Source organism: Tigriopus californicus, chromosome 8 (genome assembly GCF_007210705.1).
Source record: "Tigriopus californicus strain San Diego chromosome 8, Tcal_SD_v2.1, whole genome shotgun sequence".
Taxonomy (NCBI): Eukaryota; Metazoa; Arthropoda; class Copepoda; order Harpacticoida; family Harpacticidae; genus Tigriopus; species Tigriopus californicus.
In genome coordinates, this window is record NC_081447.1 from 431,990 (window position 1) to 539,298 (window position 107,309).

Genomic DNA, 107,309 nt, shown 5'->3' on the forward strand with positions numbered 1-107,309 from the left:
GCTGGTGTCAGCCACACCACTGTCCAGCGGATCGTCAAGCATGACCTAGGCCTCAAGGTGTACCGGAAGTCCAAGCTCCACCTCATCAGTGATGCTACAAGAATCAAGAGGCTGAAGAGAAGCCGAGTGAGTTTTGCTTCGTAAAATCAAGCTGGATGACTCGCATGAGCGTGAAACGAGAAATAAGATATCGAGAGAGGGAACATGTATTTTGGTTGATCTTTATTCGAGAATCACGTACAAGAGAACCAATACCAGAAAAGTAAACATTCAGCTCCTCGACTCACATGAGAACATCATATCTCTCTAACTCCCCTTTAAGAATGGACGATTAAAAATTAACGAAGAAAGAAGCACATGATGATAACATTAAATAAAAATGATGTTTCAACTAGTCAGGCTTACCAACGATCTGGTGGACATCGATCTCGTCCACTCCGTCTCAGGGGTTCATCGGCTGGCGTCTCGTCATCAGCTTGATCCGAACCGTAATTGCGAAATCCTCGAGGAGCTTGTCGAAGATATCGCATATTCCGTTCCATCAATCGGCCGGAGGGAAAACGCAACATATGTCGTCGTGAGGACTTGTTCTCGACAACGATGGCCAGTTTATACCATTGACGTTTCATTGGATCTTGAACCAAGACTCGCTGACCGACAGGTACCTTCTTCAACACGGGAGGTTTGATCATAGTGGATTTTCCGAAGTTGAACGTCGGCCATATCCGATTGCACCTGAAACTCGTGAAGAAAGGCACGCCAATGACCAGGTAATTTCGAACGTAAAGGATGTCCAAAGAGACGTTGGGCCGGAGATAATCCGTCAGCGCGCGGAGTATTCTGGAGTTCTAAAAGACCAGAGAAGAACTCGTCAGACCCCAATTCTCCCCCACGTTTAGCCAGGAGATGTTTCAGGCTCTTAACATTCGTTTTAGCGTGCCCATTAGACTGAGGGTGATGAGGCGACGAAGGCCTCCGTTCAATACCCCACTGTTGAAAAAAATCCCGAGTCATGGAGGACGCAAATGGCGTCCCATTATCTGATCGGAACACATTGGGCACACCCATTGTGGCGAAGATGGGTCGAAGTTCTCGAATCAGGCCCGAGGCTGTCGGAGACGAGTTAAATCTCTCAATAAAGGGAAAACCAGAAAACCGATCTGAATAAACCAGGTAATCCTTGCCACCAAAAGAGAAAAAATCAGCCGAGACCATTTCAAAAGGTCTCGAGGGGTTATTGCATTGAAGAAGCGGTTCAGCTGGCATAGATGGTCTGAAATACGCACATTCCGGACAGGATTCGACCATATTGGCAATATCCGAATTGAATCCAGGCCAATATACAATTTGCCTAGCCCTTCTTTTTGTTCTCTCAACACCCTGATGACTAGAATGGAGTAATAATAAGACATCTTTTATTGCAGGTGGAGGGATGACGATACATGCCCCTCGGAGAACCAAAGGTCCATCTACAGAAAGCTCGTTAGAGACTTTCTTGAAAAGGGAGACATAATCATCGTTAGTTTTGCCCACCAGATCCTTTTCCACAACGGATTTCAGACGACCATATTTGGGACAATTCTGGGCAATCTTCCCCAAATTTTCCAAGGAAAGATTGGACATCGACGCCTGGGTACTTGCAACTTCTAGATTTGTTTGATCTCCCACGACATCGTCATCTTCATCAGTATTCGAGTCATCGGTATTTGGCACCGGAGCTCGGGACAAGGCGTCGGGGATGAAGTGAGTCTGGCCACAGTTCCAATCAACAGTAAACTTGAATTGAGAAAGACGAGACCTATAACTCAATATTCGAACGTTCTCTATCGAATTCAACATTTGATCATTGAAGATAGACCGCAATGGTTTGTGATCAGTAACTACTGTGAAATGATCAAGGCCCGCCAAGTACATTTTACATTTCTTGATGGCCCAATATATGGCTAACGCCTCCAATTCAATAATGGCATACAGGCTCTCTGCGTCTTTGAGGTAGCGAGAACCACATTGAAGTAAACGCCATGCCCCATCGTGAAGTTGTAAGAGGGCAAAACCTAACCCTTTTAACTTCGAAGCATCCGTTTGAAGAATAGTGTCTGCACCTAGCTTAAACATGCCAAGTACAGGAGGAGATGTGAGTGCAGCTTTAACCGACTCGAAAGCCACGGAATGCTCGGGCAACCACATGAAAACGTTTTTGGTCTTTAAAAGGCCACAAAGAGGATCAGCCGAAACTGATATTTGACTATTAAACTGACTGAGCTGATTCTCTATACCCATGAAAGAACTCAGATCCCGTCGATCAACGGGTTTGGGGAAAAGACGGATCGCATTTAATTTTTCGGGGTCGGCCTCAATGGAGTCTTTAGAAATTCTAAATCCCACAAAGTCAATTCTCTCCGCCCCGCCTATTACGCTTTTACGCCCGTTAACCGTCATGCCACACTGGACACAGCGTTCTAGAATCTCGCAGGTCAGTCGTACAAGGTCCTGGTAACATGATTTACCCCCAGCAATATCATCAATTACTTTCTAGATACCAAGACCTGACATTGCCACATCGCCTCTGTATGAGAAAGAATCACCCGTTGAAATAAAACCCATTGGGGATCGAAGAAAACAATATTTTCCAAAGGGTGTGATAAACGTTGTTAATGCTTGCGATTTCTTTTCCAGAGGCATTTGCCAATAACCTTTGACCAAATCCAGTTTCACAAAATACCTATCCAAAGACCGGAATCCGGAGATGGCTTCCTGAGGCGTTTTGATTTGATGAATGGATCGCACCACTTGAGAATTCAGACGAGTCAAATCCACGCAAAGTCTGAAGGAACCATCAGATTTGGGCACGACCACAAGGGGATGACACCATGGTGTGGGAACATTGCCCACCAACTCCGTTATCCCCTGAGCTACCATGTCCTCCAATAACGCTCTAACAGGTTCTTGTTGAGGGACTGGAATACTTCGGGCGGTGTTGATGGCAAAGAGAACTGCCCCATCTTGAAGCGTAATCACCATTGGGTCTCCCACCACAGGGCCTTTCATGGTGTCATGACAGGTGTCATCAAAAGCCTCTCTGTAAAGAGAGGTCAGTTTAGTCTCTACAGACTTGAAATCATCATCGCAAGGATGAACAAGCAATAAAGAAATCCAATCTTCTCTGTCCTTCAACGGCCAGACAGGGCCGGCCGGATTTGCGACGACAGGGTCCGTGTCAACACGTTCACGAACCACTGATACTTTTGGATTGGGAAAATCAGGGCCAACGATACCAAGTGCCTGGCAAACTTTCAAGCTGATGTAGGCATTGTCAAGATCGCGGCTCACGACAACGGCCACGTCGGACAACTGATGGGGATCAAACAAAAAATCACTGGAGGTTGCAACTAGGGCTACCAGTTTACATTTTCAATGGCATACGGCATTACTAGCTGAATATCGAAAACCCGTTAGTTAATCACAAAAAGTAACCCTGACTTTTCTTCGATCAAACCAGGGTCACCTTTTTGGTCAAGCCTAATATTCTACGGTACGTTAGAAACCGCCAGTGCTTTGACTTTGCTAGCTTTCTTGCAATCCTGCTTTTGACAATTTGTTTGATCCCATCACTACGTTGGACGTCTTGTGAAACTCATCGAGAGAAAGGTCAGTCTGGAAAGTGCCAAATATGTCAATAAAACGCCCATCCACACCGGAAACGTGCATATCATGCAGTTTGTTTTCCAGCAAGATGAGTTGACATAAATTCGAATCCCGGAATTGATTCATCCTCATTATAACGACATCTGCCCCCGTGTCTGCGCAAAACCGGAGTTTTACTGATTTCGTTGAATCTCGAGGAGAAACGCATAACTCAATCTGATTTTTGCGAGTATGTGATAATGAAGATGCCACCATAAGGTGCAACCCACTGACGACTTTTCCATTTTGGGATAAGGCCTTAACAACTTTACTCCTCTCACTGCTTTTGCACATAGGCTGCCAATGCCCAGATCTTCCACACCCATGGCATGAAGACTTAAGAGCCGGGCAATCAGCGCGGATGTGTTTCTTGGAAGACCCACACGGTGGACACAAGTCTGTTAAGTTTGTCTTTCCAAACTTCTGCCCAGATTTACCGTCATTCCTCTTGTATGAAGATTTAGCGGCATTGACATGGTCCACGGCATTCACAGATTTGGTCAGCAAGGGGGCACTGAAGGCCCAGCCCCACTGCGAGCCGTCTCAAGTTCCAAGATGTACCTCCTGGCCTCGTCAAACGTGGCTGGGGTCCGTTCCATAACTTTGGCTTTGTCGAAACCGTGGCGCATTCCCTGGAATAAGAGGGCAATAAGAAGGCAATCTTCACTTAGCTTGGAGGTATTAGCGTAATCAGCCAATTCCGTAATTGTGTTACAAAACGACGCGTAATCTTGACCTTCTCTTTGTGATACGCTCAAAAGATCCCTCATATCCAGGTGAACATTTCGAAGACTACGGAGATGATCTTCAATGATATCCAGTATCTCCAACACAGTTCGTCCCGTGTCCGCATGAATCCCCAGGGAATGCTGAATGATGCGAAGGAATCCTGGGAGTTACGTCCCTAAGGACACACCCCTAATCCAATATACTAGGAGGGTTATATCTTCACGTCCGTTCTATTCAAGAGATTCTTGATTCTTGATTAGGAGTGAGAGAGGCAGAGAGATATATAGAGAGAGCAATAGAGAAAGAGAGAGCACGACAGCTGCATATGCGCATATGCGCATGTGCATGCAATAAAAGTACACACCATCTCCCCTTACAGATGGAAGCATCCTATTTCTCAGAAGGTTGAATAAGTCCTGGGGAAGAAATCGAATCGCTGGATTTGCTGAATTTGTAGGATATTCCCAAAACGTCGTTTCTTGAAAACCTGGACAACTCGTTACTTCACCACGCAAGTGAAATTGGCTAGTAAGGTATCAAATTTATTCTTAGGCAATAATTGACGAGGTGTAAAAAGGTTTGATAAGAAGACTAGTATTTTGATTGGAACTATCCACGTCCAAAGAATTGGAAGCCATAGTTGGTAATTGCAAGAGCAAAAGGGCGAGAGAAAATGGGTATCCTCCATGGTACAAGGTTGGCATCATCCACAATTCAGGGTGGGTATTCTTCACATAACAGTGCGGGCATCATCCACAATACAGGGTGGGCATCATCCACAGTTCACGGTGGGCATCATCCACAATTCACGGTGGGATCCCTGCACAATGCACGGTAGGCATCATCCACAATTCACAGGGCATTCTCCACGATGAAGGGTGGGCATCTTCCACAATACAGGTGGGCATCCTCCACGGTACAAAGTGGGCATTCTCCATGGTACAAAGTGGGCATCATCCACAATACAGGTGGGTATCCTCCATGGTACAAAGTGGGCAACATCCATCAATGGGCATCCTCCTCAATACATGCAGGGCTGAAGAGCCCCAAACTTGGAGGGCTACAGGCCACACGCAGAAGGACAGCAAAAGACCCCGCACAAAAGGGTGGCAAAAGACCACACGTAGAAGGGGCAGGCCAGACCACTCCACAAATGTCGTGTTGGGTTTACCTCAACAAGGGGATATGCTCGTCCACAAAAGGCGGTCCTTGCCTTGAAAACTCAATGTTCTCAAAGGTCCATAAGTGTAGATTCACGATGTATGGACCTAGACAGAGGGCAGCAAGTCGGACATGCCGATTGCGCCATGTTACGTCCCTAAGGACACACCCCTAATCCAATATACTAGGAGGGTTATATCTTCACGTCCGTTCTATTCAAGATCAAGGTTAGGAGTGAGAGAGGCAGAGAGATATAGAGAGAGAGCAATAGAGAAAGAGAGAGCAGGTCAGCTGCATATGCGCATGTGCATGCAATACAAGTACACACCACTGGGCTACAACATTCCCATAAAAATCCAACCTGAATGGCTCGCTCCCGATGCTCAAGGTAAGTTAATTGGGAATAATTATTCCATAACGGTCGCCACCTGACAAATGTCTTATGAGTGGTATCCTCTTCCAACAGTGGAGGTTTCTTAGCATCCAACCGGGGAAGAACGGGGTGTCTACCATCCGGGACGGGAGCTGCAATATTCGGATTAACCATGGTCTGCCGATTAACAGCTTCAACCTTTCGTTGATACCCAGTAATAAGGACTTTGGCTTTAAAAAAAGCCTGAACGTGATCGTCAATAGCCGGTTCTGCATCCTTTATATTGGACGCCAGACCACACATCACCTCATCATCAGCAGCGAGGAACTTTTGGAGACAATTGTCCCAATGACGAAGCAAGTTTTCCAAAAGGGAGGGGTCTTCTCCGTCAACGTATTCGTCCAACGAGACCTTCAACATACTTCTGGCTCAAGACAAGGCAGATTTGAACCCTCAGCGGCTGGCCTTCAGCGTCTGGATGGCTTCCCTGTCGGACATAATTAACATGGGTGAGGTCGCTTCTTCAACACCCTCTCAGGGATGGATGTGAAAAGCCTCTGATAGACCACTGATCACTCCGATTCCAGAAACTTCTGCATAAAGATTGTTCAGAAATGGGCAGCCGACAGTACTTCAAATTAACGTACTTGCCGACTGCGCCATTGCATGATCGTGAAACGAGAAATAAGGTATCAAGAGAGGGAACATGTATTTCGGTTGATCTCTATTTGAGAATCATGTATAAGAGAACCAATACCAGAAAAGCAAACATTCAGCTCCTTGACTCACATGAGAACATCATATCTCTCCAATGACCTTGACCCAGTGTGCTGGACAGACGAAAAGATTTTCATGGTCCAGCCCATCCACAATTCCCAGACCAGCAGGGTGATTGGCAAGAGCTTCCGCGATGTCCCTTTGGCAGAGAGAGCCATTTTTTGCCGCCAAAAGCCTGCCTCTATCATGGTGTGGGCCGGGGTAATGTCAGACAGGAAGAAGTTGCCTTTGTTGTTCATTCCTCTCGGCGTCAAGATCAACCAGCACAAGTACCGTGACATGTTGGAGTCTGATGTGGTCCCCTGGCTCCAGAAGACCTATGGCGGTGCCCCATTTGTCTTCCAACAAGATGGAGCACCTGCCCACACTGCCAGAATGGTCCAGGAGTTTTGTACAGAAGTTTTCCCAACCTTCTGGGACAAAGCTGTGTGGCCCCCTTCAAGCCCTGACCTCAACCCGATGGACTTTGCCATGTGATCCATCCTTGAGGACAGAGCTTGTTCCAAGACTCATAGGAGTGTCGGGGCTCTGAAACTTGCCCTTGAGCGCTCATGGGCTTCCATCCCCTAGAAAATGGTGATCCGAAGCTGAGCCCAAGTCAAAACTCGACTTTGCCGCACAATTGCCAACAAAGGTGGCCACATTGAAAATGTATAAACAAAATTTGTAGGCCTTGGTCGTGTCTATTTCTGGAATAAAAATCAGCCTGATATCTCTAATCATTTATTTTTTACAGCCAAAAAACCAGAGTCCCATACTTAATTGTCATACTGTAGAAATAACGCACCTTGCTGTTTGGGAACTTTTGAGGCCATGCTTAGGCGAGTCACGGCATGATGCCTGCCTCTCTGATGACTTGCTGATAGACCACATTGCTGGTTCGGCCGTCATTTCCTCGGCTGTTCTCGCCCAAGCTCACAGCTACTTCATCCATTCTCCCAACTTCGCTCAATGGCCATGGGAGAAGAAGGTCTTGTTGTGGAGGCAGATCCTGACCTGCTGGTAAGTCTGGCCCTGACTTTGGTTGGCCGTGATGCCGAACGCCAACCAAACAGGGAATTAGACGCGCTCAAATTGAAAGGAATAATCCTCTTTGGGGATGAATTTGTGACGTGGGATGGGGAGAATTTTTCTCCAATAGGCGCCTGCGGCCACTTGCCCCTCAATGGAATGGTGATTGAGGTTGCGTACCACATAGCGTGGTCCATTGCAGTGGCCTTCGAATGGATCGAGGTTGCGGATGAGCATGATCACACAGCCCTTCTTGAGATGGAGCTGGTGACCGGGGAAGGCCAAGCTCCCTCCATTCAAGGTGTTGAGGAGCTCCACACCATAGTCCTTGCCATGGTCCTCCTCTTGCAATCAATCGCGGCTCCAATAGACCCCCTCTTCCCCCGGGAAGGAATTGATGGCAATACAATTCATTTCCCTCACCCGGGCGTTGGTGGGACAAATGACGGCCTTATTGGAGACCAAGTTCTCCAATGTTTGGGCGTCTGGGGGTGGCGTGGCTCCGGCCTGCTGATCCATGTCCAAAATGCCGTCAAAAAAGACATGGTTCACCAGAGCTTGCACCTGGGCCATTTGCTTGCCCTGGTCTTGAGCCAACGCGGGAAGTTGAGGAGCAAAGAGCATGCTTGCGGGAAGTTTGGACAATTTGCTCCAAATCTTGGGGGCCGCCAAGTGTGGATACGTCCCAGTGCCCACTTGATCCAGGAATTGCGTGAATGCCTGTTCGCCTCCACCCGCCAATGCCGCCCGCATATTTGTCACTAGGGTCAAGACATTTACATTTGCCCAAATGTAAGACTTGAGGAGGCAAGCTTGGTGAATCTGTGCCTGGTGACCCTTGGGTACGACGGGGAGGACTGGCGCCAATTGCCAGCAAAGAGCACTGTTATTCTGCCAAACATGCAGTGCTCTTGCTCCGGCTCCACCACCTTCAAGATGTCTTTAAGGCTTTGGTCAAGGCACTCAAACATGTGTCAATGGCCCATCGTCACCTCATCTATGATGATGAGCCGTGCCTCCTTGCACACCTCCTTGACGGGCTTGGGCATGAAGCAATAGGAGTCCTTGGTCAGGCTGATGGGCACCTTGAAGCGGGTGTGGACTGTGCGACCGCCGTGGAGGAGAGTGGTTGCAATGCCTGAGGTGGCCGTGGCCAGGGCTACCATCCCTTGGGCCCGCACGGCATCAAGGATAAGATGAGGGTGTGTGTTGCCCGTGCCTCTGCCTGCATTGAGGCAAAACATTCTCCCATCCTGGGAGTCCATTTCCTTGTCGGCATCCTCACTAGCAACAATAGAGACGTGTAAAGTACCGGATTAGATTTCAGCTGTGTGAGCTATTCAGGCTGCGCCACAATCGCGGCAAGAACTACCATGATTTTAGCACATCCAGTGCTTCCAGATTTTCATTGACAAAATTGTTCACCATCTAGGGAAATTGGTCAAAAATTATTTTAAACCATTTCAGTCCAACATTCATTTGATAAAGACGACATTACATGGCAAGTGACAAAACTTCGCACAAACACAAAAAAGGAGATTTGGTGCAAATGTTTTGTCATCAGTATGAAGTGTGTTGACACTTTCTTCATGGTATAACCAGAGGGAGCACTAGTAAGAAATCCCAAAGCTTTACACTTCTCTCTATCTGGTAAAAGCCTTCGATCCCACTTAAAATAGCCCTTTTGAGAACAAATAGATGTTCTATTGGCTGCCATGGCCATGAAATGGGCCTATTCCAATTCCTTTATGGAGAACGGTTGTTTTTCGCCCTTGCCTCGAGGTGGAGGTTACCAGAGACAAGCCGAACCTATGGAGATCAAATGGAGTGAGGAGCAAGGTCGTTCCGGCAAAGTGCAGCTTACTCAAAGTGCTCCGACATGTATGATCGTTCTTCACCGAAAGGGAAACACGTGCGTACGGATTGGTCACTTAATTACAAGTGACGTTTATTGTTGAGGAAATATCAAAATAAATCAGCCGATATCAAAAGAGGGTAGACGGAATAGTATAACAGTCATTGACGCAATTACGAGTTCACGATCTAGGACTGTATTTGGCGAAAACGTGACGGGACTACTCAACTCAAGACCTCTCATTTGTGTTAAAAATGAGCCAAATAACGACCCAGCCCTAACTTCAAATCGTTTTCGGATATATATTAAGCGAGATGGTTGTAGTGCAGTTGACTAATGTGTGCCCGAGTGTAACTTGAGTTAATGGGTTCGATTCCAGAGCACAGGTTTTAAAGCAAGGAGTGAATCATAGATCAAGAAAAGGACGTACTATACTACATAAGTTGGCTCTTTTCCCGATCTAAGATATACTCCTTGGCTTTAAAAAACTGGGCTCTGGTCTCCCAACTACCTACCTATTCACCTAAACCCTGCTCATCTAGTGGATGTTCACCTTGAATGTCGACCATTGAACCCAGAATGGGCCCCCAATCACCATTCGATGAGACTTGCATCTCGCAATTGTGATTCAGCAGCCTTACGTCACAAAATGCGAGCAAAATGTAAACAAGGTTTGTCATTGGATGAAATTGCGGGTAAGAAAAGTCGAAGGAGCAATCAGAGTAATAACTGTCAAAGTAAAAAGGCGGAAAATTCAAACTGATCGAAAATCGTCATTTTCAAGGTCAAAGTTTCATATGTTTCAGTCGATAATTTTGTCCAAAAATGTTACTACAACACGACATTTTTGTAGCTGTTTCAGAAGCAATCACAATTAGAATCCTTTTGCATCATACTCTGGGCTAGAAGGAAAAAAACCTTCAGACCAGTGCATAATCTCAAGCTAATGTCAGCAAATCCCTTATGTATTGTAAACTTGATGCTGGCCCGAATGCAAAAAAACTCCAAATTGCCCCAATGCTAGATTTCACAAAAGATTGTCTAATCTATCATTGAATGATCGTTTATCAAACAAAAATAAGTGGCTGAGATTAATGCGAAAGAGAATGTTTTACCTAACATGAATTCACTAAAAAATTGGGCAAAAACAAAGTTTGTCACCCTTGGAAAGTGGTGAATTTTCGAAGCTGCCGACCTCCAATAGAGAGGTTCTATCATCAGATCCACCTAACAAAACAAACCCAATCAATAGAGATGACCATGAGAAGATAGTGTTTTTCGTGTGTTGGTTTTGGCTGTCGTTCAGAACAAAGACAAAAGATTTTCGACAAGAGACGCCAATGAGCGCGCTGTCTCCGCCTCTCTGGCGGCCCACTCTGTCCCCAGAGCTTCGGAAGCGGCGTTTGTGGCCTCTGCAGCTACCCTGGCACTCTCTGCGGCTTGCCAGGCCTGCTCAAGTTGATTTGGTTCTTCAGGGTTCCTCAGGAGAAGGCCGATGACGCGAGCAGCCTCTGCCACTGCCGCCACATCACATTGAGCCAACACGCTCATTTTTTCAGACTAGAAACGAACAAAATTGGTCAGTCGTGTTTGGAATCATCTTTTTAATCAATGTCAATCGAGGACAATCAAGGATGCGATTGTTAATTTTCAATTGACCATCTCACTCACCACTTAGTCCAAATTAATTGGCGGTGGTGGTAGTGGTGGCGGCGACGGTGACAAAGGCGGTGATCCCTCCATTTTGATGGCCCCTGAGAAATGGGAAATCGCAAAATTGTAAGACGCTAGATGAAGTTGTTTCACGGTCTGTAAACGTCAGTCACCATCCCAGGTTTGAGAGCAGGGATCGAAGATCAGTGTTGCCAGATAACCACAGGCAAAAAAACCGCCAGATGTCCAATCAAAAAAACGCCAATTCAAGACATCTACCGCCAAATTTGATAAGAAAAAAAGGCAGATATCCTCTTACCATTGTAGGGCTATTTAATGTACAATCAGATGATGTTTTACTTCAGTGGAATTTATTGTTCTTCCACTTAAGGTCCAGTTACACGACACAAATTTTATCACATAAATTCGATAAAGTAGCAATTCACACTTCACACGGTGGAATTCTAGGCACAAGAAGGTATGTACGATGCTTACAACGAAATTCATTTGACCTGAGAAGTTTGTCTACGTATCATCTTTATGCTGACAAAATGTTAAGTCGCTCCACCTTTAAAAGAATATTATTTTTCAATCATTTGGCATTTACACCTTAGCAAATTTCAACCCTACAGGCTTGCGAGATCTGGCTCATCTAAATGCCAGATTTGTTTCGATCCAAAAGCTGAATTTGAAAACTCAAATATTTCCATTCTTAATTCCTCGAGTTTATTAAAACTTTCATTTGAATTGTCCTTCGAATGTTGGTAATTTTGCAAATGGAGTGAGGGTGGCATTATATTTTTGTCATTTTCAACTCCAAAATGGCGTAGCTGTAGATGCATATATAAACTCTTCGTCGAGTGAAATGGTGTCTGTCTCTCATCTTGCCATTGTCATTAAAAATCATATAATTACTGTGACCGTGTTTTCTCTTATTGGAAAGGACCTCTACCAGGATCAGAGATGGTGTTTCAACCATTGCTGTGACATTGGAACGTGCGTGTGCTTCCCAATCTTTGTTTGAGTTGCGCTCAATTTCTCTTCAACCCACTCCATCACATGAACCAATTCGTTGCGTCTGCTCTTATGATCTCTGCCGAATCATTGAAGAATAACCATGGAACTTTATAGACATGAAGAAAGAAGACACTCTGTTGGAGGCGTATTGTAATTCTAAGTAAAAGTCTTGTTTCTGAAACATCATTTGGTATTCCATTGGAATTGGCAATAAATTGTTTGTATTTTTGCGTTCAGTTGAAGAAAACAAAGTTAATTGGTGATTAACACAGATACATATTGGTTATAGCGTTGGCCACTGTAATGGCAAATATTATCTCTAATATTGATAACCTTTGAGACTCTTGGTCATGTCAGATACTAAAATGTGTCAAACTGGATGCATAAATATCATATACCAAAATCGATGCAAGAATAAAAGAATGCAGTGGTCAAAAGTGATAAAAAAAGTTGACTAGAAAGTGATATCACAGCAAAGATGACTAGAGTTGGCTTAGTGCATATGAAAAAAGTGAAGAGGGGTTTCACAGACTGTACATTAACAGTTTGGTAGAGGTAGGTGGTGAAAATCTTTGTTCTTGCAGTACGCGGTAGAGTGGGTGGGTCAGATTGAACAGATCCGCTGTTGATAGTATTGTGCTGGGAGCCGGACAAAGGTGGGTGACCGCCAATACTCCGAAGGGATGTTGGGCCAAGGACAACAAGGTGCCAGCAAGTCCTTGACCTGGAAGGAGAGCTTGTGTCCGGGCATCACATCCAGAAAGGTCGGGTTCCCAATACTGGTGGACATTCAACTGGCCAGCCATCGGGTGAGGGGCTCGGTTTTGCATAGAAAATGCGTCAATGCATTGTCAGCAAATTGGGGTACGCACAGATATCTCTTGAGGAGCTTGGTGAAGGTGGCATTGGCGGATTTGAGGGCGGATTGGGCAAAGTTTGGGAGCCACAGGTGAAGGCCGTAGAGGAAAATTGGGGTAATGTAGATCTGGAAGAGTTGAAGGACTATTGGGAGGGGAAGCTTCTTGGTTGGAAGTTTGTTGCGTATCCAATCCTGGCCCTGGCCTTACTTATTGTGGATTTGAGGTGATTGATGAATTAGAGTTGGGTGGAGAAGGTAAAACCGACTAAAATAGTTAAAATGCTTGAAGATTTCAACTGGACTATTGTTCATATGGAAGAAGGTGGGAGGCAGACGGCCTTTATGGAAAGCAATGGCCTTCTTCTTGATTGTATTGACTTGTGGGTACACATTTTTGAAGCAAATCATGATCAGTTTGCATGTGGTGGGCAAAATTTGTCGCTTATGGTAAAAATTGCTGATATTGCCTTTGGTAATACTTTACAACAGGTAACTCAGGGACGGTGAGCAACTGTGACCATAAACAGATCACAACATCTTGTGGAGTAAATCATCATCATCTACCCCACTTTGAAACTGTACACAGTAAGTGAAACTTGAATTGTCCGTAGTAAGGCATAATCGGTGACATTTTTTTCTTTTGCCAAACTTTGTGTTAATGGTTACCAGGGATGCCATCCATATATCATTACTAGGACAAAGTATGAACGTATTTTTACTTATTCATTGTCAAAATTGTTTAACACGGATCAGTATAAAGTAGTTTTGTAGGTTACAAGGCAAAATAAGTTTCTAATGTTAAGAGATATCGTTTTCTTAACATGACTTCTTTCGATTGGTATTCAACCCATTCATAACTGGTATAATGTTTATTTAGATCTCGCAAGCCTGTAGGGTTGAACTGTGCTAAGGTGTAAATGCCAAATGGTTAAAAAATAATATTTTTTTTAAGCTAGAGCAACTTAACATTTTGTCAGCATAAAGATGATACGTAGACAAACTTCTCAGGTCAAATGAATTTCGTTGTAAGCATTGTACATACCTTCTTATGCCGAGAATTCCACCGTTTTCACAGACCAATCCTCTTGTCGCTTAAACTTCCAAAGTACTTTTCTTTCGTCTCTACTTTTCATCAAAGCTTATTTTTTGATCTTCATGGAGTGTTTCTAAATACTGGCGAAAGCAACAGTCCGAGGAGTGCAAGAACGAGTACAAAATTATTTCGTGCTTGAAAAGAGTAATGATTTGATTCAACAGCAATGCTTTTAATCAACGGCAATATGTTGCATTCGTTGTCGTTTTGCGGATTTGGAGTGTACAGACTAGATGAGCTGAGTGGGCCTTGAATTGGTGGAAACAAAAATCAACTACAAATTACCATCTGAAAAGGTATGATCCTAATACAAAATCAATTCGAATCGAAAAAAGACTAATTATATGATGCAAGATCAAGGCAGACGAGTAAATACATCCCGGTTGATTGAACCCGGTTTGAGGGTGGAAGTCGGACTAGTGCTCGGGCGAGTCCAGACTCGAGTCCGAGTCCTTTCTAAAAGACTCAAGTCCGGATTTGTAAAAAAGATAATATTCTTTGGTGTGATGTGGTGAAGGTGGGAGGGACTTCATCTATTGATTTTGTCATGTATCGCTCATTTCTCCTGTTATGGTGTGAATCAACAGTAAAAATCATCTTGTCTGAGAAAGTCTTCACTGTTGAGGAATGGCTCTTCAGTTACTGGAGCACTTTCTGGTCCCTCTCCAGCCTTTTGGCCTTCAATTTTTTGGTGAGGAGAGGCTTCTTAGACCTGGCAAAAGATTTCATACCGAGATCATTTCGAATGGCGGCTCCAAAGGTGGTATTGTGCATTTTCAACTCCGCACTCATCTTCCTAACGGATTTAGTAGGGTCCTTGGCAATCTTCTTCCTTATTTGAGTTAAACGTTGTTGGGGTCTGATTTTATTGTGTCCCCCTCTCCCAGCTTTGCGGTCATAACTTTGGCCAGACACAAGCCTAGCTTTATGGGCGTACACTGACCTCTCTGTGATCCCAACCATCTCCGCGATCTTTCTTGGGCGGATTTCCTCGTGGAGTAAATCAAACACTCTTGAAGTCATTTTAGGACCAATTTCTATAAAACTAGTAGCAAAATTAAGCCAAAGAACTGCACATTGACCCAACTGGAGTTATCAGCTATTACTTGTGTAAACGAGCGGCATATTTAAGCCTAAGTTTGATGAACTTTTTGGTCGTTCACCGTGTATACGAACTAAAGCATTGCAATGAGAAAACCAAGCTTAAAGAATGATGTTGCAAAAGGGACTCTGAAAGTCACGACAAGTTGCGACAGACATGGGATGGACGTGCTAAGCCCAACCATTACTGATGGGAAAAGGGCAAGTACCAAGTCATCACAGAAACCCAAGTTCAACTTGTTGCCATCCAGGTCCAACTTGGGCAAGCCATGGATTTTTAGAAGACCTGGATGGCGCACGGCAAAAAGAAGGTGGGAAAGAGGGGAAAGAGGCGATCTCTCTGTTTGTTAGAAAGAGCACCCTTGACATCATTTTCTTCATGGAAAATGCAAAAATATCAATAGTTACGAATTATTAGGACAATTACCCAATTTTTAGGTCCTAATTTTCTATCATTAGTTCTTCTTTAAAGCTAAGAATGCAAATTCCAGTAGTGTTAGTAAAACTCTCCTCCCTTGACAAACTCAAGATATAGGTTTCAATGGGCACTTATTGGCAATTGTAAAAGCGAGACATTATACCTAATATAGTATGATTTTTGCAAAACTCTTCCTTAACCTAACCTAACGAGTTTCTAGTTACATAAACTTAAATCAATACTGAACTTTCAAAAATAATTTGACCCTTCCACTTGGATACTACAATCAAATCTAAATGATCCCGTGCAAATCAGTCATACAAAATTGTAAATGAATTGAAAATGAGCTTCTCAGTTTCCACATGAAGTCTTCCTCAATAGAAAACATTTAATGTTGAATTGAATTGCAAACATGATGTTAAACTACGACAGCAAGTTCATGAGGAGCATTATAACTCCTACAATCCAAAAAGTATGTAATAGTTAGGGCGGGGAAGGTATTATGTACTCGTTTTTTACAAGTAATTGAGGTTCAAGAACATTTTTTTCAATTTAAAGGAGCTCTTTCAATGCGATTCCTTCTGATTTTTTTGTTTGGTTTTTCCCGGGCTTTTCTAACCAATACAAGGAATGTAATCCCCAGTGCTATTAAAATGAAAGGTTAAAATTCGCCTACTTATTATCTTTCAATCTTTATATGATATTTGGTCTTCCAACGAATTTGTGTTGGCAGGTCGAGCTAGTCCTTGAATGTAGGGTTGATCTGGAATGCTATCTTAAAATTTGTCCAAGTCTCACTTGAATGATGCAACCGGATCAACAGGGCCTACGTATTCCCTACGAATATTATATAATTACTGGGGAGCGACTTATCTCCCCCTTTAAAAATTGGAACAACATGAGGCAGCTATAGTGAAGATGGAAACTTGCCCTAATCCAAGATGCAACGCATCAAGTACGAGAAAACAGGAGCAAGAACCAGTGAGCATCTCATCAGAAACTGAGATGTCACACCATCAGGGCCAGGAGAGCTCGAGGGTCTCAGTCAGGTCCCTGATGGCCTCTGAAGCATCTTGATCTGGGACTACAAGATCATCTAAACGTTCAACTTGACTAACCTTGTCAATCTCAACAGACTCATCTTCAGAGCAATGATCTGTTGCTCCTGAACTCAGTGGAGTTGAAAACACACGGCGACCATGACATTCCTTACCTACAATCCATTCCGGTAGTATCAAACGTCTTTTTCTTAATCCATTTTCTTGTGCTGCATTGAGCATCGAGTGTTGGATTTCTGGCCAATGCTTTTGAAGTAATCCACCACGAACCTGTTGGAGGTTCATCAGCGGAGGCCATTCTGACTCCATCAAAGATCTCCAAATAGAGTCGTGGATGACTTTGGAGGACAGCAACTATTGTGGAGATAACGAAGTTCTCTTCGTGGGTTTGAGGTCCCATTTGGAATCTGTTCCAATATTGATGCTCCCAACCAACAAAGAGATTCCTACCTGCCGATGATGTTCCTTGTGGAAAAGTGGCTCCAATGCAACAATGAAGTTCCTTGTGGAAACGAGGCTCCTACCCGCCAATGATGTTCCTTGTGGAAAAGTTACTCCAACGCGACATTGATGTTCCTTGTGGAGAAAAGGCTGCTACCCACCGATGAATTTCCTTGTGGAAATGAGGCTTTCCACTCATCTCTTCCCTCTGGTGGTCAACTGTTCGGTTCAAACTATTTGATGGTGTGCACCACAAGATAGTAGGCGAGGATCCCCATCAAATCGCCCTCTTCAGGCTCTTCGATATCCTTTGATGGACTTCGAACACCTGGATTGGACTATTCCTTCCCAAGCAGCCAGGTTGGCTTGTCCAATTGCACGGAACAAAGACTTATCGGGTAACGTATGTTTTTCGTCCGTCCCGACTATGGAGGTGGTAATTCCAATGTCCAAAACGTCTACGCTTTGTGCAGTTTGTAAACAACATTAAGGGCTTGCAGAGAAAATTTTCCTGCACCTAAAGCAATAAAATATGTTCATGTGCTTTTTGCAGAATCAGCGTTGTTTCTTCACCTCTAGAGGACGAACTTGGCGCTGACAACCCACTTTGGCTCCTTTAAATTGATTAGAGATCTTCATCTCTATTTGACATGATAGTTATATCTAACCAATGTCATAATTGTGAATCGCATACTGTATTGATAGAATAATTGACGAATGTGGATATTATTGTCTTCCTATTGTAGATGAATAAATGCCGTTACGAAAGATTCATTGAGGAATTTGTGTTTTTTCGCTTTCCTATCTTGAAGTCCAACTTTTATCTACTTTCCGGCCAGCTCCTGGTTTCTGTCATCTAGTCAAGCCAATTCATTGGCCAATCTATGAACTTCGGCAACGTTTTACACCCAGAAGTTATGTTGAAAGTCACAAGCCAATTTCCATTGGATGTTGGTTCTGACGGACTTCTCACCTTGGTGTTAAAGCCCATCTTCCGTTTATTATCTTTGCAACGATGCCAGTAACGACGAGGGAGTGGACCGTTTCCTTAATATTGATTTGCCATTTATACGGAGATATTAATTTTAAACATCCAATTGGTGTAAAGATTTAGTCGTCGTACCCATCATAAGCACTTTTTTGACTGTTTGGTGGGACATCATTTGAAGCGTGGCCGATTAAAAACATCCTCATTCCTCCTCCAAATTGAAGCCTGATACCGAGATTTGATGTCAAAAGTTTGACCGACGATAACGCGTTGCGGTAACCACCAAATTGCCCCTCTTTCAATGAACCAATTTGGGACCAAGAAAACAAATTGTGAGCTTTGCAATAACAGCAAGATGCTCGGATGTGCAACGGATGCACAAACTATTCTGGAACTAGTAGTTCATCCTTTCTTTCCTCATTTCGTGGCCAAACCCCTGCATAACCTGTCTCTTCATTGTAAGTTATCGTGGAGCCGCGTCTACGACAATGCTTTTGTTTCTTTGAAGCACATGGTGGCTACCAATGCGATGTTGTTCTTGCCTCAGCCGGATCTCCCGTTTTTATGTAATTATGATGGTAGCATCACTGGTCGTGGATTTATGGCATTCACATATTGCCCAATTACATCAAATCCCCTCGTTGCTTTCATCTCCAGAAAGCTCACAAAAAGGAGCTCTCAAAAGCCCTACCTCTCCCTCAAGTATTCAGGTCTATTGTGAGGACTTCGTTGTCTGAACTATTTCCACTAATTTGCCCCTGAGCTGACCATCCACATGAGCTCTATTGATACTTCGCGAATTCGCCTTTCTCACAACAGTACACTGTACGTGGCTCAACTTGCCCTGGAATTGTCATCTCACGACATATGGAGAGTGCATCGTCCAGAGTTACAAGCTAAGAGGTCGACGATCTTTCCTGATCCTTCGATGTCTCAAGCATCCGAAATCACTTTTTTTACCCCGACTTGCATGATCTTTCTGGCAAATATTTTTGACTCAACATTGAGATCGACGATATCAAATCACATCAATCATTCGAGGGCACGAATTCACAACACCGAGGTTCCAGTCGGGAGGTTTCCAACCCTGATGTCTAGTTCGGCGATCGTCCATTCTGGGAGTGTTTCTATGGCACAGTTTAAAGAAGCTCAAGATCAGGATATGGCCTGTCAAAATATTCTGACCAAAATGTCTTCACAGCGCACTCACAAGGCATCTCCTTTTTGCATGGTCAACACATTACTCTATCGTAAAGGTCCTAACAACCGCTTACTTTGGCTCTGTCTGAATCATTTCTTCCCAACCTTCTCTTTCTGCATCACTACTCGTCAATGGGATCTCACGAATCTCGGACCAAAATGTTACAAGACATTTCTACCAAATATTTTCACCCTACATTGAAATCATGTGTGTGGAAATATACAGCACAATGCTATCTATGCAAGCTTGGCTGCAAAGATGGCGGCCCCTTCACCATTTTGGCACCAATGAGCGGGCATCTCGTCCGTTAGAAATCCTCAATTTTGACACCATGGGAGGATTCCCATTGTCTCCACAGGGAAATCGTGTGGTTCATCTGATTTGCTGCAATTTCTCGTTTTTCCTTGTTCTCATCCCTAGCCCTTATAAATGTCAGATGCGCATCCGACAAACGTTGGAGAATTGTGTTTTCCTCAATTGTGTTTGCCTCGCATCCTTCAAAGTGACTCAGAGGCAGCTTTATTGCCCGGGACAGATCTTCATCTCTGTTTGATATCTCTTGGGATCACCCTAAAATAGACTCCTGCTCATTCTCAATGGGGAAATGGCACGGCTGAACTGGCCGTCAAACAAACCAAAAAAGTTTGAAAATACCTAGGTAAAATTATCCTTCTCCTTGGGATTCCCAATTACTGCTATTTAATGTTAGTGATGTGTGTTTCGATCCGGTAGGTCAGCTTTTTAGCTTAAAGGACCTCGGTTAGGGCTCCCATCACAAGCTAAAGAGAGTACAATATCACAATAAAAACTCCTTAAATGGGTGGCAAAACGCGACCCTGCCGTTCTAGGCCTCGGAACCAGGGATGCTTAAAAAATCGTTCCTATTCTTGGGTCTCCATTTCTCTACCCACTCACTTTTGGTTGGAATGGGAGCCCTACCAGAGGTTCTTCAAGCTAAATAGCTGTTTTTCCGGATCGAAACCCATCGCTATTCAATATGGCTCATAGTATCACCTCCACGTCTTTGGGTTGGAGCCCCAGCGAGGTGTTTTATGGACTTGCTCCCCAAATTTCCTTATGATTTGCTTTCGACTGATTATTCCTGACCCAACTTGGACTCCTATTGTACTGCGATGAAAGCTAGCCTTCATCATATCCGCTCTCATGTCCAAACTACGTTAGAAAAACATCGCGAAGGCTCCAGGAATCACGCAAATCGTCGCCGAAGACGCAAACTTCTTTCAGTCGGAGATCTTGTCATGTTGAATGATGCTTTAATCCAAAAGCATTCAGCTCTTCAAGCTGTCCTTGACGGTCCTTACAAAATCACCACTTTAGCTGACCATGGAAATACAACAATTTTGGAGCATATTAGGACTGGATACTATCATTTGTCCTTTACTCTCAATCATCCGCTTTCTCTGCGGTGTCTGCCCTTGTCGGAGCATTCTGGATCGGGCAAGCCCAGCCTGGACGCGTCCCTTATCTACCGCTAGTGCCCCAGGAACCATTGGATTTACTCCACAGTTCAACGACCCTTTTTGGAGTCACAATTCATTGCACTCCATTGTCTTCTCCGATTTATGGGATCCCTTGCCTTCTTGCTATGGTAAGCATCTTTACTGTTCCTCATCCCATTGGCTAGAGGGTCCTCCATCCATTAACCAAGTTTTCTCGCAGTTCACTCAACCCGGTGCGCAATGTCAAAACATCTTTCAACTTACCCAAATGCTATGGAAAGTATCGCTCCTGTTCGTAATCCCATTGTCTAGAGTAAAGCCACTATAATAGAAGAGTAAGCGCATGAGATTTTTGGTCCCAAAACGTCGTTTCCATTGTACTGTGGTTCTTCAGTTCACCCCCAAGGCAGCTTTTTGTGTTATGTATTTACTTCATTATTGTAAAACGTAGCAAAAAAATGAATGGGGTGCATTTTAAAAAAAAATCTATAATCTTTAAGGCCTTTAAAATGACAAATTAGTCGGGCCGGAAGGTTGACAATCCCTGATAACGCAACCCTGCTTCCGGATGCGTTCACAGGGATGCCAAAATGTACGTCTAAAACATTTGTCATGGCAAATGTCAAGGCTTTGCTTCTATTGCTAGGATGCAGTAAAAAATTCATTGTTACACCGAGATAGTTTTGTGTGCGTGTTGCTAAGTGAATGGGATTATCTGCATGACTAGTTTCATCGCCACTTTCTGAGATGAATTGGGTCATGTTTGAGGTTCACTTTGGAAATCCTGAAGGCAAATCAAACGTTTTAAGTTCAACGCACATGAGCCGGAAACGGCGATACAAAAGGGTGACTGTATATAGGTTTGTAAATTGTTTATAATGATGATGGTGAAAGATTTTATATACAGTTGGAGCCTATTTTCATTACATTAGTGTTATCCTTTTTTGGCTTAATTGTCTACATTTATTCATCAAACAAATGTTTCAAGTATTGATTCAAACGTGTAATCAAACTCGACCTGATTTAACCTAATGTTACCTCCCTGGTCTGACGCATAATGCAGGGATGGAGGTCTGAAGGCGCGTTGGAATTTAGTAAATTAATTTAGTATCGGTGCATGTTTTTGAATGCCAACATCCTTGTTATTTGATGTTTTCAACAACACTTTCAATTTTTACTCCACTCTCAATTCCATTAAACTTGACATTTTTAAACGAAGGAAATGAATACGAATGAAATTACACTTACCTCTACCGTAAGTTGAAGCTTGGCAAATAGTACTTTAACAAAATGTATGCATCACTTTTGCCAATCCAGGGCTAAGGTTGCATCAATTGTGAATCTGGACCTTCCGAATCATCTAAATTATTACATTTTACGGTTATAGAGACTATAGAATTACAAAAATCTTGCACCCGATTTATTGCCTTGCTGAGTTCAACAATAATGAAGTAAATTCATAACACAGGAAAAGCCGCCTCGGGGATGAACTGAAGAACGACAGTACAATGGAAACGACGTTTTGGGACCAAAAATCTCATGCGCGTACTCTTCTATTATAGTGGTTCTAGTCTAAAGGATCCTCCATTAACCAAATATTCTTGCATTTCGCTCAACCCGATGCGCAAAGTCAAAACATCTTTCAACTTACCCAAACTGGCCACAGTACAAGGTTGGGGCAGCTTGGTTGGAACGATATTACAAATATTTGTGTTTTTAGCCATTTTTATGAAAGGTCTAAAAAAATTGGTAAAAGATGATGTGGACCCACTCAAGGCAGTTTGTCTGCCAGGGCTTGTCCCTAAGCTTGCACAGCCACCGGTATTTCATTGTGGTGCAGTGAAATTTTCTATGGCGACGTTTAGGCAAGCTTTGGCAGGTTCGTTTGTTTGCTGGCACCAATATCAGTGATGCAAGTTTGGGGCTTCAAACACGTTTTCGAGAAGCTGACCCTTTTTTCACATTGCTATATGAGGAAAGGTCAGCTTTGTTAAAACCAGTTTGAAACGCCAATTTTGCATCACTGACATTGGCAGGCAAGTTTGTTTGCTGGTACCAGCGCTTGCCTAAAGGTCCTAATATGTCATTTTGTTCTACGACCGAGCCCAACATTTTTCAGCTGATTTGACATTGCTCACACTTTTGACCTAAGGGATGGAGGTCGCAAAACGGTGATTTGGGCCTTACCTTGGATCGGTTTTCACCAGGGTGGGCATTTCATTTTTGGACACTTTTGTCCACCCCTGTCCAAAAGTGTCCAAAAGTGTCCAAAAATAAGGGTGGACAAAAGTGGACAAAAGTGTCCAAAAGTGTCCAAAAGTGTCCAAAAATACGAACCTTTAAAACTACAAATATAAAGGATATTCTGTATGAAACCTATCCTCTACTTCAAAAATTGCTCATTGATGGTTCCAAGAGCAAGATAAGTCTTTAAAACCTTTGCCATATACCTCTAACATACCCAAAAAAGGTATTTGAAAGACAGGTTCTTAACTCTTTTTTTCTTACGTTAGATTAGAAAGCAAGCAGGGAACAAAGTCTCCCTCTAGTAGAATGCAGCTGTTGCAAAGGATTCAAAAACTGAAATAGCTAAACATTATATTCTGGTTATCTGGCTTCATTTATTCAACATTATTAACTTTTTGCAAAAATGTTTTACTTAAAATCATCAGTCATTTGGGATATCTTCTTAAAAAGTACTAATATTAAAAATTGAATTTCTTACGAATTGCTAAAATCTAATAATGACATATTTTCCTATACTTATGGTTTTTCTTCCATAAGTAAGTTAATTGAGACATTGTTAGGCATATTTTTAACTTTTAAAGATGCGCTTGATGTCAGGAAATGAGATTCCCAATGTTTCTTAAAGAAACATATATCTTAGTTTTTAGATGTATTATAAAAGTGTAATTCATGCACTCCTTATAAATATGTTATGTATATTACAAATATGAGAAGTATTATTGGATATTTGATATTCAGCTCCTAAGCTTTTTTAAAATTATTTTTTTTAATCTTTGTTAAAATTACCCAGCCACCAAATGCCCTGATTATAGTGTGGCTTTGACTTATTAACATTCAAAATATATTAAAGATATTTGTTTTGACTTTATAAAGCTGTATTGTATCAAGATAACGAATTTCGTTAAGTGTATATCTTGGAAATTAAAAACGTTAGTGAAAAGGCTAGTTGTTACTTCATATTTATGTGTTTGAAGAAAGCTTAGATTTTATTGATTACTGATTCTATTTGCTGGTTCACATCTAGATTTGGTAAAGAAATAACATGATTTAGGGTTTAAAAGTGTTTGCTTGTCAATCCCCTTTTGCACAATTGTACTTAATTTTGGACACATTCTGCCCACTTTTGTTCACTTTTGTCCACTTTTGTCCACTTTTGTCCACTTTTGTCCACTTTTGTCCACTTTTGTCCACTTTTGTCCACTTTTGTCCACTTTTGGACACTTTTGGACACTTTTGGACACTTGGTGTCCAAAAGTCACGCTAATTCTCAAAATTGCCCACCCTGGTTTTCACCCTCCATCCTTTCAAAGAGGCTACTGCTGATCATTTCCAGCCATTATGCTCCAGTTTTCACTTATTGAACTGTTTATTGATTATTATTGACATTGGAATTCAAGTATCATGAAATAGTTGGCTCTTTTTAGCTCAGTTTTGGTTAAAACACGTTAGATTCACTTTCAAGGAGTGTTTGGATGTTTCCGGCAACCACTGACATGAAACATATTTTGGGACTTTACACGAATTCCTCTCACTTGTAATTTTAATCCGCGCAAGTCAAATTTCTTTGTTCATCCATGTTTTATCACCCATTGAGCTTAACCTCAACTTGGACAAGTGGGAATTTGAACCATAGAAAAAAACCAGTGACAAGAATTCTTTTATAAACAACATCCTTGAGCAACAGCGTAAAACTTGTCATGTTCATCCTTGTGATTTTGAATGCGATGGCGAGTGAATCTGTGTGGCTTGGATAGCATGACTAAGAGTTTTTCAATTTCTGGTCCTGAGGTTGAGTTCAATAGTTTCTAAATTTTCCTTTGTACTATTGTGGTACATTTGGCGGCTTCAAAAATGTCCAGTATACCGTGGTCCATGCCTAAGGATAACGATCAGAGAATGTGTTGGCGTTATTGATCCGGTAGCATCTTTCAAGTCAGGCTTAGACAAATTTTTAGATAGCATTCCAGATCAACCCTACATTCAAGGATTAGCTCGGTCTGCCAAGTCGAATTCGTTGGTAGACCAAATATTGTATAAAGATTAAAAGGTAATAAATAGACGAAGTGTAACCTTTCATTTTAATAGCACTGGGGATCACATTCCATGTAGCGGTTGGGAAAGCCCGTGAAAAACAGTACCAAAAAAAATGGCAGGCCTGGCTAGCCTTTGTATGTAAGGTTGATCTAGAATGCTAGCTAAAAATTTGCTCCAGGCAGTTTAGAAAGATGCTTTTGGATCGAGAATGCCTATGTTTTCCCTATGCATATTACAGAGAAACAAGTTAAACGATGATAGAGCCCCAGAAAGAAGAGAGACTTGAACAAGTTTTTGTAAGAAGTCAAGAGGGAGGTGATGAGGCTTAGCATAGCTTCCTAGCATGAGAGAGGTCCCTGGTTTCGCTCTCCTCCCCGACCTTATCCAAAGAATTTTAAGGCGCAAGCCGCACCCACTGACGGAGAACCAGACTCATACGGACTACGAAACTGCCAATCGGAGCAATATACGGATGATATGATGGCAAGCTTTGCTGGCCAGGACAAGGATCACTCCTTCAACCATAGCACCCCAAACTTAAAAGAATATTCCTTATCAACTCTACGTTCAAGGGCTAGCCAGATCCGTTTCTATCAATTCCACTTTCAAGCTATTTAATCCTATGACCATGAACGACTGCGACTAAAATGTTACCAATTTTATTTTAAGATATGTGAAAAGATATCGTACTGACAACAAGTTCGGACGTGCGTGAGAAGAAGGTGGACATATGAATATTTTTCTGACGTGGGAGTTATAAACATCTAATAAATAGTCAATTGAAAAAAGTACGAGATGAGCGCCACATACGACATGGAGATCACTGCCACTGAGAACGAGAATCCCACCACCTTTCGGGGTGACCATTTTTTATAATGCGAATCACTCATGGGGCGCACTTGGGCGTTCTGTAACCAAGGATGCTCGAGCGCTTCCAAACATGAGGGTCGGTCATTGTGCTTGAGACTCATCAGTCGGCGGACAAAGTCTTTGGCCTCGTCGCTCACGTGTTCCCACGTGTGGGAATGAAAATCGAACTTCCCCTTCACAATGGCATCCAGCAGAGCACTCTCTTCCTCCGCTTCACTGATTCCGGAGTCTTGGCCGTTCTGGGGGCAAAATGGCGGATACCCAGCCAATAGGACATACGTGATGACGCCAACGCTCCAAATGTCAGCGGCGGGAGTTACAATGTTCTTGTCAATGACCTCGGGAGCCATATAGCCTGGCGTGCCGCATAGCGGGCTGTTCTCATTGATCTCCCACACCCACTCCGACAGGCCGAAGTCGGCCATCATGATCTTACTGTCCTCGGTATCGTCATAATAGAGAAGGTTCTCCAATTTGAGATCGCGATGAACGATCCCGAGGTCATGCAGGTAGTTAAGGGCGCACAAGAGCTGAACAATCAGGGCTGCTGTCTCGCGCTCCGAGAAGCTCCCGTGCTCGATCAGTCGATCAAAGATCTCACCCCCCTTGGCCAATTCCATGACGAGACAGATTGAGTCTGTCTCTTCGAACACTTCATTCAAATGAATGATATGAGGGTGGTCCAAGATGGTCATGATCCGGATCTCTCGCTCGATCAACCAAGTCATATCTTCCTGGCCTGACAATGAGGTCTTTTCGATGACTTTGATGGCCACCCAATGCTCCTTCTCGGAACGGCTCTCGGCCAGATAAACCACTGAATAGGTACCCTCCCCGAGAATCTCATCGAATCTGTAGTAGTCATTGGCTCTCACCCCCGGATTCAGTCTGGACTCACGTCGCTTGACTTCTCCAGGGACTGAGCAGGACAAACACGAGCACTGACTATCGCTCCGAGAGGGAGCGGCTGAAATCCGGATGAATGAGGCGGCAGAATCGGTGGTGGTGGAATACGACTCATCATCACTTGAGCGGTCCAATTTCGAAAGCAACGATTGTGAGGACACGCGACTCAAAATCATGTCAATGGAGAAACCCGAGAGGAGATAAACCAACACTCGCGTCACAATTAGTTCGTACTGCTCCCACTACTTCTTTTACTACAGCAACTCCAACTGCCACTGCCACTTCTACTGCTTCTCCTCACTTAGTAACTTTTGCACTTGAAAATCTCTGAAGAAGCTTGCAAGATAAGCCTTGTATGTGACTGTTGTTCAACTACGTTCTGCGATGTATGCGTTAGGATCTCGCGGAGATGGCAACTCAGATTCCAGTCCAAGCGGGCAAAAGCTTGGAAGCAAAAAGCATCTCTTCTAGGCTATAGGGTCAAGGGTCGAACGATCTTGGAGGGATCGAGCGATAACTGCGATAACTGGCACACTGAGTGAAACCTTGGTAAGCATCGTGAAATGATGACCAAGCTGTTGATGCAGTATGTGTACCTAAGTACGGTCTCCTTCCACGGAGGAATGAATTCGGTGCTCTTCTTCTATGTACGTACAGTATCATTCGTTTATCGAGAAAGAAGATCGGGGAAAACTCGTTTCTCCAAAGGCTACAAACAACACACACTCTTGTCTACCATACGATTAACACATCGATTGAGGGTTAAATTCTTCAATTATCTTTATGATCACTATGTGTTGGCCTGACAGTTGCTCGAGCGGAAAGTTAATAATTATGTTCATTAAAATTTCAACAGTCCCTGTCACTTCAATGTTCAACAATTGAACGTTGCCCAGTTTTGTAGGAGAGAGAACTATAAAATCGTTTTAACTCAACATCCACCTACAATTCTATTGAGGAATAAAATGGTCCTAAGTGTGCAGTTTTATTGAAGTAGAAAATTGATGATTCTAATCATTGCCCAATCACACTTTCATTTTCAATACCATAAAGGCAAAGGTATCGAAATTGCAGTGACTTGTTCCTTTTTCGAGAAAGGCAGTTTTTTCTTTACATTTCAATATGATATATTCGTAGCGATCCCCCCAAAAGACATTACTCCTTCCTTTTTTCATCTCGACGCAGTCTTCGGTTTTTCGTTCCTCTCTGCGCCCAACTGAATGAAACTTATAGTATGTTTTATGGGGACTTTTAGGCAAGCTCTGGCAGGTTCGTTTGTTTGCTGGTACCAGTGCCAGTGATACAAATTTGGGGCTTCAAACACGTTTACGAGAAGCTGACCCTTCTTTCACATTGCCAAATGAGGAAAGGTCAGTCTCGTCAAAACCAATTTGAAACGCCAACTGAAGTATTGCACTCACCAATTGTGCCCTGGTAACTATTTTTGCCTATTTGTCTGCGTGAGCATTATCTCTCTCTGGCTGGTTGTGGCTTGATGTTAAGAAATAAGATCAACGACATAAACTTGGCCTCCTTTCCTTAATATTGGTAGGACGCTAAAAATACTTAGTGTATTAGTGAGAAAATGACTAACTAGAGGTTTTTTCATACCGTAGAAAAGACTAATTCTCCATAGCAAATGGACAGGGCATTAGTCGTTCCTCGGCTCGGTGGTTATGATTCCTGATTTAGTGCTTGCGCAAATGCCAAGACTTCTAGTTGCCATTTTCTTTGCTAAAGAAACAAAAGGAACAATTTTTGTTCAATAAGCTTCTTTAAAAGTAGCTCATATTAGTATATTAGTGCATTTAAAATACATTTGCAAGTATCGTTGTGCAAAGCAAAGTCAAACATTGTTATCAGAACTCTTATTTATGCACTGACATAAAATTTCTTCAATATCTATTTTGCAGATGCTTAGTTATTACACTTTAAATGTTGCATTTTGCTATAAAAGCGACCGAAAATGGCCTAAACCTACTTTAGTTAATTGCAAAAAACAAATAATGTGCTTTTATGATAGCATGAAAATAAATGATATTCTTTCAATTTCATAAATATTTCCCTAGAACCTAAAATTAATTCGTATTGGCACCTAAAATCTACTCAAGATTTGAAATATCCAATTCTTTTTCTTAAACTTGGAAAGCTAAACTAGTCAATGATGTGGTTGAAATTTTACAAGCATACATTTGCCAGTTTAATTTTCAAATTTCTCACTTTTTGCTCAGATCATTTTCTACGTACCAAAAACTTTTTCATCAAATGTTAATAAAAATGCCTCACTTCAAGATCACAAACAAATGAACTCATGGTTAATGATTATGATATTATAGTTATGAACTGTTCACCTTAAGTAATTTTTAAGTGATACTATAAACTATTTTTTTACTTTTTCTGCATACTTTTGAAAAGTAGAACAATTTCATTTATTTTTAGGGACATTGAAAAAGCATATCAATTTTTTGGCAATTTCTATAAGGTATAACCAGAGCATTTTGCGGCCAAATTTGGTGCAAATTACAACTTTTGAAAGGTAATATGTCATAGTCTGTTCCATGGATGTTTTTTGAAATTTTGATTGAAGGCGTTAGTAAGAATGCTCACCATGTTTTTTGATAACGATTTTAAAAATGCGATCTTCGAACAGGTCTTTAGTGGATTAATATACTTATAAGAGCTACTTTTGATGATGTAGGGTTTTTTCAAAGTTGGTCCTTATGTTGCTTAAACAACGAAAAGCACAACTAGAAGTCTTGGCATTTGAGCATAATCTTTTCAAGTGTAGTGGGAACCACCGTGATTGGGTTACGGTTAAAATCACTTTGCCCAAAAGGAGTAATTGATTACACAACTATTACTTGGCATAAAATGTAATGGCGTTGCTCGTTACAATTACTTTTCATAAAATTGAGATGATCTTTGCTTCAGTTTTTTTTTGCCCCGTCAAGACCAGTCTTCTTTAATCAATGTTTTTTTGTCGCAAACGTAACATAATTTAGTTTACGTTGCAACAACAGTTTTGCTTTTTTGACAAATCAACCTTAGGAAAACCGATTTGTTGACTTCAGATTTTTGTCTTTCGTCGTTTCTTCAAACTTTCCTTGCATGAAAAATGAAAATCTTTGAAAGCATTCAATTTATCATTTTAAGTATTTGACAAATGGAAAGGTCCTCCTGATATTTGAAGATGCTTTGATTCGGATGTTAAAAACATAGTGCACATGTACCTATGTGGATCACAACGGGAAAACAACTGATTGAGGAAGATTGAGTGATTGGTAAAATTTGACTTTGCCGTTCCTTTATACATTTTCCCAGATCACGGCAAGTTGCTTACGATGTTTCGATGGGCTTGATGAAACGACGGTTCCGGAGCATTTGAACGCCATTCACTTCGAGTACATAACTCCTGCCTCAATGTAGAGTCAACATACTTGCAGATCAGTTCTCTAGTGTGTTGAGCGTTTAGAGGATCTCGTAGTCCCAGATCAAGATGCTTTAGAGGCCATCAGGGACCTGAGACCCTCGAGCTCTCCTGGCCCTGATAGTGTGACATCTCAGTTTCTTATGAGATGCTCACTGGTTCTTGCTCCTGTTTTCTTGTACTTGGTGCGTTGCATCTTGGATCAGGGCAAGTTCCCCTCTTCTCTGAAGGTAGCTCATGTTGTTACAATTTTTAAAGGGGGAGATAAGTCGCTCCCCAGTAACTACAGGCCGATTTCTCTCACTTCGAATATTGCGAAGGTGTTTGAGAAGATCATGAAGTTCAAACTTGTTGAATTTCTTGCTGAGGTTAATGAAGTCCTTCCTCCTAGCCAGCACGGGTTCCGAGCACATTTTAGCACGGTTACCCAACTGATTGAACATATAGAGCAGGTTATTGAGGGACTAGAGAGCCATGAATCAGTCGATGTACGTAGTTTATCTCGACTTTGCCAAGGCCTTTGACAAGGTAGATCATGGTCTTTTGTTAACAGGCCTCCATGAGATTGGGATCCAAGGCAAGGTTCTCAATTGGCTAAGAAGTTTCATTTCTGGTCGGAAGCAATTGGTTAAGGTTGAGGGATCCCTTAGTGACATACATGATGTCAAGTCGGGTGTCCCTCAGGGCTCCATTTTGGTGTCCTCTTCTTTTCATTATCTTCATTGCTCCGCTTCAGAAGCTTGATAGTAGTAATGTCAGTATCTCTTCTCATGCTGTAATACAAAATTGTTAGTTGGTAGGAATGGTCAGAACTCCGGTTGTCGTGTAGGGGTCCTAGACCAAATCTACTCCTGGGTTGCTGCGAGTAACATGGCACTGAATGGAATGAAATTCCTTTCAATAACCTTTGGGTCGACGTCAATATGAGAGAGCTCTCGTGTTGGAGAGGTTAGAAAGGTTGAGATTGTACTGTATTCAGAGAAGGTACGAAAGGTATCTGATTCTGTACGTTTTCAAAAGCATTCATGAGCTTTGTTCCAACCCAGGATTTAGGGTCAATTGTACCGACCGTAGAGGCTTAATGTGCGTTTTGAGAGCACCTTCAAGCCCTCGAGAATCCAGGCTAGTTAAAACAATGAAGTCCAACTCTCTTCTTTCTCGGGCTCCTTCATTGTTCAATTTGCTGCCCTCAAATATTCGTAGGGCTTATGTTGGCGTTGATCCAGTAGCAGGATTTAAGTCAGACTTGGACAAGTTTTTGACTAAAATTCCGGATCAACCTTATTTTCAAGGATTAGCCAGATCAGTCAACTCCAATTCGTGATCAAATAATAATTATAAATAAAAGTCAAGTAAAATAAATAATCTTCTCGTCTTGAACTGCTGGGATTCAAATGCCGGTAGCGGTAAGGAAGTCCGAAAATTATATCTCATATCCAGAGCGGTTCCAGTGAGATCCCACCCCTTGGTCTGAGGATCCTGAATGCGGACATGGGTGCCAATGGGAGGCTTCCTGAGGGAATGGTCATAGAGATCGTGATACTCCTTAGAGCTCGTTTCATTTTCCTGCTTAACTTGCAGTGTTTTGTCAATGTTTTGGTCTGGATGGGACGATGCGGGTGCAAAAGATTGTTGGTGTTGACCAAATAGCCATTGAGCTGGGCTCAATCCATCATCCAGTAGAAAGTTCCTCCATTCTAAAAGTGGCCTTCCAATTACAATCGACCTTCACCAGCATGGAATCGGACACATTAAAAAAGGCTTCAATTAACCCATTTCATCGACTGTGATATGGAGAGACAAGTGCATGATAGATTCCCAGTTTGGAACACAATATCTTGAACTCCCAACGGAATTGAGGACCTCCATCTGATCTGATCGTGCAAGGAATGCCGTATTCCATGAACCATTGCTCAATGGTCTTGATGATCAACATGAACCATTGCTCAATGATCTTGATGATCAAGCCAGTATTGGTCATGTTCAAGGATGACACATACAACCAGCTTGAATATTCGTCATCCATGACCAGATGCTTTTTGTTCTTGAGCTCAAATAAATCAACGGAAACACATTCAAACGGCCTTGAAGCTGAGGATGATGAAATAGGTTCATAGGGTTGGCTAGGTCTCAATTCCTGGCATTTAGAACATACTTGCATAAATTGATTGATATCCATGGCAGTCATACTTTCGAGCCGGGGTCTGCTTTCGGGTCTGGATTCTCGAGGGCTTGAAGGTGCTCTCAAAACGCACATTAAGCCTCTACGGTCACTACAATTGACCCTAAATCCTGGGTTGGGACAAAGCTCATGAATGCTTTTGAAGACGTACAGTATCAGATACCTTTCGTACCTTCTCTGAATACTGTACAATCCGCACCTTTCTAGCCTCTCCCAATGCCAGATGTGGGAGTGAATGATACGTTCAATAGATCACAATGTTTGGGGAACATTTCCTTTTGGAAAAAAATGAACTGTAACATTGTCCATAGAATATTAAGTGATGCTCTACTCTTTGCATGATTCTTTCACAATGAAAAAAGAAGGCCATAAGTACAACATTTATATGAAGTAATCAGGCAGCTATTAGTTACTTAAAGGATTTAATGTATTTGTCTCTACAGGGCTAGGGGATTTTTTACAATTTCAGATTAGTTTTAGATTTTTTGGAAGTTTGTATCGGTCAAAAAAAAATCTGGGAACTTCTAATTTTGTTGAAAAATTGTATGTGTATGTGTGTGTGAGGGGGGGATCAAATGGAACATCGAAGGAACCCGAAAGAGAAGCAAGTGCTTCATTGATTTGATTAGTCTGAATTTTTGGGGAGGGCTCAAGAGTGTAAGAGCGTCACTACAATTGACTCTAAAAACCTTTTTGAGGACGAAGCTCATGAATACTTTTGAAGATGTATTTTATAAGGTACTTTTTGCCCCTCCACGAAATACTGTATTGTTCCTATCTTGCCGGTTTGTAACAATAAAGTAGTAGTTCTCGAATTCTTAAGTTGTTCACGATTGCCTATTTGGCAAAAGCTCAAGCTTTTCCTGACAATACAACTAGAATTTACGCGCTTTACGCGCAAAAGAGCAAGTAAAAAAATATTTGCATTTTAGCCCACGTCTCTTCACCCTGAGAGATAGCTGAAATAAATCACACAGAGGAATTTAATTTGATCTAAAACCTACATGGGTTAGGGTATTAGTTTGTGGGTCCAAGCTGGGAGACAATTTTGAGTACTTTAGATTTCAAATATTTTAAAATAATGAAATACATTGAAACCTTTGGTAATTGCCTCAAACTTTTGCAAAATTAGTTCAAAAATGTCTTTTTATGTGTCTTTTTTTTTCTTTCAAACAGGCGTATGTCTTTGAAATTTGTTTTTGAAAATGAAAATTATTTCCTGCTTTCAAAAGACTATTTTTAGTGATTAAAGTTTAGTGGCCCTCTAAAAGAATTTTTTTTTGAGCCCTGAATATAACATTGAAATGTATTTTCTCACAGTTGCCACATAAACTAAAACCGAAACAATTCTCCAAGGCTTTTTAGGGAAGCAGTAAAATGTCCAGATATGACCTTAAAGTGCAGTTATGCCATTTCACACATTTTGACGCCTCCAGAGACCCGACATTTTGCTTGGCAATAACGTGTTTTTGTAAAATTGTAACGTGTAATTAGTCATAACGTGTTTTCCCTCCTTTTAATTGTAATGTTGAAATATTGAGGCTTCATTTCTTTTCTCAGCCTAGTGGACGAAAATTCATCGAAATGTTCCTCTGGCCAGACACAAGCGGATGTTTTCTACCTTGTAGACAATGATTTCATTAAGTAACATTCGTTCAATGCAAAGTCGTTACTTTCTTTGCAGGGGTCTAATTTTTGTCACTTCGGTAACGTGTGTGTTACTTGAATTCGCAGAAATGAGATATGATCGTACTTTCGTTTTTTTACATTTTGAATGCCATAGTAGGATGTTCTCGAACGGAAATGAATGCTGGGCAGAAAGCAACTCTTGGCTTCGTAAGCAATCGCTCGAAGAGCTGCCCTTAAGGCAGAAAAAAAGATCGAAAGGTGTGGGAAATGGATTACAATAACTTCGAAGTACGACTCCCTGGATTCCCTACTCCTCGAAACTGCCGGTATGGACGCAGACTCAATTGGATGCACACGTACACAGACACAAGATACACACCCGCACACACTTTTCTGCACACACACACACACATGGCTATTCACTTCTTTTAATGTCAAATACCGAAGTGCATGAGTCAGTGGAGGTGTGAGATGGGAATTCCACTCAACTAGAGCATCCTTATTATTGGGTTCCCAGCTTAGACTGGCCTTTGCTCGGCATTCTTCCGTGAAAAGGTTATGAACCCATAGGCAGCAAAGTGAGGCCTAAGCCACTGATTATGGCAACTTTATACCTATGGTAAGATGGAAAACGATGAGAGTACCTGTCTGATTCAATCAGTGATTCAGACCGAAAGACGTTCACGGCTGGACATGTCGTGGTCCATCAATACGAATTGATGATATTTCTTACTTTAGTAAAGAGTGAGGTACTCTCTTAGTCGAGCCAGATGATCTCATCAATGAGGAGGATTACTCAAGAACAAAAAGGCCATGCAAATTTTCTAGCACCTTCTTAAATTTTGAGTTGCCTTGCTTGTTGCTTCTTGGCAAGCACGATGAGAGCTAAAGGACGGAGAAAGAGACTTTCCCCGTTGCTTCACAAGAACTCGGCAGGGTGCAACAAACAAAGTGAGAACGAGCTTTTGACTAGGCATGCATGATGGCATGAACAAGCATATTCTGTTGCATTAAATATGACTTGTTTATTGATTTTGGAAATGCAGAGCAGATATGGTGTAGCGGGTAGTGCAGTTCCTATCATGAGAGAGGTCTCTGGTTCGATCTTCCCCCCGACTCTACTCAAAGGAACTTGCATACCCTGATCTCAACCATGGACGGAGAACCAACCTCAGAAAAAAACCTTGTGTATTTAGCGTGAATAAAGACTGGGATGCAAGTATTGAGAACTAGCATTTACGTTATGATTACATATTTCGTTGAATAGCGCTCAATATTTATTCTGTCCTTTTTTTCTGATCTGCAATTTGAAAGGAGCGCAATTTAAGACTTTGCGGTTTGATTGAGCTTAAATTTGAAGTACGTAATTGCAGTGAACTGGGGATGATCTGACTTGAAGACAACTAAAATGAGTTAAATCGAATAGGAGTTTTGAATTGCCACCCTTAAAACATTGGAAACAATCCATGTATTTATTGCCTTCAATGAAGACCTGGTGTTTTCTCCCCCTTGCTTGATCCAATCTTTTCTGGCCAATGTTTTAACGTTTCCAATTCTGCTCTTTCCACGTACCTTTTTAAAATGTAGTGCAGAAAACTAAATTGATTTTGTGAGAAATCGTTTCAAGTACAGTTTACTCATTCAAGCAAGAAAAACACTTTCTCAGTATTTGTTCGTTTTTGTGTCTGCACCCTATGAACAAGAACGCCACCTGAGTGCATGCTTGGAAAAAGCGGTCGGTTCCAGGCCCATCCATTCTCCATCCCTAGATAGCCTACATAAGACATGCGTCCGTTCGCTATTATGGACGGTAAGGAAGACTCGCTTCTCGTTCACTCCATAATTCCTTCCTTTCTGTAGCCAATATCCGCACAGCAGAGTCGTAAAACAATTCCTTCCCCGATCCGCTTAGGAGACTCTCTACTGTGTGGACCACGTACTGTCAGGTGAGATCGCAATGGACGTTCGTTGGTGACTGCTCCATAGATCTTCACGAAAGCTCAAAAAGCCAGCGAAAAGGCGGACGTCGACGGAGACTCCAAGTAGAGGAACTCGGACGGAGGGAATGATCAAAAGGCTAAATTTACACTCGGTTCGGGGGCAAGCTCGTCATCATGAAGCCTTCGGCCACGGATATTTGGATGTGTGCCCAATTACGGACTTTTGAGCCAAGGAGAGGCTCGGCCGAGGCATCACCACCTGGCCCACCTTTGCATCTCCGTTTACTACGAAGGGGCTGAGTATGACTGGGATCAAGAGTGGCACACAAACAAGTGTACTGCTGTACTTACTTGTGACTCCTATGCTTCGTCAATGGCGCCCACGAGCGGATGGGGAGCGGATGGGCGACGATTGGGATGATGCTGATGGGGATGCGGATGCTGATGGTGATCATCATCAGAGGGAGAACGTCTTGGGCATCCCAGTTGATTGTAGGAGTGAGAGAGAGGATTTTACCATGATTCACATAGGCTCCGATATCTCTTTTAAATAGTGAAGCTTAAACGACAATCCAACTCATCCTGAGATCCAAGTCCAACGTGAAAAATCGCCATCCACCTGCGTGGTGTGTGCGTGTTTAGTTCAGTGAAATTAATCCAACTCGATTAACTTCCATTTCTTGATTGGTGGACCAATCCAGTCAATTTACGTTGATCGTTTCCTATCCTCCCTTCTCATCATGGCTCTTGAAACCGGGGCTTCCCCACCCGTTTTCGAGCAGATCTTTCGAAATGCCCGTTTCGCCCAGGGTGGAAACGCTCACTTCGAAGGAAAAGTCAGAGGAAACCCAACTCCCCAAGTGGTTTGGACCAGGAAAGGGCTGCAAATGCAAAGTAAGTCTCATGACCTGAATGGTTGAAGGGCTGGAGGAAGGAGACTGACGGAGGTAGCAATGATTGAGGCACTAAAAGAACCTACAACGGAACAGAGATTTAATTAATGCTCTCTTATTGCCAACACTTCGGTCTCTGAACTGTAGGAATATACCCAGAAATAAGTCAATTGAAAGCATGAGCTTTGCTCTTTCCAAAAGTTAGATAATCAGAATCCAAGAAGTCAGAAGTACCTGGCCCCAAGTGTTGATCTATTTTTGACTGGGAGATTCTCGCATAAATATGTCATTGGAACTCTCTGTTTACTTACTGTTCCACGAGAATCTTTCATTTATGCTTTACTTGCATTCAGATTCCAACAAGCATCTCATGCAATATGACGAGCGCAGTGGTGTGGTCACTCTCACCATCAACGCGATTGGACCCGGAGACGAAGGCGAGTACACCTGTACGGCCCTCAACCCCTATGGAGAGGCCATTTGTACCGTGTATATCTCACCCGAGGCTACCAAGCAGGTCAAGAAGAGTCGCTCCGGTCAAAAGCTCAGCAAAAGCAATAGTAGCACCAGCAAGCAACAAATGATGTACCAACAGCAACAACAACTGTTTGAGCAACAACAGCAACAGCAACTCTACCAACAACAGATGTATCAACAACAGCAGCAGCAACAGCAGCAACAACAACAAATCCAACGGCAACAACAGCAACAACAGCAAGTCCAAATCCAACAACAACAGCAACAGCAACAAATGTTCCAACAGCAATCGACTCAATCGATGTCTTTCCACCAAGGTAAGTCCGCTTTAGCCAGGGGACCTTCGACTCAAAGAGATGGAATCTATGACTGTTGTTCCAGAGTCAAGCTCGGTTCAGCAATCATCGTCCTCCTCCTTCAACCAATACCAACAACAGGAACGCTACCAACAGCAACAGATGTCTTCACAGAAATACGAGTCCAGTTTCAGTAGTAGCAACATCAACAACAACAGCCAAGTCGCTGCGGTACAACAAAGGTAACTTCCTGCTCCTAACCGGCTCCGACAGACCCTGAGCCTCGTTTGAATCGTTTGATCCGTTTGATCCCCTAATCTTCCTAGCACTGGCCAAGGAGAGCGAGCCATGATTACTACCGATGATGACAAAAACCTAGCACCCAAGTTCATTTTCACTCCTGCGACGAGTGTCGAAGTGCTTGAAGGTGACACCGTGCGATTGCAGTGCCGTGTGAGTGGTAAACCCTCGCCCGACATCCAATGGTTCCTCAAAGGCCAAAAGGTCATTCAAAGCGATCGCTTCGCCTTGATCGTTAACGAATCCGGTTACCGCACACTCATGATCAATAGCGCCATCTTGAACGACACAGGCATGATTGAGTGTGTGGCCCGGAATCGAAGCGGTGAAGACCGGATCCAATGCCACTTGACCGTGCATCCTAAACAAAAATCCGAGCCCCCTGTATTCGTTGAGAAACTCACTCCCCGACAGATTCGACCAGGTGAGCCTGTGGTCCTTCGAGTTAGGGCCATCGGCGATCCTTTGCCGGCATTGACATGGCTTAAGGTGGGCAAAAAATACTCTCTCTCTCTCTCTCTCTCTCTCAGATTCAATCGTGTTCTGCCTTTGTTGTGATGTTTCTGGGGGTTTGCTTACTTGTGAGTTTGTTTCATAGGATGGGTTTGACATCCACGTCGATGAGAACGTAACCATTGATTATGACTGCAATGGTGCTTCAGTGCTTAGCATTAGAAACGCCACCGGCCACGAGGACGGCTGGTTTCAATGTACCGCCATCAACTCAGCCGGGATTTGTACCACCCGAGCTCGAGTGAGAGTGATCAAACCGCCAGAAATTCAAGCTTTCAAGCAGGACTTTCAGTTAAAGATTAAGAAATCCGGGAAAGTCATTCAGGCACCGTAAGATAAAGGACTTTTGTGTTTCCTTTGTGTGAGTGACCGTCCTCCCTTCTTTCATCACGTCCGGTTTTGCAGGAGGCAACCCGAACCAGAAGTGGTGTACTTGAAGCACGTGGAACAAAAGTCCGAGTCCAAGAAATCTGAGGAGCATATCGTAAATTACGGCTCACCTTCGTTTGTCACTCCCATCAAAGATCTGCAGGTGTATGAAGGAGAACGCGTCCATTTTGAAGCCAAGATCCTTCCCGCTGGGGATCCATCCCTCTCAGTGGAATGGTACGCCAATGGGAAGCCTATTCCAGCCAGTAAGTAGAGAGCAAGTACTAAAAAGACAGATGCAATTTTTCATGAATGAACTCTTTTGTCAAAGGTTCCCGGGTGAACACTCTTTGCCAGTTTGGATTCGTGGCCTTGGACATGCTCAACTCTGTGGTGGGCGATTCGGGCCAATACACTTGCGAGATCAAAAATGCCAATGGCTCTGTGCACACCAGTGCCAAACTCATGGTGGTTCAACGCAAAGAAATTGAGCCCCAATACAAAGGAGTGGACACCATTCAAAAGGTGGAGATGACACCTCAAAGGATGGCACCTCAAGAGCCACCTCCACAGCCGCCCCAATTTGTGAAACATCTTCAAAACCACGTGGAATGCAACGAAAGCTCCAACATCCACTTGGAGGCGCAAATCAATCCCGTTTCCGATTCCACCATGAAGATTGATTGGCTCAAGGATGGCAAGCCCATTACGGCTAGTTCAAGGATTGGCACCTTATTCAGCTTTGGGTATGTGTCATTGAATATCAGTGGAGTTCGTTCCGAAGATGCTGGTATCTACTTGTGTCGGGCCACCAACAATAGTGGTCAAGCCGTATCTCAAGCCAAGATTACGGTTCACCGCATTGTTGACCTCCACGCCTCCACCGGAATTGCTGAGCAGCAACAATACATTGAGAAAATCCAGCAACTGGAGCAATTCCAGGCCTCCAAGGCCAATGCTCAATTCAATAGGGAAGAGCCCATGGTGGAGGCCACAGAGCCGCCTTTATTTAAGACGCCCATTAAGGATCAATTGAACGTAAAAGAATCGGGTTTTGCCCACTTTGAGGCTCGTTTGGAACCCATGGGAGACGCCACCATGAAAGTGGATTGGTTCAAAGACGGCAAGCCAGTGGATGCCAGCTCAAGGATCACGACTTTCTTCAACTTTGGATATGTAGCCTTAACCATTAAGCAAGTGAATGTACATGATGCTGGACAATACACATGCGTGGCTACTAATCGACTCGGTCGCGCCGAAACAGCTGCCAAGCTTACCACTATAAAGGCTAGTGAGGGCGAATTCCAGAGCCAATCCTGGACCTCAATCCAGCAATTAGAGGCCAAAAAGACTGTCACACAGTCCGCTCAAATTCAAGAAGAGACTACCATCAAACCGAGATTCTTATCCCAACTTAAAGGCACCAATGTCGTAGTGGAGGGTCAGCGAGCTCATTTTGAGCTCCGTTTGGAACCGCAAAATGATCCCAATCTCAAGGTCCAGTGGCTTCACAATGGCCAAGAGCTCAAAGCCTCCAGTCGAATTCAGACTTACTTTGACTTTGGCTATGTGGCCTTGGATATTCTCGATGTTGGAAAAGAGGACACAGGAACTTATACGTTGGTTGCCTCTAATGCTCTTGGTCGGGAGGAAGCCTCCATCGACCTCCGAGTGGATGCTCACTATCAAGGCGTGGATCAGTCCACCATCCATGCCAAAACTGTCGAAGAGGTGAAGCGATTCGAAATGAAACAACAATCTCAACAGAGCGTGATTGAAATTACGCCTCAAGGCCCGCCAGTGTTCCGCACCACCCTTCAAGATCCCCAGCCGGTAATGGAGGGACAGAATATCCATTTGGAGGCACGTCTGGAGCCTATCAATGATCCCAATATGAAGTTGGAATGGTATTGTAATGGACGGCCTCTCACCATTGGATCCCGATTCCGGACTTACAACGATTTTGGCTTCATTGCCTTGGATATAGTCGGAGTGACTCAAAGGGACGAGGGACAGTACGTTTGTAAGGCCACCAACAGTTTTGGACAAGCCGAGACCAATGCCAACGTCAAGGTTATGGTCCGCAATAACATCATCAGCGAGAGTGAGCATGAGGCTGCTCTCCAACAAATCAATTATTTGGAATCTGAGCGGAAGGTCCAACAAAACTTCCAAATGCAACAAAATTTTCAAATGGAAGAAGGAGCAAAACAACCCCCGCAATTCACAAAGACTTTGAAGAATGTCGAAATCATGGAGAACAACAACGTTCATATGGAGGCAAGGCTCATCCCAACTGGCGACTCCACGGTAATTCAATCGAATATTTTTGTTTTCCGAGGGCGTCATCAAAATATGAACCTCGGTTATCTCTTATAGATGCAAGTGGAATGGACATACAATGGCCAGCCATTGAAGACTGGCCACAAATTTAGACCCATGTATGACTTTGATTATGTGGCTCTGGACGTTTTGAAAGCCTACCCAGAGGACAGCGGTGTCTACACGTGCACTGCACGAAATGCATACGGTCAAGTGCAGACATCTGCCACAGTGAAAATCAGTGGTAAACTAACTCTCTTGGCGATTTTCAAGCCATGACTCGTAATGACTTGGTGTTAAGTATATACTCATCCCCTCATTTTCCAACAGCCATGGCCAAAATGACCTCTGAATCTTCCGCACAATCCAAGCAATTCCAGCATTTGGAGACAAAGCAACAATCCCGCTTTGAACTGGAAGAAGAACCCATCAATCAAGCTCCCTCTTTTACTTCCAAAATGAGGAGTATCAACATCCAGGAAGGACAGCGCGCTCACTTTGAATGCAGACTCTTGCCCCTATCAGACTCAAGTCTAAGGGTGGAATGGTTCCATAATGGCCAACCCATTAAGCAAGGCACACGTTTCCGTGAAGGATTCGACTTTGGCTTTGTCTCCCTTGACATCATGTACACTTATCCTGAGGATGCTGGCACTTACACTTGCCGGGCTGTGAACGCCCTTGGACAATCGGATTGCTCTGCCACTCTTGGCATTGAAAGCAACAAGGCCATTGATAAAGGCACCATTCATGAAGCCGCTCTGAGTCAGATCCATTATTTGGAGAAGTCCCATAACCGGCACGACGAAGAGGATGGATTTGTTCCACAAGCTCCCGCTTTCGCGTGTGGCATGCGAGACAGCACAGTCACTGAAGGGTCTTCTGCTCATTTCGAGGCTAAATTGGTTCCTGTGGGAGATCCTCATTTGAGAGTGGAATGGTACAAGGATGGCAAGCCGATTCCCGCATCCAATCGAATGTCAACTTTACATGATTTTGGCTTTGTGGCTTTTGACTTAAAGTACACACGTCCGGGAGACTCCGGAACTTACACTTGTAAAGCTATCAATCAATTGGGAGAAGCCAATCTATCAGCTTCACTCAAGGTCATTTCGGCACAAACCGGACCCAATGCCGAAACGCTGCACGGTGAAGCCTTGGAAAAGATTGCCTACCTGGAGCACAGGCACGCTGGTCGCAGGGAAGAAGAAGATGAGAACGTCATCACTGTACCAGCCTTCACGGTGCCCTTGAAAGGCAAGACTTCATACATCGAAGGTCAAAACATTCACATCGTAAGCGGGATTAACATTTGAAGCGTTGAGAGCTTGTTAGATAAAGTGTTTTTAAAATTTCTCCAGGAATGCCGAATCGAACCATATCCTGATCCAAGTTTGAAAGTGGAATGGTTCCACAATGGCAAGCCCCTGCCCTATGGCAACAGGTGGAGAACATCTTACGACTTTGGTTTCGCTGCTCTTGATATCTTGGGAGCTTATTCGGAAGATTCTGGGAATTATACTTTGGTTGTCACTAATGCTTTGGGTCGAGCAGATTCAAGCTTAGTTCTTCAAGTTTCCTGTAAGTCAGGCATCATTTCTCGATCACGAATCTTGAGAGCATTAATCAGCTTTTCGACTACCTTTCGTCAGCTCGAAGTGGCTTACTCCTGGATAGTGAGCACACCGATGCATTGGAGAAAATTCGTTATTTGGAAAGCAAGCACCAGCGCACGGCTGAGGAAGAGATGATTGTGCCCGAGGTTCCACTCTTTGGCCATCCACTCAAGAGCATCCGTCTAGACGAAGGCCAACCTGCCCACTTTGAAACGACCTTGACTCCAGTCAATGATGCCACCATGAACGTAAGCTGAAGATGACCCAATTACGAGAGCTCACCTTATGCAATTGTTGTTCGATCTCAAAGGTGCAATGGCTGTTCAATGGAAAAGCAGTGGCTCAGGGTCATAGGTTCCGCACCACTTATGACTTTGGATTTGTAGCCTTGGACATTTTGTATGCCTACCCCGAAGATAGTGGCACCTATACTTGTACGGCAGCCAATGCTTTGGGTCAAATCGAGACTTCTTGCTCACTTGACGTCAAGGGGAAATCTGGCCTTCTATTGGACACTTTGGATAGCGGACGTCTAACTCATTTGCACAACTTGGAACATCGTCGAAGACCTGCCCCTGAAGAAGGGGAAGTTGAGATTACCGCGCCCGTATTCACCACTTCGCTCAAGAACGTGGAGGGAGCCGTGGAGCAAAGCTTTGTTCATCTGGAGTGCCGATTGGGTAAGTGGTTAGGTATAGCACTCGTGGTAAAGGTGCCTTGCTTCAAAACTACAACATATCTCTCTAGAGCCCATTAACGACCCCAACCTGAGGGTGGAATGGTTCATGAATGGAAAAGAGATCCGAGCCGGTCACAGATTTAGAACCACTCACGACTTTGGTTTCGTCGCTTTGGACATTTTGTACGCTTATGCTGAAGATAGTGGGACTTACACTTGCAGAGCAGTCAACAAATTAGGTGAAGCATCCAATCAATGCACCGTGCAAGTTCTGGGTAAGAAGCTATGGTATAAAAAAAATAATTGGCGTACCATCAATTTAACCCATGCTGATTTTCCAGAGAAAAAATCCCTTCTCTTGGACTCTCAACACCCCGAAGGTTGGGAAAAGATGAAGAGCCTGGAACAGAGAGGCTTTTATCGCAAGTTGGAGGTCGAAGAAATGCCTTTGGGCCCGCCTCACTTCGTCACCGAGCTTGTGGTGAGTCAAAACACTTACGCTATTATTCTTTCATTGCCAAAACCCAGATATTGTTTTCCTAGGGTATCACCACGTTGCGAGAAGGAAACACCGCCCACTTTGAGGCTCAAATTGAACCAATCCATGATCCAAACTTAAAAGTGGAGTTCTATCACAAAGGTCGCCCTCTACAACAAGGATCGCGAATTCACACATTGTGTGACTTTGGATATGTTGCCTTGGATATTTCTGGTCTGGTGATGTCCGATGAAGGCCAATACACTTGTAAAATCTCGAACAACTTTGGCCAAGCCGAATCTAGTGTGGACTTGAACCTTTCTGGTAGCGATTCTTTGGATATGTCGTCTATGCGTCCCGAGGGTTTGGAGAAGATCTCGCAATTAGAGAGCAAGCGTCAACGAATTGCGGATGATGAGCAAAAGACCTTCCAAAAGCCAGTCTTCACTCTACCACTGCAGAATGTGGAAAATGAAGAGGGCCGCAACGTCACGCTAGCCGCCCGCCTGATTCCAGTTGGGGATCCCAATCTAACAGTTGAATGGTTCAAAGATGGTCAAATCATCAATTCAAGCTCCAGAATCAACTACATCAACGATTTTGGCTGCGTCACCTTGGATATCAACAGCCTGCGAAGCTCTGACCATGGCGTGTATGAATGTAAGGCCCGAAACGCCCTAGGAGAAGCCGTGACTGCAGCCTCCGTTACGGTAGCTACCAAAGGTTCTCTTCTCTTGGACTCTCAACATCCCGAGGGCATGAAGAAGATCACAGCCTTGGAAATGAACAAGGGCCGCAGCCGAGCTCAGGAGTCGGGACAAGTGTTCGACCGACCCGTTTTCATTACTCCCTTGTCCGGTTCTGCCGAAATCATGGAGGGGCAGAACGTGCACCTTGAATGTCGGGCAGCACCGGTCGGGGATCCTAATATCAAGTTTGAATGGTTCTGCAACGACCAGAAGCTCAAGATGGGCTCCCGGGTTCAAGTCACGCAAGACTTTGGATTCGTCACTTTGGACATTGCGTCAGCTGTGGAAAACGACTCGGGCATGTACATGGTCAAGGCCAGTAACTTTGCCGGGGAAGCCACCTCATCTTACGCCTTGCACGTGGGAGGCAGAGGACAGATCCTGCAGGACTCTCTCCATCCTGACTCCTTCAAAAAGATTCAGGCCTTGGAAGCTCAGAAGCAGGCCAAGCGTCAAATCAGTGATGATTCCGTAGTGAACCAACCGCCAGTGTTCATGCAGCAACTCAACAATGTTGGCTCGATTGCCGAGGGAACAAATGTGCATGTCCAAGCTGCCATTGAGCCCAAGAACGACCCCAACCTGAGTGTGGAATGGAAATTCAACGGTCAAGCTATTTCCACCGGGTCTCGTTTGAAGACCTCGTTGGACTTTGGACATGTCCAACTTACCATCCAAAGTGCAAGGCCTGCGGACTCCGGTCTCTACACCTGCACAGCTATCAACAAATTGGGAGAAGCTGTCTCAACGACTAGCATCAAAGTTGAAGGTAAGATATCACCATATTGACGGTTTGTGTGCTAGAACAAAATCGGACCAAGACGCCGACATGTTTTTTTCTTCCATTCCCCTAACACTCTTTAGATGCACCATGGCTGGCCAGTGATTCTCAGCACCCAAGTTCGATGGCTAAGTTGGCCAAACTGGAAAACAAAGCTAAAATACGAATGGACACCACTGATGGGAACTATGCCATTCCCACTTTCACTCAGCATCTGAATGACCTGGAGGTCACCGAAGGCGAGAATGCCAACTTCACGTGCAAGATTAACCCTCACAACGACCCCAACATGAAAGTTTGTAAGAACACTATTACATACATTTTCAGTACTCTATTGATTTCCATTGACAAGAGCCTCTTTGCAATTGTGTTAATAGCTTGGGAAGTCAATGGAGAGGCACTCTCCTGTGGATCCCGATTACAGTCTAACTTTGATTTTGGCCAAGCAACTTTGAGTATTAAGTCCTTGTTGTTACAAGATGCCGGAATATATTCTTGCGTGGCTACCAATTCACTGGGAACAACACGCACTTCTGGCAAACTAACCATCCAACCCGAACAACTGACCACAGCACCCTCTCAAGCACCAGAATCTGAAAGCCATTTGGACATTGCTGAGAAGATGGACTACGCCAAAACGACCACCACTTTCACTCTGCCCGATAGAAAGGATGAAGACGAAGTCCAAGGGGAAAAGCCAACCATCATTCGAGCCCTTCAACGTGAAATCAAGATGGAACAAGACGCTCAAAGTATCAGCATGGACTTTGAATTTTCACCTAGGAACGATTCAAAGCTCGAACTTCATTGGTACCACAACGGCCTCCCTCTGAGTATGGGATCCAGGATTCAAATGAAGACTGAATTTGGAACTGCCCGATTATTCATCACTGATCTGTCGGATCGTGATCAGGGTGTCTACACTTGCCGATTATCGAATCAGTTTGGGGAGGCCACCACGTTTGCTATGGTCGAATGCTCTGGCAAGTCTAGTATTGATATGACCACCAAACACCCCAGGGGAACCAAGGGCCTTGATGCCGTGACCAAAATCGAGTCCAAGGACGCTTCAATGGCCGATGAGCCAGACTCAGAGATTGACCATGCTCCGAAATTCGAGAGCGAGTTCCAAGCATTGGCTGTTATGGAAGGCGAAAGAGCCTTCAATGAGGCTATCCTGAAACCTAAATTGGATTCTTCTATGAATATTGAATGGTTCAAGGATGGGAGACAATTGGATCAAAGTAAGAGTGCTTATTGTCACTTTCGAACGAACTTACGCGAATTAAAATGGCCTATTGTTCTCAGGTTCTCGGTTGTCTACACATTTATCGTTTGGCATGGTCATATTTGAGATGAAAGATCTTCGTCAAAGTGACAGTGGAACTTATCAGTGCATAGCTACCAACAAGTTGGGCAGAACCGAGAAAACCTTCTCCATGGAAGTGCAAGCTAGTCAATCCCACGGACAAAAGGCTCGATTCACTTCGAAGTTCCAATCGTTGGTTGAGACCCGGGATGGTGAGCCTCTTCACCTGGATTGCAGCTACGAGCCCAAAAATGACGCCACCCTTCAAATGAAATGGACCAAGGACGGCAAGGTTATCAGCAACTCATCGAGGATGAAGACCCTCTCGGACTTTGGCTTTGTCACACTCGATTTCCTCCGCGTTGAAACCGAAGACTCTGGAGAATACACTTGTACCATTTCCAATAAGTATGAGCCCTAGTAGGTCATGACAAAATGGTTCCTCCCATTAACCAACATGTCGTTCAATTGTTTATCTTTTAGGTATGGTCAAGATACTGTCAGTTTTGTCATCAGATGTGAAGGCACAAGCGGGGTCTTCTACGAATCACTGCAAACTACTAACTTAAACGAGACAAACAAACAAGCCCTTTTACAACAAAGGGTGTCTGGTAGGGAACAGGTTCCATCATGGGACATGGAACAAAAGACCTGGTCCCTTTCCTTCCAATTAATTCTCACTAACCTGTGTTTGTTTGGCGGTGATTTACCAAAATAACATCGAAGGTCAAAAACTGATTGTTCTTAGTTGACAAGCCCAAGAATGGATTTAAAGAAAAACACGTATCCATCTTTCAGGCGAAAAGGGATTGTCCGCCACTACCACTCAAGCTCCTAAGTTTGTGTCCAATTTTGAGGGTTTGTACTCAATTCAAGAGGGTCAGAGTGCTCATTTGGAGGCGAAGCTAACTCCAACTGATGATGCGAATCTTAAGGTAATAATTGATTCTTATTATATTTTCTTCTTCTTAAGCTAGACTGTACAAGACAACAACTTTTTTCGGAATTAGGTGGAATGGTTCAAAGACGGTGAGCCCATTAAGATGGGTCATCGATTTAGGACGTTCCATGACTTCGGCATCGTGATCCTGGACATCCTGTACTGTTTCTCCAATGATGCCGGTCAATACGAATGTCGAGCTACCAATAAGCTAGGATCTGACTCCATTCAGACCAAGTTGGAATGCTCCGAGAATTCTTCGTTGGTCTTGACACCACAAATTCCCGGTGAGATGAAAGAGCAAACTTTGGCCAGGATCCAAAACTTGGAGACCATGAAAGCCAGGTTATCGACGGGTGAGCAGCCCTCAGGACCCGGAACAGCCCCAAGGTTCACGGTGCCAATTGCCAACATCAGTGGACTCCATGAAGGGGACAGCGCTCACTTTGAAGCACGACTGTTGCCGACCGACGATCCAACTTTGAACGTCCAATGGTTTTGGAATGGCAAGGCTTTGAAGGCTGGTTCCAGAATTCGAACCTTCTGCGACTTTGGATTTGTGATTCTGGAGATCTCTCCAGTGTATCCTGAAGATTCTGGTGAATACATTTGCAAGGCCACAAATGCCTTTGGCGAGGCAGTCACAACAGCTTCGTTGAGCTGCTCTGGCAAGCGGAACATCATTATGGACTCCCAATTGCCCAAGGGAATGGAAGGAGCCATCGACAAGATTGCTGATCTGGAAGGGTATGGCAAAATGCGTGCTCGTGAAATTATTTCAGAGGACACATCCAAACCACCAGAGTTCCTGACTCCCCTGAAAGACCTGGCATTGGGCGAGAACTCTTTGGCCATTTTTGAAACCAGATTGACCCCCATCAACGATCCAAGTAAGCTCATTAACTAATTGGTGGTAGCGAACACAACGTGCAATCATTTTTAATTGACTTGAATTGCAGACATGAGAGTTCAATGGTACCACAATGGCTCAGCCTTGAGTGCTGGTTCTAGAATCAAAACCATCAACGACTTTGGATTTGTCATTCTGGAGGTAGCCAACGTTCTGGGTAGAGACTCGGGAACATACACATGCAAGGCTGTTAACAAGAACGGAGAGGCTTCCTTGTCTTGCGAGGTCACGGTCAAATCGCGCCATGGCATCATCTCTGATCCACAACTACCCAAGAGTTTCCGCTCAGGGACAGATTCTATCAATCGCTTGGAGGAGAACCGTTGGCAGCGACAAGAAATGGTTTTCGACGAGCCCGAAGGCCGCGCACCGATGTTCATCTCGCAGATTCAGGATGTCAACATTGCCGAGGGTCAGTCTGCCCACTTTGATTGGTAAGTATCGAAACAATGGCCAAGCTTTCATGGGCTGAGGCATGGAGCACGTCAGTAGTGGAGTGGAAAGCTCGGTTGAAGATCGAACGTCTTCTAGCGAGGTTTGGTAGACCTATGCGTTACCTCCTGATCAGATGGATTCCCGCTAAGAGAGTGCTCAATGAATTCCATCTTCATGTTCAAGCACTCGATTAGGATTAGGTAACGCAAAACTGAACCGTCTTCTAGCGAGGTTTCAGGGAGCTTTCCACTCCATTGCTGCCGTACTCTGTGGCTGAGGTGACAAACTTGGCTTATTTTTCTAAAACATTGTGTGTTTTCATGTAGTCGAGTGGAACCCATTGGAGATGGCTCGATGAGAATTGACTGGTTGCACGATGACAAGCCCTTAGCCCTTGGGTCCAGGATTCACACAATCAGTGATTTTGGATTTGTCGTTTTGGATATTGACTGGACTTTCCAACGGGATTCCGGCAAATACACCTGTCGAGCCACAAATAAGTACGGCTCAGTGGAGACCGTGGCCAATTTGAAATGCAAGAGCAATCAAGGAATCTCATTGGACAGCCAATTGCCCCAAGGCATGTCTTTGGATCGATTGAAGGATTTGGAGAAGGGCAAGATCGATTCCAGGACAGAATTAGAAAGCGCTGAAATCACACCTCCCAAGTTCATCACCCAAATTCAATCTAAGGCCGTGGCTGAGGGTGAGCCCGTCCACTTTAACTGTCGAGTTGAACCCAAGCATGACCCAAAGCTTGAAGTCAAGTGGTACAACAATGGCAAAGAATTGGCCTCGGGACATCGATTCCGAATTACCAACGAATTTGGATATGTGGCTTTGGACATTCTCTACACTTATCCGGAGGATGAGGGAGAGTATGTTTGCAAAGCTACCAATGCACTCGGCGAAGATCTGACCAAGTGCCAGCTGAAATGCAAGGAGCTTCCGGCCATTCAATTGGAGAACCAAGTGCCCAAGGGTATGAAGAAATCCGAGTATGTGGTACAAATGGAGGCTGCTATGAAGAAATACACCCAAGAAATCTTTTTAACCGAGGATGATGTTTATGATGCCGACAAGCAGCAACCTCCCCGCTTTGTTACACAAATCCAGAGCGTGACCGACCTAGTTGAAATGCAAGCCACCAAGTTTGAGTGTCAATTGGCTCCAGTGGGAGATCCTCACATGAAAGTAGAATGGTTCTTCAACAACAAACCTCTGCAATTCAGTAAGAACCCTCGAGTGGCAATCAAGGAAAAGGAAGCCCAACTTCACTACTTACCTACTCTTTTCAGAAAACCGATTCACACCCATTTATGATTTTGGTTACGTGGCCATGAACTTTGGATGGGTTTATCCCGAGGACTCTGGCGAGTACATCTGCCGTGCCACTAATCGATTTGGTTCTGATGAGACCCGGGGCATCATCAAGACAGCTGGCAGGCCCGGCATTGTATACGAGTCCCAACTGCCTAAGGGAATGGCTAGTATTGATCGAATCCGTGAGATGGAGGCCGGCTGGCAGAGAGCTCCTGATGTTATCGAGGGGGAAACTGAGCGATTCAAACCATGCTTTGTTACCAAACCCGAGCCTGAGGAGGTGGGCGAAGGTGAAATGGCCCGATTTGTGTGTCGGGTCACAGGATATCCTAAACCCAGGGTCATGTGGTTACTCAACGGCCAGACTGTTATCAACGTATGTCAAGCAACCCCAACTCCTTGCTTATGGAGGAACTTTAATTGCAGTTCCATTTTTCTATAATTTCAGGGAAGCCGCCACAAGTTGGTGTACGATGGAATGTGGCGCTTTGATGTGCCCCGTTGTCGTGACACCGACGGCGGAAAGGTCGAGGTGATTGCACGCAATGCGTGTGGAGAGGCTTATGCCACCACAACGTTGACCGTGCGACCTCGCCAAGATGACTACCGATCCGTGCTCAAACACAACGTGAAGCGTAAGTAGTATCCACCGACTTTGTTTCAACATCACATTACACTGACCACAAGACATCAGTTGTACGGTTTTCCCTCGACTTCCTCGAGGACACTACTCGTCGTAGCAAGCAGTCAAACACACCACCCAAACCACTATTGTTATCATTATTACAATTGCTATCACATGAAATTTGAACGATTGATCAGGTGCATGTTTGTCCGGTCGCTGTTGATTGCTTCGTGTCTCAGTGTTTATGTGGCTGTTGAAGGAAGATCATAGAGAAAAGGGATGTTTTCCCTGAAAGTACTCGTACCTCGGCTCGGCCATTCCGCCTCACCCCCAACCACATTTTATAGCTTGGTTCGATGAAGAGAATCAGAAGAGTTCCTCTCTTGAGGAGCGGGAGATGGCTTACCGTAATTATCTGCAAAGCGATTCCACCACCACTTCCACCCATGTCTCCCAAATTCACCAAAGAGCCATGCAATCCCAACAGACCATGTCCTCGTCGTCCACTTCGGCTGAGGCCGCGGAGTGGCAGCGGATGGCCATTTCTCGTCGACAACACTCGGCGGTCCAGCACTTCCAAACCATTCAGGAATACGAATCGGTAAATGATTCACTCTGCTGGTATCATACCAATTGCGATTGCCGCTTTCACCCTCCTCCTCTCGTCCCTCTTCTAGACCACAACCAGCCCTCCCAACTTTGTGCGACCCATGGAACCCACCCATGTCCAAGTGGGGGACACGGCCACGTTCCGAGTGGAATTCTCCGGCTCCCCCCGACCCTTAGTCCGGTGGTTTAGATATTCAGAAGAGATCAAAGCCAATTCCAAGCCAGGGCCTTTTAAGATCATTGATGAAGAGACCCGCTCAAACCTGGTGATTGAGACCTCCTCAGTGGAGGACTCCGGAGTCTTCACATGTCTTTTGGAGAACCCAGCTGGGGCCACCAAATGTAGCACTAACTTGAGCGTGCTCGAGAACGAGTATTCCTCTTCCTGCGTATCCGTACGTACCTTGAAGGAGAAAGTCATTGCTGAGGGTGACACGGTCCGATTCGATTTCCAATTTGCTGAAGGCAATCGGGACACGATTCAGTTCCTTTTGAATGGCGCACCCATCGATGATCGAGACCCTCGGGTTCAAGTTTCATTTGACAAAGATATTGCTTCAGTGCTCATCAAGGATGCTCGACCTTCGGATTCGGGCCTCTATGAATGCTCCATGCTTGGCGGAAATGTTAAATGCCAAGTGAAATGTACAGTTACACCCGCCAAGCTGACCAAGAAAACACCCTAAAATGTTTATACTGTATTCTCTACCAACCTAACTTCTATTTTATTACTAACTTATACATTGCTGAATCATATCTCTTAGGTCAATAAACGGCACTTTTTGACTGACACAAACTCAAGGTCAATCGTTCATACTGTATGTGACAATGGCTGAAACAGACATTCATAGTGCTTGGTGTGGTGTGCATTAACCAAAATTGACATGAAATCAGTGGATAGTTCATACTTCACATTAACACTTCCAGGAGACTACATGAACTCCAAGGAATACAGGAAGCCCGACTGGGTCACCAAGATGGAGGAACTTCAGAAGCGATTGAAGGGTAATTACTGATTGAAAATGCGACTAGTGGCCCTGGAGGAAGCACAAGCAAATAACTCACTCCATTCGCTTTTAGAGCAAAAACAACCTCCTAAGTTCATTCACGATCTCCGGGAAGCCAGGATAAAAGATGGCATGAAAACCACTTTTGAGGCCATCTTTGCCGGTAATCCAAAGCCCACCATCACGTGGTACTTCAATGGAGAAGAACTCAAACAAGGCAAGAGTGTTCAAATCCGAGTCAAGAACTTCCGCACATCATTGACGTTGCTAAATTGCACTATGGAAATGGCTGGATACTACCAGTGCAAGGCGCAGAACGAATTGGGCACTGAGGTCTCTAGAGCCAGCTTAACCATTTCCAGTAAGTAGAATCAGAGTCAAACTGATTTCGAGCGTCCCTTGACCGAACTGGATGGAGCGCCTATACAGAAGAATGGAATTTCTTTTGTTTAGGGACTGGTCTGGCAGAGGAAATCGAGGCCGAACGAGCCAAGCGTCAATCTGCCCTGGACTTACTGGTTCACGCTGAGGAGGATAAACTCATTGAGCGCCAAATGATCAAGGAGCAGAAGAAGGAGAAAATCGAAAGCGCCAAGACCAAGGCCCAAAAGTAAGGAGCCACACTTCATCATCCACAGGCCATCATTGACATGACTCACCTTAGATCGCTACTATAATATCCAAACTGCATACTGCTGCTGCTACTGCTAATCGAAGTATTTTCTCAAGACGACACTATTTTTTAAGCCAGTTGTCGAAATTTTGAACATGATTATGTGCCCTGCCAATTTTTGGGTTCGTTTTGGAGCTCTTTCCTAATGATGTAGAAGTCTGCACCTAACCTCAGGTTTGAACTAATTTTGACCTTCGTTTCCACCACTGATAAACCGATCACCACATAAAGATGACCACCCATCTAAATAGCTTGGCCCACAGTTTCCCCCCGCTTTTGGATGGAAGTGAAGCCCCGGCCCTAAAGTCCGACGAAATATAACGCTTAGCTCAAATTTTTCATAGCCACCACAGAAGTGCCAAAAACAACCATGTTTCGAAAAGAAGTTTTGTCTCGCGCCATTTTTCTTTGTTTGAACAGCCTCTATGATACCACTGCTATTCTATCTTTGGCAATAAACTGTGCTCCCAAATGTCTCACAATAGTGTTGAAGCAAATCAAAATACCCAAATCATTGCTCATATCGAATCAGGGTAAGTCTCAACCAACCAAAGTACATCAGCCTGAGATTTCTTCTTGAACTTCTTTGACCACTTTTGCTACTGTTGGTGATGCTATTGTTATTGCTACTACCACAACGTTTATGACTTTGTTTACTACTCTCACAACTTTTCCTCCTCCACTTACTTTTTTTTCATTTTCATTCCATTACTGCTTTTTACCACCATTACTGCTACAACCGCTGCTGCTGATATTGCTACTTCTTCTACTACTATTACTACTACTACTACTACTACTACTACTACTTCTATCCTCCACCTGCTGTTCAACCAAATGAAACGGGGATCTGTTCCTTCCATTTTCGTAGATGCAGATCCTGCTACATTGCCATGAAATAATAACCTTTGCAACCACTGGATGACTTTCCCTCTTTATCGGTGTTAGTGATGTTGTGGGAATTACTTCCCTTCGTTTCCATGACTATTGTATTGCTGTTCCACCACTGTTCTTGGCATGAACATGAGACAAAAACACTTGGTTCCAATAAATCACCTGATGTTGGTGATCCAATTTATCGGCTGGAAACGAAGTTTCTTTGTTTTGGCACTTCTTGATTATAATGATGTGTTTCATGAAAGATATTAACGTCCCTTGCCATTTGGTGAGAATCATAACTTTACGCTCCCATATTTCCTTCATTGACCCTGCATGACATTGGGCTACACTTAACTATTGTTAACTCTACAATACCATAGCTTGTTCAGATATTTGTTCAGAAAACCCTGCTGTCGATGCACTGATTCTTCTTAAAGCATTGCCATATCCTTTACAGGCAAATGACGATGGTCCAGCCCATTGAGATGCCCAAAGTGCGTCTGGGTCGTCGACCAGAGGCTCGTCCAAAAGAATCGAGTCCTCAACCTCGTGGCAAAATGACTGCCGGTGTGCAGTTGAGAAAGACCAAGCAAGAAGAACGTCAAGCGGTAGAGAAATCAACATTGGAAACTCCTGAGCTCAAGCATGCTACAACGAGACCCACGCAGAAGTTTGAGCCTTCCAAATTGGAAGCACCGGATCTGAAGCACTTGGAGAAAGAGCAAGAAGCGGCTTATGTAAGTGGACACGGAAAGAAAACACAATCGTGAATAGCTGAACTACGGCCACACGATGGTTCTTTGAAATCAACCTTATATAAAGAATTCGTCTGATTTGCTTCTATAGGAGGCAGCCAAATCGGAGTTGACCGAGGAGGAAAGGTATTGGATGAAGAAGCAACAAGAGGAGGAAATGGCCGCAGCCATTCAAGAGAGCATTCAATTCACTGAAGAATCCAAAGACGAGGTAAGGCGAACGACACAAATAGCCCTCCCCAAAAATTGCTCGCACTTTTTACTGAGTATAGTTTTTTGTATAAAGAAACAAAACGAAGAAAACACATTCCTTAAATAAATGACTCTTCAGCATAGCTGAACTTCAAAACCCAAACCAAGCATCACTTGCGTTGCATATCAAGTAGATATCCACAATGGTTCAAATACATTATCCAAGTTTTGAGGGAAAATGAAATACACATCCTGGCTTTTTCTAGCTCCCCAAGTCTTAAGGAAAAAGTGTTTTGATATTTTCTGAATTGTTCAATTGGGTGAACATTGAGTAGTTTCAAAACAGATTTTCAAAAGTTGGAAGATTTGTAGTGCTTTGACTAATGTTATAAATGGGATTCATCTGTTTTGATATAATGTGAGAGAATGAAAAATTATCTTCAACTTTTCTGACATTCAAAATTAGTAGTTTTGGCCTACGCATTTAAGATCAGATGCAACGCGAGTGTGTTAGAAGTAAAACCGTTAAAACAGAAAAAAATGAAACCAAACTTGTAACTTATTGCCGCGTAAAGAGATCAAATCCTAAAAGGTATCCTAAACGAGCATCTGATTACCATTCCATAGGTTTCCGACAATTTTTGTTTTTAGTAGATTTTAAGACATGTAAATTTTTTTTTGACATAGAATCATTTAAAGCGAAAATATGAGTTTTTCCTTTTGCTTTTCGGAGCTAGAGAAATGTCGAGATGTGTTCGGGTATTTTCCTCAAAAATTGATGAGGCATTTCAACCATTGTGTAAAACCATAGTTAGATGACACTACAAGACATCAACTTATTTTCATTGTCGTGTAGGAAACCAGTTACACAGCATCAGAAATACGTGCAGAACTCTCAGCAGAAATATCAGAGCCATATATCACACCAGAACAGACACCCGAGCGAGACACCCAAACTCCTGAACAAGACTTCTTGGAAAGCCAAGAGCAACAATATGAATACGAACCCCAACCAGAATCACATCCAACCACAGAGATTGTTCCACCTTCAAACATACACTCACAAAAACCCGAGACACCATGGCCAGAACCAAAATTGCCCGAATCAGCTCAAACATCACAAAGACCCACTTCAGACAAAATGGCTCCCATCGAGGTGGCCTCTATCCCCACCCGAGAACAAACCAAGTTGAGACCAGTGCCCAAGAAGCAAGAGGAGTTTAAGCCTAGAGAAAGGCAAGAAATATCACTCAAGCCTGCGCCCAAACCAAAGTCTGCTCAACCCAAGTCATTAGCAGATCAGCCATCGACTTCATTAAGGGATACCACTCTCAATTCAACAGGCTTCCCACCAATAAAGAAGGACAACCAAGCGACAAAAGCCCCCAAACCCACGCCCTCCAAGCCTACCAAAAAGGTCATCGCTAAACCACAGCTGCAAGTCCAAGATCAGCTAGAAGAGCCACTAGCAATCCAGCCAATTCCCCCCGAGACTGAATTGGCTTCGAGTGACGAACCCGCTAGTACTGAAATTGCTCCGTACGAAGAGGAACCAATTGATATACATGATTTAGAGAAAAATTTGCCCGAAGACGAGGAACCAACCTATCACCAAAAAGCTGAGATATCTCAAGTTGAAGAAGACACTTCAGCGACAACCATAATAAAACAAGCTCCTTCTCAAGATGTTCAAAGCCGTCCAATCAAGCCTAAAAGACCGAGCCCATATGATAGGCCGGTCAAAGCAGAGCCAGAAAAGCTGCCAGTGACAGTACTGAAGCCAACTCGGCGACCCGAAGTAAAACAGGTCCAAAAAGAGGCCGCTCCGAAAGTGGAGCTCAAACCAACTCCCCGAAAGACCCCACAACCTCAACCTCAAGAGGCAGCCAAGCCCATCTTCGAACAAAAGAAGTTAATTCAACCGACCAAGGAGCCCCTGAAGAAGCCCCAAGAGCAATTAAAAACATCACACACTTCTGCCGAGCGCCAGGAGATGGCACAGAAAAAGAAAACTTCCAATACCAAAACCGTCGCAAAGGAAACCGAAGACGTCAATGAACCGTTCCATTCTGAGAAGCGTGTTCCATATGATGATGAAGAGGAATCTGTTCAATATAAAAATGAAGAGGAATTTATTGTAAACGACGAAGAAGAGGAACTCCATGCTCAGGAGGAAGAAGTTTCACAAGTGGAAGAACCTCAAGAACCTCAGTTAATGGAATCGTTAGATCAGCCAAAGATACCAGAAATGGAACCTGATACGAGAGAAATTCCCCTCCCAAGCAAGAAAGAAGCAGTCAAATCATCTTTGATTCTATCTCAATCGACACCTCAGTTGGAAAAGGTTAAGGCCAAACCCAAGCAAAGAGACATTATTCAGCAACCAACTCAAGAACAAGAAAGACCACAGTTAAAGAAAACTGTTACACCACCTCGAAGAGAGCTCGAAAGTGCCGAAATTTCTCAACCAAAGGCTAGCCCACAAGACGTTTTGAAGAGGACGCCTAAACCAGCTCAAGCACAACGAGATGAGGATACAACCGAAAAGGTAGAATTGAAAAAAGCCCACCCAAAACTCAAGGCCGTCGTTGAAACTTCCGTGGTGGAGAAGGAACCATTGCCAAAAGTAAAGAAAGCACCCAAAAAGGCAATAAAAGTGCAAAAGAAGGCCTCGGCATATATTGAGCCTGATGAAGAGCACTTTAATGAAGACGTACAAAAGGAATCAGTCGAAGTTCAGATTGCCCATGATGATGGCGAAGATGCCACCACAGACATTGTACAAGAACAATCACAAGAAGAAGATGCTAGTCAAGAAAAGCATCGAGAACCGGAAGAAATCATTGAGAGGCAACAGCCTGAGCCAGATAAGCCCCTGGAAGAGGTAGCAAGCCATCAAAAAGTCCCCACACAACCAACAAAGCCATCTATTGTACAAAATCAACCTACCCCTCAATTGGGAAAGGTCAAGGCCAAACCCAAACAAAGAGATCAAAGTCCACTACCTTCGCAAGAAAAGCAAAAGCCTCAGCTAAAAAAGACATTGAAGCCATCGATGAGGACAGCAGAAGAGCCCATGCAGGTTCAGCCTCGAATGAACCCCCTAGACAACCTAAAAAAGGCGCCAACGTCAAAACACGCCCCAACCCAAAAAGAGGCAGAACTGGCTGAAAAAGTGGAACTGAAAAAGGTCCCATCGAAACCATCTCAACCACAGGATGAGCCCCAACAAGAAGAACTTCTACCCTCCGTTGAACCTGAAGTAAAAGCGAAGAAAATGGTGAAGAAGATCAAGATTAAAATAAAGAAGACAGAAGGTGAACCTAAACCAGAGCCTGTCCAAACACCCATGACCGAGAGGATTCAAGAAATGGTATCAAACGATGACAATGACGAAAGGGACAACGTCATTGAGGATTACACTAGCCCTGTAGTGGACGAGGCTGACGAGAGTCCTGAATTCCAGGAGGAGGAACAAACAACACCAATTGAGGAAGAAAAGATGACTATCACGGATCTAGACGAGCCTGAGGAAGATTTCGTTGAGCCCAAGCAAGATCTAGATGAGCCTGAAGGGCCCACATCACACCAACCAACATTTGACACAAAAGACTCTCTCATTAAGAAACCTACATCCAAACAAATTGTACAAGAGCCAAAGGTAAGATCATTACCAAACATGCACATGAAGTACACATATCAAACGATATGAAATCCCACTTGAAGTTCGGAACTTCTTGCCAGGTGTGACTTTTGATCATTTTTGCATTGAGCTCTATTTTTGATGGCTTTCATGTGTTAACCATGTCCCCAAAGTGTCGTAGTTTGTCCTTCTTTTTGATTACACAGACAACGTAAGAGGAACATACCATCAAGAATGGCAACATCTTTATTACTCCACAGTGAAATATTTCTCGAGAAGGTTGTAGCTATGGTTAAAAAAAGTCCCGTTTCTTCTTTGAATACTTCTGCAACTTGTACAAAACTGTTCTAAATGGCATTATTTTGTAAAATGACGTATTATCAACCCATATTGACACCAAATGATATAGCCAAATTTATGGGAGAGTTAGTTTAACGAATGTAGTGCCGATCCTCCTTAGATAATTTCTCTTTAATCTCGCTTTGGAAACATAAAGAAAACTGAGAATTTGAATGTTTTCCTATGCGTGCTTGCATGATCTATCTTGTTGCTTGATTGAAGGAAAGGTCACATCTCGCAAGCTTACCGTTAAACTACATGCCCATCAGCGTAGATGCTCGGGAGCGCCTCCCTTATTTTTGTAACTTATAACAACTATCAAAGAAGCAACGGGGTTTCAACGAAGATAAAAGATTGTTGAAGAAATCTGACATTGTGGAGCACTAGAATTGTTGAAGTAGTCGTTTTTATTCGTGCACACGCAATTCAAGCTCATGCTACTTCCCTCTCCAACATCATAGTCCATTCAAAATCACCCACACCGTGTGCATACTTACGTACATAGTTTCACTCAAAACACTGGTTACTTACACATGTTCCAGATTCCAGTTGATACAATGGCTAATCAGAAAGATCACGAGTCAAACACGTTTAGTATTCAGTCTGAACAACGCCAAATGGCTCCATTGGAACAGATTCCAAAAACAATTGAACATAGTGACATACACAACCAGAGACATGAAACACAATCACAATCAACATCAATCCGAGGACAACACTCATATGACACTTCTACAGTAGAAATGAGTAAAAATTTGCCAGACTCAAAGGCAAATGTAGTGGACTCACCATCACCAATTCGAAATGAACAAGAAAATGATATGAAAATAATGTCACAGCCTGAAGTAAACAAAACATTGGAAACATTGGCTCTAAACGTTCAAAGTCCTCAAAAGTATCTTGACGCAGATACCAAAGCTTCTATTAGCTCTACACTCAAAGCGAACCAAGAGCAAACACGTGCAAAAGTAACAAAATCCAAAGGAGTAATTAAAAAAACCAAACAATTAAACGCTGCAGGAAAAGAGTCGCAAAAAAACAACACTCAACTCCCCCTTGAATCCGATAGTACCACATTAAATCCGCAATACCCTTCCGAACAAACTAGCCCACAGGCAAAAGAAACTGTGCCTCAAATAAAGAGGGATTGTTCTGGATCTCTGCCACAAGCACTCAATCAATACAACAAACAGACAGATACAACAAACATTACACCGAAGCAAGAATGTCAACCAGGTACACAGGACAATGAAATTAGTTACAAAGGCAAAACAATTCAGACAATTCAAACATCTAAGCCAGGAAATGAGATTGCACACTCGTCAAACTCAACCCAACCACAAACATTTTCGCAGGAAGAAAAACAATTACCTTATGAACCAACTTCTTCGTCAACATCAAAACAAGGCCAAACATATCAGGAGACAAAAATTACTACAACAACACTCCCATCCATGGAGGTACAGGAGAATAAAGAACCAGAAAAAGAACTGAAACCCAAGGACGAAAAGCGGCCACAAGAATCGCAAGAGACATCAAAACTTAAGGAAGTACCTAAACAGCAAGAGGGACCAAAGGCAAAGAAGACACCAAAACCCAAGGTTGCAATTATACCAACAGAAACACAAAATGCTCAGGAAATACCTAAATCTACGGAGACCCTTGCGCAACAAGAGCCACTTAAGCCACAGGAAAGAGCTAAGCCACAGGAAGCCCCTAAGCTACAGGAAGCCCCTAAGCCACAGGAAGCCCCTAAGCCACAGGAAACAGATAAGCCACAGGAAGCCCCTACGCCACAGGAAGACCTTACGCCTCGGCTACCAACTAAGCAACAGGAAGACCCTACGCCACAGGAAGCCCCTACGCCACAGGAAACACCGAAGCGACAGGAAGCACCAAAGCCTCAGGAAGCTCCTATCCCAAAGGAAACACCTAAGCCACAGGAGGCACCTAAGCCTCAGGAAGCCCCTAAGCCGCAGGAAACACCAAAGCCACAGGAAGCCCCTATGCCAAAGGAAACACCGAAGCAACAGGAAGCCCCTAAGCCACAGGAAGCACCGAAGCCACAGGAAGCCCTTAAGCCTCAGGAAGCTCCTATCCCAAAGGAAACACCTAAGCCACAAGAGGCACCTAAGCCTCAGGAAGCCCCTAAGCCAAAGGAAACACCCAAGCCTCAGGAAGCCCCTATGCCAAAGGAAACACCGAAGCAACAGGAGGCACCAAAGCCTCAGGAAGCCCCTACGCCAAAGGAAACACTGAAGCAACAGGAGGCATCGAAGCCTCAGGAAGTATCTAAGTCGCAAGAAACTCCTAAGCCACAGGAAGCAGTAAAGCCACAGGAGGCACCTAAGCCGCAGGAACCACCCAAGCCCCAGGAAGCAGTGAAGTCACAGGAAGCACCTTTGCCACAGGAAGCACCTATGCCACAGGAAGCAGCTAAGCCACAGGAAGCACCTATGCCACAGGAAGCAGCTAAGCCACAGGAAGCACCTATGCCACAGGAAGCAGCTAAGCCACAGGAAGCACCTAATGCACAAAAAGCTCCTCAGCCACAGGAAGCACCTATACCACAGGAAGCAGCTAAGCCACAGGAAGCACCTAATGCACAAAAAGCTCCTCAGGCACAAGAAGCACCCAAGTCAGTGGAAGAACCTAAGCATAAAACACCACCTGTTAAAGAAAATCGTCAGGATCAAGAAACTCCACAAGAAGAGGAGGCCCCCAAATCCCAAGAAGTCGTTGAACCAAAAGATATTTCCTCTGAATTTGCAACTATTGATGAGGATGAAGTTCAAAGTATAAAGAAGAAAAAAAAGAAAATTATAAAAAAGAAAGTTAAAAAGAGCCCTGGTGGGATTGAAGTGAGTTCGCCTCAAGACGGTTCGACTGTGGAAACACCTGTAGAATCAACTGAGCAAAGCCAAGAACAAATACAAGAAGAACTCTCCTTGACAAAGGCACAATTAGAAAAGTCAGTAGAAGAACTAAACCAAACGTTGAGCTTCAAGGAAGCTTCGCTCGAAGAATCAGCAATTGCTTCCCCTACATCTGAGGCCCCCGTAAAAGAACCTGATCATTTAGAGGAACCATCGCAACCAAAAATCAAACTCCCGAAAAAACCAAAACGGGAGATTCCAGAGGCTAGTGAAGACAAGGTACTATACGAATGATTATGCAAGCAAAATCGAAGAAAAGAGACCTCAGAATACAACAAATAGTTGCGAATAATAAAAACAGGGCGCTTGCATGGGCCTCGAAAACCAATGAAATTGGCACTTCGTTTGCGCATGTTTTTTAATGAGTGCATTCGTCGCCATTCTAGCCTGCAACAAGGATTTGCTTTGACAATATGTCTCTAATACAAGCATGACATTGAATGACCATCTCCACATTACATTGATCACCTGTTTTGCATGACATATCACTTTTGCTGTTCTAACACAACTTATTCTTAATGCCCACCATGACCTAACAAATCAGCTAGGTAAACGCCCAGCATGAGAAATTTTAACTTCCAGAATAGTTCTGACTTGGTTTCTAATCTACCAAATCCCAATTCCAGGCGGTGGATTTCAAATCCATGCTTAAACCCACCAAGAAAGTAGTGAGACAAATTGAAGAAACTCAAATGGAAGAAGTGAACTTGAAAAAGGTTGATATTCCGGAAGAACCTCAACCCATCTCGAAAGAGCCCGTAGAAAAAGAAATCACCTTGGAGCCTTTCAAGCCCGAGGAGCCAAGGGTTATAGCTCCTGTCGTAGCAGAAGAGGAGGTCGAGGAAGATCAGTTGATCAAAAAGAAAAAGGTGATCAAGATTAAGAAGAAGACGACCAAGCCATCTGACGAAGAGCCAAAAGCCCCAGAACAGCCGAAGGCGAAGCCTCCTCCTCCCAAGGAAGAGAAGAAGCCACTTGCTCCAAAACAGGAAAAGGCGCCCGAGATGCCGAAAAGCGAAAAGACGCCGGAAATTGCTCCCACTCCCAAGAAAGAGCCAACCAAGGCACTAACCATTGAGGAAAAAAAGGCCTCCGAAAAGGTAATGAATAACGAACAAATGATTTGTTCTTTGTAATGTAGATCAATTCCAGTACGAAGCAAATTGTCAAAGCAGGTCCCTAACAACATCGACTTAAATGTATTCCTAGATTCAAGAGAAGGTCATTCAAGAGATCAGCGATCTAACCCAACGCCTTGAACATGGTTCAACAGTTGATGAGGTGAACTCTGCTTATGAAGCCCATGAGTTTCCTCAATTAGCCAGAAAGGAATCTCAAATGGCCATGGTCAAAGCTGTCGAGCGCATTGGAAAGAGTGCCGTCATCAACCAAGTTTTGGCCGCTGAGTGTGCTGGTAGTGAGAAGCATCTCGATGACATTGGGTTCAAGGCTCTGATGACGACCCTGTCCAATGAGAGTTACAGAACTGAGGAAATCGTTACCAGTTTCCAACCAGAAGATTTCTCACCCACTTCCACCAATGAAAAGTTTGCAGAGTTGGTTCATCAATCGAAAGAACTTGTCACTACCGAGGTAAGTCGTCTTTAGTCCGTGTAAGTTACTTCAAAAGATCTTACGCCTTGCATTCTTTTCCCTAGCCAAGTGAGGTCTCAACTGAGCTCATGCCTCCACCTGAACAAGCAAAGATCTCGAGCATTACTCAAGAACAATCCTCAAGCTCACAGGCTACAGTCCAAGAAAATGTTTCTCAAGAAGTAACCGAAGAACATTTGGGTAGGGTTCAACAACAGATCTTTTAGTTTCTCTACATTTCTAATCGCTATGTTAATTATTTTCAGAACCTCTTGGATCACCTATGGAGATCCAAGAAGGCCAAATATTTTATGCCTTAGCTACATTCGTCTCCGAAACAGGCGAAGCTATGAATTTGGTGGAAGGAGAGAAGGTCTATGTTTTGGAATGGAACAACACCGATTGGTGGTATGTTAGGAAACACCTGACGGAAGAATCCGGTTGGGTCCCAGCTCAATATTTGAAGGACGAACAAACCTACACCTTGTACGTCCAAAAGAAGTTGGTCGAAAAGATTGAGAAGTTACCCGTTTTCGACAGTAAGACACTTATCCGGAGGGGTTCATTGCCAGGAATTGTTTGGAAGAGTCCTTTCATTTCGTTTTTTATCATTTCAGAACCAAAATCGGGAGAAGAAACGTTTCCCCCAAAGATTATTGAGAAAGTCCAATCTCAATGTGCTCCTGACGGTAGTCCTGTGGAGTTTGTTTGCAAGGTGGAAGGCAACCCTCGACCCCAAATTACTTGGTTCCGACAAACAGCCATCATCAAACCGTCTCAGGACTTTCAAATCTATTACGATGAAAGCAACAAGGCCACTTTAGTGATCAAGGAAGTGTTTCCTGAAGATGCAGGAACCTTCACTTGTGTGGCCAAGAATTGCCTAGGTTTTGCCTCCTCTTCCTCGGAGTTGGTCGTAGAGCATCCGCTTTCCGAGCATGGCATGGAAAAACACGATCGAAGAAGTCTTTCACGAGAATCCTCGTTGGCCGATATAGTGGAAGGAATCCCACCCACATTCGCTCAACGACCACAAACAAAGACCGCCGAGATGGGGACTTCAGTCGAGCTGGAATGTCGATTCGTCGCCATTCCCGAAGCCGAAGTCACGTGGTTCCACAACAAGAAGGCTTTGAGCCAATCCAGCCGGCTTTCGTTGATTCATCAAGCCGATATGCACATGTACTGCACCATTGTGAAGATTGGAAATCTTCAGAAAGAAGATGCAGGAACATATGAGGTTCAGGCCAGGAATAGGGAGGGCGAAGCTACCAATACCCTCACCTTGATTGTGAATGAACCCAAGGCTTTAACGGAAGAGCAACAGAACCCACCAATAATCGTGAAGCCATTGACACCCACCGTGTGCAAGGCCGGAGACTCCATCATTCTCGAGACTGTTATCACGGGCTCAAGGAACCAGTTCCAAGTCACGTGGTTCCAAAATGGATTGGAAATCCACGAGAACCGAAAGACCAAGATGCTGCAAAGAGACGACATTTACACACTAATGCTAGATAGCGTGGGCATGGAAGCTGACGGCGAGTACGTAGTGAAGGCCAAGAACGCTTTTGGTGCGGCCCAAACCTCGGCCAACGTTTGTGTTCAAGGTAACCAGGACAAAGGTTGAAAAGGTATTATATTGATTTCCAAAATGGCACGACATCCTTTCCTATTATTCAGGCGAAGCCATCGAGTTTGTGAAGAAGTTAGAAGACATGGAGGTGAAAGAAGGCAGCTCATGTGAGCTCTCAATCGAGATCTCGTCTGACAAATGCCACGTGATTTGGCACAAGGACGGACACACCTTGGACAAGAACAACGCCAAGTACTCATTCAAGAGTGAGGGCCGGCATCACTCGCTTCAAATATCATCAGCTACCGTGCATCATGAGGGCGAATATGTGGCATCGGTGGGCGAGCAAGAATGCTCATGTGAGCTCACAGTGGTCGGTAAGGTCATCATTCAGTGAGATCAATGATACCTATGTAAGTTTTAATCTTATTATCCCGTCTCTTTATCATTAAAGAAAAACCTCCAGAGTTCTTGAAGAAGATGAAGGATACCAATGCTACCGTTGGTGAATCGGCTTTCTTTGAGATTGAACTAAGCAAAGGAGGTGACTAAACCGTGATATTACCATCACTTGTAACAGCCATAAAACGTTTTTTAACGCTTACTATCCTGAATTACGTTTCTAGACGTTGTTGCCAAATGGTTAAAGAATGGCAAGGAATTGGAACTGAACCAAAGAATCAAGCTTATTATCGATGGCAAGAAACAAATGTTGGAACTGAACGAAGTGTCCTTGAGCGATGCCGCAGAATATTCCTGTGCCATTGCTAATTCGAGAAGTAGCGCCAAACTCACAGTTGAAGAGCCAAAAGCCGAATTTGTAACCAAGCTCCCGAAAATCACTTGTGGGAGCGTGGGACAAGACGTGATCATCAAAGTGGTCCTCTCCAAGCCTGGAGCCAAGATTCAATGGCAGAAGTATGATCCAAAAAGATCTTGTCTCTCTTTCTACCCTTAACTCATGTGCGGCACCTCCTCAATTTAGGAATGGAACATCTTTGGTAAAGTCTCAGAAGTATAGCTTTGAATCTGCTGGTTGCGAATATACTCTGATCATCCGAAACGCCACAAAAGAGGACATTGCCCAATACACTTGCATTGCCGAGAATGTCACCACTCAAACAGATTTGGAGCTCCAAGGTGGGGACGAACCTCTGGAGTTTGCCAATGACCTCGAGCGGACCGTGGATGTGACCAAGGGACAAGAAGTCACATTAATGGCCCGCCTAGCCAAGACGGCACTTCAGACACCTCAAAGCCAGTGGTTTTTCCAAGGCCGATCAATCCAGATCAGTGAAAAGGTGAGGAAAATGAGAGCCAACACCTCGATATTTTTGAAAACTCAGACCCCATTCTTGCCCAGGTGCCTGTGGTACCTTACTAAATGGGGTTTAAACTCCATTCCAATATTTTGTCAGTGACTAAATTTGCTGGCTAATCATTCGATGATCCATCAATGGACAGTACACAATGGGTCTGTTTCAGATTCAAACAAAGATCACACGCGATTGGGCTTCCATCACCATCAAGCAAACGGAGAGTGTGGATTGTGGCACGTACACGCTCAAGCTTTCCAATAGCGTTTCCGAAATCTCGGCAGACTTCATTGTTAGCATTAAAGGTACGAGCACCTTTCAGCTTCCAGATGATCTGAGCCACAGGGCGATTGAGTACGTACAGTAGGCGACGGAGTGTTCGAAAGAATTCCCTCATTTTCAATTTTCGCATTTCCTCGGGCCACGATAACTTAAACAAACTCACAGCGAGAGGGAAGTGTAAATGTCAAACAGACCGAGAGATGTTCTGTTGCAGATGGTGTCTTGTGTGCCCTTTCAAGCGGAATTCATCAACTATTAGAAGGAAAAAAAAACGTAGAGATTTTAGAACTTCAGTGCCTTCAAGCCCACCTCCAAAGGTCGTATCAGAATTCATTTTATATTTTAGATAAACCTACTCCTCCCAAAGGACCCGCCAGTGTAGAATGGAGAGGCAACGATTCCGTCGAACTTCACTGGAACGCGCCAGATTCCGATGGAGGCTCTCCGATCACGGATTACATCGTCGAGCGCCGTGAAGTCGGTAAGAAGTCCTGGAAACAAGTGGGCACTTCCACACTCTGCGTCATTGAGATCAAGGGCTTGAAAAAGAATTCTGCCTACAACTTCCGAATCATTGCCAAGAACAATGTTGGGCTGAGTGAGCCCTTCATAATTGAAGAGACCTTCTCGACCACTAAAACTACGCCCAAGAGCTTACCAGGGTCTCCGTTGGTTCAGGTAAAAAAGGACGAACAAAGGTTCTTCCCATCCATAGGCCAACAGAAGAAGTTACTAATAACGGATTGTACTCGTGTTAGGTCACTGACATCACCAGCCGCAGTGTCACCTTACAATGGAGTCCTCCGAGTAATACTGGAGGTGTAGAATTGACCGGCTATATTCTTGAAAAACAACTCGCCACATCAAGCAAATGGGAAAAAGTAGCGACGGTCGAATCTTCAGTGACCCTTTTCCAAGTGGAAAATCTAAAGGAGAAATCCGAATATTACTTCCGGATCTCAGCCGAAAATGAAGTGGGTGCAAGTGAGCCTTCGGTGACACAAAAGATCAGCCTCAAAACTCATGCCCGTAAGTCGATCCCGACCGTTCAAAGCGAGTGAGTGAGCTAGACACCACATCTAAATGTTCTATTCCATTTATTCCTAGGACCACCCTCCGCCCCCACTGCCCCCTTGGAGATCACCTCCCTCGGACCTCATGCCATAATGGTTGAATGGGGAGCCCCTGAAAGCGATGGCGGGGCCCCACTTGAGGGGTACAAAATTGCCGTGAGGGACGCTCGTAGACAAATGTGGATGGAAGTGGGACGTGTCTCAGCAGAAATTCAAAAGCTCAAAGTCCAAGATTTGGCTGTAAGTCACAATTGGAACACATTTTAGGCCAGGACGGACCACTTTAATTCAATGTTGTCTTTGCTTTCCTTCGCCAGGAGGGTCATGAATATTTCATCAGAATATTCGCCAAAAATGAAATTGGATTCAGTGATCCTCTGGAGAATGACGATCCTTTCAAGGTTGTGAGACCCGCTGGTAAGAAGTCAAATTCGAGCATTCTGCACAGAAATAGCATGGACTAAATGGTGAATCAATCCTTACGTTTTAGATTACACGGAGGAAGAACTTCAAGCCGAATCCAAGCGCGATGAAACGCCTTCGTTGAGTTTCAGTACAACAGAAATGAGCTCTTGGATGCGAGAGGCAAATATGGACGCCGACATCAAGTCCTACACCACGTCGTCGGTCTTGAGGCGGGATGAGTACTTCTTCCGGATATGGTACTATGCCAAGAAGATCTTCAAGTAGATGAAGAATACTAGACGCCCTTTTTTTGTTTGAGGAGCTCAGCGTTCATGGACAGCGGGCACCCAAAAACTGTGATCTATTTTTGCTACAGTCACAAACCAAAAATACCCTANAATATGGACGCCGACATCAAGTCCTACACCACGTCGTCGGTCTTGAGGCGGGATGAGTACTTCTTCCGGATATGGTACTATGCCAAGAAGATCTTTGAGGAGCTCAGCGTTCATGGACAGCGGGCACCCAAAAACTGTGATCTATTTTTGCTACAGTCACAAACCAAAAATACCCTAGATACCAAATGGTACCTCATTCAACAAACTGTGTACACAATTTGTGGCCACTCTGAACCACAACCGAATATTGATTTTGGAACCCCAATTTGACTCTGGAGTGGCTTGAAGACGATCAACAACGCATCACGCATTCCAATACTAAACCCCCCGCCCCCTTATCATTGAATCTATTACACGTATAATCATTCTTGTCTTTTATCCATGAAAAATTCAATCTTAGAAATGTTTAAAGATTCATCTGAAGCCAAAGGCCCAAGCTAGTAATGGCTCATCCGAAAAGCAAGCCAGACCGTTGAGGACGTTTCTTGTATAAAACTGTTACAAATCACATCCCAGGGTCACAATATTTGAGGAGTGAGCCACTCGACCTTTACAAATGCTTGCAAATTTGTCCTATGGTTATTGCCTTACTTTTCAGGAACCTCTTAGGGGAAATTTGAGGTTTCTAGAAGATTGGAGGCAAGGATGAATTTTGTTTGTACTAGAGCAATCACGACATGTAAACCACCAATTGTTTCCATCTTAGAAATATATGAATAATTGTCACTAAAACCTCTCTCCAAGAATGGAACTTTGTACCCAGTTATCTGGGAGAAATCGGATAGTCGTCTTAGCAACGAACGTCTACAACTGTTTACTCCGCGTGAGGTAATGTTCCATGATATTAGATCACATGGATGGAGAGCGAATTCATTCTTTTTCAACATTTTTAAGCTTAAAAATGCCTTGTACAATGTTATCAATCACGGCGAAGCACAAAGAATTCATCATCTAAATCCAACAGTGCGGATCCGGCAAAGAATAATAGAATAGAAGCACGAAGTGCTTCAAAACTTCCACTAAAAACTTCCACTAAAATCTAGAGCTGACGAGAAATAATGAACCAAAAGTACAGACAATATTACCGTTAACTTGGACCTTACATTGATGACGTTGGTAATTTAGCCCGTGTTGTGGAAACAAGTATCCGGATCCCACCTTTGCATAAAACCATTTTGATTCCTGTTTTGGAGGTTGCTAAGATCAGACGCATTTTATTTTACTTTTTGTTCTCAAAGGAATTTTGCATCAAGGTAAGACTTCCTCTATTGCTCCTTGGTTGAAGAGCACTTGTATTGTTCGTAGTGTTCGTATGTGGGGATGTTTAGGCAAGCTCTGGCAGGTTCGTTTGTTTGCTAGTACCAATGTCAGTGATGCAAGTTTGGGGGGCTTCAAACACGTTTTTGAGAAGCTGACCCTTCTTCACAATACTATATGAGGAAAGGTCAGCTAACCCGTTTGAAACGCCATTTTTGCATCACTGGCATTGGCAGGCAAGTTTGTTTGCTGGTAACGGCGCTTGCCTAATGTCCGAATGGGTGAACAAATGGGAATCGCCATTTTCTTTTTTCACGGCTCTTTGGTAAGACGTAATTACTAGGGCCGGCCAAAATTTGCACATAAATGTCTTTATTAACAGCAAATTTGCATTAAAAATCACCCGAATTTGCACAAAAATTTGCAACTAAAATTGCCAAAATATAGGCACCTATAGACTCCCTCTGGAGGGTTGCAAAGGTTATCTTTGCCTTCCAAAACAAGCAATAGCCAATGAAAAGTAAACTTTTGTCATAATAACTCTCAGCACAATAATTTGAACCTACTACATCTGGGAAGAAACCCCATTGGTAGAGCATCTGCTCTTCGGCTCCAATTTGAGAATCCTGGTTTGATCTCAACTAGTCAAGTCAAGCTTCTTTGCAGCATTTAGATTACTGCTTAAGTTGTTGTTCTGATGGCTGAAATGGGCAAACACGCGGTCATTTCTGAGGGTGAGGCAATAATTAAGGTTGGCTGTGACGACAAAGAGGGAATATGACTCAATTGGGACACCTATTGGAAGATGAACAGATGGAAGGCCAAGTGAAAGAGCTGCCATCTGACTTTTTAACAAACAGATAAACAAACCTGAAGAGTAGATTCTTGCATTGTTCAAGCTGCCTCAATGACCAATCAGCTAGACCAGCATCTTGTACATTTATCTTTGATACTGCATTCTGGTTCTGCAACAGCAGATTGATAATAGCAGATATTTTCGTGGCTTATGGCTTTTCCCCTTGACCGCTTGACCGCTTTGCCTTGTGTTTCAACCAATCTGAGTTGAGAATTTCGTTAAATGCAGAATTTGATTGGTTCTTAGAGGGGTTAAGTGGATAAGAGGTGAAGCGGATAAGCCACAAAAATATCAGCTATAGTCACAGTGAAACTATTACACAACAATTTTGTTCTTAATTATGTTTTATTGCAAGTTAGAGATAAGATTACACTGTTTTCAAGTTTCTTGAAAATGATAGCAGGCCAATTCCTTCCACATTTATTATCCATCTCCAAACCATTTACTGATACCCCATGGAAACATGTTGAGATGTGTCTGTCTGACTGTTAAAAGAGAGGAATGATATACAAACAAAGTGCGTCTCAACCTTTAATGTAGTTTATCTCCAAAAAGTCCATGACAGAGCTATTCAAAATGGATAGATGAAGTAAATATCCAAGCGGTTGTTAATATATCTGTAACCAATTTTTTACTTTCATGTAAAACAAATTTCTAGAAAAAATGAGGAAAACTTTAAATCTCACAATTTTCAGGCAAAATTGACAAAAACTTGTTTGAAAAATTCCCAACTTGCAGAATCATTCATATTTTTACGCTGAAGTAGCTGAATTTGCATAATGAATTGCAAAAAAATGTCGAATATTGCTCATAAGATTGCAAAATTTGCGGAACTTGCTGGAATATACAAGTTTTCTTGCAAAATTTAGTGTCAGTATTTTCTTTTGTGTAGTGATGTAGCACATTTATTTTCGAATCCTCATGTGTGTGTGGAACAAATTGATCTTTGAAAGTCCCGTCATTGTCAACTTTAAGAAGCAATCGATTTGTTCAACCTAATGGAAGGTCATCTGAGAGCCAGGGCTGGGCTCTGCCTTGCGTGCTTAGACAAGATTTATATGAGGATCAGCCGCAAGTACGAGGGATGGGTTCATTAATACGTTATCAATGGATACATTCCGTCAGACATGAGACTGCAGTCAGGTTTGTGCTCATCCATGGAGTACGGCAGAAGTGGAGTGGAAAGCTCTCTGAAACCTGGCTAGAAGACGTTTCAGTTTTGTGTTACCTCTTCATTGAATGCTTGAACATGAAAATGGAATTCATTGAGCACTGTCTCAGCTGGAATGCATAGGCTCAGGAGGTAATGCATAGCTCTACAAAACCTCGCTAGAAGACGTTCAATCTTTGACTGAACTTTCCACTACACTACTGGCGTACTCCATAGCTCATCTTGGGCCAATAAGTTGACAAGTTTTGGTAACTATAATTTCAATCCCGTTCTTCCACCCTTTCCCAACTACAGTCTTGTGCAAAACTCTCAATCCTCCGGGGAACAAAATGTGGATGTTGTTTGCGCACAAAATGCAATTTTGTTGGGATGATTCTTTCCAGGAAGCAAAATGCTAAGAACCAGCAAGGCCCAATACCAGGAAAGAACAAGGTTGACCCCTTTGATCAGAGAGGAGGACACTCCAAGGCATCAAGTGTTTTGCTTGACATGCTTTTCTCCTACAGGATGTCATGAACGACATTTGTGTAACTAGCTACAAAGAGTGGCTAATTTGAAAACCTTGGTACCTCAACAAACTCTTGACATCATTGTGGGCTACTTTGTCAAGGAAAAAGAGGCTAACAACCTTCCAATTTCATTGGCTTCTCATGGAGCTCGAGCAACTTTCATCCAAAACAATGGGAGGTAGAAGAAGACACTCCAGGATGGTCAAGCCAAAATATCTCTCAAATCAGTGAAACACGTCTAAATTGAGACGGGGATAAGTGAGCATTCCATAATCAATGTGGTTGGGGGCTTTTTGCTCAGATGTGAGAGTGGAACAGGACCTTCATAAGGCTCTGACGTTGTCCAACCAAAAGTTCCAGATTTTTTTTTGAATTGGTTGAAGAGGATTGTTCCATTGATGGATGTGGTTTCCATTGGTGGCTTGTTTGAATGTGTTGGGATTCTTGCGTACCATTATAGATGAAAGAGGAACGTCAGATGATTGTTTATTTCTAAGACTGTCAAACTGTAAATCACACATTTTCTAAACTGTTGCTAGATATTTCGGGGCAATGTAATGGCCAAAGAAGCTTCACCTTCACAAAGAAGGATATCATAGAACGGGATATGAGGGCAATGAATGTCAAAAGCTGCTTGAGAATATGCCTCTTCTGGAGGACATCATGTATGAAGGTTTGATGCAAATATTGAAGACAATTTGGAGTTTAATCATTTGCATCTGTTGAGTCGTGATCACCACCAATTTATCTCCATTGGACACAGACCCACAGACCCNCCCGACGTCACTGAACAAGGATCTGGAACCCTAGACAAAGAATCCTGGGGCTTGAACTCGCCCATCAAATAATTGAAGGGGTGCAATGAGGCATGCCATGGTCAAAAAGTTGTCCCCAAGGAGGTTCTGGTCTTTTAATGTTGATCTAAGTGCCATTCTTTGCAATATGACCAGCCATTTCCTTCTGTTGAAGGAGTCTCTCTTGCCTTTGTTAGAGCTCAGCCTTCCATTGGGCTTCTTGTCATTCTAGCGTCTCAAGTTCCATTTCCCAAACGTGGCTCTGGTGGCTCTGGTGGCTCTGGTGGCTCCTGTGTCCACTTCCGCAATTGACCAAAGCTGTGGGCAAGTCGTACCTTTGATCAGTCACCAAATCGTCCTTGTACATTGTTAATCAATCCAAACGTCTCAGGACTCTGGGTCCAAAAAACACAGACAACAAGCAATTGGCCCAGGAGATTCCCCAAAGTTCAAGTTTCACCACAGGGTTCAAATTCTGGAGCTTCCAATCTCCCTGCTTGAGTCAAAGAAGTACAATAGTAGGGCAAATAAGTTATTGGATTTGAGACAAAGCCTAAAAATATCGTGAAGGAAAGCTTCATATAATATTTTTCCTTGTTTAAAAAGAGAAGAAAGTAATGGTAACAGGAGGGCTAAAAACCAATTCCGTTTCTTTTGCAGAAATGTAACGTGTGACATGTCATGCCGTTATTCAAGCCCTGTCTATTTGTTTACTCATTAGCGTGTGCCAATTTATACTTTTGGTGTGGCGATTCCTTTTTAACCCTTGATACTTCTATGACATCCTCCTGGTAAGTAGAAAGTTAATGACCGTGATTTTAATGACTTTTTCTACCTCTTGAGTTTTTTGTTTTTTTTTTTGTAAAGTAACAATGTGAAAGCTCATTTGTGCTTGACTTTGTAGCATGGATCATTCAGAATTTTGCTCACTCTTGGATCCCCCCATGTTTGGCATGGTTGGACAAAGGTACGCGTATATTTCCAAACCTGAATAGCCCACCCTACAAGCAAATCTTCCACGAAAAATCCTGCCTCATTGAGCCCTGAGCACAATCATTTACAAGCAAATGAGTTGTAAATTACTGATGTGATCAATCGTACATTTCATATTGTACGTAGGGAAACCATAGATTCTATGAGGGGAACGTACATTTTCTGACCAAAAACATCCAGCTTGGATCAAACTTGGCAGTACTGGTTTCAAAGTTTGAGGCGCAGGCAGATTGATCAGATCAGTAATTTATAATCGATTTTTGCTTGGAAAATACAGTTAAAGCCGTGGTTAAAATTCCGTAAAAGAGCATCAATCAAGAAAAAATCCAGCTTATCAAGTAAAGGGGAAAAAATCGATCTGAAACTCACTCCTTTCTTTCAAAAAAATTAGGGTCTGTTTTTTGTTCTAACTCATTTTCTTCGGTAATTGAGACCCGAGGTTTCGTTATTCCTGAATTGGGTATTTTTTCTCCTTGCTTCAGCCATGGACAACGTTACCCTGTCAACCCAGTTTTTTCCTACTTTTCAAGTTTTCAGTTGTCCAAGTTTAAGTTATGCTATACGGGTGATATAACATGGACAAACAAAGAAATATGATTTGCGTGAATAAAAATTACGAGTGAGGTGATTTTGTGTACTGTTCCAAAATATTTTTGATGTCAGTGGTGGCCAGAAGCATCACACCACCCTTGATGGAGAATAAAAACTATTGCACAGTCCTTGAATTCCAATCTCCATCATCTAGAATTTTAAACAATTAAATACGAGAAAACTGGAGCATGATAGCTGGAAATGATCATTAATAACCTCTTGAAAAAACATAGAGAGTGAAAACCGATCCGAGGTAAGGTCTAAATCATCGTTTTAGCTCCGTTTCTTTTTGAGATCAGAGCCTACCGGGGTATACGACGACAAATGGATAGACTTCCGGTTAACTTGCGACCGCCATACTTCAGCATACACTCCCAAAATCCCGCTAGCAATGTAATATCAAACTCTCAACCTCCAAATTTTGTGAAGGTGGGTCATATTGTGTGTAGTTGGGCGTGCTCTCCAGGTGAATTTAATTTCACATTTCACTACTCGCCAGTCTTGCGAGGTTGTTTTCGGCAGGGCAGGTTGAATTTGGTCGGTTTCAAAGTCAACCTAGTAACCAAGGAGTGTGCTTGGCACCCCTTGGTACCGAAATTTCAAGATTTACACGTACATGTACTCGGAGAATCGCGACTCGAATGACATGAATTAGATCCAGGAAAATGCACACAGGAACGACGCAAGTTCTTGTGGGTTCGGCCTGTAATAGATGGAGCTGACATCTGAATGCCAAGGATACGACTGTTTGGGTGCGAATATCATACCAGGCAACCGCATAAATTTCAATTTGTTTTCCCAACTGATTACTTAGTATTGTGCTCCAAGAGAAAAACTGCGTTTAGCAATGCATTTTGTATTTATTTGTGTATTCATTATCAGCATGGATGGCTTGTCAACTCTATTTTTGTAAGGGAATACTCGTACATGGTCCATTTAGGCTCGGTGGTTGGCCTGGACGAGCGTCGGGATTTTCTCTCGCTCTCTCAGAACTCGACGCGAACTACTACTGTCCAAACTACGAACCATAGATACCAAATGTAATCGCAACTTCGTCACACTCATGGACGGCTTTTGACACGACATCCAGAGCTTTCAAATATGAGAACAACGGAGCCGAAAAAACCAATGAACATCGACGCTTGGAAGAACTTGGTTTAATTATACACACCCGTTTGCGAATTTGTCATGAATTGGGGTCCAAATCCCCATCCCAACTTGCATAAGTCCACCGATTTTGGTAACCGCTGTAACCCCCTGAAATTCTCTTCGTCGATTCTGGAATCTATGGTCGCCCCGCACACACACCACACCACCACCACCAGACATGGCCTACCTGTTTCTACCTGTTCAGGCTGGGCTGGATGGACGTACGATCCACCACCATGGACGAATTCCATGACTGGGATCAGGGACTGGTGTCCCGGTGCCAGGGTACCGGAGGTACGTCCGAGTCCCAGTCCAATGCTAATCCTGGCCGGCTTCTGTCGCGCCATACGCCGTTCACAGTTCTCACCTCAGCTAGACCTACCATAGCTCCCCCCTCTTCCCTTCCTCCATACGTGCTTAAGCGCTTAGTAGTTGGGTCGACCATGGAGGTCGGCGGGGAACGTGCGACGAACAGATGGAGGGCTGGCTGGCTGGAAGGAGAGACTTACCTGGCGGGCGCAGCCAGAGCTTCCCAGGTACCTGGTAGCTAGCACTCGCCTACCTACTATCCTAATGCTACGCTTGTCCCGAGAGCGAACGAGCGCGTGAGGAGCGCGTGAGCGAAACCCCCTGGATTGAGGTATTGAGTGGAGGTGATCCAAGGAAAGAGAGTCCTCCTGGAAGAAAACCAACTTCACTGGAGCAGTACCTTCGCACGACTTCTCCACGTCCAGAACACCCGAACAGAAGAATATCAGAACACTAGAAAACAAGAGGGCGAGAACATTGGAACTCAGTCAAATCGAACTTCCAAACCAAACAGAGCAGACAAGCAAGAAAGAAACTAAATGCATACATAGTGGGGGACAGACGAAATCACGGGATTGATCATCAACCAGTGATCCACACCGCGGTGCTATCTGCTAGCTATCACGGGGTACTTCATTTGAAACGAGTGCAGTGAATCAGCCTCATCTGCCATCTCCTTGGAGATCGATTCAAGTTGAATCCGTGCCATTTGTGTGTCAACGAGGCGGATCCCAATCCCGGCTAGTGAAAGGCTCCTCCTCCTCCTGGGGGATTGTCATTGGGGTCGGTCGGTCGTTCAATCATGCTCAACCACTACGAATCGTCGTCCTGAGATTCGCCGTGGCCTCCGTGATGGCCATCATGGGCATCTCCTGGAGTCTGGGACAATGGCTCCGCGGCCCCCCGATCATGGGGATCTTAGCCTTGCTCCTGTGGACAGGCCACGCTCAGGCCCAACTAGTGGGTGCATTCAGCGGTAAGTCGGTCAGCCTCACTCAATGATCTCAATCCCTGGCTAACGCTAGGCCTCAGCCTGGTTGGACGCCAGCCATTGGGCGGAATGAAGGAACGCCTCTATGATCCCGAACCGGGAACACTTCAATTGACAACCCGAATCAAAGAATGTCCTATCGAACGAACACCTGTTGACAAACGTCGGTCAATGAGTTGCTTCACTTTTTTTTTTTTTACTATGGTCCCACATATCGTTTGTGGTTCGTCTCTAAGACAAGGGAGACAGTACTACTGACTCGATGTAGGGAAATGTTCTCACCGAATCCCAATTTAGCAATGAATCGTGAAGTCAGTTCGTCAGACACTAAAACTCCATTACTGGATCGGATGGGGCGGAAGAGAGGAAGAGAGAACTTGAGAACCGGCAATGTGTTGGTCATGAGAGCCATCCAAATGAGATGAGATTGTTCTCGACAGTGGCTTCATCCGATCAATCCTGATATCGCTCGTTGCCAGTCTTTCATTTCATGGTCCCAAGGCAGGTATTTCAGGGTAGTTGAGATATTGGCCCCAATAACTCGGCCTAGTCCCAGCGATCTACACTTTCCAGCTCGTCAAGCTCGTCATCTAGTTTGGCAGATCCAGAGACCCATTGGTCACATGCAATTTTAGACTCGCACCTGATGTGGCGGCTACTAATAAATCCATGGCCATTTGTACTTGTAATCGTTCAAATGAAATGTTCTTTAACCGAGAACGGCTGACGTCGTTCCCCGGGTGTCAGGTTTAGGGGTTTCCAGTCAAAAATCCCATTGCCAAGTGTAGTTATTCCTTCTGTCATCTTGAACAAGTATTGGACGCGGGTTTCATCTCTCGCGGGGTCTTGCTCGACCCTAAAACGAGTTGTTGCGCAAACTTACTCGTACCTGCAGAGTCTGCTCCATTGTCGACAAGACTGCCCAGAGGTATGACTGCAAGGTACGAGATCTCTGCTGGCACAGATTGGTCGGGATGACAAAAGTGCATGGTACTACCAGGGTACGTACATACGAGGCCTGCCTCTCACCAAGTGTTACAAAATACAATCATACACTTCTTCATAAAAAAAATAAAAAAAGAACACCTCATCCATTCTTCTGACCAGGACAACCAAAACGTTGCCATGGGCTTGAGCTGATCCTTTCGTTCTCGTGAAATGCCATCATCCCATGTTTTTGTTTGTTTTTCTTTGCAGAAACGATATGCGTGACGAGTGCGGGTGCCGCACCCGGCAAGCCGTGCATATTTCCATTTGAGTTCAATGGGGCTATTCACTACAAATGCACCTGGGACCAGTCCCAACTCACCGACAACAAACCCTGGTGCTCAACATTAGTCGACAGTACTGGCCATCATGTGGGTGGCCAATCCAAGTGGGGCAATTGCGGATCCGGCTGTCCCATTGCTCCCAGGGCTGGGGAAAAAGAAGAGGCCCCTGTCGCGGATTCCATCCCATCAGGTATGACCTATTCTTGAGATGATCTGCTACCAAATTTCAGTAGTGACATCCATGTTAATAGCGAGTAGTCGCTAGTTGCAACGTTGCCGTCGCTCTCGGTCTCTGTCGAGAAAAATCTCGAGCCAAACAGGTTTCTTGGAAATCCAGTTTGGCGAAGTCTTTCTCCCCACCGGCATTCGTTCAATGATTGGGATAACTATTTTTCTGCCCTTCGACAATGATGCTCGCCGTCATCCATCCAATTTTTTTGGGTGATACTGAACATGATGTCCGAACGGACGGACGGCATTCTACGTAGACCTTCATTACTGAATTGGCACGAACTCTAAAGCGCGGTACGGGTTGTGGGGACAAAAAGAAGGACGTAGACCTAAATAGTGGAGGTTGTTTCCTTGTACTAGATGGTGTCACTCTCCGCATTCTTTGTTTGAAACACAATGACACAGTATCTAGTTAGTACCAGAAACACTTGTGGCACCTGATGCTACTTTTGCACAATACGTAGGAGCAGCAAACGTCCCTCGATCGAGCTTAAATAAATATTGAACTAAAATGGCTGCAAATTTCCCAGATGTCGAGGCCGGAACAACAGCAACAACGACAGCAACAGTCACCAAAGACGGTTGTCCCCAAGAGGGCCAGTATGGCCCTAATTGCACTTGCTTCGAGGACAACGCCGCTTATTTTGGCAACAATCACCGCGTGGGTCTGGAAAATCCCCAACCCTCTCGCTTGGCTTGCCAGAAATCCTGTCAAAACCATCCCTCGTGCAGTTTCTGGACCTGGGGAAAAGGCACTCCCACGGGACCTTGCTATCTCAAGACCCAGCGGGAAAATGTCGGTTATGACCTCACCTCATATGTGTCGGGGTCGAAAAATTGCCAATTGCCCGAGGCCGGTCTAGGTTAGCAAACCTCCCTCCATTGGAGGAGATCATTTTTCTGTTGGGTAGAGGGAAGGAACATGATTCGTTTCGAGGCTGATTCACAACGCTCGTTCTTTGTAAGCCGTCAGTCAGGTAGGATTGCCCAGAGCAACCACCTACCTGCTAAGTAAACCGAGAAAACCCGGGTTAACCGCACGGAAAAAAAAGGATATGATATTGTTGCATGGACGAAATGGTCCCGATATCAACTGGTGCATTCACAAACGAGGACAAGTGAGGTGGTGAGAAGCGAAACGAATTCTGTTCAAACAAAACGACATGGTTGCGGATTCTCCATATGGTTAGCGTAGTAATGATCTAGAATCATTTTCCGGTATTGAGAACAAATAAACAAACAGACTTAGACATCCTTGACCTGGACTCGACCAGACACTACGTACCTACCTCGTGCTTCTAACCCGACGCTTGTGCCGCCTCCATGATTGTCAATTACATAGTAGGATCCTTGCGCTCTGACCCCAATTATCGAAGACTATCCCATCGTCCCCTAACATAATCCAACCACCAAGACGACCCATTTTCCTGTTGGCCTAATCCTACAAGCCAATGAGCCTCAATCCAAAGCCCTTTCAAGTCCGATTAGTCGATCCCTTGCACCCCGTTCTTTATTTTCCTTTCTTCCGAGCGAGACCTTCGTCTTGATCGAACCAACGACTAAACTGACACTCCGAAATCGACCCGAGTATTTGTTTATTCCGGTGCTATTCTTACTTATAGAAGGCTCGTCTGGTCGAGAACGTTGCACTAGCGAGCAATTCGAATGCGGCGAAGCCGGCAAATGCATTCCGAAGCGATGGGTTTGCGACTATCATTGGGACTGTGATGGCGGCGAGGACGAATACGACTGTCGTAAGTAACCAATTGGTTCGTGTTTCATCCATTACATTATGTACGCATTGTTCGATTCCAACACATGTGACGCTCTGCTCGGCACTGGGATGGGACTGTCTAAAAGGAGATGCGTCTCTAGTGTTTCCAGGTGTATTTTGAGACCAAAAAGAGGCAACAAGCCGTGTTTATGCCTTTTTCATTGTGAACATTTAAGGCACCCCTTTTTAGCATAAATTTCCTCTTCATATTTTCCGTCAGGATTGGATTGCTCGTGCATACGAACGTGCCACGTAAGAATCCTCCGAGTCCTTCCTCCGCCCTCTTTCTATTCAATTCCCGTATTCAATGCCAAAATGGTGGTGTTGGTTATATCGATTTTCTCTTTCATTCTAGCTCCACCCGAGTGTGATTCCGGGGAATTCTCCTGCTCCAACTACAAATTCAATCAGACCAGTTGCATTCAGCAACACTTTCAATGTGACAAGGAGCAGGATTGTCACGATGGGTCCGACGAGCAGAGTTGCAGTAAGTGCTCTTTTTCTTCTCATGATGATGATGATGGTGATGATGATGAACTTACTCGTGCCTTATATGTAGGAGAGGCCGGCAAAACGTCGGTCAGAGCTAATCATGTCTTCTAGCCCACTCGCATTGCTCAAGCAAGATATTGTAGATTATTCATTCGACTTGTTATAATTTGGTCGATTCGAGCGAGGCTTACATCTGGCGGTAAATGATCGACAAATGAGATTCAGTCAGGAATGTAGAAGTCGAGCACTAGACTTCGAGTCGAAGTATGCCTGTGAATGTATCAAAGCCAAATGGCCCCTCGAATCCCTTTTGAGTGGAGTGTGTACGTTGACAATTCGGTGCTAGATAGATTTAGATTATCGTGATAAGATATAATTTGGGTCAAGCTCTTTGTAGAGAAAGCTAAACAAGTTGGCCAATCCACAACAAGTTGCTGAAGTTTCGCATGATATCTTGATGTATCATTGTTATTATTATTATTTTTATTTTTTATAGAAAAAACCATCATTACCCAAAAGTAACCATTCTCTCGTCCTCAAAAGAGAGTACAGCAGCATCTTATTAGAGTCTAAAAAGTCATTGGCTTTTGATTGACCAAAAGGTTTCCTAACCTGTTGAGCATCTCTCTGCTTGACATCAAGGGCCATTGGCCTCCTCCCTTCCATTTCGAATCCCAATGGTCTCACTCACATGATCCATCCAAGACGTGTTTTAGATCAGCTGTCTGTTACCGGTGGTTTTTGGGTTGGCGTGGCTGGCCAAACAAGTGAAAGAAAGAGCGAAAGAGAGAGAGAAGGAATGGAGGGCAGGTCAATGGAAGCAAAAGTAGGAGGATAGGAGTGATCTTTCCCACCACCAGTTCAACCGCACCTCGAGTCTCTCGCACAAGGAGACGTTCACATGGTTTGAGGAAAAGAGGGCCACCTTGGATTACCTCAGCTCTGCACAGGTGGTTGGTTGTGCTTGGAAATGGTCGAAGTTGGCAATGTGCTAGTGAATGACCTGAGAGGATGATGACGACGACGCCGACGACAAGGTGGAGAACGAGGAGGGGATGGATGACTTGTGCGTTTTTTTCCTCTCTCTTTTTCTGACTCGAGATTTTGGGATCCCGGCAAGCACTCGCCTGATCTGAGCTACTGCCTTCCTCGGTCGGTTGATGGAAGGCAAGAAGGCGAATGCAGAGAGAGAAATCTTCTAAGCGAAGTTGCTTATTGGTTGGTTGGTTTGTTGGTTTGGATGGATGGTTGGATGGTTGGTTGCTGACTTGGATGGTTGTTTGATCGACTTGGGCCAAGTTCAAGAGTTTCGTCTCTCACTTCGTCTTCGTGTGTTCAAGCCCTGATAAACTGGCCAACCTGTCTGTCATGGACGGGATGGGCCTAGTCGTGCCAAGCTCATCATCCAGCGAACCTCTTTTTTTTTATCAAGGGGCATTTGGCATAAATTTCACTTTTACTCGATCGTGTATCCATTCGTACATATGTAGTAGTACTGCATACCTCAGGCGAGCAATATCAAGCTCCTGTTTTTTTATAATGAAAAATGCCCGTGTTTTGTGCTTGAATGCCATGTCATATGCATCAGGACCTTGGTCTTTTTTTTTTTTGATCACGTGGTGGTTGTTGCCGGGATACACGGATGGACCCGGGAGAGGATTATTCCACCTTCTAGCGCGCTTATCGCGATGAAAGTCTCCCCCCCCCATCCCAGCCTCCATTGTTTTACTTACGAAAGGAACGGCGACGAACAATGGAAGATGGTTTCATAAGATGTGTCCGCGCAAGATGCCACCAAATGCTCAGCCATGAGTGGGCACATCCAGCCCATCCTAGTAGCTAGTACATGTACCACGACGTCCTCTCACATTCACTATGTGTAACTCTCTTGTCAAAAGAAGGGCATGGCTTCATGGGGATATTCGAGTACATGAACACTCTTGTAGTAGAACTCGAGTAGTAGGTTTGGGGACGTTTGGAGCTCCATCCGTGGAAGGTTCTTGAATGCCTCCGAAAACATTTTAACGTATGATGAACTAATCTGAGCCCCAGTCGGTACTCCTCTTCATGAGTCACTACTCATGATGATTTTGATTGAAAGATCGGCCAGATATTTGGTCGATTTCCAACATGTCGATATGTCGTTTTCACGCGAGTACAGCCATACATGTTGTGGAAAATCTGACGAAGGTCGCGTTGGAGATTCGAACAGACTCCCAACAATTAATTGTATGAGTTGGTTTTCCCTTGGCTTCACGGTTCTTTAGAATGGCTTTGAGTCATGTTGCTTCAATGACAAAAGAGCACGTTCACCTTACAATTATTGACCAGAATTGTGTTCGCTTCCAAAGAAACAACCTTCTCCCGTTTCCCTCCTCCTTCGACATTCTCCGTGAAACGAAACAATAGAAATAGCTCACTCCTAATTTTCTTTTGGTTTTGAGGACATGGAAGTAAATGTGTAAATAGTTGCTTGCTCGAACACGTTTAAAAGGTCTCTGCCACCTGTCGAGGCTCGACAAATGTGAATTATAAAAGCTGACTGGAATGCCTTCGTTCGTCCTCTAGTCATCTAATCGTTTCAGCAAAACGGTGACCGAATTTTGGACAAAATACATCCATTTTCGGACAAGAGGACCGGGTTTCACTTTTTTTTACACCTTCGGGATACCAATTGAACTAAAGATCGTAGTAGGTTCTAATGTTTGCGCTTAAGGCCATCTGATGAGGCAATTGCCGAGCAATGATGACGGACGGACCTTTCTTTTTCCACTCGCTCGCGTTTCCGACCCAAACAGTATAATAACCAGAGCTAGATGATTGTGTAAGAATACGAACTTGACGACAACCGAACAAGCACTCATTCAATGAAGAATGAATGGAAGATAGATAGATATATACCCTGTAAGCGTAGTTTATCCTTCCTTGTCAAAAGAGATCATCGCATGACAAGAGTTCTCAAAGCCCAAGGAGACCATGCATCATGGTTCTCAGGAGTCGGAGGAAACATGTTCAAACCTTGAGTTCTTGGCTTCAATCATCCAATGCGGAAATGCAAGCAACTTTTTGCCACCAGTCATTCGCAAACCCTTCATATCGCGTCATTTATGACTGACTGAATACATAACCCAACCAACCAACCAACCAACCAACCAACCAACCAACCAACCAACCAACCAACCAACCAACCAACCAACCAACCAACCAACCAACCAACCAACCAACCAACAAGCTGAGAGTAATGCCCAAGTGCACCTGAGCTCGTCAAGGAACAAATATCAGGACTGGTCCTAAACCGTTAAACGCTTCAAATTCACTTGAAGAGTCCTAATATGAACCACGTTTAACCATGCAACAGTCCCTAATGATCTTTGTTCACAACTTCAAGAAACTGAATCTCATCTCAAGAACCTGTGACAAAGGGGCAGGAAGGCTGGTCGCAAGATTTGAGTCCAATACTTCGGATTAATAAGCAAGCAAACTCTCGTTTCTTCTATTAGATTATCGCACCTGTCAGCCGGATGATCACAAATGCGGCAATGGACTGTGTATCCCACCCGATATGAAATGCAATGGCTATTTTGATTGTCGAGATAAATCCGATGAAGCCGGATGTCCCGGGATTTCGTGCGAACTCCACGAGTTCAAATGCAAAAGTGGCGAGAAATGCATCGCCAATTATCGCAAATGCAGTCATCGACAAGAATGTGACGACGGATCCGATGAAGAGGATTGCAGTAAGTTCAACGCGCGGTCACACCCAAACTTGCCCATGAGAGTGTCCTCACTGGGGCATGGCTCTGAATTTGAATGCTCGTGTCCCTTGCCTTCATGACTCCATCCGACTGACTCTCCCCTTTAGATTTTCCCCCTTGTCATAGCGAACAATTCCGTTGTGAGAATCACTTATGCATCCCGGCTCGTTGGCGATGCGACGGCTACAAGGACTGCACGGATGGTACGGACGAACGCAATTGTACGGCTATCACGTGTCCGGATAACAAGTTGATGTGTCCCTCATCGGGCTCGGATGGCTCCACCACGGGCACGCCCAAGTGTATTGACAAGAGCAAGATGTGCGATGGACACCAGGATTGCGCCGATGGAGCCGACGAACGAGATGCTTGTTGTAAGTTTGCCCTCGCTCTCAAATGATGTCATACAATGGGTATGGATGTCATGGGCTTGATTTTGTCATGTTTTAGCTACGAGTTTGTGCAATTCCTTGGATTGCGAGTTCGAATGCAAGAGCTCCTTGGCCGGAGGTCTGTGCGTGTGTGGACCCGGAAAGAAAGTGGCCGAAGACAAACGAACGTGTGTGGGTGAGTAGATTTGAGGCTTGAGAATGGAGCTTCTGGAGGTTGGACTGGAGGATGACTGTCAAATGACCTCCATCCCATTATCCGTCCTCTGTTCTAGACAAAAACGAGTGCGAAGAATGGGGCTTCTGTGACCAAAAGTGCAAAAACACAGATGGAGGCCACGAGTGCTCGTGTGTGAGCGGTTACGAACGAGACGGCGACACTTGTGCGGCCAAATCGAGTATGCCCAAGATGGTGCTCTATTTCGCTCACCACGACCAGATCCATCATATTGATGCTCTCAGCAAAGCCGGGTTGACCAACTTTCGGAACACCACGGCGGCCAGTGGATTGGATTACCATTTGGCCCTGAATCGCCTCTTCTACACAGACACCGAGTCCAGGAAAGTGTACAAAGTGCCCTTGAAAGACGAGGATCCAAGGAAGACTCCCCTGGATTACAGTTTGCCCGGAGTATGGTCCCCCGTGTCCGTGGCGGTGGATTGGATCGGGAATAACATCTATGTGGTGGACAGTCTTGGTCAGAAGATCGATGTCTTCGATATCGAGGGCGTCTACCAGGCCATCGTGATCTCCTCCAATCTGACCAGTCCCGTGGATATCGCCCTGGATCCGACTCTGGGTCTCATGTTCATCACTGATGGGAATCGTATCATTCGCGCCCACATGGATGGTACGCAAATGAAGACTCTCGTCACGGAAGCCGTCTACAAAGCATCGGGCGTGGCCGTGGATTTGGCCACTCAACGCCTGTATTGGTCGGACATCTTGTTGGACTACATCGAGACCACGGACTATGACGGTAATGACCGACACAACATCGTTCGAGGGCCCGCCAATGTACCCGCTCCCACGCGGATCACCCTCTTCCAACGGACCGTGTTCTGGTCGGACGGCACCAAGCAAGGGATCTTCTCCGTGGACAAGTTCAAAGGCAAAGATTCCATCGAGTCCATCTACCGTCGACAGGACAGTGGTCATCAGCCTTTGGGCATCAAGGCCATGCATAGCCTCCTGCAGCCCAAGGAATCCAATCCCTGCAATGGGAACAATTGTGAGCACATGTGTATCGTCACGGCTGCCTCCTCCGACAATGACGGTCTAGGCTATCGATGTGCTTGTAAAACCGGCTATCAGCTCCAGACCAACCGGAAAGGCTGCGAATTGATCGACAAGTTCCTCATGTACTCGCAACAGAAGTTCATCAAGGGCAAGATCTTGAACCCGATCGTGTCAAGTTTCACGGATGCCATGCGGCCAATTGTCTCGCGCTCGGCCCGCTTCGTGGGCCTGGATTTTGACGCTTACGAGGACTACATCTATTACTCAGATGTGATTTTGGATGTGATCTACAAGGTCAAGAAGGACGGCACAGGGCGTGAGAACGTCTTGGCCTCTCAAAATGAAGGCGTGGAGGGTTTGGCCATTGATTGGGCCTCCCACAATCTCTATTACATCGACAGTCGGAAAGGCACCCTCAATGTGCTGAGCACTAAGAATACCACGTATCGACGCACTTTACTGAAGGACCTGAAACGTCCCCGAGCCATTGTGGTTCACCCCAATCGAGGCTACATCTTCTACTCGGAATGGGATCGCCCCGCCAACATCAGTCGTGCCAATTGCGACGGAACCGACGTTCAAGTGTTCCGAAATGTGTTGCTCGGATGGCCCAATGGTTTGTCCATGGACTACAAAGAGGATCGACTGTATTGGTGCGACGCTTTGTTGGATCACATTCAACACGCCAATCTCGATGGAGGAGACGTGAAGACCATTAGCTCAAGCAAGATCCGACATCCATTCTCACTGGTTGTGTTCGGGGACAGCATCTTCGTCACGGATTGGCGATTAGACGCCATCATCGAATTGAACAAGATCGACGGAAAAGATGAAAAGATCGTGGAGAAAGTCGAGGAGAGCAATCGACTTTACGGCATCAAGATCTATAGCAAACAAGCCCAACATGTGAAGGACAACCATCCCTGTCACAACAACAACGGTGGTTGCGAGAAGTTGTGCTTCCCGATCCCGGATAACACCACGAGTATCGGCATCAAGGCCGTTTGTGGATGTCCCTATGGCGAAAAATTGCAAACGGATGGAAAATCCTGTGGATCAGATCCAAGTGCCGAACCTCCCGTTCAAGCTTGCCCGAATTCGTGGGATTTCACTTGCGATAACCAGAGATGTATCCCCAAGACTTGGGTTTGTGATGGCGACGATGATTGCTTGGACAACTCGGAAGAGAACCAGAATTGCACGGAACCCACTTGTGGACCCAATGATATCCGATGCAAGTCTGGGAAGTGCATACCGAAATCTTTCCGATGTGATTCAGACAATGATTGCGGGGATTTCTCAGGTAACGAATGACTTGATTGGACTGATGGCTGATGAGTAAGTGCAATTTTATCATCTTTCTCTTTTTTCTGCTTCTTTCAGATGAGACGGGTTGCAAAAATGTGACTTGCGAATCGACTCAATTTGCTTGTGGAAATGGTCGCTGCATCCCAATGACGGTGAGAAACACTGGAATTGGAAGCCTCCATTTGGTTATTCATTTTGTTACTCTAAAATTGTATTAATTTCCTTAGTGGAAATGTGATGGAGAGAACGATTGCGGTGATAGCTCTGATGAGGGCGACTTTTGCGCTGAGAAAACGTGCGCCTACTTCCAATTCACTTGCGAAGGATCCGGACATTGCATCCCGCAATCTTGGGTTTGCGATGGAGATAACGGTAAGCTTGACAAACCAAATGGCGCTAACCCACCATCACCCGTCCAACGAACCATTCTTGGTTTCCTTTTATTAGATTGCTTCGATCAAGCTGATGAGCAGAATTGTCCACCTATCACGTGTTCAGCCTCCCAATTCAAGTGCAACAATCAAGAGCAATGCATACACGAATCGTACAAATGCGACGGAATCCCGGATTGTTCGGACAGCTCGGATGAGTTAGGGTGTCCCTCAGTGGGACCGAATCAATGTACCGATCAACAATTCCGGTGCGAAATCTCCGGGATCTGCATTCCACAAGCTTGGTATTGTGACGGAACCGGCGATTGCGAGGACAAATCCGATGAGCCCGACTCTTGTGGAATCATCGATTGTCAACAGAACTACTTCAAGTGTGACAACTCGAAGTGCATCTACAAGAGTTTTGTCTGCGATGGCGAAGACGGTAAGTTCATTACCGATTGATATCCCTTAATCTCACATAGATCTAGCGTACAATGTACAGTATATCTAGCATTCTCTTTCTCTCTCTCTCTCTGCCAAACAATGGACTTGACTGGGTTTTTTTTCTGGCAGATTGTGGTGACAACTCGGACGAGTCCATGGACCACGCATGTGGCGCCCCCAAGACCGTGTGCTCTCCCGGAGAATGGCAATGTCCGGGGGTGACTGACCAATGCGTGCCCATTGAAAAACTTTGCGACGACCACCTCGATTGTCCTAATGGGTCGGATGAAGGACCGGGATGTGACAACACAGATTGTAACAACAATAAGGCAGGATGTTCCAATGGTTGCGTTCAAACGCCCATTGGTCCTCTTTGCACCTGTCCTCCTGGCGAGGTTCTGAACGCCACCGACACGCGAGTCTGTCAAGATTTGGACGAGTGTGCCGTGCCCAAATTGTGCTCGCAAGCATGTACCAATAACAAAGGCAGCTATTATTGCTCCTGCGCCGATGGTTACGTTTTGGAGAACAAACACAATTGCAAAGTGGAGAACCGCTCCGATGCTTACTTGGTTATCTCCAATCGACGCTCGATGTTGACGGCCGATTTGGCTCAGAAGTCTTTGGAGCGTATTCCTGTCACCGTGAAGAATGTGGTGGCCACGACCTCGGACATGAAATCGAACACCATCTATTGGTCGGACATGGAAACCAAGAAGATCATGCGATTGACCAAAGGACAATCCGCCGAGGAGTTCATCTCGAGTGGACTTTCCTTGGTCGAAGGCCTGGCCTTTGATTGGGTGACCGAGAATCTGTATTGGCTGGACTCGAAGTTGAACACCATCGAAGTTACGTCGCAAGACACGAAACATAGGATGATCTTGATCAATCAGAATATCACTCAGCCTCGGGGCCTGAGTTTGGATCCGGCTGAAGATGCCCGTTGGTTGTTCTGGACCGATTGGGGCGAGTATCCCCGAATCGAGCGAGCGGGTATGGATGGCTCTCAACGAAGCACGATCATTTCCACCAAGATCTATTGGCCCAATGGCCTCGCTTTGGATATTCCCAATAAGCGGGTTTACTTTGCCGATTCCAAGTTGGATTTCATCGACTTCTGCAACTATGACGGCAGTGGACGACAACAGGTGATTGCTAACAATCATTACTTACTCCACCCGCACTCCTTGGCCGTGTTCGAAGATCAAATCTATTGGACCGACCGTCAATTGAACAGGGTGATGCAAGCCCGCAAATTCTTGGGCTCCAACGAAAGTGTGGTCTCCCATCTCGTTTCTCAGCCTCTTTCCGTTCACATTCACCATCCTGTGCTTCAACCTCATCTGGAAAACCCTTGTGCCAAAGCCAAATGCGAGCAGCTCTGTCTTTTGGCTCCACAATCCTCCAGTCCCGTCAAATTCTCGTGCAAATGACGGCCCGGATTCCGAATGGGCGATGATGGGTCTTGCATCAAAAAAGACGACCCCTTCCTGCTCGTGATCAAAGAGGACCAGATCATCGACGTCTCCATCATGCACGATGACAAGAGCCGTGGACACTTCACGCCCGTGGTGGATGTCCAGTTAGGTGTGGCCGTGGACTACGACATTGATCAACAAGAGATTTACTGGACAGAGATCGAGGACCCGAAACAAACCAACGGCTCCCTGTTCCGCACTCCCTTGGGTGGTGGAGAGAAGGTCAATTTCTTTGACGAAGTCGACACCGGGATTGTGGGATCGCCCTATTGCATTGCCTTCGATTGGATTGGTCGCAACATGTACATTGGAAACATTGAAGCCTCCGAGATCAGTCTGGTCCGCGTGGATGGCAAGTTGCGCTATCGAATGCTCATTCTCGACAACAGTCATGAGGAGAAAGGCGTGGCAGAGCCTCTGACCATCGTGGTCCATCCCATTAGTGGACGTTTGTTCTGGCTGGATCGGGGAGGTGTGGGCGTTCCAGCCAAAATCGGAGGCGCCAACATGGATGGCTCCGTCCCCAAGGTTCTGGTTCAAGACATCTTCGATCCCGAGACCCTGACCATTGATCTGCAGAAGGAGATCCTGTACTTTTCAAGCAGTAAGAACCCCTCTATTGAGTCGGTCAATTTGGACGGTACGAATCGACAAGTGATTGTGAGCAGCTCCAAGAACCACCCAATCGCCAAGGCCACCGGATTGGCCGTCATGGATCGACGTCTTTACTATCTAGATCCTCTCTACGAGAAGGTGGTCCAAGTGGATGTGAGCGATGGATCAAACGAACAAGTCCTTATGGACAACGAGAATGGTTTGAGGACCCTGAACATTTTCCGCAAACGACAGAGGAGTGCCAATCACCCATGCTTGTCCAATCGTGGTGGCTGTTCCCACATTTGCATCCCATTTGGAAGGAACCAAAGAAAGTGCGGTTGTACCATTGGTTACACCCAAAGTGATACGGAGACCGAGTGCCAACCTCACGAGTCATTTGCCGTGGTGTCTCAATTGCAAAAGGCCCGCGGCTTTGATCTCGACGATAAATCCGAGGCGATGGTACCCATTGCGGGCAAAGGCCACAACATCCTCCACATGGACTTCCTGTTCGATGACGGTAACAAGAAGAACTGGATCTACTGGGTCGACTTTGAAGCGGACGGTCATAATGGTGTGTACAGAATCCGACCGGATGGATCCGAGATGACACAAGTGATCAAGGATGGTATCGGCAAATCTGGCATTCGAGGCATTGCCGTGGATTGGATCGCCAAGAACCTTTACTTCTCCAACGTGTTCCCTCACGAGACCTACATCGAAGTCTCATGGTTAGATGGCACCAACCGCAAAGTCATCTACAAATCGACCACCGACAACCCTCGCGAGTTGGCTGTCAATCCGGTCAAGGGCTATCTCTACTGGATCGACTACGGCCAATTCCCCATGATTGCCCGATCGTGGCTGGATGGATCCAATCGGAAACCCATCGTTACGTCGGGGATCAGCAACCCACGGGACCTCACCATTGACATTGCCACTCATGACGTCTATTGGGTGGATTCGATGAAGGATGCCATTTTCAAGGTAGCTTATAAGGGTGGCAATCGACAAGTGATCCGTCGAAATCTACCCAGTCCCAAGGGCCTCTCCATACTGAAGGGAGACCTATACTGGGTGGATCGCAATCTCCAGAACATTTACAAGTCTTCCAAACTGCCTGGTCAAGTGGCGGCCCCGATCATTGTCAAATCCGGCCTCGAGAACCTCCGTGATATCACCATGATGGATGTGAACAACCAGCCGATCGACTCGAGCAATCCTTGCTCACGCTTGGGGAATGGTAATTGCGAGCAATTGTGCTTCACCTTCCCTCAAGATTCGGACAAAGCCGGCAACCGTCAATGTGCTTGTGCTACTGGCACTCTAGTGAATTCCAGGAAGTGCGCCACTTCCCCTGAATATTTGGTTTTTGCCACCCGGACCGAGATTCTAAGTGAGCACATTGATCCGGACGGCATTGACAGCAATGTGGACTCGGCTAAACCCTTCGAGCCCGTGGTCAACCTCACCAACGTGGTGGGGGTGGACTTTGCTTACACTAAAGGACGATTGTTCTTCACCCAGATCCAACCCAAGCCCAAGATCGCTTGGATGGACAGCAAGGACCCCCGAGAAGTCCATGACATCTTGACTTCAGGAATCAATCCCGAAGGCATTGCCTACGATTGGGTTCATGACAAGATCTACTGGACCGATTCTCGTAATAACTCAATCTACTCCATGAATGCGGACGGGACTCAGATCGTGGACATGGCCTACGTGAGTCGCCCAAGAGCCATTGTGGTCCACCCGTGCCAAGGGCTCATGTTCTACACGGATTGGGGCCGCTTTGGCGAATCCGGGAAGATCTACAAATCCACCATGGCTGGCACGTTAAAGGAAGCCCTGGTCTCGACCAACCTCACCCAACCGAGCGGTCTCGCCTTGGACTACGATGAGGACATGCTCTATTTCACAGATGCGGTCCGAGAAGTCATTGAAAGGGTCAGCTTTGACGGTCAACGCCGCGAGGTCTTGGTTACCGCCACAATCTATCCATTTGCCATAACGGTGGGCAAGAACTTCATCTATTGGACCGACCTTCAACTCCGGGGCGTCTATCGAGCGGAGAAGCACACAGGTGCCAACATGAAGGAGATCGTCAAACGCTTGGACAACTCGCCCCGCGACATCCATATCTATGCTCCGGACCAACAGAAGTGCAATATCGAAGTGTGCAAGGTCAATAACGGCGGTTGTGCCGATTCTTGCCATCCCGGACCCAACAACAAGGCCATCTGCAAATGCCTCGACGGAATGACTTCGGTGAATGAGGGCAAGATGTGTATTGCTGGGAACGTGAGCTCCTGCGATGGTGACAAGTTCACCTGCGGCAACGGCAAGTGCATCTCCCGCCTCTGGGCTTGCGACGGCGATGATGATTGCGGCGATAACTCGGACGAGGATCCCAACTATTGCTCGTTGCACACGTGCAAGCCCTCCGAGTTCCGCTGTGCCAACGGCCGATGCATCTTCAGTACGTGGAAATGTGATCACGAAAACGATTGCGGTGATAAAACCGACGAAGAAGGCTGCTCCTATCCCCCGTGTGATGAGGGCGAGTTCACGTGTGACAACTCCAGATGCATCCCCAACTCGCAAGTGTGCAATGGGGTCAACGACTGCAAGGACAACGGGACCTCGGATGAGGCCATTGAGATGTGCCAAAACAAGAACGTGACCTGTCCAGCCAATCATTTGTCCTGCAAAACCACAACCATTTGCGTGGAGCCCTATTGGTTGTGCGATGGGGATAACGATTGTGGCGACAACAGCGATGAGGACCCACTCCATTGCGGATCGCGCACATGCCCGCCCAATTCATTCCGTTGTCCCGATCACCGATGCATTCCAGCCACGTGGTACTGTGATGGCGATGCCGATTGCGAAGGCGGGGCCGACGAACCCGAAGGTCAATGCAAGGACGAGGGCCGAACCTGCTTCGGAGACTTGTTCACGTGCGACAATGGCAATTGCATACCCAGGATCTATGTGTGTGATGGGGACAACGATTGCTTGGACAACTCGGACGAATCCGCGGCCAGGCAATGTAGTGAGTATTTCCCCTCAGCCGCTTCAAGTAGTTTTATACACTCCAATGATTGAATTTTGCTTGTTTTTGCAGATAAGCGCGTGTGCGATACCGAGAAGGAATTCGAGTGTCGGAAGAACAAGGATTGGGGTCGAGCCATGTGTATTCCCAAGAAATGGGTCTGCGACGGAGACCCGGATTGCGTGGACGGAGCCGATGAGAAATCCACCAATTGCACTAGTCAATTTGATGATTGCTCCGATGATCAATTCCAGTGTGCCAATGGTCGATGCATCAACAAGTTCTGGCGTTGCGACCATGAGAATGATTGTGGCGATGGCTCAGATGAGAGCAAGGATTGTAAAGATCATTATCGAACCTGCTCAGAGGCCGAATTTACGTGCAGCAACGCCAAATGCATCTCGAAGAACTACCATTGCGATGGAGAGGACGATTGTGGGGATTACTCGGATGAAGTCGATTGTGATAAGTCGAATAGCACTTGCGGTGAGAACGAATTCCAATGCAAACTGGACAAGACGTGCATCAGTCTTGATGTGGTTTGCAATAAGGTGTCGGATTGTAGCGATGACTCGGATGAGCCCCTCACTTGTGGCTTTAACGAATGCGCCAAAGTGGAGGACAATCAATGTGGGCACAAGTGTGTGGACACCAAGACCTTGTTTCGATGTGAATGTAATCCCGGCTATAAACTGATGGCCGATCAGAAGGCTTGCGAAGACATCGACGAATGTTCCGAACAACCCGGAGTGTGTTCCCAAGTCTGTTTCAATACCGAGGGTTCTTACAGTTGTAAATGTCGTAAGGGCTACATTCGAGAACCCGATGGTCGCACATGCAAACGAGTCGACACCTCGGTTGAACCTTGGCTCATCTTCACCAACAAATACTAAATCCGAAACATGTCCATTGATGCCACCCAAATGAACGTGGTTCACCAGAACCTGAAGAATGTTGTCTCCATGGATTTCCACTACAAGAACAACGAGATATATTTTGCGGATGTGAGCGCCAAGACCATCTACAAATCCAAAATTGATAGTGAGGAACGCACTGCCGTGATCGCCAACGACGCCCATAGTTTTGAAGGCATTGCCATCGATTGGGTCAATGATAAATTGTACTGGTTCGACAAGAACACCCAACACTTGTCAGTCTCGGATTTGAATGGCAAGAATCGGAAAGTGATCTTCACCGATGTGGAGGATCCCCGTGCCTTGGTGGTCCATCCTGGCAACGGCTACATCTTCTTCACCTCTTGGCATTTGCACGCCTACCTCGGCCGCATTGGAATGAATGGTGATCCATCTACATTCAAGCGATTGCTCTCCACCGTCAATAAAGATGAGATCTCTTGGCCCAATGGGCTGACCATTGATTTTATGACCGACCGATTGTGGTGGGGAGACGCCCATTTAGATCATATTGCCTTTTGCGACTTTGAAGGCAAGAACAAGAAGATCGTCTTGAGAGGGGCTCAAGCTCCTCATGTGTTCTCGCTCTCCGTCTTGGACGACACGTTGTTTTGGGCTGATTGGAACCTAAAGGCCATCCTGAAAGCCGATAAATATACAGGTGAGTCCCAATCTCTGAAGTACCTGAAGTACCTGAAGCGCCTAAGGGGTGCCTCAAGAGATAACCATGGTTTTTTTTGTCGTTTTTTTAGGTAAAGGCTTGACGACGCTTCGCAATACGACCCATCGTCCTTATGAAGTTCACGTGTTCCATCCGAGCAAACAACAGGACTACGACAACCCATGCCAATACAACAATGGTGGATGCTCCCATTTGTGTCTGATTGCACCAAATAACTTCGAGGGTGTCTCATATTCGTGTGCCTGTCCCGATCATTTCGTCCTCGAGGCTGATAACGTCACGTGTGCGGCAAATTGTACATCCTGGCAACACCGATGTGGACCCGAAGGCCAAGATGACAGATGTGTGCCTCATTATTGGAAGTATGTTTTCGCTTTTAAGCTTTCGTTTTATGGTGTGAGTATGTACAGCCCAATATATCAACCAGGTTTTTGTTCTGAATTAGAAATAACGAAATGAGAGTATTTTAAAGGCCAAGGCCATTTGATATAGGCTACCCTGTAAAAAACTGGTTGATCCAAACTAACGCCCTCAACGTATGATATCGTTCGATTTTAGATGCGATGGCAAGATTGATTGTGATGACGCCAGTGACGAGCCTTCATCGTGTCCTGAGCGCAAATGCTCCGAGGGTCAGTTCCAATGTAAGAACGACAAGTGTGCCCTATCCACCATGATATGTGATGGCGTGGACGATTGTGGGGATAATTCCGATGAGACTCAATGTGACCTCAACTGTCCCGAGCACATGTTCAAATGCAAAGACACCGGTAAATGCGTCTTGGGAGCCTGGAAATGCGATGGCGACAAAGACTGCGGTGATGGCTCCGACGAGGATGATGCCATCTGTCACAATCGAGAGTGCACCGACCAAGAGTTCAAATGCGGCAACGGCAAGTGCATCCCTGCACTTTGGAAGTGCGACTTTGACAATGATTGTGGCGACGACACGGACGAACCCGCCCATATTTGCCGCAATCAGAACTGCACCGTGGGGTGGCGACGATGCCCGGGGCACGCCAATTATCGATGCATTCCTGAATGGCTCTTCTGCGATGGCAAGGATGATTGTCGGGATGGCTCCGACGAGTTGACGGAGAATTGCCCTGCCTGTGAGGAGAAGGGCAATTTCCTTTGCAAAAACCGCCGATGCGTGGCTCAGCGATGGTTGTGCGACTTCGAAAACGATTGCGGCGACAACTCCGATGAATCCGCAGAGATGTGTGACGGACGGTATCGACAGTGTTCGGAGTCCGAATTCCAATGTGACAACGACAAATGTATCCCGGCCAGATGGCGCTGCGATCACGATGACGATTGCGGGGATGGATCCGATGAGAGTGAATGTGCTAATTTCGAGTGTCCCGCCGACAAGTTCCAATGCGATAGCGGTCATTGCATCAAAAAGGGACTCAAATGCGACGGAGAGCGCGATTGTAACGATCTCTCCGATGAGCAAGACTGTCCGCCACGATTCGACGACGGGAAATACTGTCCTGAGGACAAGTTCGAATGTCTGAACCACTTGTGTGTGCGCAAAGACGACCTCTGCGACGGCATGGATGACTGTGGCGATGGTTCAGATGAACAGGAAGACATTTGCAGTAAGTGCTGTTGCTTGGCATCGAGTTTGCATTCCCGAGCTTGGCCCTTTTTCCATTGATTTAACGTAACCCTGTTTTTCCTTCAATCTTGCAGAGAACCACTCGTGCGATCCGGCGTTCAAGTTCCAGTGCGCCAACTATAAATGCATCCCGCGATTCCATGTGTGTAACGAAGTCGACAATTGCGGAGATGGCTCGGACGAAAACAATATGACCTTGTGTGCCAATCGACCCCGCCCATGTCCCAACATCTTCTCGGACTTCAAGTGTCACAACCAGAAATGTGTGAAACGCGACCAGATTTGCGATCTCCACGACGATTGCGGCGATCGAAGCGATGAGCGTGGTTGCCATGAGGAAGGCTCGTGCTCCGAAGATATCGATGGACAACGGGGTGGATGTCAACATCGCTGTAACAATCTACCCGACGGCGGATACCTGTGCCTTTGTGACCGAGGATGGGTGGTGAACCCCGAGGATCCCAAGAAATGCCTGGATGTGGACGAGTGTTCCACCTTCACCCACAATTGCTCGCACTTGTGCTCGAACCTGAATGGCACCTACGCCTGCTCTTGTCGGGAAGGCTTCGAGCTCACCGATCAATTCAGCGGCGTGTGTCGGGCCAAAGAGCACGAACCCAAGCTGTTGTATTCCACGGGTCCGGAAGTCCTCATGGAAGGTCTTCACATGAAGCGTTCCATGGATGTCATCAAGGAAGAGGCCAGGATCGAGTCCATGGACTATGATCCGCTCACCATGATGTTATTCTGGGTGGATTCGGAAGAACAAACCCTTAAGCGGTCCTTCATTCCGGGCACGGACGAACAGCCCGAGGTGAAGATCGGATTCGGCCAAGATCTGCTCACCTCCGAGAGCACTCAGCCTAAATCTGTGGCTTATGATTGGATCGGGCGTAACATCTATTGGCTGGAAGTCGATCCAGCGGATGAATCGGGCAACATTTACGTGGCCAAGAGTGATGGCCGTTATAAACGAGCCCTTCTTTTCTCCACCATTGATAATCCGACCTCATTGGCTGTGAACCCTAAACTAGGCCTCATGTTCTGGACGTCCGCCGGAAGGCAGCCCAAGATCGAGACGGCCTGGATGGATGGCAGCAAACGCCGCGCCATTGTGACATCCGGTATCCTTCGACCCGAGGCCATTACCATCGACTACTCCATGGGCGATAAGATCTATTGGGCCGACTCCAAGTTGAACACGATTGAGATGATGGATCTGGATGGACAAAACCGACATGTTGTGCTTCAAGGCGAGCGAACGGTGAATCGACCCGTGGCCTTGGACGTGTTCGAAAGTGATTTGTTCTGGGTCAATCACGGCTCGGGCGATGTCATGCGACAAGATAAGTTTGGCCGGGGTGTGCCTGTGATCATCTCCAAGAACTTGGCCAATCCCAAAGCTGTGAAGTTGCTGCACCCAAACAAATACAATGAGAGTATTAGCAATCCTTGTCGAGACAGCTACGATGGTTGTTCCCATTTGTGCCTCCTCATCCCAGACGGACGATCCCGGTGCAAATGTCCCAACGGACAGAGATTCTCCAAGGATCCAACCATCTGTGACGCAGGTATGTATCGACTCCAAGACGTTTTACCCATAGAAATCCAATACCTGGTCGTTGCCTAGTTTATATCATCGTTTCATTTCCAGCCACGGTCAAACCCAAAGCCGAACCTTTGGTTTGTCCTTGCCAGAATGGTGGGGTATGCACAGGATCCGATATGGTTTGCCGTTGTGAGGAGCATTTCACCGGGACGTATTGTGAAAATGAGGTGCGACGGGTGCGCACTCACGGCTCTTCCACTCCCGCCGCTGTGATCGTGCCCATTTTCCTGATCATTATCATCATCCTCACGTCCGTGGCCCTTTACATGTATTGGCGAAGGAAGCAGACACTGTAAGCCCATGATAACCTAAAGGGTATATAAAAATAGAGATTGGTTTTTCTCATCATTCTGCTCTTGTCTCCCCTAATGTTTAGTGAAAAGGCGTTTGGCGGCAACAACGGCACCATGAGCAATAGCGTGTCATTCCGCCAAGGCTCCAATGTCGAGTTCGAAGGTCCGGGCTTTGCCCTCTCCTCAAGTGTTAGCCAGGTAAGAAAAGCTCGGTCAATCGCTGAACCTCTCATGCCCTGACGGCCTTTTCCTCGTTCACTATTCCAGCCCAATGCTTCCTCGGGTGATTTAACGGAAGGTTCCACTACGTCTCCCGAACTCCAAGCGGCCGCCCCCGCCCCCAAAAGAGACTTCTCCAACCCTATGTACGACGCCATGGGCGATCTAGAGTCTCAAGCCGAGGTGGCGGCCTCCACCAATAATGGCACCCTTAATCTAGCTGGCGCCACCACCGACTCGTCCAGTAGTGACCCGTACTCAATGGAACCCCCTTCGGCCGTCATTGTGACGTCGTCCAGTGCGGCTAAGAGCAACTCGCCCTCTTCTCAAATCCGACACAAAGAGCTCGACCCGTCCTCAGTGGACACGGGCAAAGACACACAACGCCTGGTTTTGGACGAGGAAGACGAAGACACTGATTCCGAGTGCTAATAGGACTGAATTTATGAATTTCAACTGACTTAGATATCGGCAAGTGTTTCCCAAACAAAGGGAAACGACCCGCATCACCATTCTTTGCCCCTGGACTTAAGACATCTACTACTATTTACGACAGATTGTGATAAGAGAATTGGCGGCCAATTCCTAGTGTTATGACATGTTCTAAATCATATATATATATATAAACATTTGATTGACAAAGATAGAGAAGGAAAAGTCGATCTGATCCCATTCAAGACTTGTTCCAACCAGAAAAGTGCCTTATATTGAATTACCCCCTCCATTTTTTGAGGACGGAGAAACCGCCATCGATCTTCCATTTTGCAGCCGAGGCAAGTGGAGGGGTAGCATTGTGAACATTACGACGAGATTCGTCATGATTGATCGACTGGTTAATTAATTAATTATCACTCTGATCATTCCGTCGTATTATCCTGTACACCGCTTTGAATTTCAGCCACATTCCGAATCTTATGAACCTGAGACATGTTGAGACTATTATTTTACGTATATCTTAAATAAATAATGAAATATTGACTCTCAACCCTTCCTCCCTCTGTTCTGTCTTATGAAATGAAGAATGGTAAAGAGAAGCAAACCATATGAAGCTAAAGATCTCGAACCGTTGACCGTGGCAAGCAATCCAGAGGAGAAAGGTCACTCACCGCAATAAGTTGTGATCCTCAAAAATCAAAGCATCTGAAAAGCGAACCGAATTCGATGAGTCCAATCGTCAGAATCGAATCATAATAACGGAACTTGTAGACTGAAGGTAAGGTTAGAGATTTTAGCTGAGAAAATGTGAATGTCCGCCTCATTTTCCTTCACTCCCAAGGATTGGGCGAGCTTCCACCCTCTACAGGAAATGAAGAACCATTTTCGTAGATAACGCGCCAACTCAGACGAGAATTTCGAGGTCTAAAGATGCAAAAATGAGCCGAAAATCTGCGGCAGCGGATGATGGAGTTGAATGGCTTGACTCATAAATCGTGCAGAACCACCCGAACAGAGCCAGCAAAACACGACCGAAGGCCCCCCCAAGGAAAGGAAACGATTTCAGTCATAGTATAGTAGTTAATCGGATTCATTTAGGACCACGACGCTCCTTGGACTGGAAATGCAGTGGGCCATCAATTTCGAAGCTCATCCAAAAATTGACGTCTTCAACTGCCTTTAGAGTAATATTAGAGCCTACACACATAGCAAGTTATCATGGAAGAGGGCCTCCGATGAAAATTGCTGGAAATGCCAAACTCTTAACCAACCACTTAGACGGAGCTACATACATTTACTTAGGGACCACTGTATTGTTGAGACATCCTTGATTTACAAAAGGATCACCTCACAATCTTAAGTTAGCGAACTATGATGTCTATGTCAATTAAAACTTACCCTGTTAACTTTATCGACGCCACATACATTGTTTATACTAACTGTATCTATCTAGCGCCGAAAGCATCCTTTTTAACTCATTGGTGATAAACGTGGGTGCGAAAATTATAAGACTCCAAGACTCCATTAGATCATAGTCAGGCTTAAGTCGACTCGAAATTAAACGATGATTAGGAGTAAGGAGCAAATCAAAAATGAATTACTCCATTTTTGCCACTGACCCTATCCCTTCTTAGGGCGGCACGTACTGGGTAAATCTGAAGAGTACGAGTTGCAACCACCTATCCCTCGTACTCCATCCGTTCATTTTTCAAGTGGCCAAAATTTCAGGTCTTCCAAATGACCTTTGAGACTTCATTTTTTCCCTTCCATACCCCCTATCCCATACCCAAAAGCTAGGGAATCTAGTAACGCCGATTTTTTTTATAATCTTTACCCCGGGTATGCAACATTGGCTGAATGAGCTTCTAGGCAAGCCACATTATGAGGTTTCTTCGCCTGAGGGATATGTACAAGCTGGAACCCTTCCAGATCTCACCCTGCTGCCCTCTCCGAGCCCAAGAGGAGCCCAGACGGCAGGCTATTGGAATCGAAGGCATTTTATGACATGCTGGAGGTGATGTGGTCCATATGGCCATGTTTTGACTAAAGAAAAAAATCTGGTTCCCCGCAACCTCATTCGCCCTCTAACTTCCACGTGGTCCTTCATGTTGACTCAGTCACCATCATTATGAACTCTTTTGCTTGATACCACAGGCCAACCAACGATCGTGGTTTAGGCGGCCTCGGGCAGTGAGAACATTGACTTGACAAACACCCCAGGGCTGTTGCCTCAGTAGAGGACACGAAGAATGTTCTAATCCAGTTACAACCTACACCACTACACTATTACTCACTCAAGAGGCGATGAAAAAATGAAGATGACCAAATCAAGGGATGGATACTTAACTCTTATGCTAAGTATCTATTGGATTTTGCACTTCTGTTCAAGTTAGGCTGTTCTTTCTGGCGATGGTTGCCTTTAGGGCTGCCAAGCAGTTTATCAATAGATTGCCAGTAATTAAAAATTCCCGTCCATTTTTGCATAAGTCTTTTTTCCGGAAAGACGGTTTACCTGAGATAAAATAAGGAGCTCTTTTTGGCCATCAAGGTATCAGACTTCATATTTATCGGGCGTTTAATGAGTTTGACGATTAGAAAAATGGCCCACGCCGGAATACACATATTTAAGACATATTTAAATCTTTGAATGACGAGTCAAATATTGGTGCTCTGACGTTGGTCTAATTCGAGTAACTAGGCCAAACTTGTGACTATCTATCCTTGGAACCATCCACCTTGAACGGCATCATTTGCGAGAGCTTTTAGTTCCCAACTAGTTCTGTTCCTGCGCGACAAATGGCTCATGAGAGGGAGAGAGAGAGAGAGAAAGAGAGAGAAAGGTTTGACTTTGGATCTGCTCCACATCGTTGTTCGGTTGACAAATGATTTTGCGTATGTCACCCAAAGATGAGGAGAGCGAACATATTTCATCCGACTGTTTTGGGTTTGGATGACAAGGACAAAAGGAAATACATTTTTTTCTTCTTCCTCTCACTCCCACCCGCCTCGAAGTTGATCCTCTTCGGTGCCGATTCCCAGAGCACTCATTGTGCCATCACCACCACCACCACAACAACAACAGCAGTAACCAATTGTTGGCCAAGGCTTCAGTCTCAATGCCATCCAGAGTGGAGGAAGCGGACGACGGAATCTCTCCCATCTCTTTTTCTCCGACCCCCTCCTCCCATTCCTTGGGTTCCTCTTCCTTCTGCTCCTCTGGACCCACAGTCCCATGAGTCAGTGAGGACTGTTAGCCCACTGTTCCTGGCTTGACAATGGAAGCAGAAGCAGAAGAAATAAGAGACCTTGTCAAGTGCAGGATCCAAATTTTGAGTCCCAAAAGTTGATCCGAGTTCGGTCGGAATGGAAAGAGTCCGTCACTCAAGCAAGCAGGTATGAAGGGATTTGGACGGACTACCAGTGACTACAAACCACTGGTCCGCCAGGAAAACCTATTGGGAAATCGAAGGGAAGCAACTGCTGTCAAATAGGGATCCCCACTTGGACCCACCTACGAGGTGGCATTGACAGGTGGCAATTGCAAAGCGGAAATCGAAAGTCGATCAAACTTGGATGACATCGATTTGAATATGCAGACATCCATTGTAATAACTTGTAGATGATGGCCATTCATGTCTCTCATCTGTTTGGTCTATCTTAATTGTCATTTGTGTGACAAAATGCTTTGAAGTTCATACCAGTCGTGATTTGAAGACCAAGGAATGCCAGTATGCAAATAGAGAACCAGGCTCGGAGTTTGAAGGGTTTCACTTAAGATGATATCATATCAACAACAAACACCTGCTCGCCAACTTCAATTTCAACTTGAAACCCTGAAATTCTCAGACGCCGGAATCTAAAATATCCCAGCCATGAAGCCTTTTGTAGTTGTAGGTTGGCAGGAAAGTCGTCAGAAATCTACTCTGATGATTGATTACAATGATCAGTTAGTTATCTTCGTTATTGGTTATTCACTTGGCAAAGCACTGGCTCCTGGAATTCCAAGGGTTTCGGTCCACTGAACGAAGTGAGCCTAGCTGTGACAAGAGCTTAGGATTTCAATGCCAGAAATTTCTAGGTCTGCCTTGAAGATATGTGCTAATCTTGTAAATGTCCCAACTGGGGCCTGGAACAACCTTTCTGCACAGCTCTGGAGTGGAAAACATTTGAATTTCCAAAGTCTGTCTGAAAGGCAAAGTGATCCTACACAAGTAGACTAGCACTTTCAACAGATTCAACGGACGGAGAAATTAGAAGCTCGGTGATTTTCCGACTTTTAACCCTGAACGAACAGTGCCTTGACTTGCGTTTGTCTCTTTTAAAAGATTATGAAACTGTCATTCATGAAGGATTTGTAAAGCATTCATACCCTCGTGTCACCACTTGACAGGTGAATTAAATGTCGTGTCGGTCTATTGGTCTATAAATTGTACGACTTTTGCTTTACAAGTCTAAAGTACTTCTTTACTCCTGATGTCGCTCTTGTGCTTGTGGTTATTTGCTTGGGAGGCGTTGTTTTGGGATTGTAAGCGAATAGTGCACGAACAAGAGGGAGCTAAATTGTCTTTGTCATCTGCATATTATTACGGCTTCTTCCTTTTCGAGATTTGCAGGAGCCAACTTGATAACCTGCCCGTGGTACAAAAGAGCACCATTCTTTCTTTCCCAAGGTGAATCTGCCAAAACCAATGAGTTTCCTCAATTAAAGACAGGATCTACGTCAAAGGAAAGAGCACCTGATTCTTGAACCAAGTTCGAAACACCGCTTTCTCGAATTGTTGTTGGGTGTATGTACTCACACATTGTATGAGGGGTATAAAAAGCCACAGCCACCCAATCCTTCAAAGGAGCCTTCAATAAGCAACTTGATTGAGTTCCAAAGAGAGATGTTCCCGAAACTCCCGCACACCTTTGATCTAACACACAATAGCTTATTTGCACTTAAAAGCAGCACAAAATTCCAAATCCTTCGGGGAGCAGCCGAATGGAGAACCAAATCGAATCCTCGATTGGCATTATTGGACCCCATCTTGTTGCCTTCCAGTTCTAGAATCCAGGCCATAAGCAAGCCCAAGTCTTGGCCGGTCATCCGTATGTTTTTCTGTCCCATTTTCAATATTCAGCTAACCGATGTAGGTACGGTAGTCGAAATGTTTCATGAAACATTCCCAAAGAGCGTGCTGAGAAATTTTGATGACCCCAAGGAAATCTAGAAGAGAACCTTCATTTTGCGTTCCTTTCCTCCCAAGGTTTGCAAGAATAAGAGAAGTACTACTATTTACTCTGGCCCCATTCCACCATGTTGGCAATGGATAATTCCACCCGTTTCATGTCGAGTATCCTTTGGGCCGGATTGGGGAAAGTACATGGCCATAGTAAACCAAATTGTCCTCAAATCAAGGCCCACTTTAAGCTCGCTTCGACCTCGTAGTGGTGGCGTAGTGGTACACAGCATGTAGTATCTTGTGGTCCTTTTGATGGAATGGTCACTAAAAATGACAACAAGCGCATCATCATCATCATCAGTGTCGTCGAATTGTGGCCAAAAGGGATTTTCGTCATATGATTGGGGGCCAATTTCATTTGGTTTTAACCATAACAACCATAACAGGGCCCATAGAGTATGTCCATTGATTGCCAAAGGCTCTGGCACCGGAGAATGCATTCCACCAGAAGTCAACCAACGGCCATCTTAGTCACGTGGTAATTTGGATGTTGAAAGAGCGATGCATGAATGAAATGCCACAACACTATTGAAAGGGTAGTTAAGAAATACATACGTAATCGTACACCATAAGAGGAAGAACCATTGATCTGTTGCCTCTTTGTGTCCACTTAAAAGTTTCCTCTGCCATAATTTTTTCATCTGTCGTCGATGGTGAGTCATTCATTCATCTATGATTGAAAATTCCATTGCCCTCAGTCGACCATACTGTATATTGAATGTGCTGTACGAATACCGTGCCGCATCTGTCCGTAATTATTTCCACACAGATCCATGAAGTGACAGGGTGTCAACGTTCTCTAATGAGAAGTGATTAATAGAGGATGGTAGATAGTAAAAATGATTGGAAAATGCTGCGAAAGTTAATTCGCCTGGATCGGACCATTGAATTATTTGCTTCCACTCAAGCTCGGGATTTGTCAAGCCATCGAAGCTCATGATCGTTTATCTTTCTTGGAGGGAAGGAAAAGAAGGAGGGGGAAGAGTCGTTCTACTTTGGCTGTTGCTGTTGTTGTTGTTGTTGCTGATGTTGATGGTGGCCACGTCGTCCTCGTCGGCCTCCATGCTTGGTTGGTTGGTCGGTCGGTTGGCTTTGGTTGTTGTTAAGTGAACAAAGCCCGCAAGAAAGAAAAAAAAACCAAAGACGATGAGGCCAATGGGGCTTTCACAAGATTACTTGTAGAACGAACAAGTATGTAGTCTGTACGTACGTGTGTATGTATGTACGTATGTACTAGTTCCCACTCTGCACACGAGCGTTGGTACTCCACTCAGCCACTATACCCACCACCGATTCGAGGTTCGACCGTAACCCCGAGATGGACAACAAGAAGAGGATCGAGTGAGCAAACAATGCTGATAACTAATCCATGGGATGCTTTTTGGCTTTGTTCAGGCTTGGGCTTCTACGTACGTTACGATATATTATATCCACCAAGTTGTGGCCTACTATTCGGCCACATCTCGCAAAGATTACCAAAAACACAATATTTTATCCAGGCCATTGCGCACCCCAACCCTATCAGAAGTACAGAATGCAAGGACTTGTAGCTGACTTGGTTTTCTTATAGTTTGGACCATGGATGACAATATTAGCTTGGAAATCGGATCACTTTCGATTGGGATCGATGTCTCCCAAACTGCAGTATATTTTAAGTTTTTATACGATAAGCACGCATTGAGCAACCTCGAAAAAAAGGGTGGGTCTCAAATTTTGGGAATGATGCGTCGCTTGAACGCATCCAATTCTTGGTTAGATCTAAATTATCTTGTGTGGCGTGCTCTCTCTCTCCCAATTTCCCAATTCCGTCCGCGCGGTTTGCCCCAAAATACCATAACGAGAGTCCGGGGGTTCGAACGAGAAAATGTAAACACTCTCGCGAAGCAGATTCACGATTTCCACCGACATCTCCGAAGGGCTGAACTTTTTCGGGTTCCGCTGGACCAGCTTCGCTAGTGCTAGGGCCAATTCGTGGGCAGCCATTCCTAAAACAGCCAGAACAAGATCAATTTGGGTGATTATCTTAATTTGATTGCCCCATTGTCCCCCCCCCCCTTTCTCGTCCTCCTCTTCCTGTAGATGCCATTTGGCTTTTTCTCCTCCACGTGGTTACATACTTGTAAGTGTGTAGGCACTCACCGATCAGGGTGGCGATCCCAGACTCTAGGATTCGAGCCATGGCGAGGACCTCGCGACAAAATGCGACCTTTCGATCCAATTGCTCCGATGACAGCTGAGGATAAAGATAGCCAGGGAATCGGCCATAACCGATCGAGAGGAGTCGCTTGGCCTCGATGAGCAGGGCATTTCGAGGATGGAGGACATTCTGGTAGCGAGCTAGGAAGTCTTCCAGGACTGACATGCTACTCTGTGGTTTCAGGGCATCAAGTTCCAATCGAAGTTTCCTCTCGGCCATGACAATCTCTCCATCAGCAAACGACTTTTCGCGACACGTGGAGCACAACCAAGGTGAGG

General features: G+C 44.9%; 4 protein-coding genes and 1 long non-coding RNA gene across 10 annotated transcripts in view; 3 read left to right on the forward strand and 2 right to left on the reverse strand.

The window, feature by feature from the left end:
• The first annotated feature begins 16,421 nt into the window (after positions 1–16,421).
• Positions 16,422–18,004, forward strand: LOC131885130 (uncharacterized). Its single transcript, XR_009373798.1, has 2 exons — positions 16,422–17,633; positions 17,784–18,004. It is a non-coding gene; the product is annotated as an uncharacterized LOC131885130 (long non-coding RNA).
• A 7,799-nt stretch (positions 18,005–25,803) lies between these two features.
• LOC131884768 (calcium/calmodulin-dependent protein kinase type 1-like) lies at positions 25,804–27,357 on the reverse strand. The gene has a single exon (XM_059232645.1). The coding sequence runs from the start codon at positions 27,110–27,112 to the stop codon at positions 25,925–25,927; it is 1,188 nt and encodes a 395-aa protein (XP_059088628.1). The 5' UTR covers positions 27,113–27,357; the 3' UTR covers positions 25,804–25,924.
• A 9,361-nt stretch (positions 27,358–36,718) lies between these two features.
• LOC131885534 (titin-like) lies at positions 36,719–68,823 on the forward strand. 6 transcript variants are annotated; one of them, XM_059233598.1, is made up of 45 exons: positions 36,720–37,008; positions 37,361–37,801; positions 37,866–38,022; positions 38,999–39,228; positions 39,294–41,272; positions 41,342–41,528; positions 41,615–42,579; positions 42,646–42,865; positions 42,937–43,148; positions 43,211–43,580; positions 43,648–43,854; positions 43,921–44,060; positions 44,123–45,575; positions 45,671–45,886; positions 45,965–46,831; positions 46,896–47,304; positions 47,380–47,507; positions 47,695–47,831; positions 47,907–48,726; positions 48,796–49,180; positions 49,508–50,412; positions 50,480–50,880; positions 50,953–51,139; positions 52,666–52,743; positions 52,819–53,106; positions 53,199–53,355; positions 54,752–55,031; positions 55,141–55,260; positions 56,098–58,902; positions 59,766–62,378; positions 62,786–63,259; positions 63,369–63,752; positions 63,818–63,953; positions 64,019–64,291; positions 64,370–65,362; positions 65,436–65,705; positions 65,783–65,872; positions 65,955–66,246; positions 66,314–66,629; positions 66,814–66,949; positions 67,273–67,604; positions 67,685–67,955; positions 68,034–68,239; positions 68,317–68,416; positions 68,490–68,823. In XM_059233598.1, exons 1-45 carry the CDS (start codon positions 36,855–36,857, stop codon positions 68,687–68,689), a joined length of 21,984 nt encoding a protein of 7,327 aa, XP_059089581.1. In that variant the 5' UTR covers positions 36,720–36,854; the 3' UTR covers positions 68,690–68,823. The 6 variants fall into 6 exon arrangements, with proteins under 6 accessions (XP_059089584.1, XP_059089581.1, XP_059089582.1 ...); XM_059233599.1 differs by having other exon boundaries at positions 36,721–37,008; positions 60,579–62,378; XM_059233601.1 differs by lacking the exon at positions 59,766–62,378 and having other exon boundaries at positions 36,719–37,008.
• A 7,945-nt stretch (positions 68,824–76,768) lies between these two features.
• On the forward strand, positions 76,769–100,159 carry LOC131884471 (low-density lipoprotein receptor-related protein 2-like). Its single transcript, XM_059232264.1, is given in 19 exon segments — positions 76,769–77,407; positions 78,620–78,883; positions 80,547–80,678; positions 81,054–81,185; positions 84,691–84,927; positions 85,053–85,319; positions 85,396–85,512; positions 85,610–87,877; positions 87,958–88,034; positions 88,110–88,254; positions 88,330–88,698; positions 88,830–93,833; positions 93,906–95,408; positions 95,500–95,791; positions 95,988–97,033; positions 97,128–98,624; positions 98,708–98,954; positions 99,039–99,153; positions 99,223–100,159. Coding segments are annotated over 19 exon segments (14,220 nt in total). The 5' UTR covers positions 76,769–77,283; the 3' UTR covers positions 99,607–100,159.
• A 6,271-nt stretch (positions 100,160–106,430) lies between these two features.
• Positions 106,431–107,309, reverse strand: part of LOC131884762 (SET domain-containing protein SmydA-8-like) — a 4,670-nt gene continuing 3,791 nt past the window's right edge. Inside the window, exons 5-6 of the mRNA XM_059232639.1 lie at positions 106,974–107,303; positions 106,431–106,819 (exon numbers count right to left, since the gene is read on the reverse strand). Of these exons, the coding sequence (XP_059088622.1) occupies positions 106,593–106,819; positions 106,974–107,303 (557 nt within the window). The 3' untranslated portion in view covers positions 106,431–106,592. The remainder of the gene's footprint in view (positions 106,820–106,973; positions 107,304–107,309) is intronic.

What these genes read in the sequence shown, in the direction of transcription:
- LOC131884768 (XM_059232645.1), bottom strand. Translation starts at nt 27,112, where the DNA reads ATGATTTTGAGTCGCGTGTCCTCACAATCGTTGCTTTCGAAATTGGAC.
- LOC131885534 (XM_059233598.1), top strand. Translation starts at nt 36,855, where the DNA reads ATGGCTCTTGAAACCGGGGCTTCCCCACCCGTTTTCGAGCAGATCTTT. An exon ending in ATGCACCGTGCAAGTTCTGG is followed by an intron (nt 43,855 to 43,920) that starts GTAAGAAGCTAT and finishes CTGATTTTCCAG; the next exon opens with AGAAAAAATCCCTTCTCTTG. An exon ending in CTGAAGAATCCAAAGACGAG is followed by an intron (nt 55,261 to 56,097) that starts GTAAGGCGAACG and finishes ATTGTCGTGTAG; the next exon opens with GAAACCAGTTACACAGCATC.